We start from the raw sequence: 144179 nt of genomic DNA, 5'->3' as shown, positions 1-144179 counted from the left end.
TCCTATAATATGCTATTTACAAGAAAAAACATTTAAAGCAAGAAAACACATACACACAGTAAAGGTAAGGGGCTGGAGCTGAATCTATTATGCTTTGGTTAAAGTGAAAAAAGCATGGTCTCAAACAAAGCAAAAGCAAAACTAGATCTAATTAAAACAGATAAGAAAGGAAACTACATTTTTGCTAAAAGGTACCCTAGACCAAATGCAGAAAATCAGAAATATTAAATGCATCCTTTTAAGATCATAATTCAATAAAATTACATTCAATAAAGGCCTGTGGAAATAAAATTAATTAAAAATGTTATAATCTAATACTAAAGAATTAATGGGTAAAAGAATAAATAATAGAAACAATAAAAAATTTTATTAAAGTTTATGACAATGAGTCAACATACCAAAATTCATGGAATGCAGCCAAAGCAATACTTAGGGGGAAATTTATAACTCTAAACACTTACATCAGTGAAATAGAGAAAGAGCAGATCAGTAAATTGGACATGCAACTAAAAAAAACTAAAAAAAATTCAAATAAAAATGTCCAATTAAATACAAAATTATAAATCTTGAAAATCAAAGGAGAGATTTGAGGATCATAGTCAAGATAAGTAAGAAAACCATTGAACTAATAAGTAAAAACTAGTTTTATGAAAAAAACCCCAAAAAGAGCCAGGCCTAGAGATGGGAGGTCCTAGGTTCAAATTTGACCTCAGACACTTCCCAGTTGTGTGACCCTGGACAAGTCACTTGACCCTCATTGCCTAGCCCTTACCACTGTTCTGCCTTGGAAACCAATACACAGTATTGTTTCCAAGACAGAAGGTGAGAGTTTTAATTAAAAAAAAACACCAACAAAATAAACCATTAGTTAATTTGGTTAAAGAAAAGCATGAAGAAAACTAAAGTAACAATATAAAAATGAAAAATGATGAATTCACCATTAATGAAGAGAAATATTAAACGATTGTTAGTATCTGTTTTGTCCAATTATACACTAATAAATCTAACAATCTAATTGAAATGATAAATATTTAAAAATATATAAGTTGCCCAATTTAAAATAAATAGAATAAATAACCTCGTATAAGCAATTGAATAAGCCATAAATGAGCTCCTTTTGGAAAATCCTCAGGATCAGCTGGATTAACAAGAGAATTTTACTGGCTATTTAGAAAAAAATAGGCAAAGAAGGAATCCTACCAAATTCCTTACATGACAAAAATATAAGAGAAATACATAATTAGTAATCAAAACTGTGAATGTGAATGGTATGAACTCACCCACAAAATGGAAGCATATAACATCCTACAATATGCTGATTTGATACCCAAAAGAGGAAGAACAAAAAGAATGGAAAAAATTAGAGATCAATTTTCATAGAATATTGATGCAAAACTTTTAAATAAAGCACTAGCATTGAGATTACAATATATCATGAAACTATATCACTATAAAGAGGTGGGTTTTATAACAGGAATCCAGGACTGGTTCAATGTTAGGAAAACTATCAGCATAATTGACCAAATCGGTAACATAAACAACAAAAATCTTATGATTATCTAAATAGGTACAGAAAAAGCTTTTGACAAAATACAACTCACATTTCTATTAAAAATACTGGAAAGAATAGGAATAAATGAAGCTTCCATTAAAATAAGAAGTAATATCTTCCTAAAACTACCAGGAATGAAAATAAGCTAGACACCCTTCCAATAAGATCAGGATGAAGTGAGGATGCCTATTATCACCTCTTTTATTCAGTATTTTACTAAAAATGCTATCTGTAGCAAAAGAGAAGAAAAAGGAATTAAAGGAATTGGAGTGGGCAATAAGGAAACAAAACTATCACTTTTTGCAGATAATAAGGTGACATTCTTTAAAGAACCCTCAAGAATCAATAAACATTTAGTTGAGAGAATTAAAAACTTCGTCAAAGTTGCAAGATAATAAATTAAACCTACCATAATCATCAGTATTTCTATATGCTGCCAACAAAGTTCAGTAGGAAGACATAAGAATAATTTCATTTTAAAAATCCAACAAACTTTATAAAATACTTGAAAGTCTACCTGCCAAGAGAAACTCAGGAACTATATGAACACAATTAAAAAATACTTTTCACACATTAAAGTCAAATTTAAACAACTGGAGAAACATTAATTTCTGAGTCAATATAATAAAAATGACAATTCTACCTAAAATAATTTACTTATTGTTTCATAACAAATTACCAAATAATTATTTTAAAGAAGGAGAAAATTAATAACAGAATTCATCTATAAAACAGTCAAGAATATCAAGGGAATAAATGAAAATATATGTTAGGGAAAGTGGCTTAGCTGTCTATATCAGATCTCAATCTGTATAACAAACTAGTAATCATTATCTTGTTACTGACCAAGAGATAGAGGTGGACCACTTGAATAAATTACACAATACACAGTGCTTTATAGATGACCATAGTGATATAGTGTTTGATAAACATGAAGATGGGGATGAGAATTCACTATTTTCCACTAATTAGTGGGAAAACTGGAAAGCAGTTTGACAGAAACAAGGTATAGATCAACATCTCACACCAGTTATCTATAGTCTTATAAAAATTATCTCAACTACTTTAGATTAGAGAAATACAAATTAAACCAACTCTGAGTTAACACCTTACATTTTGTCAGTCTAAAGGATTTATAAAAAGTACTATTCTTTCTTCCTTTCTTCCTCCCTTTCTTCCTTTCTTCCTTTCTTTCTTCTTTTTTGTTTTTTTGTTTGTTTTCCAACATAGATAATATGGAAATATTGTTTCGCAGGTGGAACATATCAACATTATTTAGAAAAAAAGGAAAAAGACATGAAGAAAATTAAAATGTGCCATTGAGTGTGCCAAATGAGGAGGAAGTGATGTAGTTTGATTATGAGCTGATATTTGAGGAATTAAGAGTTCAAGAAAGAACGAATAATGGTGACCAAAGGAGTTTCACTTGATTACACTTACTACTTTACTAGAGATTAACAGGTAGGCATAATTGATCAAAGTTATATTAACCTATAAATCTAGTGCAGCGGTTCTCAACCTCTCAATTTGTAGCAATGAGAATACATAATGCATATCAGGTATTTACATTCTGAATCATAACTGTAGCAAAATTACAGTTTTGAAGTAGCCACCAAAATAATTTTTTGGTTTGGGGTCACTGCAACAGGAGGAACTATATTGCGGGGTCCCAGCTTAGAAAGGTTGAGAACCCCTAATCTAGTGGATATGTCAGTTTCACTGAGAAACTTTAGGAGGGAAAGATTAGTGATTTCCATCTATAAAATAGTAGTAAGGGGTGGGGGGAGGTAGTATCAGGAACTTTCATGTCCAAACTCAGCTCTTTAACTGCCTGGACTTTGAACCTATGGGAAACTATGAATGGATAAGCATATGTTTAATTGCAGTATTGGGGATGCTTGTTATCTCTAACATCAGGAACTCCGGATAGTTCTTGACAGTGATAGCTGGCAGAGGGGTTTGTTGCTAAGCATTTGAACCTTGTCTGGGAACTCGTGGGTGTGTGTGGTAATAGACTGATTAAAGGCTAACTCTACATCTAGAAGGAGCCATTCATATGAAATCTGTGTGACACTTGCTTACTATATTGAATGTATTTTTGTGTGTGTGGTAATAAATAAGTTAGTGTATGTATATAGGCAAGCTAGGTGTATATGATCAATTCCATTATGCCCTACTCATATGATGTATGTACCAAGTAGAGGGGTAGAGATTTTCTAGTGGGTGGGATGAGTTGTAATGGGTCCTATTGGAAATTTATCCATGCATATCCAAAGCTGAGGTTGACAAGAGCACTGACACTGAAAAAAAGAGGATCAAGGGTCTAAAGGTGGCTTGCTTTTTGGGAAACAAGGAGAGACTAGAAATTTGGCCATGAGCTCCTCTTGATGTTGGATTGATTGAAAATTTCTTAGGGGTAATATGGGATTGCTAGCCCCAAGCCTTCATCAACAAAGAGAATAAGGTGATTGTGCAAGTCTACTTCTTCTATAGGACAACGACTTGAAAATAATTATTTTACTATTTATATAACTTCTCTTCCCCTGGATATATATATATATATATATATATATATATAATTTCTTCTAATTATATGGCATAATACTGACAAAACTTTTCACCATCTTGTTTGCCCTCCTCCGGATGCTCTCTACCTTATTAACCTACTTCCTATCATAACAAAACAAGTCAACAAGTGTTAATTAAATGCTTGCTATATGCCAAGTACCGTGCTAAGCACTGAATATTCAGAATTGAACATGATATTTCAAATCAGCATATCTGGGCATAATTTAAGAGGATTGTAAGGAGATATACTTACACCTGGACACTCTCTTTTTAGAGAAAAAAATCTCTTTATCATTTGACCTAGAATTACTACTTAGAGTCAGTTCCAAGACGTAAGAGTGGGAAGGGCAATAGAGTTAAGGTTTTAAGTGTCTTGCCCAGGGACATACAGCTAGGAGAAGTTTGAGGCCACTCCAGACTTGGTTCTCTATCCACTCAGTCACCTAGTTGCTCCCTGAATGCTCTCAACACAGACTCACAGAAATGTAATATTTTATTCATACTCACTTTTCTTTGAGAATAAGTTAAAAAGTTTTGAGATTAGTTCAAAGAAAAAATCTAAATGATAGACAAAATAAGAATTAGTTAAATGAATCATTATAATAATATAATTTCCAAGTTTTAAGGACCTTAGAAGTAATCAACCAAACATTCAAATGATTTAGGATAATAATCTTACTATACATGTATACAGATACATATATATCTATATGTAAAATCAATGAAACCTTCAAGTGTTCACTGTCCTGCCCAGTGACCACCCAATCTTTGACTTGATCCTATTTTTTTTTAACAAATTGTAATGGAGTAAAAGTCCTTTGTAATATTGTACAAATTAAATGATTGGCACATTTCTGTGTCCTTTTCTATATTTTTATTTCCAGTGCTCACTGCAGAACTTTGGAAATAGTAGATGATTAGTAAATGCTTACTGCATTAAATGGAAAATATTGAGAACTTCAATTTGTTTCTTTGTTTGCTAAGAAGACCTGACATGCTCCTTTTCTCCTTTGTTCCCTCATGAGTACAGATGAAGTAGAAAGAGAAAAATGACAGCAGGTACAGCTTGGTGTTACTATGAACTCCTATAACTTTATCTTCCCATGAGAAGACCAATTTCTCAGGCACAACAAGAATTTAACTGGCAAAAGGAAGAGAAGAGCAACAAGAAACTGATCCTTGGAGTTGAAAGACCTAGATCTTTATACTGAATCAGCTTTTAACTATCAAACTATCTGAATAATATTGAGGTTTCTTATTTTGCCTCAGTTTATTTATCTGTAAAATAAAGGGGTGTTCTACTTTACAGCTCTAATTCCTATAATTCCAAGCTATGATTGTTGTTTGGTAAAATCCATTAGTCATTTAAATATGATGACTTACATTTTGTGAGAGAGATGCTTCTAATATTGCTATCACAAATAATATAAAATCCATCTTCTTTCTGTTGCATTAGGGACTGGTATCCTTATCAGAACTAAAAATTTTAAACCAGAACCCATTAAAGCAGTTTCTTTAGATGCTACTGAAGCATCAGTAGTCCTGGTTAAAGAGGCAACCATTACATGATGAACACCAAGAGTTGACCTTGAAGTTAGGAAAACACAGTATCAAGGCCATCCTCTGACTCAGCCATATTGACCTACTAACTATTTCTTACATATCACACTCCATCTCCTGTCTATGTCTTGTATTGACTGTCTCCCTTTCCTGGAAGAACCTCTTTCCTCACCTCTGCCTCTTAGAATCTCTGATTTCTTTCAAGGTACATCTCAAATGCCACCTTTTGCATGAGTCCTTGGCTACTTCCTCTAAGATTATCTTATATCTACTTTGTATATATCTTATATTTACAACTATATGGTTGCTTGGTTGTTGTACTTCATGCTTGAAGAGAACCAAAATAACATCATTAGTGGTGTCTTTTGACTTGTGCATAAATTGGATGTTTGGCAGAGTTGCACATGCACAGCTTCACTCGCTCTTCCAGAGTCATTGCAGTCAAGTGACAGGATAAAAATCAGGATAACTGGTGATGACTTGGGAAGCAGTGGATGACCTTGACTTATTTGATGTCTGACCAAGCTCTAAAGATTCTGCTGAGTCCTCTTCCACTGCCTTCATGCCTTTGGAACAAATTGTTCTCATACTTTCCTTCCACCAAGGGAAGTCTTCACATGTTTGGGGTTGGTTTGTTGTTGTCATTTATACTCGAAGAGGACAAAAAAGATGATATGTTATAGTCAGTGCCACACTGTGGCTTATCAGACCCCATTATAAGGTTGGGAGGTTCTATCTCAAGGTGGCACAAATAGACAGTATGAAAACTTGGGATGGAGCTGTTTCTAAATTTTCATATCTTACATTTCTTTTGAGCTACTGATATTCTGCTTTGCCTTTTGAGGACACCCCTTTCTTTTGCTGTGGACAAGCCACTCATGAAAGTCTTGTGCCAGTGTCACCAATATCTCATAATCAATTCTAAAGTTCTTCAGAAAAACCTTGTGAGTGTTCTCATATCACTTCTTCTGACCTCCATGTGAGCACTTGCCTAGCGTGAGTTCTTGCCTGGAGGTAGACATTCTCTTAACTCACTGACAAATTTAGGCCTGTTAGTTATGCTCAATCTGGTTTAGCTCATCTGCCAAGGCAATTTACCAGAGTGTGGCTGCTGAGGATGCTACAGCTTCTTGGAGCTAGAGGTGAGAGCTGGATAGCAGGTGGACACTAGAGGAGGAAAGCAGCCCTGACAAGTGCTCAGAAAGCCTTCTCATGGAGGTACTAGTCTTTCCTGAATACTCTGTATACCCCCATATAAAAATATGTGTTTGTTATCCTCCCCCCTCCCCATGAGAAAGAAAGTGGTCTCCTTGAAGACAGAAAATGCGTTCTTTCCCTGTATCCTCAGCACTTGGTATAATGTTTGGCAAGCCCAAAGAGCACAAAGAGGATTGTCCACTGGGCAGTTGCCCATTCAGAACATTTTAGAAGGAAACCTCTATTCTTCTTTTCTCTTCTCAACAGTCACACATGTGAGAAGTATTAAGAAAAAGATAGGGAACAGATCTTCTGAGCCAATCTATTTTTATTGTGAGTCACACAAGTTAGAGATTTGCAGACAAACCCAGCATAGTCTGAGACCTTGATCAAGAAACCAACAGATATTTATGCCTTGTGCAAAGGAGCATAAAAGTAAAACTTTCTTTCCCTGAGAATTGAAGGAATTGTTTTTCTCTTTTGGTAATAGCAGAGTCAATGACATGGTCAATGATATCATCTAAAGTACCATGAAACAACAATAAAACAATTGAAAGACATGGGTCAAGTGCCCCTTTATCTGGATTTTTATTTTATTTTATAGTCTCAGGTTTTGGCTTGGGACATGTTCCTAGATACTCATTTAAATTTTTCTGAGTCAAGACCATTTTGTAAGGTTGCTGAAGGGTTGTTTACAAGAGGATTAATCTTGTTCCTACAATTCACACCATTATTATGATTGCTGACTTGCAATCCTTTTTCTGTTATTCAGCCAACTAATTAACTGGAACTATCAATTACTATTAATTTAACAGTTATAATTTTTCAGATTAACTAGAATTATAAGAATGATTAGAAGTCAATTAATTTCAATTTTTGCTTTATATATGTCAAGTCTTTCCTGACAAGTTATTCGAGAGTCCCCAGGAAGGGGCAAGGGAAATGGAGGAAAATAAGAGAGAGCAAAGTGGGAGTCAGGAGCACTGAGGCAGCTGATCACTGCCAAGGCAAAAGTTTATTGGTTGTAGTTTCCATTTTATGGAGAGTGTAAAGGAAAATGAGGATTTGGGTAAGCTTTCCACATACACAATGGAAGGTAATGATTTACAAAGTGGTACAATGGATTTGGTTTATCTCATCTAATCCAGACAGAGTTTTCTATAGGATAATAAGTTGATATGTAACCATCTAATCCAGATTCCCAAAGAATGCATACATCAGTAATTTTGTAGGAATATTCAGTGCAAGAGGGAGAGGTGAAAGAAGGGTTTTGAGGTCTCAGGTGAGAGAAGTGAGCTACACACCTAACTTCAGCTGATTTCTGACCTCAGTTTTCCTGAAGGTCTGTGTCCCCCAGAGCCTTGATCAATTTTCAGGTTTTGCCTTCTACATATATAGAGATGAATTTATTAATTATCATTTTATCTCCAGGGCCTAGCACAGTGTCTGCCACATAGGAGGTACTTAATAAATGTTTTTTGATTGACTAACTCACAAGTTATCTCTCAGACTTCCTTTGAAGTCAGAGAAGGATTCTTTTCTCTTTCCCTGTAATAGTCATGGTGGCTTTAAATACATGGCAGTAGGTAAAATTGAGACTAGCTCTCAAGTCCCTGGATGCCTCTTTGGTTTGGTTTTTCTTTTCCAGAGTACAAGTGACCCAAACAGTCATTTGGACATAGGTTTTTATAGTGTTGGTGCTATCTTTGTGAGTTTGGAAGGTTGGAGTTTCTAGATATTGACCTCAAGGAAGTTGCTAAAGTAATGAAGTTTCACAGTAAAAAGTAAAGTACTATTTTGAATATTAAGTGACTTTATAGAAAGTACCTTATGAATTTCATTTAGGGAGAATTTAGATTTGAACTGAACACAATATTTGTTTAAGAGATTTTCTAGGAAATTTTACTTTGGGGTAGGAGCATAGTGAGGATAAAAATATGAAAAAACCCCAAACCAATGAAAAACCTCAATAACCCTCTTTTTGTGGCCAGACTCCTTCAGTATATATATTCTCTTGAGCACAATGTCAGGTCCCCTTGGTGGGAAAAGGATATCCTGCATCTTGGCTGTGGGTCTTACACGTAAAATAAATTAACTATACATTAATGGCATGCAGAAAATAGATAAATGAATTATCTCTGCACCCATATCTACAAAGTTTACTGTAGAATTCTCCTCCAAGGATTTACCTCTCAAACTTAGAACAATCGGATTTTCAGGTAGAATTTTCAAGAGGTTGACAAATACCTTGGGCTCAAAGTTGTTTTGTGAATCTGCACTGTTAAAAGTCTAAATCATGATCCTCCATTAGTCAACTTACCTTTGAAAATAAATGAAACAACCCCTTACTTCCTATCTTAGAATTAATATCATATATTGGTTCTAAGGCAGAAGAATGGTGAGGGTTAGGTAATAGGGGTTAAGTGACTTATCCAGGATCATACATCAAGGAAGTGTCTGAGGCCATATTTGAACCCAGAATCTCTTGTCTCTAGACTTGCCTCAGTCCACTGAGCCACCTAGCTGCCCCCCCGAATTTACCTTTAATAGCCAGTAGATACATTAGGTGTAGGAAAAGGCAGGTAAGAAGAGTACCTACAAAACATTTCCTCCCCCCACCTAAACCTGGGACACACCATGACATAAATACATATACCATGAGAGGGAAGAGTTAGCTTAAACTTAGATTATTTTAGTAAAGGAACCTATGCAGCCAAGGGAACATGTTTCCCATACCACTTATCCTTGATGTTCTTTCTCTTCTTATGTATTCATATTTTCATCCGGTTACAGTGACTATGCTGGACAGGTCACTCATCTGGGCTCCCTGCATCTGCATTTCAAAGCTCCGATGTCAACTGCCAGAGTTAATTCTCTCTTGAATCCATAGTCATTCCTCTTCCCTGCTACTTGGAATCATGATCCTTCAAGCAGCTCTCTTCCTTGAATGCTGCCTCTTTGTTTCTGTGTCTCTGAGGAATTAATGTTTTTTTTTTCTTTCTCTCTGTTGGATGGGGTGTCATCTACTGAGTGAGTAGCTCCAGTGTAAGTTGCCATGGCTGGTAGTGGCGAGAAGATAAACTCCTTCCACTCTTCCTCTGACCCCTCCTCAGTTATTACATTCTGGTAGCAGAATAGGAGTTATACTCCAGAAATCTACTCCCTGCTTTGGACTATATTTAGACGTGGTAGTATTGTAAAGACCTTTAAACTTAGGTTTTTAGAGGTCTTCAGAAGATTGGCTAATTTCCAGTCAACCAATAAAAAGCTTCTCTTTCAATTCAATCATAAAAACATTTTCATGCTTCATAAAGGAATGTCATTGTTTATGTGTAATTAATGTATGATTAACAACTCATCTGTTAACTATCCCTTATTTTTTGAGATTAGATCAACTGAGCTGAGTAGGGGGAAAGGGTAAGTGAAACAAAATCCCTGCCATTACAACTGCTTGATTATTATTAAGCAAGTAAATGGATACTAATATTGTTATCTCCATTTTACAGATGAGAAAACTAAGGCTCAAAGAATTTAAGTGACTTGTTCATGCTCATTCCACTATCAAATGACAGAGATGAGATTTGAACCCATGTCATCTAGATTCCAAGTTTAGAACTGTCTCCACTACCACATGCATTGTCATTTCAAAATATAAATGGGCACATAACTATTTAAATAAGACTACATGGTTATTATTAATAATTTTAATTTTTCACAGTGTGCAAAATATAAAAATAGAAGCCACATCATTTCTGCTCTCTTTAAAGATAATTAATTATACTTGACCACAGATTGTCCTGCACATATCTCTTTAATAAAGGCAAGATTTCTCCAAAGAACCTAAAACCTACTGAAGGAGTCACATTGGCTGCTGCAAGGAAGCCTAAGAAGGTCTCTCTGAAAGATTACATGTGAAGAGTCTGCCTTTGAAATCGAGAGACAAAAAAACATCAAATATTTAGCAGCTTTCAGCTTCAACTATTAGGTCTAAATTTGGCCAAGTTCTAACCAGGTCAATATAGCATTTACTGGCTATGGCAAAATAATTCTGAAAAAGAAAACCGGAAACCTTATCTTTTTCTCTGTTAATAATAAAGGAAAGCAGAATGCTTCTTGGCACTTGGATGGTACCCCATTTTCACCTCCCCACCCCAGGATGGAATTTATTTTTATTCTTGGAACTGATACCTTAAGGATCCTGGCCCCCATTTAATCCATTTTCTGAATTCTGTTCTGTAGGACACTGTCAATTATTTTTGTTCTGGATTTACCCAGTGCCAATGGTACAATCAGTCAACATTTAATGAGTGTCCATTGTATTCTCTAGCCAGTTGCAAAGGAAACAGGCCCAGCCCTGGAGGAATTTATAATTTAATGGGGGTAGACAAGACTGACACATGAAAAATAGATAAGGAAGCCTAGAAGTTGTCATAGCATCTAGGGAGAATCTTTCCAGTTTAAAAGAACACAATCAGGCTTTTCAGTTCCTTGCATTGGAAATGTAACATGTTTTTAGGTGTTTCTAAGGAAAAATCTAAACAGATGAGAGAAATTTTTAGGACTTAAAAAGTTTCCGCCAATTAAAGATGTTTGATCATTTTTTGCTTCCTCCCCTTCAATTTAACAAACATAGATGATTTTTTAGGGAAGTACACTGAGCTAGGTGCTGGCAATGAATGTCTCTGTACTCAAGAAACTTGCCAATGTGACATAGTGAATAACACTGGACTTTGAATCAAGGTGACCTAGATTCATATCTGTCCTGACACTTACCAGTTGAGTTACCATGGCAAGTCACTTAATTTCTCTGAGCCTCACATTCCTCATTTCCAAAATGGATATGATAATACCTAGAGTTCTTACCTTATACGACTCTGAGGATCAAATGAGCTAATGCAATTAGAGATTCTTTGTAAGCTTTAAAGCACTGTACTAGTGATTATTATTATTGTTATTATTATAACTTTAACAGGTGACTCAAAAGGACCCAATTAAGCATAATACAAAGTCAAATGTCATAGAAGCAATGAGAAAATTAAAATAGAGTATTCTAGGAAAACTGGAGAGAAGAGTAACTGTTTTTACTCAAAGGTTTAAGGAACCTATTGTAGAGATAGATTAAAAAAAGCTGGATTAGAATTGGATAGGAGATTTGACTGGATAATATATATGAAATTATGTAGCATTTTCCATGGCCTTAAACTAATTCCACTGGATTTTTAGAGAACTACTGATTGGTTGCTCTGGATGACTGACTTTGGAATTGGAGGTAGAGAAAATATTCTTCCTCTATTTAGAAGACTTCTGTCTTTATTTCATCAATGAGTTAAGATCTTATGGGAAGTCACATCAGAGAGCACAAAGGTGGGGTGATATTCTCTTGCCTCCCTACCCTGCTAATGAGATAAAAGATTCTGCAAAGAAGGGAAGGAGAGGTAACAAGCACCTTGAATCCATAGTCACTCCTCTTACAGGTACTGTATTAATAAATATTTTATTTGATCCTCATAATAATCCTGAGAGGATGTGCTATTGTTATCTCCATTTTATAGTTGAGGAACTGAAGCAGATAGAGGTTAAGGAACATACTTGAAATTATACAGCTCTTAAGTGTTTGAGGTCAAACTTGAACTCAGATCTTCCTGACTCCAGACCCATGATTGTACTGGATCACCTATATAATTTTTCAGATATTTGACCACCAATTGAATGAATGAATGAATGAAAAATATTTTTTAAAAATGTTTGCTATGTGTAAAGCACTATTCCAAGATCTGGGATTAGAAATAGTAAAGAAAAACAATTCTTGCTCTCAAGGAACTCATATTCTTACAGGAGAGGCAAAAGATATTAAAGGATTTGTCTATGGAAGGGTTGGATGAAAAGATCCATTATGTCCTTGGTGAAGCATCAAGGCAAATATCTTTGGAGTAATTTCCATTGATAAAACTTTAGTCATTTCCAACATTTTGTTTTTTGACAGTGCCAAAGATTTTTGGTCTTGAGAATGTACTTTTGTGGGTCTTGAGCAGCTGTGGTTGTTGAAGAGGTGGTATGTTCCTCTTGTAAAGGCTTTTTTCCCCCTAGGGTGGCTTCCCTGGGGGTTAGAAGAAGGACAATTGGATTGGAGGGTGCTATTTCCAGGGTTCCTGGGTTTGGGGGCTTTTGTCGTTTGTAGGGTCTGAGATGGAAGTGGTTATGTCTCCCTGACTCTTTCTTGTCTCTCCCTCTGAGTACCTTGATGTTTTTCCTAGGTGGACCATTTGTTTTCATGATTCTGTGTTCCTCCTGATTTGTTTCTTATCTATCTGACTTTTCCTTCTCAATACTCTTTGTGGGATCTTCATCTAGGCTACATCTGTTAATAGTGTTCACTCCTCTATGCCAGTTGATTAGCCCCTGGAAAAAGTTTGCTCTTGTGAAGATTATATTTAGCTCTCCCCTGATTGTAACAATGAAAGTACTTAGCTCTTCCTTTATTGTGAAGATTTAATTATAATTCCCTGTCTATTTTTAGATTTGAATCCTAAAAGTGTAAACCCAGTATTTAAAGTAGATCTACCCATTTTAACCACAAAAAGGTATGAACTAACTAAAAAAAGGTGTGAACTAACCACAAAAGGCATGAACACCCATTTTATACATTGAATGGGAGGTCTGTGACCCACTTGTGAAAGAGAGGGCAGTCCTGGAGAGGAGTGTTGGCTGTGATTGGTAGACATAAAATTTAGGGAAGGTGACATAAGAGAAAAAGTTCTTTAAATACTGGAAACAGAGACACACAGGATCAAATCAGACACTCAGGCTTGGAGTAAAGAGCCTTATCAACAATCACTCAGGCTCAGAGATGATCAGTCACTTGCGGTTGGACTGGAAGACAGACTCTCAGATGGAGAAAGAGAAACACTTGAGGAGAGACTGGAAGACAGACATTCAGACTTAGAGTGAAGACACTTGGCTGTTGAACTAGACCACTGGAGGAGCTTGTGCAGGAGACCTCAGATTGCTTTCTTTTTAGATGGTCACTGTGGTGAGTGTAAAGGCCGACTTCTTTCCTTGCCCTTTCTGGAGTTGTGAATCTCCAAGAAAGGCCCATTGTCTCGATACTCCTTTCCCCTGACTGGTGCCTTAAAATTTGTAACTGGCTCAGAGGAAGTCAGAGATTTCTTTCTCTGTGTCTCTCTGTATCTGTCTTTCTCTCTCCATTTCTTTCTTCCTTAATATCTTCCCTCTATTGTAAAAATAAACTACCATTAACTCCAATTACTTGAATAATTCATTTTGGGATTTAGAAATTAAATCCCTGGTGACTTCCAATTAAATATTCAGGTCCAACCATAAATCTAAACACTCTCCTGTAAAATGACTGGAGGGGCTGGATTGGAAGTAGTACTGGTGGCTTGAGGGTTGTTGGTATTCCTGGAGGTTTGGGGCATACTGAGGAGTTGGGGAAGTTGGTTGATTGGTGCTTGTAGATTCAGGGGAGAAAATCTTATCTTCCTACAACCCTTTGTTATTTGGGCCTGCCCAGTCTCTAAGATTCAGCCAATTTGGGATTCCTCCTCCCCATGTTCAGTGAAGAATTCTTCCTTACTATGGGAGAGCCAAAAAAATTTGACAAAAGGAATCTAGATAGATAGAGAAAGGAACTTTAAAGAAACTGGAGTTGAAAATTTTAAGCCTTTTCAGACTACATTGTTTTATGAAAGTTTCTGTATTTTATTGTATTTTGCTGATTGTCTGCTTTAAAATTTAATTAGGTTGTTTCAAGTTCATATATGAATGAACTTAATACTATTCTGTTAAACTGAATCAGTTTAATCTACTGTGTTTTAATTACTATTATATTCTGTTACCTTTCCCCTATAACTATACTGAAAAAATATTATTGAATAAGCCCATAAAAAACAGCTTTTTCTTCCATTTTGGCTTTGTAAATTGTCACATAGATGATGGATAGACTTCATCAAAACTAGTTACAATTGTATAACAACCTTTGGAAAATTTAATGAGCTAAATATCTCAAATTGATTTTATGGAGTCTTTAGACATGATTTTTAGATTTTTTCAACAACTCTGACTGATCATTTTGCCTACCTCTGAGTTATTTGTACCAAGAGGCATATAGTCCATTTTAATAGCTGAAGTGAAGCACTATTATAATCCCCACCTCCTGCATTTGTAAAAATGTGAGTGGATGGGACTTAACAGTCTCATACCAAAGGATCTGGGAATTTGATCCCAGGGCATGGTACTCCTGGACGGCTCCCAACAGGGAGAATCTCTCATTTGTAACTCTTAGGCTTAGTCTACCCTTCCACCAGAATGATCTAGATTCTTGGTGACATTTTTAGATACAACATCAACAGTAGAGAGGTTTGGTTTTTTCTACACTCCTCTGCCACATTTTGTAATGATGGCAGTAATAAAATTTTAAAAAAATATCTCAGCCAAGGTTGAAACATTGCTACACGTGAAAACTTGTGGCAAGTGCCCATTAGTTTTAGATGCCACACAGCAGACTCATGTGAATCCTAATGATAGTGGGTTTGTTTGCTATTGTCATGAAATGGGCTATTATAACTTTGGGGATTTTTATACTTTTTGAATATGCATTATCTGTTGTACTATTGTTCTTTATAAATACTGTTACTTTGTGAAAATCATTTGCTTGGACTCACAGTGGATCATTGCCAAGTTTGAAAAGGAAATGGATCTCATTTTTGGGTGAGAAACCTTTGCATTCTACATTTTCTTAACTGACACAGTGTGTCAATGATTGCAAGCTATATATCATTGATTTTTAAAACTTTTTATTATTGTTTTTGCTTGTATGTGCAATATACTATTTGTTTTATTTTTTCTCTCCTTTCTGTATTTGAAGCACATCACCAGTATTAAGAAGATTTTCTTTAACTTTTTTGATTTTGCAGTAATATAAGTTTAAAATACATTTGGTATAATATTAATGCATACCCAAAAAGCTTTAGACTATAACTATAAAAATAATGCCATTAATTGTTTTTAAAAAATCATGGGACTTTTCTTAATGATTCTGTCTGATTCCAGGAAAAGGAAATACAAAAAGATCCATTGCACAGTGCCATAGTGTCAATCAAGGACAAGGTCAAAGAGACCAACCAATCCCAATGGGATTTTGAGCCAAGACAAGACTTGAACTTGTTTGGGGTTTGAGGTGGTGGCTCTTTTGACAAATGTCAAAGGCAGGTCTTCCTTGTACCACATTCTACCAAGTATCTCAAATTTGGCTCCTACCTGGCTCCTATAATCTAGTCCCTATTCTGTCTTTCATTGTGTGGCAAAACATTCTATGGTCCTGGCTACTAATTGGGTAAGTGCAAAATTGCTTAAATCACTTTAATTGGGCCTTGATTCAAGGCCTGTTATAAATTTCCTTTCCTTTTGCTTAGAATTTTTACACATAAGATTTTGATATACCTCATAACTTAGTCATGCATCCCTAAGTGATCCCTGTGTTTTTCAACACCCTCTTCAGGGGGGAATCTATAATAATAATAATTATTATTATATAATTCAAAGTTTAAATTCATTTTGAGAATAATTTTAGGATAAGAAACATGCTACCTCCCCAAATCCAGAAAGTGAACTGTTTGGAGAAGGCACCATTAAGATGCCTGCACAGACCATACATTGCACCAGAAGATCCATAGTGAACTTTGGGATGTGGTGATTTGAACTGTGTGGGGTTGAATGCATTTGTTTTGTATGTATATTCTCATGCTGAAGGGAACTGCCCCCTAACTGGCTTTTTGTCAATGTGCCTAGCAATCATTGGTTTTGTTCTCTTTTCCTTTTATCCCCAAATTATTGTAATTTAAAAATTGGTTATGTTTACAAGATCCATTGGAGAGACTAGTTTTCCACAGATCTCAGGGGGAATGTATACATGAAAATCTGTTACCCTAAAAAAGAACTGCATTTCCCAGGAGCCCACTGACTTCCTGTTACATTAGCAAGTGGGTGGTCCTCTTGGGCCTTTTTCTTGGGCTTTGTAATAAGGGATTATTTGGATGATAAATGATACCTAAGGATCAGGGCTATTAAACTTCTCCTTTTGTCCCTCCCTCCCTTTACCCTCCCTCCCTTCCTTCTCTCTTCCTCCCTCCCTTTGAAATTGCTTATTCTGTTGGTCTTTCTAAATCAACTTAGAGTAAATTTACAATGTCTCAAATAAAATACTCTTTCTCTTCTCTAAATTAAGTAAGGGGTTTATTGGGGAATAAAGGAAAGATAAGAAATGGAGGGAAAGAGGGTTTGGGGTTTCCCTAATACTAGAATAAGTCTGAGATTGGAGGATGGTGGAATATAGTTCAATTTGGGAAAATGGACTGATAGGTCTAGAAGTTCGATCACTGTATCACAACAGAGCAAGTCAGAGAGAGGTGGACTTTGTCCTTCTTTCTTCTGTCTCTCAAAGCCAAGAGAGTCCCTTCAAGCTTGAGTCTCAAAAAGCCAAGAGAGTCCTGACTTTTCTGACTTCAAAGCCAAAGACTTCAATCTTCAGTTGGTCTCATCCCCTTCCAACCATTTCTACTGGTCAGATTCCAAACAGAATGTTCTCGTTTGAATGTCAGATCATAAGTCTCTGTTGCAGGCTTTTCCATTTTCTTATTTCCACACAGCTTGCAGCCAGCATGGTGGCAGTGGTAAGCTAATTGTGGGGATTTTAAATTGGCTTATCAGCCATGGGCATGTGATCTTTATTTTGTATCTTCTTTATTCCTTGACTTCTAATGATCATTAATAAATCTCCTAAAATATAATAGTTTTTATTATTGAGATCTAGTTTTAATTTCAACATAGTGGACCAGAAGAAATATATATGACCAAGAACAATATGTGCACTAGTAATCTCATTTCATCCTGTCTTCTCCAGCAGATTGTTACCTATATCATTCCTATTCTTTCCTTTATTTTCTTTCATTCCCTTTCTATTAGCTGCTTCCCTACTGTCTATAAATTTACCCATGTCTTCTCCATCTTCAAAAAAAACCCTCTAATGACTCATTCATCTCTACTAGCTATTATCCTACATCTCTCCCCTTTTGTGGCTAAATTAGGGAAGGCCATCTATAATAGATGCTTCTAGGTCCTTTCCTCTCAATCTCTTCTTAACTTTCTATAGTCAGGTTTCTGATCTCATCATTAAATCAAAATTACTTGCTCCAAAGTTACCAGTGATCCTTTAATTGCTAAGCTTAATGGCCTTGTATCAATTCTTACCTTTTCTGACTTCTCTGTAGCTTTTGACACTCTTATTCACCCTCTTTTCACTACTCTTTGATACTACTCTTTCCTTAGAATTTTTGGTAGGATTTTCATCAATGTCACACCCAGTGATGGTGAGTATACTTTGGAGATTTGTATGTAGCCTTCTGCTTTTCTCCTATACTTTTTCACTTAGTTGTCTCATTGGTTCCTATGGATTTAATTATCATCTCTACACTAATGATTCTTCGATCTACTTATACAACCTTAACCTCTTTCCTAACCTCTCAACTCACATCTCCAATTGTATATTGGTCATCTCAAACTGGATGCACCATATCCAACAAATGTCAACAGATTTAAAAAAATACCCCTCCTTTCCCCTCACTTCAATATTACTGTTTATTAGTTTCTCATGCTTCTTATAATCTAATTGTCATATTCAACTATTCACTCTCACCCACCATATTGAATGTTTCCAAAATTTGTTATTTTATTTGTATCCCTAGCAATTAGTGCTCTGTCTGGCATATAATGGGTTCTTAATGAATAATTTTTGAAGGGAAGCTAGGTGACTCAGTTGAAAGATGACCAAATGGAGTTGGGAGGTCCTGGGCATAAATCTGACCTCAGATAGCTCCTACCTATGTGACCCTGGGCAAATCATTTAACCCCATTTACCTAGTCCTTACTACTCTTCTGTCTTGGAACTGATACTTAGAAGGCAAGAATTTTATAAAAAAATGCTTATTGACTGATTAGTTGCCTGAAAGGAAATGAAAAAAAAATACTACTGATAATAATTACAAACTATTGTCAACTATGTGAAAGATTGTTCTGAATTAGTGATAAGAAGTGATAAGTGAATATCAAAACAATTCTGAGATCTCACCTTATTCCCAGCAAACTGGCAAAGATGTTAAAAATGGGAATAGTTAGGGTTGAAATGGCTATGAAGGATAGGCAAAATAATACATCAGTAATGGAGTTTTGAATTGGCGTGACCATTTTGGAAATCATTTTGGAATTATACAAGAAAATGATTAAAATATTCATGCCCTTTGATTTAGGGATCTGTAAGGAGTTAAAATTAAAGATTTGACTAAATTATTTAAGAGTATGGTCAGCAGGAATTAATTAATTAATTCCAAATGATTTTTTATGGTAATTTATTTACAAAAAGAGAGGGTGAATATAAGAAAATCAGAGAGAGGATAGGGTAAGCTATCTAACCTATGTAAACCTCAAATTTCCTTAGACTTATAATTGTTGAAAATTTCACCATTGGGATATTTCATACTTGGAAAATTTCTTACTGATAGTCTATTGGAATGGGAACTCCATTGGCATGGGAGGTTCCTTCTCTTCCCTTCTTAAGATTACTTTAGGACAGAAACCCTTTGCTGAACAATGGAAAGGACTTTGACCTATGCTTGAGCATAGAACAGGAATTTCTTTGAGTCTTGATTGATTTTAGAATTGATACAATGGAGATACTCCACCCTATTCAGTCCTAATAGGATTGAGTAAGGGCTGCAGCCTAGATCAAAATTTAATTATTCCAATCTCTACCATACTCAAGTTAACAGGATTTAGAAAGGGCTGGAACAAAGGAGTAAAGATTTAATCATTTGAAAAATATGACCTTCAACAGACATGTGCAAAAGCCAGAAACCTCTGGGCGGTCCTGGGTTAAGCGAGAGCCTCCATTGACAGGGAAATTGATGAAGAGTGATTGGTAGATGTGAGGACTGAGGGGAGGCAACTTGGATGGTGTCCTTAAAGATAGGAGGGTCTGGAGACTCGAGGAGAGAGGATTGAGTTTTTGGTCGGTGTGGTTCCTGGGCTCTGAGGAAGCTTGCTCTGAAGGAAGCTGAAGGTGGGGGCCTCTGAGACTGTTTCTCCATTTTGGACACGTGAGTGAAAGGGACTGATCTCTTTTCTTTGCCCCAGCTATCTAAGGGCTTGGGCCTTTTGGCCCAGCCTAAACAGAAGGGGTATTTAAGCCCTATTCCCTTCTCTCCCCTTTCTCTCTCTCTATATATCTCTAATTCCTTTCTTGCTCCTATTGTAATTAAACTCCAAAAAAGGCTGACGGCTGACTTGAGTTTTTCATTTAGGAATTACATAGCTGATTCCTTGGCGACCTTAAATTAATATATATCAGTCTTTTAAAGTGATTCCCTTGTAACACCTAACACACTAAGTATTTTGCTCTGGACCCTGGCTCAACCCAGGAAGGGCTAATTAGTCCTCATTCAGAGGGGCCTCAGACTTGAGCCGAGGGCCTGGGGATGAATAATGCAAAAACTTCAACCACAAAGTCTCTCTGAAGAGGGGAGGCCTCTCCTGAGGCTAGTCTCTTCAGAAAATCCAGGAAAGGAGTCAGCCTTTTTCACTCACTCATGTAATAGCTCAAAGGGAGAGATTTAAGAACAGTCTCCTCAAGTCCAAGGGTTCAGGTCCAGGAAGCAGATTCCTCACCAGCCTCCACCTTGAATTGGGAACTCTGAAGAACAAAGAAGAGCCTCACAGGAAGTTGTAATTCCTTTTTAAAGATGTGTCTTTGCGTCACTTCCTGTTCCTTCCTCTATTTTTTCTGTGGACAAATTATAGTCTCTAGTTTTGCTTTGGAGTGCCCATAGGGCAGTCAATGGTTTCTGATTCATCACCTACTTTCACACATGTGGGTCACAGATCTCCCCTACTCAAGTTTAAGTGGGGTGTATACACTTCTGGTGATTAAATCTAAAAATGGGTAGGAAAGAGTTAATCTCATCTTCACAGATCCTATGGCTAGGGCACCTCAAGGAGTTCAGAGATAGAAAGCTTCTTCTATATGCTTCCAAATAGCTATAACAGAACTTTTTAATCTTAACAAAGATCTGGGAAAATAGCTATTCATTGATTGAAGAGTGGCTATATCTATGTATTGGAATATGTTGCTGTAAATGATGAATATGAAGACTGACAAGAAATACAAAAAGATGTCAAATGATGCAAAGTAAAGTAATCAGAACTGGGAGAACAATATACACAATGAGTATAATAACAAATAGAGAGAACAAAAAAGACAGAACTGAATGCTATATAATCATAATGACCAGGTTTGGATTTGAAGTAGAGATCAGGAAATACATTTGCTTTCCTCCAATGCACTCGCTTCCTTCTTTTTCAAAGATGACCAACTACGGGTGTTGAACATTTCATTTACTTTCAGAAGTAGGCTATTAGTTTTGCTGAACTACCTTTCCTTCCCATCCTTCTTTTTTATTCTTTGAAGGAGGATAACTTTCTGTGTATAGGAGGCACAAAGTTTATATTTGGAAATGAAGGTGAAGTAAAAGAGAAGTTATCAATAAAAAAGCACCTGGGGATATTTAAAATATTTTACCAAGGATTGCAACACCTGCCTAGCCTATTTTCAGAATGATTTAATAGAATCAAAAAAGTAGACACAGGGCAATTGTTGCTGTGTCTCTTTGCCTCTGAAAAATGGGAAATTGACAAACGCCAATTTTATCATTTTCTTAGAGAAGTTGAACTGATGCAAAGCAATTTCTCAAACATGAAGAAGACAATACTTGCTTTGGATAACACTTACTTGATCTCTTTGTTAAATGGCAAGACTTGACAGTCCAAGAAAACACTAATTTGGAGGATCAACATACTTGTGAAAAGTTACAGAGGAAGCTAAGAAAAGACTTTAAGTTTAAGTATCAATACAAAACTACTAAAAGGAGTTGAGGGGAAATTGGACCTATACAGAGCTTGGCATGAGTCCTACGTAATCCAGATTGTTCTAAGATAAATTTGTAAATAAAACTGGAAGGACAAGTAGAAATTAAATGAAACAGATCTATCATCATTTCTATGTAGATTTATGCTGAATTTGAACGTGATCACTTTAGCACTTGTATGAAAGAGTTGAAATGACATTTAAAATAATTAAGTTAGCAAAGAACAATATGATCTGGCCAGATACAAATGAAATTTCCTCAGTCCATCTCCCATCCTGATCCCTACCCTACTTCTTATTGTGATTAGGAAATAATAAAAGATAGAGAAAGCTAAATTCTGAGGAGAGCTCAATTGACAGAGAGAAGTGGTCTGCCTTTTAGCCATCTCATGAATTTCAATAGAGAAAGAAGGCATGATGGCTATCAGAGATGAGAGTCTGTTCTACTATTTGACTATGTATGGTGCCTTTAGGCAGGAGCCAGATTAATTGAGAAGCTGGAGATGTGGTTTCAACAGAGAACCTGGCAAGAGAATGAGCCACCAGAGGGTTTTCTGTGGGGTTTCTCTCTGGTCTATATCTGATATCATTCAGAATAGGGGAGTCAGCCTCATCTCCACAATCTCTGAGTCTCTCACATAACAGGATGGTCATGGAAGCCAGGGGTAGAACAGTATTTAGGAACTGTGTTTTATAGCTCAGCTTCTATTTCATTCTCTGGGGTGAAGAAGTGGATATTAGGGGCCAACAACTGAATTGTCTCTCCTTAAATATTTTGATTTGTTGTTATGTCATTTATGACTCTTTGTAAGCCTATTTAGATTTTTCTTGGCAAAGATACTGGAGTGCTTTGCTATTTTCTTCTCCAGATCATCTGACAGATGAGAAAACCAAGGCAAACAGGGTTATGACTTTCCCAGATCACCTAGCTACTAAGTGTCTGAGGTCAGATTCGAACCCAGGAAGATGAGTCTTCCTTACTCCAGTCTCAACACACTGTCCTTTGCATTGCCTACCTATAATAACAAATAACTACAAATATCTTGGGTTGGAGCCTGCCTATATACCGATTAGAGGCCACCTAGGTTTGGGATAATCGGGATATATCTATGTTTAAATACTCATAATTTTATTTTCATTCTATGCCTTTGAATAAAAACTACATACTGGATCATGATTGTTTGCTTGTCTCTGTAATGTATTCTATTATAGCCTACTCATATATCAAGGGCTCAGTGAAATATAGCACAACTAAGGGGGAAGGAAAAAATTCTCCAGTGTAATAGTCTCAAGAGCTATTCCAACCAGATAAATCCAAACTATCCACATCTTTTACCCTAATAAAGAGCATCTGTCACCCAGATGAGGAAAGAGTTAGTGGATAGATTTTACTCATTCTCTGGGAACCAGAGAAAGGTTGGCACCTTCCCAAGGTTTCACTGGTGTGCTCAGGAGTGCGAGTTGGGAATTACTTAATGCCTGGTTCTTATTGTGAATATAATCAGGTAAATGGTGAGCTATGACCCCTGGTGTTTAAACAAAAGAAATTTGTATCAGAGGGAACACAATTCTAAAGGCAGCCAGACTATATATTACAATATCTTGCAAAAGAGCAAGATTTCAAAATCATGACAAAAATCATGGAATCCTCCAAAATGTCTTTCATTTTTAACAGAGAACACTTGAATATGGAATATCTTCTGTACAGACAGAGACAGAATCTCTGTCAAAATTTGTGACTTTATGCAGGCTAGTGATGGCATTATTTGGGACAGAGAGATTTTAGGGGACTTTGGTGATCATATTATTATTTAAGCTGGCCTACTCTTTTGCCGGTGCTACGGGTTACATGTGGGAATATTGGATCTAGAACCCTCAATGCCTCACTGAGACTTCCAAAAAAGAGTCAGTAATTACTGCAATGTGCTGCCTTTGAGTTTGGGACCTAAAGAGAAAAGACATTTTTGTTCCTTATACCCAATGTGAACCTGTGCTCTTAATATGAGGAGAAAATGAAATGTCTTCTCATAGTTCTAGCCCACTCAAAAAGGAGCAGGTTCTGATCTGAAACAAGACTAGAGGATAAAAGTTGATTTCAGGCCATGTGGAACCCAGATTATCCGGAAACTTGAAAATGCTGTTAGTTACATATAACATATCAGATATGTATAAAACACTGATGAAACAAATGAAAAATGGATTCCCAACACTGAATATTTATTTTTCTTTGCATTTCTTTTTTTTCTAAACTATTGTCAAAGTTTCCTACCTACTTTCCTAATTCCCTTAACTATTGTATTGTCAAACTTCAAAGCAAAAGATTGTATTACATAATCTACTTAAGAAGAAAAGGTATAGGTAATCACACTGTTTACACTAGGGAAAAATAGAGACCCTTTTGAAGGAGAACAAAGCAGTCTCATTTTTATCTGCCAGAGTGCCAGCATTGAATTTTTGTATGAAGGACCACTCTCTTTAAAATGATTTCCAGAGGAGCGGTGTTATAAAAGGCTGGACAATAAGTGACGAAGAATAGTAGAAGAGTAAGTTTCAAGGGTGTATTGGAAATGGAAGCAATTTGCACTTAGGTGGAGAGTAAAGGAGGCTGTACGAAAGTAGTTTGGCACTATGTAAACAGGGAAGAAGGGAATAAAAGCTATCAGCAGTTGTCTGAGACTAGTCTTACATTAGTAGATTACAGATGGGATGGCTAGAAAATTGTTGATCTTTGTTATTTGTATGAGAGGAAGGAGAAGGAAAACCACTAGGGAGCCTGCTGTATATGATGTGTAAGATCTTGTCCCTGTCTTCTCTTGACATATTAGATTCCTGGGGCATCAGCTGCTGGTCCAGGAAATTTGTGCTTTGTCTCTAAGCTTTTTTCACTTGCTATTTTCTAAATCCCTTCTGATTTTTCACTGTTTATTAAAAGTAATGTCTCTTAAATTTCTTGGCACCCTGGTTTGAACACCCCTAAATGGAAATTAGAAACAGCTAGGTGGTACAGTGGAGAGAGCACTGGACCTGGAATCAGGAAGATCTGAGTTTACATTTTACCTCATATACTTGGTAGCTGTGTTACTGGAAAAGTCCCTAAAACCCCATTCACCTCAGTTCCTCTTTTGTAAAATGGAAACACACTGGAGAAGAAAATGGCCAACCATGCTAATATCTTTGTCAAGAAAATCCCAAATGGAGTCATGAAGAGTTGGGTATGATTGAAATGACTGGACAATGACAAAAATCCTCAACTTCTTATCTTTTTTTTTCCTTTTTTCTCCCGGTCACTCACCATTTTTGTTACCCAATTCTAACATTCCTTTCATGTTGGGAATAGGTCAGGCCAGGCATCTTTCATTTCATTTGCTCCCCCTCTTTCTGCTTTTCATCTCCACTTTGTGTGCTGTTTCTCCTCATTAGAAAGGGAGTCCATTGAAGACAGGGACTATGGTTATTTTTGCTTGTATACTCAATGCTTAGCACTGTGCCTGGTACATAGTAAGCATTTAATAAATTTTTGTTGCCTTGTTGCCTCTTTTTCTTTCCAGCACATATTCTAGGACTCAATGGTATATTTTCTAGGGGCTAATTGCCACAACAATATGCAGAAATATGAATAATAGGCTCACAGAAAAATGTAAGTTTTTTTTAAAAAATGAATTATATAAAGCCTATGTGAGAGTTTTTTTAGTCTATCCCATCCCCAACTCCATGGTCTGTACAATTTCCTTCCTGCACTGGAACCCACATATCCCAAAAGGGAATGACATGTTACATCTCAGAACATCCCCCCTCTTGTGTCATGCCTCACCCATTACATTTAGATAGGCTTACATGTGCTCTCTGGCCTGTGATCAATCATTTGCTGGCTGATATTTTTTGCTGGGTGGTAGAGAAGAATATTCTGTTATTTTAAAATATATTTTTAAGTGAACAGAAATCTATTTTTTCTCCCTCCCATCATGTATGCTTTTGGGGCAGAAGGGGAGAACATTTGTTAAATACCTCCTATGTGCCAGGAATACTACTGATGATTCTAAGGGCATTACAAATATTATCTCTTGGATCCTCACAACACAGTAGTAGGTGCTATTATGAGCCTTATTTTACACTTGAGAAAACCGAGGCTAAGTGACTTACCCAGAGTGACTCAGCTAATGTATCTGAGGGAAATAAAAAGAATAAAAAATTAATTGTAATAAACATGCATAGTGTGGCAAAATAAATCACCTCCATGACTATGTTAAAACAGATATATGTCCCCCACTGCACCTTTAATCTATCATATCTTCATCAGGAAGTAGATAACATAATTGATCATTAGTCCTGTGGAATCATAGATGGTCCTTGTGGTAATCAGAGTTCTTTCAGCTTTCCATATTGTTTTTTTACAGTATTGTTGCTGATAGGTAAATTATTCTCTTGGTTTTGTTCATTCATTCTTCATCAGTTTATGCAAGTCTTTAGAGTGTTCTTTTTTATAATATTGATATTATAGTATGAATTGTTCCTCTGATTCTACTTATTTCACTCTGTATGGATCCATTGCTGTCTTACCATGTCTCTTTTGAAAATAATTTTCTCATTTCTTACAAGAAAATTGCTTTTCCATTACATTCATATTGCACAATTTGTTCAGCTATTCCCAATTAATGAGTCTTCCCTTTAGAAATCAAAGAAAGAGGAAAAGGTCCTATAAATACAAAAATATTAAAAGCAGCAATGCTTGTGGTGACAAAGGATAAAAGTAAAAAATAAATCCTGCTGATTGATTTATAATTCTGAATTCATTCTCAGTTAATCAGAAAGTCTCCCAACTTTTGGTGGGATTTTGGCATTCATATGGTTAGAGATCTAGAAGTGAAAAGGACTTTAAGAGCCATGAGACCCTTAGCTGACAGATGAAGAAATTGAGGATTAGGGAGGATGGGTGACTTGGGAAAGTAAGACAGATAATATGTCTGAGAGGTAGGACTTGAATGAACCCTGATAATCTGACTTAAGTCCAGGCACTCTTGCTACTATGACAAAATGAATAATGAATATTCTACTGACATTTTTTACCTACCTATTTGGCTAACAAACTCTTTTTTCTGTGTCTTTTCAAAATGTGGGAGGTGAGGGAGAAGAAAGAATAAAGATTATCACTTATAATTATATTTATTTAACCTATAATTTTCAGCATTTAGGTTCTCAAATGTTGAATTTAAAGTTAGGTTCATAAAGTATTTTTGGTAATGTCAGTATGGAATTAGTAAGTCTATCATTCATAGGTAGCTTCGTGTCAGTCATTTTAATTAGTCAGATAATAATTACTCCTATCTGTATGACCTCAGGAAAGTAGTTTAACTTTTCTGGACCTTACTTTCCATATTTTTAAAACGAGGAGATTAAGTGATTATGATGATCCCTTCCAACTCAAAATCTGTGATTCTGTAAACCAAATTTTTTCCAATAACCCAGAAAGCATAATAATTTGTCCTGCCATCCAGTTAGCCCTCAAGTTCACAAATGAGAATCTCTTTCATTTTAAATGCTTTCACACCTTTTTGTGCAAGGATATTCCAGTGATCTTCAAAGTCACTGAGAATAAGTAGAGCAACCCAGGGATGGAACTGAGGGAATTGGGCTATTTTAAGTTGAATTAAGGGGAGGTTGTTGTTTCCTCCAGTTCAGAATATAATCATAGAAAGCTAAACTAATTATTAACATGTTTTGATGCTGTATCATCACTTCCCAAATGATGAAAAAATATCTCTGAATTACAAGGGGAGCCTGGACATTGTTTGGGCACACCCTTTGTGACCCTTACACACACACACACACACACACACACACATGCCTTGCTAGGTCTATAGTCAATGAAGTACAAGAGAGTTTTGTAAAATATAAACCCTATGCTTAGAGCAGTAAGGTGTAGGGGTAAGGACATTATCTTCTACTCTACATGCTCTGTGACAATAGAACTACTCATCCAGTAGGAAACACTATCTCCAATATGGAACAGAGATATACCGTCTAGAGACTCAGACATAGAAAGGCAGAATTTAAGGCAGGAAACTATTAAGGAATGTGATCCCTAATCATTGGGCATCTCCTAAGTTTCTAATTCTTTGCCATAACAAAAAAGAGATGCTAGAAACATTTTAGTACATATGTATCCTTTTCTTTCTCTTTGATCTCTTTTAGGTTATAGATATAGTAGTCATATTTCTAGGTCAAAGAGTTTTCATAATTCAAAAGCTTTTGGGTGTAGTTCCAAGTTGCTTTAATAATTGCCATATTCACACAGATCTCTCCGGTTTGCAAGTACTTTATGTATCCTATCTCATCTGATCCTCACAACAATATGGGGTCTTATTATATTTTTATTTTGCAGATGAGTAAAAAGGCAAATAGAAGTTAAGTGATTGGCTCAAGTTCATATAGCTAATAAATATTAGAAACTATTTGCCTCAGTTTCCTAATCTGTAAAATGATCTGGAGAAGGAAATGGCAAACTACTCTAGTATCTGCCAAGAAAACCCCAAAAGAGGAGTTGGACATGACTGACCAAAAAACTTGAACTCTTGTGTTTCTGACCCCAAGTCCAGCCCTCTATTTCCCATTAGTGATTATTGGCAAATGGATAACCCCCAGTTCATTTGGAGGGGTTAGCTGATCTAGTATCGCTTGAACCCCAAAAGTCTCTGTTAAACATCTTGTTGAGTGAACAGAATTTGTGAATAAGTCCCATGACTTCTGTCTCAATGCCCTAGGCTCTGTGGAGCTTCTGTGCTCTTGAGTCTTGCAGAGGCTGAGAGAGCAGCTGATAAACTCCGGATGACGATAGCCTTTCAGCATCTCCTTTCTTGGGTTATGAGTTCCTCTTTCTAATATTCTCAGGGCTGATTTCTAATGGCAAGAAATTTACACCAGGAGATAGGAGCTGACTTCAAACCAGCCCAGGTATCATCCATCCTCACATTTCACTTCCCTTTCTATCTCTTATCCAGGTCATTATCTAGTTCAGAACTTGATATGCTAGAAAACCTCCTAGTTTCTGTGCTTGCATCTTAAGGTAGAAAGATTAGATGCTATTTCCATTGGTTGCTTCTCTGGAGATACTATACAGGATATTCCCTGAACAGATTCAATTTCTCTTCTTTGGATTAAGTCTTTCTGAGGAAGGAAGTTGCTGATATGTGATGGATGGGGGGGGGGGGGGAGTAGCATGCCTGAATTTGGAGCCTACAAGGATAAAATTTGGAAGCAACCCATCTTTCTATCCTCTTATAGCACATTTTAGGTGTGACTAAAGTGTTATTATTGTATTCATTTCCAGATAGCCCATTGAAAGGATAGCTGGGTGGCATGGTGGATAGAGCCTTGGAGTCAGGAACTCATCTTCCTGAGTTCAAATTTTGCCTCAGATAAGTATTAGCTATGTGATCCTGGGAAAGTCACTTAAATCTGTTTGCCTCAGTTTCCTAATCTATAAATTGATCTGGAGAAGGAAATGTCACACCACTCTAGTTTCCTTGCCAAGAAAACCCCCAAAGGGAAGTTGGACATGACTGAAAACAGTTGAACAGCAGCAACAACATAGCCATCCATTGAATGGCTCAGGTGTATGTGAAAGGTGGGAGAGGGGAAAGGGAAGAATCTACGGGTAGTTTGTATCCTTTAATATTGACAAGTTTGAATCACAAATTTGAGCTAGAAGGACTCTGGCTATTAACCATCTCATTAAGCCCCTTCATTTTACAGAAGAGGAAACTGTGGCCCAAAGACTTGAAGCAAAATGCTAATTCCCACAAAGAGTAAGTGGCAGAGCTGAGATTTGGACCTAAGTCCCCTGACTCAAAGGTTATTGAATTCAAAGACTCTAAATGTCATTGCTACATTCTTCCCCAGAAGGTGCTTAGGACAAAGAGATTTTTAGATGAAAAATGTTGAGGGGAGGAAATCACACAATTTCTCTTAATTGTTTCTAAGAGTCTGTGTTCTCAAGTGTATATCTTCACAAGGGATGTGAAGGGGGAATTGGGGTCATCATCTAAATAATTCAGCTTGAACAATGAGGCTAGTTTGCAAACATTTTCACTTCACTTCTGGATTATTTTCTGTAGAGGAAGTACAACTATTGCCATCCAATGGACTTCAGCAATGGCTATGAGCATAGGGAGACAAGCTATGAGAGAGAAGTGAGGGAGCTGAATCAGCATGTAAACATGATTTAGCTCTTAGAAAAAAAAAATCTGTTAAATTTAAAGGAAAGGCAGGTGACTTTGTAATAGTGTGAATCCATAGTTTTTTCTGCTGGTAAAATCTGGATTATTTTAAAAATTCAGGATCTCATCTTTGGAAATCCAGAGAAGACCAGATTTTGATGTAGGGGGAAAAATACCTGAATTTGGGTTCAGAAAACCCTAGTTCAAATCTTTACTCTACCACTTACTCATCTGGAGTATATCACTTGAAGTGTCTGGGCCTCAGTGTCCTTATCTGTAAATGAGAGGTCTTTGCTAAATATCTAAGACTCTTTAAGCACTTTGTTGTTTAATTGTGCTTTAGTTTTGTCTTCATGACCTCATTTGGGATTTTCTTGGCAAAAATCCTGGAGTAGCTTATATCTCCTTTTCCAACTCACATTACAGATGAGGAAACTGAGGCAAACAGGGTTAAGTGACTTGCCCAGGACCACACAGTTAGTCAGTTTCTGAGGTTCAATTTGAAGTATTCCTGATTTTAGGTCTGACACTATATATCCTACAACTATTGCAACAAAACCCTACAAAAGCTTTAATTAAAGTCATATTTCAATGAAATCAACCAATCAACAAACATTTGCTGAGAAAAGTCTTGTGCTGGGTAATGTGCCAAATATAAAGAAATAGAAAAAACCATAAACAAAAATGACAGAATATTTTAGTAACAAGAAGTCATAGAGGACACATAATATCTGAACAAGCATATCCTTTAAAATATTTCCAACGAGTGGTCATAAAGTCTGGCCCTGAAGACTTCAGTGCCTTCAGGAAGTTGCTTTCCTTTTAAATTGCATTCTGAAAACATTTGTTTGAACTGTCTTTTAAATTTGTTGTAGATGTTGCTGCATGATAAGGAGAGACAATATGTTTGAATTTAATAAATGTCTGTGCTTTGCATGAACAATTTCCCTCCTCTCAGTAAGTCATTTTAATAAAATGACAGTTTTCAGGATGGTGCAGGACATTAGGTAAATAAATAATTTTCTTCCAAATTAGAATTATAAACAGGATCCTGATTAATGAATTTGTGAGTAGTTTTATGGACATTAATCTAAGGTTGATATCCTCCATACCAAAACACAAATCATCCTTATTTGTCAAGAAGTTCTTTGTTTATATCATGCTCCCATTCATACCTGTGTCCTACAGAATTATGGGGTTAAAGCGTCCATTAATTCATTGGTTCATTTGTTCATTCATCCATGTGTTTTTTTATGCATTCATTCACTCATGTCACAATAACAATAATAGCTGGCATTAATATAGAATTTTAAGCTTGTAAAGAGTTATGCATATATTGCCTCACAAAAACTCTGGGAGATAAATATTATTATTAATTTGACTTTGCAGACAGAGGAATCGAGGCAGGCAAGTCATTTTCCTGGGTTCATGTTTCTCGTAAGCGTAAGCTAAACTTCTGTTTTACTGACTATAGTTCCAGTGCTCTATTCTTTGGGTTACCTATACCTCATATTTTCAAGAAATATTTCGGGTCTAATAAGTTTAAGACAACTAGAAGGTTTTATCTTAAAACTAGAAGAATTATGGCTGATATATGAAGTTTCTAAGTACCAAATGTGTTCAGTTAAGTATCTAGAATCACATACTATAGCACCTCATGTTTTTAAACATAGCTACAAGATATTGGGTCAAGTGCCATTTCTTTTAGCCCTTGTCTCTTGTTGCAGCACCGTTTTGAGGCATCTTCTGCATTCTATATAACTAGTTCCATTATCAAGATTTGGTGGTACTGATAGTAATTATTTTTTTCTGTTAGGAAAAATTATTTTGTTTCCCCAAAGCTTACTCTTCATCATTCCACACTCTCATAACAATTCACATGCCAATATTCCTTGTAATCAATTCCCATAGCATTCTAGAGCTTTATAGTATGTAGTATGTTTTAGAAGGATTTGGAGAAGAGGGTAAAGCTTTATTGGATGAGGCAATATGATGACAGAATAAGGATTTTGTGTTTGAACATTATATTAGATTGTAAGCTTCTTGAAGGCAGAGTTTTTTTGCTTCTTTTTTGTATCTTTACTGCCCAATACAGTGCCTAGCACATATATAAGGTGCTTAGTAAATTACCTAAGAAGTTAGGTGTTTAATGTAATTGATTGGTTGATATTTGTCAGATTCTTGCAAGGAGGCCTCATTCCTCATTAAATATAATTAAAACTATTTTTAAAAATGTTAGGGAAAAGCAAGTCTGAGAAAGCAATCAATATAATAAATAACAATAAAAATGCTAGAATTCTGTTTAAACCCACAATCCTCTGAGATCTTTGATCATTTAGCTCATTTTTCCTAGACTCTGATTTAAATACATCAGCTACAAATTAATCACAGCCTGTGCCCTGTGCACACTCATTCTCCACTCTTGCTTGCCACAGCAATTCTTCCTCAGTTTAGAAAAGTCAAAGGAAATAATTAAGCTAAAGGTGTCTTTTTTATGATATTACTTAACATAAAACAACCATTGCTTCTCCTCTACTAGACATTTCACTATAGTGACAAACGCTAACAGGAATTCCAGATGTTTCTACTGCTGTTCTTTCTTGTGGAGGATTGCCAGAAATGGTTGATGGGGAGTGTTAACTACTGCAGCTAAAATATTGGCTCTTCCATCTCATTGAAAAGGACAGTAAGATGAAGCTGATCACTTAGTAGAATAATTCTGTTTTTTTTTTCCTGAGGAAAATCAAAGTATGCTTCCTTTTTTTTCCTGTTAAGTTCATAGGCATTCTAAGTTCTTTAGAAGTTATTTCTTTCTTGTGCTTCCTTGTACCTGTTTTTGATCAGTAAAAGTGCTCCATTAATGATTAGTTTCATTCCAAAGTATTATCAGAGGCAGGGAACATGCCAAAGAATTTTCATGTTTTTGAAGTCACCGTCTGCTTGGTCCAGTGGGGCTCCAAGTTTTTGGCTGACAGGGGACAAACTTTTCCTTTATTTTAAACCCTATTATGCCCTATTATGTTAGATTCCGACTCATTTGGCATATTTGGTCTAGGTTCGTGAAGAAAATCAGAGGGATTTCAGCCATAGACCCATTCGTAAATATCAAATATGAAGGTTCTTGAGATCATACCACATGAGCATTATCTGATGGAAATGGTGATATTTAACTTGAATGAGATAAAATGTTGTGGGGATGTCAGCTGTCTCCAAGTCTTGAAAGGCTGTCACTTGAAAGTGGAATTGAACTTTTGTTTAGCCCCAGAAGACAGGACTAAGAATAAGGGGTAATGGTACGCTGGAGAACATTTAGGCTGCCAAGATGCCAAGGAAACTTTCCTGACAGTTGGAATTTTTTCTAAAGCAGAATGGATCTCCTTGGGAAGAGGTCTTCCTTCACTAGAATTCTTCAAGCATCAGATGGAAGAATAATTAGAGAATCCATTGTTTGGGAGAAAGGTCCTTGGCAGGGCATACTTTTGAATGGTGAACTTCTGAAGTTTTTTTCCAAATGTTGGATTCTGTAAGGGTATAATATTCACTAACTAGAGCTTTTACATATTTGTGGCATTTTGAGATTTTTATTCTTTAGTTAAGAGACAATATAATTTGGGGCAGCTAGGTAGCTTAATGCCTTGAGAACCAGGTCCAGAGATGGGTGATCCTGGGTTTAAATCTTGCCTCAGACACTCCCTCGCCGTGGAAGAAGTCACTTAAGCCCCATTGCTTAGCCCTTACCATTGAAACTCTGAAACCAATCCACAGTACCGATTCTAAGATGGAAGGTAAAGGTTTAAAAATATTATCATGACCAAAGGTGGACTTTTTTCCTTTTTTTAATCCACAGTTTTGCCTTAACTTTTGCTTCAATTTCTCCTCTGAAGGATATTGCCTCCCCATCCCTCCAATTCAATTATGCAGCACTCATGCTGAGGGAATAATGGGTTAACATGCTCCTGTGTTTGCTTTTCCTTTTCATTTTAAAAGTACCATTATTCTGTGACATGTAGACTGTTATCAGATTTCTAGAGTTAATGAACCTGGAAGAAACTGGAGCCTCAGACATTCTTCTCTGCTGATTTATAAGTCTATGTTTATTTTTAGAGGACCACAAAATCTAAAAACCCAGTAGCCATGGCTGCATCTTGAGCTGTGAACTTTTATTTATTTTTTTTTTGTAGTGCGTTTTGGCATGATGCTGCTGAAACGGATACTTGAAGAAAGTGATGACTTTTGATAAAGTAAACTCTTCAGGATGTGTCTAGATGAGTTCAGCTAGCAGAAGCTCCCATACTTTGGAAATAGCTTAAGCACATTTGCAAAGAGGTCAACCAGCAAAAGTCTAACTGGTATTCCAACGCGCCAGCTTCAGGCAGGTATACTATAGAATCTGGGAAGCCAGCCTCTGGGGACAGGGAAGAACATTGAGTTCTTATTCAGTCAACCTCTACTGTTGTTCAAAGCAGCTCTGATACGCTCCAGAGAAAGTCATGTGCAGTCCCAGCGAAAGGAAATGTGATGTAGCTTTTGGAGCAAAGGTAGGAAAAATGATAAAAGGTGAGAACTCTGAAGGGGAAAAGAAAAAAGTTTCTGGCAGTGATTAGATTGCACACTGAAAGTAACCTTTTTGAATTGAACACAAAAGAGGAATTCTTTCAGTGTCCCACAACTTCCCAAAATATACCTTCAGGGAAAGGACAGAGATTTTAGAAACTCCTCTAAAACTTACATCTTCTTTGACAAATGGGTCTTAGTCAGATTAGCTTTCTAAACATACACAATTAAAAGGGAAACTGCCTGATTTTTGGAGAAATCTGGGCCCTGCAGCCCCTTATCTTTTCAATGAGTACAAGAAGAGAACATGCTATGGTAAAAGGAATGAATGGGGGGGGGGGGTGGTTTCCTGACCCTTCCCTATCAGCAGAGGTGGTGTAGCAGAAAGAACACTGGAGGGAGGTCTTGAGTTCAAATCTCAGCTATGCCATTTGTTTTCTGTGTAATCTAAGGCAACTCAGCTCACTTCTCTGGGCTTCAGTTATTTTTTTTAAAAGAAACTCAGATTATTTAATACAAACCTTGCTCATTTTATAGGGGTTCTTGTGATAAAGAGTCTGTAATTTGTCCTATATCAATCACAGTATATGTTAATGGGAGAACAGAACTAGAAAACAAATTTCCTGATTGTTACTAGTTCAGTGCTCTTTCCACTAACTGAATTGCAAAATAAATATCCAGGACTCATAAGCTTGCTTTAATTAAACTTCTAAAGGTTTTTTTTGAGGTGATTAATAGCTATTGCCCTATACACAAAAAATAAACTATCTCCTAAATGCTTATTTTTATGAATGGGAAATACTTTATATCCAGTGACTTCACAGCCTGTTAACTTTGGTGAATTAAAAATTAGTTTTCTAATATACTTCAACATTTACTAGTATAAATCAAATCTATCCTTTAGCTCTGTAACAGAGTGCAGAATACTTTTTATTGCCTTAACTTTGTCAAAAAATGTGCACTGGGTATTTAACATGTAGGAGTGTCATGTCATATGTATATTACAACTGCATATTTTAGTAATAAATGAAATTAGTGCTATTTAGATAATTCATAGTGTATTTATAAAATGAAATTTGTTCTTTTGTTTTTATCAAAATACACTTCTTACTAAGATAAATAAATAAATAAAATCCAAGCAAACCTACCTATACAAAGTTAGATTAACTTCAATAGATTTCAGTGTAATGCATAGTCCATAACTAGTGTGTTTGCCCTTTTTTTCTCCATTGCTGCTCATCTTCTGGGCTACGAATTATTTAAATTTTTTAATTAATTTTAATTAAGATTTTATTATGTTGACATGTTTCTCATTCCACATCATCTTCGGCCAAGCTCTGTACACTCACAATTCTCTGGCTGATTGTAGGCAGCTTAGTCAGAAGCATCTGGAACACTGGTGGTGGAAGAGTTTGCTGTAAAACTTGCAACAATTGCTGTGGCTGTCCACAGACAGCAATGGCATTTGTCAAGTGGTCAACACCCTTTTCATGTTCACCTTGAGCTAGTAATTCCTCACCAAGCTGTATTTCTTCAAGGAAGAACTTCTGAACAGCTTGTGTGTCTTTAAGGTCAGGTAACTTGGAAAGCCAGCTCTCTCTTTAGCAAGCTTCTGTTTCTTTGTTCTCAGAGCCTGTTTTTTGAAGTTAGGGTCGCTCCATCTCTTGCGATCAAAGTACATACAGTAGCCAATGAAGAGAGCATGGCACTGCTTGCACTGGAAGTGGCAGCAGCAGTGCCGTCCCCTTCAGTTTTTTTAATTGTTTAAAAATGAATATAAATTAATTTAAAAATTAATAGAAATCATCCCTCCACATTCCATTGGGAAGAAAAGAAAAATATATTTTTTTGGTAAGATATGCATATTTCAGCAAAATAAATTCTCTCATTGAATGTATTTGAAAATTTGCACTTGGCATGCTAAATCCATCAACTCTCCGTCAGAAAGTGGAAAGCATATTTCATCTGTGATCTAGATGGTTCTAGCATTCGCTATATTTTTAACAATTTTCAAAGTTGTTTGACTTTACAGTGTCATTGCGATGGTAAATTGCTCGTCTGGTTCTGCTCATTTCATTCTTCATCAGTTTCTTCACCCGTAAACAGTGAGGGAGTTTGATTAGGTGTCTTTTAAGGTCCCTTCTAACTCTAAATTCTGTGAACTTTCCAGATCTCTGAGAGTCATCGAACTAACATTAAGTCTCTAGTGTGTAGAAGGCACCATATAAAGTCCTAGAGATCCAAAGGAACAAGTCTTATGTTAATAAATGAGCTTGAGATTTACTTCTCTTTGAAGGCAGAGTTGACACTTCGTTTGGATGAGAAGATAGAAATTAGTCTTCTTAGCCATGAGACTAGGACTTTCTTTATCTTTCCTCAGTTTTCTCAACTTCAAGGTTCATCATATCTTATTTGCCTATATTTTAGAAAAATTTGAAAATTAATTGACTGATGTCTAAAACATTTTGAGTAAAGTTGTACATAAATATCAAATATTTTCCTTGATGGTTTGAAAATTTACTTAGCAGTTCTTAACCTGGGGTATATGAACTTATTTAAAAAAAATACACATGCCATATTTTGATAACTGTACTTCACCATAATTGATTTTCTTTATAGTCCTATGATTTTGTGCATTTAAAAATATTATCCTGACCAGTTGAGAGACTGTACCAGATAGCCAGAAACGTCCACTGATATACACATACCTCCCCCCTCTACCCCACCACAAAGAAGCTTTTCATATACCTGGTTTTATCATCAGGAATTCTCATAACTCACCATTCCAATTCTAAGTTTACTTTGAAACCCCATGAATATTAATCAGGGAGAATGAGGAGAACTTCAGAATAACTAGATTGTATGTTTGTAACCTGGTGAGCCATTTTTGTTGCAAGTTGATTCAAATCCCTGGCAGACTTATTTTAACAATTTTATTAAAATAAATTTTAATGATCAATTAACTAGGTAGACTTGTTTTGGTCTTTCAGATCTAATCATCCTTCATTTTTTGGACATTCATGACTTTAAGGTGCAGAGTCAACAAAGTGAACCTGTTTATTTTATAGCAGAAACATTAGGCTTTAGAGGAATAAGAAGCCAAAAGCAATGACTTTCACTTAAGAAGAAGAGGGAATATTGTATTTTGGTGCATTCCTTGGACTTAATCAGGCAAATCAAAGCAGCCAATAGCCTTCAGAAAGAATTGTTCCTTTATTTGGAATAGGTCATACAGATTTTATTAGAGAAAAAACACAAAACTTCCTTTCCCCAACTCCTGCTCTGCTTCTCACTCTAAGATTCTTCACAGTAAAGAGGAAAACAAACAGTGTAGAAAGGAACACTGTGAAGTATATTAATGCTGGTTATAGAAAATGTAGCAAATCAACAAATAGAGTCTAGTATAGTGTACATGAATACATCTGAGACACACAGTGGTCTCCTGGTAGTTAGAGAACACAATTTTAGCTCTAGATGTCCGAATTGACCTTGGATATCACCTAGTCATGCTGTGTTTAGTTTCTTCCTCTGCAAAGTGGCAGTGGTGATAATATCTACCTCCCTGGGATGCTGCACTTATTGCTGAAATGCTATTTGGTTAGCACTTTGAAGGAAAGTGTGCTAAAAATATACCTGCAGATTCCCACTCTCTTTTACCCCACCAGGTCATAGGACTGGGTTCAAAGTCAATGGGTATCATGGTCACAGAAGGAGCCATGGAAGCAAGGAGGGGGGAGAAGAGATAGCTTGAAATCTTTAAGGAAAGTTACATTTTAAGATTATTTAAAACACAGCAAGTAGATCTATTCACTTTTGTGAAATACAATTTTCATGGCTGGCAGTGAGTATGGGTAAATATAAATCAGCAAAACCAAATTGTGCTGCCAGATAAAATGCTAATTTTTGAAAATATGCCTAAGGAGGAATCTAAAATGCATATCTGCAGGAATACAGAAGTATAATTAAGGTCTCTTGCCTATGCCCTGATAATTATACCCAAAATAGACTGCCAAAGCTTTGTTCATGCTATTTAGTTATAGTAAACTCATCTCCATGGCTATCAGATCCTCATGTATTCCCATTACAAACCCTAGCCAAAGTCAATGCGATCCTGGCTTCAATGAGAAATTTGAGCTGAGCCTAGTTACTACTGTGTTATCTATACTCTCTCTCTTGCTTGAAGATGCTGATGGAGTGCTAATTGTTAGCTAAAGATAGTCTTTTGGGCTTGGAAAGGCTTGAAATGGTTCTTGATCTGTTCCAAATCTCTGACTCATGCCAGTAGCCAATCAGAAAGTCCTTGCTCTGTCACTCACTACATGTTTGACCTTGAGAAAGTTTAGTTTCCTCATTGGTAAAATGTATGGGGTTCTTTACTAACAAAATATTTCTTTAAGATAGACCTATGTTTGACACCTGCCAGCTATATGGCAGTGGACAAATACCTTAACCTTTCAGTGCAGTTGGAATTCTTTAAGATTATAAGAAGTAGGGAAGTTGCCAACCTGCATTATCAGAGGAGATTTCCTCATGTGGGAGTTCCCTTTACTAAAAAAATCATAAATCCAGCCCCTATTTATATCATTCTGATTAGATGGTTGATTTTTGCAGCTGGAGGCACAACATTTATATAGTGCTGATGTTAGTATATTTAGCTCTAAGATTTTGTGTGTCATTTGCTGAGTGGTGGCACTGGGAGAAGGCTTCAGAGTCAGGGAGATCTAGGTGAAAGTTCTGCTTCTGACCTTCTTCTGGCTATTTCATCCAAGTAAAGTAACAACCTCTCAGTGTTCCCAGACAATTGTCCTAAATTAGAGTTCTAAAAGACTCTAACATTTACAAAGAGCATTCTGATCTGCATTGGTAGAGGGAGTTTCCTCACTGGGAGTTCCCTATACTAGCAAGTTTCATTCCAAGGCAAAAAGAAAATTCAACAGAAAAAAATGGTATATTTGAAAGCAGTGCTGCCAACTTTTGACAACGTGGTGTGGTGTAAAGGGTGCTGTACTTGGGGTCAGGAGAAGGCCAAGTTTAACCTTCATCTCCATCAATTTTCCATGGGAATATCACTTACTTTCTTGAAACTTTAGTTTCCCCATCCATAAAATGAGAAGATTGGGTTAAATAAGATTCTGAAATAATAACATAAATAAAATAAAATAATAATTGATTTCTTTAATGTAGTGGCTTTGTATGTTTTTAATGGACAGTCAATGGAGAGCCTCATGAAGAAGTCTTAGAGAATTCCTGAGTTACCTGTGGCTCATCACATATGAAATTTCTCTAGAAAATATTTTCCTCCCTCCAATATACTACTATGAAAGGTGAAATAGATTATATTTGCTTGTTTTTGGAATTGCTGGATTTTGTCATTATATAATTAGATAGCTAATCGAACTATGATTAAACAATTAATTGCAAATAAATTTTATTGTGGATGAATGATTTATTAAATTAAATAATTCCTAATAAGAGTTGATTACTTTTATCATTTCTTTTTTGTGACTTTGTTTTCTGTCTTAATTAAATGCATTGCTATTGAATTTGTGGCTTTTGCAAGGAATAGAGTAGAGCATTAATGGGCACACAGGCCATGATGCACATAATGATTACTACAAAAACCACAATGAACTTGGGGAAATAATTAGACTACAAAGAGAGACTTCTCATTTATATCATGATTTGTAAAAGAATTTCATAAGTATGATTTCTATTGGCCTTGAGAGTAACCTTCTGTGATGGGTGCTAGTATTTTTATCTCCATACTACAGATGTAAAAATCAAGAATTAGAATGACTGTGTGACTCACACAACATTGTATAAATAGTAAGTGATGGTTGGACTTCAAGCTCAGAGACTTTCTGATTATATATTCTATTACATCATACTGCCTCTCCAAAATTTAAAATGATTTAGTAAGTGATGAAAATATACCACAGGAGAAGCAGCATGGTACAGTTGGAAGAGCACTGAGATTTGAATTAAAGGACCTGGATTCAAATCTCTATGTGTTTGATAACCTATGTGACCTTGGTAGAGCCACTTGATCTTTCTTATCTTCAGTTTTCCTGATTGTAAAATAATGCAGTTGAGTTAGATGACATTCCAGTTCTACATCAATGAGCTTATGATAAAGTAATTTAGAATTTCATCCTTTTCAAAATTTTTGACTTATTAAAATTCAAACTTCTTCTTAAAGAATATGCAACAAAGAATAGACAGTAGGTTGAAAATTATAATTTTTTAAAAATTCCTTTGAATGGCAAGAAACTGCCAATCATTGGGGTGCATAATAACAAAGTACTAATGATGAAAGCAAAATCAATTGGTTTTCCCCTAGAATTATGGATGAGAGGCATTATAAAAATTCTATATTTTAAAACAATATTTGAGCAATAGCCCATGGGAGTGATGAACTTTTTTGACTATAAGGTCTTAGATATAGCTGACAAATAGTATAGAACACAGTTTGTAGTTTAGGGCATAGTCCATTGAGGCATGTGCCCATAGCATCTTAAATACCACTGAAGAAGAGGAATGAGATAAGCCCAAAACTAAGTGGGAAATAAAGGGACAGATGATATTTGGGAGACTGAACAGTATTTTCAATGTTTTCAGGAAGCTCCTTGCCAATGACACACAAATGATAATGTATAGCTGTGATTTGTAGATCCCTGCTAAGTCTAAAGCATTTCAGATGTTGTCAACCTAAAGTACAACGGAGAGATGCATGGCCATCAATGATGATGTCTGTGAAGAAGTGGTGGAAGGGACATCATAAGAGAAATATGTGATGGAAAAGTGGTTGGTTAGAGTAAATCATGAGATTGAATGAGTATTGAACTTGTAGCTATGACACTGGAGACAACATGGTACTGTGAATGAGTGCTGGATAGAAGACTTAGGTTTCAATTCTGCACCAGCTGCTTCCCAGGACTGTGATCTTAGGCAATCTTTTTTATCTTCACTTCCTCATCTATTACGTGACGGGTTTGGACTAGACAGCCTTTCAGGTTCAGTCCAACTTTAAATCTAAAAGGCTTAGATGTCCCATAGACATCTTCCACTCAATATATCTCAAACTAAACTTACTATCTTTTCCCTTCCAAACCTCCTCTCTCTTCTTAACTTTTCTATTACTGTCTATAGAACCATAATTATTCTAGTCACCCAGGCTCACAATCTGTATATCATTTTCTTCTCCTGGTGCTAAGTCTTGTCAAGTCTATGTTTGTAATATTTCCCATATACTCTTCCTTCTCTTTTCCTACTGCTATCACCTTGGTGCAAACCCCAATCACCTTATGACTAAAATGTTTCATTAACCCGCTAGTTGATCTCCTTTAGTCAAACTTTTCTCCACTCTGGTCCACCATCTACTCAGTTATCAAAGTGATTTGTTTAAGACAATAATTTGACCAAGTCATTCCCCTATTCAATAAGCTCCGATGGCTCCTTATTGCCTCCAGGACCAAATGTGAAGCTTTCTTTTTGGCTTTTAAAACCCTTCAGAAACCAGTCCCTAACTATTTCATTAACCTCCTTGCTTTTAGGTTTTCATTGATTGTTTCCCATAATTGAAAAACTCTCCTTCCTCATTTCTGTATCTTGGCTTCTCTGGTTTCCTTCAAGTCTTAGCTAAAGTCCCTTTTACAAGAATCTTTCCCAGTTCCTCTAAATGTTAGTTGCTATAATGGCTTCCCTCTGAGATCGTCTTTAATTTTCCCTGTGTATATTTTGTTTGCACATAGCACTTTGCATTTTATCTCCCCCATTAGAATGTGAGTTCCTTGAGATCAGGAACAACATATTTTTAACTTTCCTTATATCTCCTGAGATTAATATAGTTTGCCTTATCCATAGAAAAAGCTTGATGAATACTTTTGAATACTGATTGATTTAGGGAAGATATTCTGTTGTTTGGGGGTAAATCCTCAGTGAACAATTTATGGAAAAACATAAATTAAAAATCACACACACACAGAGGTTAACTCTGACTATACTGCTTTCCCTCCCTGTTGGTTTCTGGTACTTGGGTATCACAATCCTGCTTAGATTCATTTACTTACTTTACTTTATTTTCTTGCTCATTCCTAGCATCTAAACTTGTGGATCAATATTGTGACCATGTTTCTACCTGCCCTTTGGATTAGCTGCTTTGTCCTCCTGCTTTCCCTGCCTTGTCCAGACTCCCTGGTATATGGTTTATAAAGCTTGTTTCTCCCCAGGACAGTTTCCTACAGCTGTGAACCATAAGGTCAACAATTGATCAACCTGTTCTCTACAGTACTAGTCCAGCAGGGATCTTGTACTTTGGTCCCTGAAAATGATGCGACACAGATGTGGTCCTCTGGCCCCGAGTTAAAACTAACTCTCAGAACCCTAGTCCTGAAAGGATGGAAGGAATAGTTTTTTAAGACAAAATAAGGACCATTATGACTTAGGGAAATAGGAAGAGTCACTTGTTCAACAATTCATATCACTCCACTTTTTCTTACCTAACCTTTCACCAAATGATGTTACTCAGTGAGCAGACTTATCAGAATGTGCACATTTTCTTTTAAATTCATCAAACCCTATTTGGACTAACTTAATCTTTTTAATCTTCTGGCTTTAGATAAGAACACCGTGTACCTGTAGCTGTTATGGCCAAAAATCAGAGTGAGCCATGATTGCTAAGCTGACCAGATAAAGCTGGCTTCCTAAGATGCTAAGACTTAGAGTCCATCGTGCTGCTGCTTCAGGCTCCCTATGAAGGGGGAGATCAGAAGGTTGTGTGAATTCAGGTTACACTCTCTTCACAACTCTGTGAAGTCACAATTTAATTATTATTTCCATTTTACAGGTTAGGTAATGGGTTCAGAGAAGTAAGTGACTTGGCCCTGGTTACATATAATAAGTATATTGTCATCTAATAATATTAATTATATAATAATAATATAATAATAAAATATTATAATAAATATAAAATATAAATATAAAAAATAAAATAATAAAAATCTAATAATAATTATTATCTAATAAGTATATATATAATAAGCATCTAATAAGATATCTAATAAGTATCACTAATTAAAGAATCTTGGAATTGAGAGGATCCTCAGACATCATTTGATCCAACTTGTATCTAATGAAAAATCATCTCTACAACATGATCCCAAAGTGGTCATGGAGCCTTTTCCTGAAGACTTTCAGTGAGGATAATCTATCATTAATAATAACTAGTTTTTTACATAGTACTTTACATTTTACATGCATTATGTAATTTAATCCTTACAACAAGCCTCTGAGAGTATTATTTTCCCTCTTACAGATGAGGAAACTGAGATAGAGTGGTTAGGTGACTTGCGACTAAGTGTCTGAACTGTGAGGTAAGTCCATATCTTCCTGTTTCCTGAACCTTTGCTTTGTGCTTCTTAGTTGGCCATTTCACTGTAGTTTCTAGAGAGATTTTCCTTGTACTGAGCCTAAATTTGCTTTGTTTTGAAACTTCTCTTCATTGACCCTAATTCTGTTCATTGAAGTCAAGCAAAAAAAAAAAATGAATCTTTCTTCTGCATGACAGTCTTTCAATCACATGAAGACACCTCAATTAAGCTTCTCTTCTAACAACCCTAGGTCCTACAACTCACCATTACATGACATTATTTTAAGACTATTTATCAATTTGGAAGCTTTCCTGTGGACATTTTCCAGTTTATAAATACCCTTTCTATGACTTGGCATTCATATTAGATTCCAATACCCAAATGGGCAAACACTGATTACATTATTGAATATTTTTACAAATTTAAAAGAATTTCAAAATAGCCCATTGATTTGTTTCAAGGATTTGTCAGCTAATACAAGTAATAAAATCTTAGAGGCATTTTATATAGATTAAGGAGATGATAGCACCACTAAGTTCTGTGTTGGTTGGGATACATTTTGAATATTGTGTTAAATTCTGGGTATCAATTTTTAGGAAAAACATTGATAAGCTGGACAGCATCAAGACAAATTTAATCAAAATGGTAATGGGGCTCCAATCCATGTTACCATGAAGAATCAGAAGACGTTTCTTTTGAAGGGAAGATTCTGGGGGATGTATGTGATCATTCTTTTAAAGTTTTTGTGAAAATGATTTTACCTTTTTATGCTTGGTGGGCAGAAATTGGATAGAAATTACAGAAAGGCAGATTTAGGCTATTTATAAGGTGAGAATTCCAGATAATTAAAGCTATTCAAAAATAGAATGGGTTGCCTTGAGAGAGTCTTCAAGCAGAGGTTGGATAACCACTTGCCAGATATATTATTACAGGCATTCTTATTTAGGTGTGAATTGGACAAGGTGATACTGTCCCTTCAAATTTTAAGATTTTTAAAATGTTGATTGTTTATTGAAAGGAAGAATTCTTGTTTGTTTTTGAATTAATATTTCAATTTCTTTGTGTTGATATAATCCATTAATTCTTTGGCATAGTCATCCATGATCAAAACACATTAAAACTTTTTTGAAATATAAAACTATTTCCACACACTACATTTTTGTGCATTTGAATTAGAGTTTCTACTGAATTTCCATCTTCAACTAGAACTCTAATTCATTTTCTTCATCTCTTCTTCCTCCTTTTCATTTTTTTTAATTTAAAAAATATCTCCTGTTGCTTTAGGAGGGGTAGATTTCTCAGAAAAATTAAGTTTTCCATTCATTATAGCAACTTTTTGGCTTGTCATTTATAATCTGTAGTCCCATTCATTCCAGATAGTTGAGACATAATGACATATTTAAAAAAAAACAACCTTAACCCAACTCCTCCTTGTTTTATTCACTTTTTAATGTCACTCTGAAGAATTAGGGGAAAAATTCTCTTGTGAAATTTATTTCAGTGCCAGCTAATACAGCTGGTAGACAATCTTATCCAGTTTACTCTAGAGATATAATCTTGACTTTTAATAACTGATGTAAACATAGCTGATTCCTAGCACAAGGAATGTTATTGTAGTGTTACTGCAACTGTACACTGTCATTAAATCAAAGATAATTGATGGTTCTTATCACCAAAACAAGGTGTTTGAAACTTTTTGAACTATGCAATCAAAAAGAGATAAAAATACTCCTAGGATTATGTCTAAATCTATCATCCAAAAGACCCCAGTAACTAAGCTCATCCTACCTTCTTTCCCTTTACCTCTAATCATACTCTACCAAATAATTACTGAGTAAATTAAAAAAATGATCATGGTTCTACTTGGCTCAAATCAGGGTGTGGAAATATGGAAATATAAGGCATTTTACAAAATGACTAGTCATAATTCAATGACAAGGACCTCATGGTCATTATCACAATTTCTATGGAATTGCCTATTTGCATTATTGGATATTGTACAAAGCATATTTAACAGATACAATCTTTGTTCTCTAGGATCTTAAAACTTATGCCAGATAATGCAGCATTGTCTTACAATGGAAAGAGACCTGGATAGGAGTCAGGGACTTCCATTCTGGGTTCTATTCTGCCACTAAATCCTTTGGGCAGGAAAGTAATTTCTCCTTTCTAGGTCACTGTTTCTTCATGTGGAAATAAGGAATGGTGGGGGAGTGGGTTTTATTTCTAAGTACCTTTCTAACTCTAGTATTTTATAACCTTAATACAGAAAGTTATGTTAATGACATACATTAAATAGAAACAATAATTATAACTTAAAGGTGGTGGGTGATGAGAGAATCCTGGGAATTTTGATCATAGAGATTCAATGCTTTACATGATTTTGAATTTATTATTCAGAATAGATTACACATATCTATCTTTCTATCTATTTATCTATAATTTGTACAGGACATAGTTGGGAGGGATAGATGACATGGTAGATAATTAAATCAGGATCCAAAAAGAACTTAAGAGGCTAGACTATTGGATTGATTTCAATAAAATGAAATATAATAGGGACAAATAGAAAATTTATCCTAGTCATTGCCAGTAAAGGTATTCATTGAGAAAATACCACCCAGAGAATAAAGGGTGCTTGCTAATAAGTAAAGGTTCCTAATATTAATTTTTAGGTGTCCTATGCTTATACATGAATTTAATAGATCAATGAGAAAGGCATGATTATACACCAATATATTTGAAAAAGTTCTGGAAGTTTTAGAGGAATATTTTAATTACAGATGATCTGATTTCATTAGCTTAGGAACTCTAATGAAGACAATTTTTTTTTCTGCATTAGCTTTGGACTGTTTCATAAGTCTACTGAAAGATATGGTAGCTTAGCTTACCCAGAGCTACATAATGAGTATGTGAGGGGAGACTTGAACTTCAAGTCTTCCTGACTAACTGTATCCATTACTCCATATTGTCTTTTGTTGTTCATTTATTTTAGTCATGTCCGATTCTTTGTGACTCTATTTGGGATTTTTTTGGCAAAGATACTGGAGTGGTTTGCTATTTTCTTTTCTACCTCATTTTACAAATGAGGAACTTACACTAACTGAGTTAAGTGACTTGCCAAGGGTCACACAGTTAGTAATGTCTGAGGCTGGATTTGAACTCAGAAAGATGAGTTTTCCTGACTTCAGATCTGGTACTCTATCTACCATGCCACCTAGCAGCTCTTTTGAGGACTTGACATTAGACAAAAAGTGTGTTATGGGAGCTAAACAAGATAATTCAGTGTTAAGCTATGTTAGCAAAGGCATAACTTAGGAATGAGGAGGTGTGAGTCTTGCTCTGGTCACACCACATTTGGAATTCAGTTCTGTGTACCATAGGTTAGAAAGGACAGTGATAAATTGAAGAGTATCCAAAGCAAGGTTTCATGTATGTGAAAGGTTTTGAATCCATCTTATGTGAGGTTAAGGTGAAGGAAATAGTGATGTTCAGTTTGAAGAATAAAAAGATTAAAAAGAAACTTGAAAGCTTTCTTTAAGTACTTGAAAGTCTGTTGTGCAGCAGAGAGATGAGATTTATTAGGTCTGACTACAGAGGTAGAACCAGGAACAATGCACAGGTGGAAACTGAAAAGAAGGTTGATGTGAGGACCAAAATAATAATAATAATTAGAGCTGTCTGAACATGTATCTGGATGCCTTGAAAGGGAGTGGCTTACCTCTCCTTGTTGGCAATCTTTAGGCTGATTCTGGATGAGTTTGGATGCATATATTAGAGTGGGTATTCTTTTTCTGGTATGGGCTGGATTAGATACTGCTGAGGTTCCTTCCAACTCTTAAAGTGAATAGATAATGATCAAAGGATTATTTATTTATGATGTATGTATTTACATGCCTAAAGATGTTTGTGGATGTGTCTATATATATATATATATATACATATATATATACATATGTGTATATATATATTTGTGGTGACTAGTGAGTTGCTAGGGGATCTTCCTGATGACGTCTGTTTGGTTTCTGTTGTGAAATCTGCAGGGTACTACAGATGGGTGAGCTTTCCTTGGGCATCTCAGATTATCTTAACTCTTACATTTAGCTCATGCCTGAGATCTATGGCTCTTAAACTCAATCTGAGCATTTAGGTCTTCTGGACCTATCTTACTCATCTATGTCCAGTCCTATTCATTCTACAGTATAGATTCTCTCTTCTCCATGTTTGTGCTGAGAGGTTCAAATTGGTCTGGAGCTGATCTAAGTCATCAAATTGAACTAAATTATGAACCATAAATTCCATTTTCCTTCTTGTCCCTAAATATAACTCTATGTAACTTCCACAGTATAATAGAATTAAATTCCTTTCATGTTATTTATTAGAGGAAGACTAAGAACAGTTATTTTATACAAACTGAATTTAGTGGGAGAGGTTTGGGAGACAATAACAATCTTGAGCAGTGGTAACCATTACAAAAAAGAAGTTTTTAAGTTTCTTAAAATATCATATATGGTTTTATTTGTTAATGATCACCTTCCATGCCTGAGATAGGTCTGTTCATATAAAATGACCCTGTGAATAACCAATTAAATCATCTCAATTTAGGGATCATAGCCCCAAACAGAAGGAGATCATTATGATCACAACCATGCATACACATGTACACATGAATAATACCATCTTCACTTATTTTTTAATAACTTCTAGGGAGTGATCTTAATGTACTAGAAAAAATGCAGTGTTTGGAATCAAGTCCTGGATATGCCATTAACTTTAGAGCAGGAAATGATTAAGAATGTATTACCTCCAGACTTCAGTTTGTTTATTTGAAAAATAAGATAAGGAGAGCAAGGTGGTGTAGTGGTTAGAGTGTAGTAGGCCTAGAGTCAGGAAGAACTGGATTCAAATCTACCATTAGTTGTGTGACTCTGGGAAAGTCATTTACTCCTACTTGCCTCAATTTCCCTGTAAATGATCTGGAGTAGGAAATGGTAAATCATTCCAGTATCTTTGGCAAGAAAACCCAAATGGAGTCACAAAGATTTGGATGTGACTGAAAACATTAAATAATAACAGAAAAAATTAGACAAATAAGGACTGGATGAACTCTAAACTGCCTTTTATAACTTTGCCTCTACTGAACCAGATTAGTCATTGAAATTAAGAATTTTAGGATTAAAGATTAATAAATGAATGAGGCCAAATGGCTCTATGGCACATGGAAGCCACATACTAACAAATCATGAATATTTTCTTCATAAGGAGACCTGGAGGATGCTGGAAGAGATTTACTATGTTTTAATAGACAAGAAATGATTAGTCATGAATGTGGGAATATTTTCTGAGTGAGTTGTCTGAACACAACCTTTAGAGTTGTTAACGTAAAGACAAAATTAATATCAAATTAAGAGAAAAAATAAAAGTGGGAAGATATAGTGTACAATGACAACAAATTCAGCTTGGTTGGTTTAGATAAGCCATCAACGTTAAAAAAATTCAAAATGGAGAAGAGAACAGACATCTCAATTTTCCAATACATGATTGTTTTCATATATGCATGTTTTTCCAAAATTATTACCCTCTTTTTGTATTTTTTTAGGAATTATCCAAAGGAAAAATTGATCATCTAATCATTTGGCCTTTTCAAGGTTATTAGAAAACCTGGAATATATTTATCAATTTTATTTCTTTTGTGAAAATGTCTTTAAATAACCTTCCACTTAGCTAATGTTTAAATAATACAAATCATAGGGATACTTATAGTCTGTATAGCTATTAATGAAGAGAATGAGAAAGATCCTGTTGCAAGAGAAAGAGAATGACTTTGAGGAAAGTTAACTTTGAAAAGCTTAGAATAAGGCTCTATTAAAAAGAAAGTCTATACTACTTCATGGGTAATAGAATAGGATATTTTTTTAGTCTATATCTATGTATTTAAGAACAGGCTGTACCAATTCATAGGAATGACATATATGTATACATTTACACATACATATAAATCCATGTTATACACATACATATGCTATGAATATGTACATATTTTATGAATCCATGTCCAGAGCTCTATCCACTATACACCTAGTGCCTTTTTCTCTCCTCTTTCATCCATCTTCCATGTAATTGTCAAACCATTCTGCTTAAAATGCAGACATGATGATGTCACCCCATGTTCAAATATATGTGTATACACATGCATACATATATACATATATATGCATACATATCTGTATTTAACAGGATCATGGATTTAGAGCTGGGAGGAAACTTAGAGATTATATAGTTTAATCTTCCCATTTTTCAGGTAAGGAAATTGAAGCCCAGAGAAGTTGGCCAAAAATGCCAGTGAGTGACAAAGAGATGAACCTCAGGTCTCTGGTTATATCTAATACTCTTTTCATTGTTCTAGATATTTAGAACTTTAAAAGATAGGAGACAAGTGAGCTCATTTTATTATAACGTGATGATAGTGCTGTCAGGGTTATAGGCTACATCTCCATTAGAGGCCAGTTATCTTTATTAGGTTTCATGGCTCTGAGTTACACCAATATCACTGGTCATTCGTCATATATGAATGTATCTTTGATAATAATAGAGGACAATGTGGCTAGATATTGAGAATCTACCCCCAATGGAAAAATATCTGAAGAGCAATAGCTGACCTGAAGATAGTGTTTTAAGGTTTTCTGTGTTTTGTACCTCATTCCATATTATTTGAATCTTCTCCAGGATATTTCATTGATATTTTTAATCATGTCCATTTCCCATATTTTCACATTTTTATTGAGCTAACAACTATCATCCTAGTCACCCAGGCTCATAACAGTGGTGACTTTGACCCTGACTTTGATTCTTTGCTCTTTCTCATCCCATTTCACGAATATAATCAGCTGCTGATTCTACCTTGCTAACATCTCTCATAAGTATCCCCTTTTTCCATTCATCTATCACTTTGTCATCTCTCACTTGGACTACTGTGACAGCTACATACTTATTCTAAAAGCTACCCTTTATAAAGTGCTTTAAGGTTAATGCTTAACAAAGATCTCATTTTATCCCCACAACAACCTTGGAAAATAGGCACTTTAATTATTATTTCTATTTAACAGATGATAAAACAAGTAGACAGTTAAGTGACTTATGGTCATATGGCTAGTATATGTTTAAAATCAAATTTGAATTCTGCTTTTTCATAACTCCATTCCCAGTGCTTTATCCATTGTACCACTTGCCTTGCCTGCTTTCTTTCTCTTTGATCCACCCTCCACATAAATGCCAAATCATTCTGCTTAAAACATAGACATATCACCCCAATGCTCCAAAACCTTCATTGCATTATCATTGGCTACAGGCTAAAATACAATACTAAATCTTTAGCCTGGTACTTTAGACCTTGTACTATAATGTTCCACATATCTTTAGACCTTATTTCATATTGTAATTTTCTTATTTCTCAAATTCTATGGTCTGTTCCTTGAATTCAATAGACCATCTCTGACATCCTTATATTCTCTTAAGGTTCTTCTGGTCCTGGAATGCCTTCCCTTCACATCTCTACTTTTCAGAATCCCCATTGCCAATCAGGGTCCAGCTCAAGTGTTGTCACCCATAAAACCACTTTTGAAATCCTTAATTGCTGGTATTTCCTACATCTTTTGCGCTATACCTAATTTGTATATATGCTTACTCTCTTATTTCCAATATATACCCTCCATGAGGGCATAGATAGCTTGATTTTCTTCTTTTCACTTGCAGTGCTTATCACATTTTTCTAGCTGGAGTTAGTGCTTAATAAATGCTTATTAGATTGAATTGAACATATGTCCTAGAGAGGCAACAATCTCAATAAATTAGAGATTAGATATTTTGAAAAAAATATGTGATGATTATTATGCCTAATAGAACCTTTTTGAGGAAGAGCATCAGAAAATATACATGTTAAAAATAATACATAATATAGTTTAAAAACAAACATTTCTCCTATGTCCCAATGTTACCATGATGTACTGTTTATTGCAAGTTTTCAATTATGTGGTGCTGCAATTGTCAATTTTTTCAGAACCTAGGTAATGTATCACTATATGACCCTGTCATTAATTCTAGTGCATACCAGATTTTCTGGTTAGATTCACAGAATTACTGAATTTTTGACTGGGAAGGGACCTTAGGTGTCATAGTTGCACCTCCAACCCATGCCTGAAGAAGAAGCCCACTGCAGCATTTGGTAATTCTGCCTCAACCAATGAGATTACCTCTAGAAGCAGCCCATTTCACTTAGGAATAGTTCTAATTGTTATGGAGGTTTTCCTGAACTTAAGCCTAGATTTTCTTTTCCCACTAATTGACTCTTGTTTTGCCTTATGGGGCCCAGATGAAATCTCATACCTTTTCTACAGGGCAATTAGGAATAGATTTCCTATTCCCCCTCAGGCTTCTATGCTTAAGTAGAGTCAGTTCCAAGAATTCATCCTAAGATATTAGCTCAGAACCTTCACAATATTGTTTACCTTCTCCTGGCAACTCCTCAGTTTATCAATATCATTTCTAAACTGGGTCACCCAGAAATGAACATGGTACTCCAACTGAGGCCTCATTAGGATAAAATAAGAAGGACTATCAACTTTTTATTTCTTGAGGTTATGCCTCTTTTAATGAAGCCCAAGATTATATTTTTTTGGCATCTATAACATTCTCCTGATTTTGACTTCTCAGATTGTTAAAATTCAGGTCTTTTCCCCCCAGAAAATGAACTATGAATCCTCCACCTTGTACTTTTTAAGTTGATTTTTGAATCCAAGTTTGAGATTCCACATTTAGACATTTTAAATTTCATCTTATTTGATTTAGATCAATATACTAACTTCTCAAGATCTTTATAGGTCTTAACTCTCATTCACTGTGTTCAGCTTCAGCTTTTTTCAGTAGGAAATTAAATGTGGCATCTATTACTTTATTAAAGTCAGTGATATAAATATTACACAATTCAAGGCCATAATTCATCTAATGCCCTTTTCCATGTTGAACTCAAACTATTAGTGATAATACTACAAGCCTCCAAGAAGTTCTGGATATATCTAACTAGATTGCATTCCAGTGCTCATCTTCAAGAATAACAAGAGATATTTTACCACATATTTTACTAAAACATTAGAAAAATGACATTCAGAACATTTCTTCAATCAACTAGTAAGTCTATTAAAAAGGTAGTAAGATTATTTTGACATGACTTTTTCTTATTGAACCTTTTCAGGTTCTTGATGATGACTGTGTTTAAAAAAATAATTATAGTGATAAAGGGTAGGCAATGGGGGTTAAGTGATGTTCCCAGGGTCACCCAAGGTCAAATTTGAACTCAGGACCTCCCCTCTCTACTCTTGCCTCTCAATCCACTGAGATGCCCCCAAGATTGGTTTCTTTTTCAGATCTTTACTAGCCATGCCCTAAATAGGAATTATCTTTTTTGTTCTTTATATATAGAAATATCTGCATTTGTTGGTAATTGATAAAAAATCACAATAAAAAGAAAATAAAAATAATGAGCTCTGTGATAAAATGGGATCTTTTTAAGGTAATGATGTATCTTACAGTGTCCTGGACTTGTAACTAGTCTAAGGATCTAAGAGTCTAAGGATCACTCTACACAACCTGGAAGGTGAAAAGATGTAAAGCATTTTCCCCATTATCTTTCCCAACTTAGTTTCTTTAATAGTAACACCACCACCCATACTAATGCATCTACAATACATTAAAAACAAAAATACAGTTTAGAGATTTTAGCGGTATGGTCTAATGTGACATCCCACTGTGGAAACTCCCTCCAAAATTTCAGGAAAAGGTAGAGTCCATTTGTGAGTATAGATTAGTAATTTGTTTGTTACTTATAATCTTAGAGGGTTTCCTGGAGTGCACTGGGTAGTTGTGATGGACACAGAGAATATGTCAGAGGCAACTCTTGAACTCATGTCTTTCTCATTCTCTCTAGTATTCTATTTGTTCCATGATACTGTTTTTTGTTTTTTTTTTCTGACTCATGTGGTTTGATACTATTTAGTAGCTTCAGTCAGTATTCTGATCATTAAGTCTAGTTCAATGTCAGAACCTAATCAAATTTAATATATAGTTAGAACCCCGTTATGTTCCAGGAGTGGAAGGGGAAAAGTTAGAGATATCTCAAAATCAAGAAGAATAGGGAGGTCTTGTAATGATCAGGATTTCCATTTATAATTCTCTCCTGCCCTTAGTGGGTCTTGCCCACACTGGATGCTCTAAGTTCTATATTGAATTCTAGGTTCTTCTAGGATATGTCACTGTATTGAAACATTTCTCCTAGGTTCTACTTTTCTCATTTCTTTTATTATATTAATCTTATACTGTGTCTTTGACCAATCTGTTCAACATCCTTTCATATTCACCCTTTGTTCTTTTCCCTATAATCTTATCACTCTAACATCCCATCACTTATTTGGGCACAGATGGTGACTCCTAGTTTTATCCCTTTCTTTTCTTTTATATGAGCCTTTAATTTATTTACCAATCTAGCTACATCTGCTCTAACTGGAACCAAATAAGTTTATATCTTTGCAAATAGCATCTTCATTATCACTCCTTAACCTGAACCTGAATTTAGTTTGTGACCATAGGCAAGCCATTTAACTTTTTCAGAGATTCAGTTTCCTCTTCTATAAACTGGAAATGATAATAATCTCACTCAGGTGTTGTTGAAAGTATAAAAATGAGGTATATTTAAATCATCCTGCAAACTTTGAAGTTCTATGTAAATATCAGTTTTTATTGTTGTAATTCCTTTCAAGTAGAATATAATCTCCTTGAAGTCATGAATTGTGTTTCATTTTGCTGTCATATACTCAGTACTCAGTCTCTAGCACATTGCTTTGCACATGCTAGACTTTTTAAGTTTCAGATTTTGAACACAAGACCATCTAGAAAGGGAAGATTTCTTCATTAAACATGTTCCTTGGTGAAAGACCAAAGTACATCTAGTTTACATTCAGCATACTACTTGGAAAACAGGGGTCTCTATTGGAACGTTCTGAAAGCCTGAGATTGACCTTATGCTTTTTAAATATTTGTAGAAATTATTTGGATAAAGGCATATATGATGCAAACACAGAAGCAAATCCATATGCTTTATTTTAGAGTTGGGATTGAAAAAGATCTTTGTCTTGTTAGATTGGAATGTTGGGCTGTATAAAGCTTATAAAATGAAAATAAGAATTAATGTATGTGGGTTTATTGTGTATCCTGCAACTTTGTCAAAATTGTTAATTGTTTAGTTTTTTGGTTGATTCTCTAAGATCATCTAAGTATACCTTTATATCATCTGCAAAGAGTAATAGAATAGACATAAATGTAAAGTCTGACATTTGGGGTAAAAAAATCAGTTTCACAAATATGATAAAAGAGAGATGTATAAACAAGTTTTATATAAAGATCTGGTTATTTTCCCTGGAAATAAGTTCAAAAGGAGCCAATGAGATCATATGCCTAGAATGATCTTAGACTTCATTAAGAGACAACCAGGAATGTGATAATCCATTAATTCTTCCTTGGCCAGGGCAGCAATATAATGTTAATTTCTGGGTACCACTTTTAGGAAGAACATTTACAAGCTAAAGAATATTGTTCAGTTTTGGGTTTTAGCTATGATTGCATAATTATCCATTATAAACCTTAATATCACTTATTTTCCCCCCTCATCTCCCTTGGCTCCCAAGGTAATTTTACATAATTCCTTTCAAGATTTTAGAAATTTCTGCTGATTTCTTTTTTCAATAGTATCCTGGCAATAATGCTTCAATGGAAATATTGTGGTGATGTGGGTATTCCCTGAAATAGGGCACCTTGCAACTCATCCAAGTATTGACATCTAGTCTAAGTCTTGTCCATTAATTTTTCTTAAGGGACTTTCCTAATGCCAGAAGGCCTTCCACTAAGTCTTTTGATGTTTTATGAGTAACAGTGAAATACTAGGATTGCCCATTTGTTATTCCTAGGCCTGAAGTCTATTTCCACCCACCAATGGCTTTTGGATGACCTGCAATTTTGATTTTTGGCAGATTATGGTGATCTATCATTTGCAGCCATGGAGCATCCCCAGAAGAATATTAGTGTGAAAATATGGAAAGAGTGTGTGTATAGGTGTCAGGAAATAGGTTGGGACTGATGAAAGTTTTAATTTCCAAAATGCAATCCATGCCTCTCTGATCATTCTACTTAATTCTGGACTCCATTAATTTCCAAGACATAACCACTGGTATAACTTGATGGGCTATATAGACAATTGCATATCACCATATGGATAATAGTGTAGACATTCTCCATTCTCTAGGTTTTTGCTTTGTGGATTATTGGGTCAATATTTTGAGAGGTAGCAAATCTCTTTTAGAAATTCCTATAGTAATTTGGGGGCTGATAAAATTAACATACCATCCTCTGCTAGCAAAAGCATCTGGAGAACGTTTACTATTTATAGAGGATATTTCTTTCATTTGAATTTTTTTTTTGCAGGAACTCCTTTATAACAGAGGTGAATCCTCTTGTCAAACAAATATATTTTTAGAAAACTATGACCCTCAGCAGTTACTTGTATTTAACACAGTGTCTTCCAATCTCAGAGATTTGCATACATATTACTAAGTCTAAATGAAAAATGTCAAATTTCAAAACAGATAAAACAAGATGAAAAATGAAGCCTTGACTTGATCAAAGAAAATATGCTAAGATGAATCCCCAAGCCAAAAATGATTGAATAGAAGCTCTTTTTAGGCTTGGAAACCAATTTGCCAGTTAAATTTTTAAAGGATCCCATTAGGTAGCCCTTTCTGGCCAGATAATGTGGATTTGGGAGGGTGAATTTGCTTGGCTCAAAAAGAAGATATCTTTTCTGCTTTTTTGAAAGAAAAAAAAACTTACATAAAAAACTCTTTCAGAAAAGTTTCTCATTTTGCTCCAGGAGTCTTACAGAATAAGTGATTAAATCTTGTTCTGATTCTAGATTACAGTCCTTTTGCATTCCTCCATTCAGAATAGATCCATTTGAAAATAACTATGTAAAATCTGAATCATTAGCCAGGAGCAATTTCAAGTTAAAAAGGAGGCATCAATGTAGGCTAGCCATGCCTTATTGGTGTGACTAATTCATGGACTCCTCCCATAAAAGCTCAATAATATGTTTATTCAACATGCTGTGGACTTTTGTGAGAGTCACTCAACATTACATGAATAGTTGTGTGTTAGTAATAATGGCTAATATTTATATATCACATGAAGACTTGCACAGCACTTACATAATATCTCTTTTGAGCCTTACTACAACCCTGGGAGGCATATGCTATTATTATTCCCATATTATAGATAAGGAAACTGAGATATAGAGAAGTTAAATGACTTGCTGAGGCTATCACAGCAATTAAGTAGCTGAGACAAGATTTGAATTCATGTCTTCCTTACTCTAAGTCCCTCATTCTCTCTATTTCAGTCCTGAAACTCAGGCCATCCATCTGCTTTTAGGTGCTTTTGCTACATGGCTAAGCAACCTCCCACTTCCTATCAAATACTTCTGGCTAATAAATTTTTATTTTTTTATTTAGATTTAGAATATATTTCCATGGTTACATGAATCATGATCTCCCCCCCCCCCCCCCGCACACACACACTCTTTCCTCCCCACTCCCAAATCCAACAAGCAGTTCCTCTGGGTTATACATATATCATTGTTCAAAACCTATTTCCTTGTTATTCATATCTGCAGGAGAGCAATCTTTTAACATCAGAACTCCAATCATATCCTTATCACATTATGTGATCCATCACATATTTTTCAAATGCATTTCCATTTCCACAGTTCTTTCTTTGGATGTGGATAGGATTCTTTCTCACAAAGTTCCTCTGGATTGTCCTGGGTCATTGCATTGCTGCTAGTAGAAAAGTCCATTACATTCAATTGTGCCATAATGTATATGTCTCTCTGTACAATGTTCTCCTGGTTCTGTTCCTTTCGCTCTACATCAATTCCTGGAGGTCATTCAAGTTCACATGGAATTCCTCCAGTTCATTATTCCTTTGAGCACAATAGTATTCCATCACCAACAGATACCATAATTTGTTCAGCCATTCCCCAATCAAAGGGCATCCCCTCATTTTCCATTTTTTTGCTACCAAAAAGAGCACATATATAAATATTTTTTAACATGTCTTTTTCCTTATTATCTCTTTGGGGTACAAACCCAGCAATGGTATGACTTGGTCAAAGGGTAGGTGTTCTTTTAAAGTCCTTTGAGCATAGTTCCAAATTGCCCTCCAAAATAGTTGGACCAATTCACAACTCCACCAGCAGTGTATTATTGTTCCAATTTTGCCATTTCCCTTCCAACATTTATCACTTTCTTTTGCTGCCATGTTGGCTAGTCTTCTAGGTGTAAGGTGGTACCTCAGAGTTGTTTTAATTTCCATTTCTCCAATCAGGAGGGATTTAGAACACTTTTTCATGTGCTTATTAATAGTTTTGATTTCATCATGTGAAAAATGCCTATTCATGTCCCTTGACCTTTTGTTGATTGGTGAATGGCCTGATTTTTGTAAATTTGACTTAATTCCTTATATATTTGGGAAATTAAAACTTTTTCAGAGAGTTTTGTTATAAAATTTTTTCCCCAGTTTGTTGCTTTCCTTCTAATCTTGGTTGCATTGTTTTTGTTTGTACAAACCCTTTTAAATTTGATATAAGTAATTCATTTTATATTTTGTAATGTTCTCTCTCCCTTGCTTGGTCTTAAATTCCTTCCTTTCCCACAGATCTGACAGGTACACTATTCTATGTTTACCTAATTTTTTTAATTTATGATTTCATCCTTTATATTGAAGTCATATACTCCTTTTCAATTTATCTTGGTATAGGGTGTAAGATATTGCTCTAAACCTAATTTTTCCCATACTGTTTTCCCAATTTTTCCTAGTAGTTTTTGTCAAATAGTAAGTTCTTGTCCCCAAAACTGGTATCTTTGGGTTTATCTAACACTAACTTGCTAAGGCCATTTACCCCTAGTATATTTCATTGATCCACCCTTCTGTCTCTTAGCTAGTACCATATTGTTTTGATGACCACTGCTTTATAGTACAGTTTAGGATCTGGTACTACTAGGCCCCCATCCATCACTTTTTTTTCTATTATTTCCCTTGATGTTCTTGATCTTTTGTTCTTCCAAATGAACTTTGTTATACTTTTTAAAAATTCTATAAAAAGTTTTTTTTGGTAGTTTTATAGGTATGGCACTGAATAAATAGATTAATTTGGGTAGGATTGTCATTTTTATGACAGTTCATCCTACCCAGGAGCAATTAATGTTTTTCCAATTGTTTGGATCATATTTTAATATTGTGAAAAGTTTTTTTGTAGTTGTGCAGACCAAGGTCTCCCAGCAGGATTCCGATGAAGATTGTTTATGGTTGGAAGGCTGTACTTAGGTTCTGCTTCCTCTATGTTACCCTGAAATGATAGTCCTCTTATCTGACTGTGGGCTATTTAAATAAAAGATATATTTTAATAACAAGTTTGGATTGGGAAGGTATCAGGGAAGAGGGAATTGGGATTTCTCTAGATTGGGTTTGAGTCTCTCTCAGCTTTTGAGCTGAGGCCAGGCCTCACAGGCTGGTGGAGGGTTTCTTTTATTCCTGTCTCTGCTAATCTATGCTAGCTTTCTTAAGTACAAAGTCTTAGCAGTAGACAGCAAGAGAAAGAAAAGGTTCTGACCTTCAGAGCAGGTTGGATCTGTCTCTTCAGGCAGATGCCTGAAAGACCCACCTTATAGTTCAAACTGCTCCCCTTCAATCTTTTTGTTCGATGACACAATCACAGGAATCCAGGTAGAGCACACAGTTGGGGAATCCAGGAATAGAGATACTTCTATCCAGAGACAGGGAGAGAGGTTCTTTCTAGTCTGAGGGCCAGGAAAGAGCCATGAGACCAACTGTCACTCCAAGTTGCCCCTCCCCCCACCAAGTGTCATTCTTGTCAGTGTCTTCTCTCTAACATTCCAACTGCTGTTTGTTCCACCTGAGTGGCAGAAAGTCCAAAACTTGCTTCAGTTTTCCTTTCCACAATCATCCCTTTTTTGTTGTTGTGACTTTCCCAAGGTCACTTATTTTAATTATACTTACCAAGCTACTAAATCTACTTTCTAACTACTTTCTCCAAAATAATAAACTTCCCTCAATTACTCTATCACTATCCTATGCTAACTTTATCTACTCTAAGGAATTCTATGCAGGAAAGCTTGGGTAAGGGTAGTTTAAGGATTTACAATGAATTCAGGACAATAAATGTTTGAACAAAACCATTACAAAGAAATTTGAATCTTAGTGCTAATACTACTGACTCTTGCTAAGTTAAACTAATATAAACTTTTTTCATATTTTGCATATCTATAATTATCTGCAAACTATTTTATATACATATATATTTCCATTAAATGCAATTTCAGCATCAGCTTTACAATAAACAAATAAAACTTTACTATCTGCAAATGCAATTTAAGTCTATTTCTAAGTATAATTAACTATCTATCACTATGTTACTACCCTAATTATAGTATATGCATTATTTATATAGATTATTTACATATAATACAATAATATATTGTTCCACATCCTGAAGTCAGTCAAATAGAAATATCTATTGATCTTTCTATTTGCCTAAGACCTTATAGAACTAACTATATACATATTTACATTTTGCATAAATATAATTTCAGACACTTGTTTATTTAAACAAGGTCTCCCAATATATGTCAGTTTTTGTTTTTGTGCTTTGTGCTTAATAAATTCTTCTCTAGTCTTTTACCTTAAATCTGTGTGTGTCACCCTGCCTTAAATGTGTTGCTTGTAAATAGTATATAGTAGGATTCTGTTTTTTAAACCATTCTGCTTTCCATTTCTGCTTAATGGGTGAGTTCATCCCATTCACATTTAATGTTATGATTATTAATTGTGTATTGTCCTCCATAGTGTTATCTTCTTTAGATCCTACTGTATTCCTTTTCACTCTGTTCCTCCTCATCAGTATTTTGCTTTTTGTTACCCTACTAGTTCCTCTTCCTTTCAATTACCACTCCCTTCCCTGATCTTGTTCCCCTTTTTCTCTGTAAGATGATGAAATTCTATACCTCACTGAGTATACTCTTTTTTCCCCCTCTCTGAACCAGCAGATTAAGCATTGCCTGCACCACCGTTTATCCTCCCATCTTTGTATTGACTTTTCTTGCCTCTTTATGTTATATAATTTACCCCATTCTATTTCTCCCTTCCCTTTTCTCTCAGTGCAACTCTCTCTTTCAGCTCTTGATTGATGTTTTACATGTCATCCATATGCATACATATCATATCATACATATTGTTACATATCATCACATTTGTATATACATATCATCATATATTCTCATATACATCATATAATCACAATCAGCTTACTTCTCCACCCTCTATCTGAGTAAATTCCTTCTATCGTGTCTACTACTAAGAGTAATTTTTGAAAATTACAGAGATCCTCTTTCCATGTAGAGATATAAACATTTTTACCTTAATGAGTCTCTAAAATTTTTTCTTTCTTATTTACTTTTCTGGGCTTCTCTTGTGTCTCATATTTGGCCTCAAGATTTTTTGTTTAGGTCTGGCTTATTCCTCAGGAATGTTTGGAAATCTCTATCTTATTGACTGACCATTTTCCCACTGAAAGAATATACTCGGTTTTGCTGGGTAGGTGTCTCTGGGTTGTAAATCCAAATCATTTGTCTTCCTGAATATCATATTTCATGACTTGTAATCCTTTAATGTAGAGGCAATTAGGTCTCAAGTGATCCTGATTGTAGCTCCATGGTATTTTAATAATTTCTTTCTGCCTGTTTGAAGTATTTTTTCCTTGACTTGAAGGCTCTTGAATTTAGTTATTATATTCCTGGAAGTTGTCAGTTGAGGATTTCTTTCTGGAGGCATTCAGTAAATTCTTTCAATTTCAATTTTTTTTTTGTTCAAGGATCTCTGGGCAGTTATTTTTTTTTTTATAATTTCTTGTAATATGATATCCAAAATTTTTTCTTCATCATGGCTTTCAGGTAGACCAATAATTCTCAGATTGTCTCTCCTAGATCTATTTTCTATGTCAATTGCTCTTTCAATAAAATATTTCATGTTTTCCTCTGTTTGTTCATTCCTATGATTCTGCTTTATTGTTTCTTGATTTCTTATGAGATCATTAATTTCTAGATGGTCAATTCTGATTTTTAAGACATGTTTTTCCTTAGTCAGGTTTTTGATTATCCCTTTTCAGTGGACCCATTTCTTCTTGCATCACTTTCATTTCTTCTTGCATTACTTTCCTTTCTTCTTGAATTACTTTCCTTTCTTCTTGCATCACTTTCATTTCTCATCCCCACTTTTCCTTTAACTTAATTTTTGAAGACTTTTTTGAGCTCTTCCTGATTATGTGTCCATTCTATATTTTCCTTTTGTACTTTGCATGTGTTTCCTTTGCTTTCACCATCCCCTTCTGTGTCTTCACCTTGTTCTTTGTCTCCATAATAAGTCTTTAGAGTTAGGTGCTTTTTTGGTTGTTTGCTTATGTTTCCTATTTAATTGTAGGTAGCCTCTGTTTTCTGGGAAGTTGGGGTACCCTCAAACTTTAGTCCATCCTTGATGATATTTTTGGCTTATTTTCTGGGTTGTTACTAGTTTACCAGATGTTCTGAGAGCTCTGATAATCCCCCTCCCAGTGCTGATTCAATTGACTATTGAGATGCTGACAGCTTAAAGACTTTCCTCAGGCTTGGGTGTAAGCTTTTGATCTCACTCTGTACTTGATCAAGTCAGGTACAGATCAAATTCTAGCCTCAGGCTTAGGCTCAATTTTTTTTTATCTCAAGATGTTCTTGATTCAATCAGGCACACTCTTGATTGCCCTGTCCTAGAACTCTGCACTTAGTTTTGGGCAAAGAGATCTGGGGGAAGCTCCCCCTGAGAACTGTGTCCTCATCCCAAACCTTGGATTATGCCCTCATCCCAAACCCAGACTGGAATTCTGGCTTTGCTTTGAGCCCATGTGGATCAGCCTCCTTCAGCCCAGATTGCCTTGGGCTAGGTCTCTGGACTCCTCTGCTGTTTTGAAATTTCAAGGTGTGTGAGTGACTTGGACCACTACTTGCCCGAGCCTAATCTTAGAGTCTGTTCACTACACAGGGCTTAACCTCTGAACCTGTGAGAGCAGATGTATATGTGATGTGGCTTGGTCCTCACTGGCTATTATACCTCCTGCAACTCTGGTCTCCTCTCACCCCAGTTCCCCAGATGGTCTCTACCTTTTGGGTTTCTTCTCTTTGGAGGGTTGTTTCACTCTGTCTCTTTGTTGATTCCTTCACTCCTATGTTTGTTTTGTGGTAATATTTTTACTCTTGGTTAGAGAGGCTTTTCATGGTGAAACTGTGCTGCTCTCTAGTTACTCCTCCATCTTTTCTCTGGTTAATAAATTTTAAACAACTATCCTCATGTATTATTAATAATCCATTACATCTCACTAAACACCTATCCTTCCTTTGTTTTTTGGTTCTTTTAATGGTAGCTTAACTACTATTAAAATTGAAATGTTTATAGTTGCCAATACTGCCTTCTAAGAGTTTCTACTTATGTTTAATTTAGAAAACCTGCAAGCAAAGGTTTAATTGTATTTGACATCTCTATTTCTTGGGGTCACTCCAGTTTTTCCAAGTATTTCTTAGGTAGTATGTAACACATGAAAACAAGTGAATCCTAGGGGGACAAAATAAGTGATGTGCAGAATTATAACTAGCTATTTTTTGTACCCAAGATATGAAATACAGAGAAGTCCTGAGCAATGGGACAGGGGTGCAAATCATCTATTATTCTTGCTAATTAACTGATAAGTTAAATTGTTTCTTAGCTTCTGAAAGTTCTTTCAACTGCCTCAAAATTTTGGCACCTAGGGATGAAGCTCTGTATATTCTACCCTAGTTAGAATTCTGGTAACATTCTAAAAGGACATTTGACCTAAAAAGACACATCAAATGAAGACATCTATTTGTGTCTTCATGTTAGCATTTCTTATCTAAGTTGAATTATAAAAATCTAACTGCTTTTATTCATAATCAGTTTATTTATCTTTATTATTATCCTTGGCATGATAGGTAGTTACAATTGTGCCTAAACACATTTCTACATTGCCATTTTCCTTTGTATATGAATGGGAAGAGGCCAATGAATAAAAATGAATGATGTAACTTGGAAATAATTTTGAAGTGAAAAAAGATTCTGAGAAGAAAAGTACTTATAAAGGTATCCTTAACAAAAATCTTTGGAGCTAACAAAAGGACCTAAGGTCCAACAATGCCATTTTTGATAGTTTGAAAATGATACAGGAAAAGGAGAGAACCTTATTCCTATTTAAGAAAAACAAAACATGCAAACAAAGCAATGACATCATTTTGGGTTCAGGAAATATAAATAAAGAACCAAACCATAAATTGGACCTTGTCTAATATCAATTTGTAGGAACCTTCTCTATATGACTAATATTTATGCATAGAATAAAAACTGGTAGGGAGCTCTCATTTCAATATGTAGAAAACTCTTAAGTATGTATGATAATGAAGAATAATATTCCAGGATCACAGAATATGAGTTGGAAGGGACATCAGAAATCATTTAGTATAATCTGGGAATAATCCTTAGTATAACATACTTGACAAATTGTGTTCCAGTGTCTGCTTGAAGGTCTCCAAGGAGGGAAGACTTTCATACATAGCTCATTCCACTTTTGGAAAACTCATAATTGATTAGGAGTTTTTACTGATTCAAACCCAATTTTTTTAACCTTCTACCCAATCCAGGTTCAGCTGTCTGGGAACAAACAGAAAAAACCTCAATATCTGACATAACTTTTTCAAATACCTAAAGATAGTCATTACATATTTCCCCTACTCCCCATCCAGTCTCCTCTTCTCCAGTCTAACCACATCTAATTTCTTTGGTTTTCCTTTTAGAGGAGAATTCCAATCTTTTCTTAAATAAAACATGCCATTAGAACTATTCATACCTGCTCTAAAATTCCAGGGCATCTGTGAGCTCATTGCTGAAGTGAATCCTTACAATGGATAGATTGCAGTCCATCCATGACTGCCCCCTCAATGAGATTTATTTTTAAAACCCTTACCTTCCATCTTGGAGTCAATACTGTATTGGCTCCAAGGCAGAAGAGTGGTAAGGGCTAGGCAATGGGGGTCAAGTGACTTGTCCAGGGTCACACAGCTAGGAAGTGTCTGAGGTCAGATTTGAACCTAGGACCTCCCATCTCTAGGCCTGGCTCTCAATCCTCTGAGCTACCCAGTTGCCCCCTCAATGAGATTTTAATCCATATCCTCCTATAAATTCACAAAAAGGGTTAACTCAACATTCTGGGAGATATTGCCTTCCTTTATATTGTGATGATGCCAGTGGTATATGCATATTATCTATCAAATATCCATTGTGCTTCTTACACAAATGGATCATCTTTGTATTTTTTTCTTTGATGGTATCTTTTCACTATTTCACCTCTGCAATTTTTTGTGATACGTTGAGCCTTTTTGCACCTGCTATGTACTCTGCATAGTACTTTGGTATGTTTTAAACTTAAAAGTTTTTGAAGAATATACCATTCCAGAACTCTAAGATAAACAACATTAGAGGAATACTGGTGCAAAGTTTCAGGAAGTTGGAGTGACCAAAAAAGAACAATATGGTTTACTCTTTCTTCTCCTTCCATTCAATTGCCATTAAACATCCCATTACACACTTTACATATAGGTACATACATACACACATATGTAAAACACACACAGATGGACAAACACTATAGGATGTCTGTTCATGTAATTGCATGTTATAGTACAGACAATAGACATTCTTCACCCTCTTGGCATTTTCTGTTTGTTGCATAGTTGGACCAGAAGGTTTTTGATGATAATGGATGGATATGTTTTGGGAGGCTCTTTGAGAGTTCTGAACTTGATACAATCAAAAACAGTAACATTGGGAAGATCTCATGAATTATAACACGAATTCTTCAAATTGGGGGCCATGAACTTAGGTGAGAAGAATTATATTTAATTCAATATAATTGGTTTCTTTTGTAATCCTCTGTATTTTTTATGGGAATTAAAAACCATTCTGAGAAGGAGCCAAAGGCATCCATGACACACACACGATGGCTGATATAGGAAATAATATGACTGTGTTGACTGGGTTTACTATAGATTTGTTAGGTAATCTCATCTGCATTCTATAATAACTGCTGCACTGAAATACTTTTGTTTTTCTCTGGCTGAATCTTTAAGTCTCTGTCCTGCTATCTATTCTGTACTTTCTCCTTCTCATGCCACCTACAACATCCTCTCCTATCCCTCTCAGAAGAAGGTCTCAGAAAAAAAATTGAGGTCATCTATTGCAAGCGCCTCTCCCAATTTCAGAACTTCCCTTTTCAGTTTTCCCTCTCTGTCCTTTTCTCTCTCTTTAAAAAAAAAAACAAAAAAAAATGCTTCCCTTCTGCTTAGACTAAATACTATGTATTGATTATAAGGCAGAACAGCAACAAGGGCTAGGCAATGGGGTTTAAGTGACTTGCCCAGGGTCACACAGCTGGGAAGTGTCTGAGGTCAGATTTGAACCTAGGCCTGGCTCTCTATCCACAGAGTCACCTAGAAGCCCCTGTTAGTGATCTTTTTAATCTCCCAAACCTCTGGCCTTTTCTAAGCCTTGATCCTTCTTGACCTTTCTGTAGCATTTGATGCTGTTGATCATCCTCTTATTAAAAAAATCTTCCTTTTGAGTTTCTGTGACACTAATCTCTCCCCCTTCTCTTTCTACCTTGCTGGTTACTTATTCTGTTATTCACCCGTGCCTTCCCTACTTGTGGGTTATCTATTAAGATGTGCAAAATTTCTGAGTTTGTTGAGAAGGACCCAACTACTTGAAATCATGGCAATTTTCATATTTTGAAGAAAAAATTTAAAAAGTCCACTGATTGATATCTACAAAGAGGGGAAAATGAATTGTAGAATTTACAAACTGTTTCACCAGCCCAGAAGTTATTGAGAATTTGCCCTACATTACACTTGTTGCTCTAAGGATTAATAAAATTGCCTACTGAGTCAGTCCACGTGTCCAAAGATCTTTATTCTTGCTCCATTTTGTCCTTTTGTTCTTGACTGGTCAAAATGTTTTCCTTCATAATTATCAAGACTGAAACATATGTCTGGTCTCTTCAAAACAATTCATTGATTCCCTGGAAATAGAACTGCCACATGTGCACCATTATTAGAAAACTTGCTTTTGAGGGACAAAAATAATTACTCTAAATCTGATGTGACTTGCAAAATGTTCATTTCACTATCCACTTGCCCCAAATCTTGACACTTTATTTTTACCCTGATTATTCTATTTTGACTCATTTTTGGCTCTATCTTTATTGTTCCCTTCTGGTTTTCTCCCCAAATAGGGTTCGTTTGAGCATATATTTGCTTAACGATTTCATTGGGTGTTAAATTCTGCTCGGCTCCTCATTATCAATATAGCCACACCTTGAGTCTCTCACCATTTAGAATGAATCATAGGAAAATATTTATGGTTGGAAGACGACTCAGAGCTAATCCAGCTTCCCCCATTGTTTTATAGATGAAAAGACAGGTGTGGAGGGTCAAATGAGGTGAAGCCAACAAGGAAGGAAGCAAACTCTTGTCATGTGCCTTTTGTGTACTAGACACTGTCCTAAGTACTTTACAAATATTTGCTATTTGATTCTCAGAACCACTCTGGGAAATAGGTGCTCTTATTATCCCCATTTTACAGTCAAGGAAACTGAGACAGTGATTAAGTGACTTGCTGAAGTCAGCTATAAACTCATGCCATTCTTTCTTTTTTTAAACCCTTACCTTCTATCTTAGAATCAATACTGTGTATTGGCTCCAAGGCAGAAGAGTGGTAAGGGCTAGGCAATGGGGGTTAAGTGACTTGCCCAGGGTCACACAGCTGGGAAGTATCTGAGTCCAGATTGAAATCCAGGATCTTTCATTTCTAGGCCTGGCTCTCCATCCACTCATTTCAGGACCTTTGCTCTACCCATTGTACGAATGAGGTTGAATAAGGAGAATTTAGGAAATTAGCTCTTCTGGGAAAGAGTATGTGATCCAACTGGAAGGTAAAGAACCTGGTCACTTATGATGGCTTCTGAGTCAAGCCAGAATTCATAAATCCTTAAACTAAGAGCTATGTAGGAATAAAAAAAAATAATGTTGACGATGCTGGTTTACATTTATGTAGTACTTTAATATTTAAATGTGCTTTGCAAAAATCATCAATAACCCAAAGAGGTAGATGCTCCTATTATCTTTATTTCACAGATGAGGAAACTGAGGCACAGAAACGTTAAATAACTTGCCCAGAGACAAACATCTAGTAAATGTCTTAGGCCACATTTGAATTTTGGCCTTTTTGACTTCATGTTCTGTAATTTTACTACTTATCTGTCTGAAGAGCAGAGTAATGATCTAAAGTGAGGAAAGCTAGTAAAGCTTGAAGAGAGTATTCGATATGATTGAGATAAGTTTGTCTTGAAACATCTGCTCAGGAAAGGTTTTTTTTAATAGTAGCATATGCTATTTTTACTTTTGTTAGGATTACTTTTTTAGTCTTTTCAGTTGTGTCTGACTCTTATTGACTCCATTTGGGATTCTCTTGTCAGAGATACTGAATTGGTTTTCCATTTCTTTTTCTAGCTCATTTTATAGATGAGGAAACTGAGGCAAACAGGGTTAAGTGACTTGTCCAGGGTCACACATCAAGTGTCTGACACCACATTTGAACTGAGTTCTCCCTGACTACAGACCCAGGACTCTATCGATTGCCTTTGAGGATTGCGTTAGTCTGAAACTAAAGAAAATAAGTAGTTGGAGAGAGATACCCTCCAGAAATATTCAATTTTGGAGCCCAAACTAGTGACTAGGCAGTGACTAGGAGAAGAATGATCCTTAGATCAAGGGCTATGTCTCATTTTCCTCTGTGCCTTTGTACATAGTAGGTGTTCAACACATGTTGAACAAATAATCCAGAAAATGTTGAAGAGATTATCAAAAAGTTCAGAAGATAACTAAAAAGAAGATGGAAAAAGCCAGGAAGAGAGAGGTCATTGCACAGGGATATTATCAAGCAAAAATTGAAAGCACGGTAATCACAGAAGTCAAATGGTGGGCGTTTCAAAAAGAAACAATTAATGAGAAAATGGAGGCCACAATTAAGGAATTTCGTAATAGTTTAAGCAGTGGATAGTCAGTAAATACCTTTTATCTCAAGTCCCAATTTCAAACTCTACTTCTAACAATAGACTTACCTTCAGTTCAAGTCACTTAACTTCTCAATGCTTGCAAGCAGCTCTCTAAGACACTGGTTCTTTTTTATAATAAATATTTTAAAACAATTTTTAACATTAATTTTTTTGTTTCAAATTCTTTCCCTCCCTCTCACTTTTCTCCTTTCCCTGATTCAGTGAGCAATCTGCTAAAGATATTCAGTGTGCAACCCTATAAACCATTTTTCCATATTAGTCATTTTGTGGAAGAGACCTCAAACAGAAAGAAAAGAAAATGAAATGTAACATGTTTTAGTCTGCATTCAGACTCTATCATTTTTTTTCCTAGGAGGCAGATGTCATTTTTTATCATGAGTCTCTGGGATTGTCTTGGATCTTATTCTCAGTTGTTCATCAAGCAGGGTTGCTGTTACTGTGTACAGTGTTCTGGTTCTGCTCACTTCACTTTGCATCAGTTCAGGTAGGTAAGATAATGATTTTTTAAATGTGAATCCTAGAAGTTTCCTCCAAGAAGTTTCAGTAGTTCTGTAAGTTCAAAACTGTTCTAAAAGATACTAAAATGTCTTCAGTTCTGAAGTAATGAATATTGAGAGGCATACAAAACAAAAGTTCTTTTGGAGAGGTCCTCCTGAGAACAAAAACATTTAAGAACCATTACTTTAGGTACAACAATGTACATATAACAGGAGAATTACTTATCTACATTCCTGTAGGAAGTTTCCATATTGAAAGTTCCCATCACACTGATGAAGTTGCAAGTCTAGACCCCAATGGATCATATAACTGGTGACAAAACATTTTCTTCATAGCAACCCTGAACCCTTATTTGGAGGCAATGGAAGCTCACCGTGGAAAACAATACGATACCAATCCAAATGTTGTGTGCCCCATTAAAGGTATCTATTACCAAATGAGTCGATGCTCATCATTATTGCTCTCAGGAATGTTTCATAATCATGAAATAATAAATCTGTGGCCCTTGTCTGCCTGCAGGGATTTTATTTTGGAATTATTACATCAAAATAATCTATATACACTTTGTTTGTATGGACTTCACTCTGTCCCTCTGCTTTCACCATTTTATTTTCGTTTTGGGCATGGAAGTTGCCATACTCTTCCTAAATTCTAAGCCTTGTTATTATTCCCAGAAATCATACAGCAGAGTAACCAGAATCCTTGACTTTTCAAGGATATTATCTAGAGGGAATACAGATTTAACAGAAATTAAAGTAAACCGGGGCAGTGGATTTGGTTACTTTGCTTCTCTGTGAGGTTATGTAGCAGAGCCGTGTCCTACTAAAAGCCAGCTTTGCTATCAAGGGAAGGCTATTTTTAGCAAACTCTCTTTTAATTGCTCTGATAAATCTCCATGAGTAGCGAAACTTGGGCTTATCTCAAACTTTCAACTTTTCACAGGTTCTAGTGCTTTCTGTAATAAGTTGATTTTGTTTAAGAAAAGAAAGCACATCTAAGACAAATGAAGCTAAATGTTTAATTGCTAAGACTGAGTTTTAAGACAGCCTTTGGACATTGAAAGATAAATAGAAATAATTTAGTAAGATGAATGCATTTTTATTTCTTACCTTGCCTCTAAGGCTGAGGGCAGGAACTGTGTCTTTGTATTTTGAACAATCCATGGTAATGATAAATGATAAAAATACATAAAATATTGAATAAAGTATGAGAACGAATGAAACATTCTTGTTTGAAATAATAAAGATATTTTAATATATATGGAATACCACATAGAGGCAGTATGGTGTAGTGGGAAGAGCACTGGAGTCTTCTGTATATAACTAGCACATTAAGCCATAGCTTTCTTATTTGTAAAGGGTCGAATAAGTGATTTCTAATTCAATTCAAAAGACAGCTGGGTGCAAAGTATTCAGCTAGGCTTGGAGTCAGGAATACTCATCTTCCTGATTTCAAATTCAGCCTCAGACACTTACTAGCTATGTGACTCTGGGCAAGTCATTTAACCCTGTTTTCTTCAGTTCCTCATCTGTAAAATGAGTTGAAAAGGGAAATGACAAACCATTCCAGTGTCTTTGCCAAGAAAACTCCAAATGACTTTCATTCTCATGAAGAGTTGGACATGACTAAAACCACTCTACAATAACAATAGCAACAATTTAATTCAATAAATTTTCAGAGGCATTTATATATAGGTATTGTATAAGTGCATGAATGAATTGAAAAACACATTAAGTACTTATTGTGTACTAAGTAGTAGGGAACTAAGACTGTGCCTATCCTCAAGGAATTTTATTCTAGTGGAGGGGGGTGGAAACAATAGTTATGGGAAATAAAGTCTAGGGATAAGTATTTTGCTTGAAAGTTATAGGAACAGGGAATAGAACCTTTAGAGGGTACATTGAAGGAGTACACTCCTTCTAGTATCAATGGCATTACTATTTTGATTGTGGTTCCAGGACTGGAATAGTGGAAAAGAGAACTGACAACTGGAACAAAATGGATGGGATTTAAAGGAAAGCATGGCTGGGGCCACCTAGATATATAGGACCAAGTAATGGACTCACTTACTGGTACAGTGAGGTAGAGTGAAGAAGACAGTAATAAACACTGAGGACAATAGGACATAAAAACAAAAGTCTCCAGCCTCAAAGAGGTTATATCCCACTAGAGGGGCATATGTTCAACATTTATTCGTTTGACTCCCCCTACCCCCCAAAAAAGCAATTGAATCCGGTGAATAAGATGACCTTTGAGAAACTAATTTTAGCAGTGTCAGGTTGCAAGGAGTAAAACGTGAGGAAGTAAAGTCATTAGATATACACTGCTTTATCAAGAAAGTTGGCAGTGAAGGGGAGGAGAAAGGTCAAGGTAAGACCTCAAGGAAAAAGGAAACATAGGGGTATTCAATACTCTTGAGAGAGGCCCCAGCTTATTTTGAACATACTGATAGCTCATTGTACTAAAAATAAAGCAGTTCCATCATTAGCCTTTCTAATTGCTAAGGTTTTCCTAACATTAGACTGAATTCTCATTCCCTAGAACTCTCACTCATTGGCACTAGTTCTTTCCCTCTACAGCTATGTAGAATGTGTCTAATCCTTTTTCCTTATGACCATCTTCCAGAAATTTGAAGACATTTGTATTTTTTCTAAGTCTTTTCTCCAACATAGTTGTCCCTATATTTTCTTATTCTTCCTCATTTGAAATGGTTTAAAACCAAACTAATTCTCTCTCACTTCATAGAATCCTATAATTTCAAAAATGGAAGAGACTTCATAAACCAACTAGTCCAAATTATCCCTACACCAGAATCATTGCTAGATTATTCCTGACAAATGGTCATCCAACTTTTTATTAGAATACTTCCAGATAGCAAATTCTACTTTGGCATAGTTGTAACAATTAAAAAGTTTTTCTTTAAATCAAGTCTAAAATTATCTTTTGCAATATGTAGTTGGTTCCTAGATCTGTCTTTTGGAGGAGATCAGGAATATATCCTCTTTTACACGATAGCCCTTCATGTTCTTGAACACAACTATCTCATTTGTCTTTCTCTTGTACATGCCAAAGCATCACTAGTTTTTTCCAGCAGTCCTCATGGATCATGACTAGAAGAGGCCCTTCCTTCATCAACCAGGTTACTTTCCTCTAGATGCCCTCCAGTGTGTCAATATCCTACCGGAAATGTGCTCCCCAGAACAGAATACAGTGTTCTAATGTGATGTGTTGATTCATGTTGAACTTTCAGTCCAGCAAAAACACAAGCAAAAAAACTCCCAATATCTTTTTTCTAGATTTTTTTTGTCACCTCATGTAGGACTTATGTTGATTTCTTAAACTCAAACCTAAGAATTTACATTCGTTGTAACTTGATTGACTGCCATTTTTCAGCATCTCAAGATCTTTTTGAATTCAGAATTACTTGGTATGTTCACTTTCCCTTTAGCCTTTTGTCAGTCTGAAAAGCATGCCAATTATGCCTTTATGCAAACTATTGACAAAAATGTTAAGTAGCAAACACTTCATTAAGCATGAATATTTGGAACTTTGAAAAAAAAAAAAACAGGGAACCACAAGTGACTAACTACAATTGGACCCATCCTGTGAAACAGCTTTGAATTCACCTATCATATGATCATGCAGCCCACATTTCTCCATCTTTCAAACAAGAATAATATCAATCCATTTGGCTTTTTGAATCTTAGCTACTTGTGCAAGATCTAGGTTCCCTGCTTCCTCATTTAACATATGAGAAAGCAGAGACCAAGGGAAGTAGAGTGACTCGTCTAAACTAAGATGAATAGCTAGCCTGGGAGTAGCTCAGAATGGAAAATGAAAGGGAAGGGATCAGAAAAGCACAGTTTTGGTTTTCTATCTTCTTTGACTGCCCCTATGGTTTCAGCAAAGAACCCAGGGAAGATAAAAGGGGAGAGACGCAGGAATTTATTACATAGCACAGGGCAGACTGATGTGAGGCACCGAACTGATTCTTACCAAATTTGGCTGAAAAATGGTAAACCAGCTCAAGGTGATGATTTAGGAGAAAGACAATGAAAGATCTACCTCAGTTTTGAGGAGAAGCTCATGAAAGACAAACACTACCAGAAAGATTAAAACCTCAGCTCACTCTGCACCATCTCCATGGTGCTGGTGGGGTTGGTGAGGAAAGAAGGACCTTAGGAGAACCTGGAATTCTCAAAAAGTCCTGGCATTGGGCTTGACTTAACAGAGTTAGGGACAGGAGAGAGAGAGAGAGATAGATAGACAGACAGACAGACAGAGAGACAGAAAGACAGACAGAGAAAATTTGTAGTATAGGTATGTGGTATGGGGTGCTGCCTTTGGCCCTTTGACCATACCTTTCTCTTGTTCTTGATGTGTGTTATGTAAAGATCCAGGTTAAAACCTGGCTTGAAGATAGATTTCTGAGGCCATATGTCCTGTCTCCAGGTCCAGTTCTATATCCATTGAGCCACTTAGCTGTCCCTCAACTCACTAACTTTTAGTTTTGGCTCCCTTTTCTAAGTTGTTAAGATCTGTTACAAGTTTGACTTAGTTGCTAAAAACTATACCTATTCATTCCAGCTTTCTTTTATCCACATATATGATAAGAATGCTTCTATACCTTCATTCCAATCAAGTTCAACCCCTGACTTTTAAAGTACCTACTTTGTGCTGGTCCTCCAATGGGTTTATCATCCAGATTATTCAGTCTCATTCACAAACTCACTGCAAGAAACAATGTGGCATGTAAGCAACAAGACAGAGGATAAGACATTTTTTTTTATCTCCGTGATCCCCTATCCTTTCAAAACAGAAAATTTTTGGTGAAGATAAAACAACTTTAGCCGTCTTCATAATCCAGGAACCCAAAATTTAAAAGAAGGTTAAAACAAAACAAAACATCAACCCATGAACTGATATTCACTGACCTTGAGCTCACTCAGCACCCCTTCTCTACCTCCCACTCCTGGCTTCCAGGCTACACTAATAGACTCAAAGGCATGGAATAGATTTACATCAAAAACTGTGTTCACTCCCTAGTTCCTTCTTCCTTTTTCCAGTGCTATGCAGAGATGTGGTTACTATCCTATAGTCTCAACATATATATTTAAAAAGGAAGTATTATCTGAGTGACAAGAAGACAAAAATAGCAATGCAACAGTGCCAGAAGACATACATTTTCCTCTGTTACTTTTGAATAAGTCTAGTAGAAAGATAAAAAGGGAAACTGAACAAATTTCTGGGGAAATAGTAGTTAAAAGACTTATGGCATCTTCTAAATGGGACTACAAAAATTATCCATATTTCTCAGCCCCACATGGAATTTTTTTTCAGAAATTGACCATGTGCTGAGGCACAGAGATATTGTAAACAAAGGTAAAAAGGGCAGAAATAATCAATACATCTTTTAAAGACTAGAATGAATTGGTTCAAATCTGGCCTCTGACATTTCTTAGATGTGTGACCCTGGCCAAGTCACTTAGCCTACATTGTCTAGCCCTTGCCACTCTTCTGCCTTTGAACCAATAAACAGGTAAGAGTTTTTTGTTATTTTTTTTAGTCACTGACAACAGACCCCTTTGAGATGAGGCCGGATGTAGATCTGCAAAAGGTTGAGAAGTGTAATGTGTGAAAAGGGAAACTGTATTAATTATAGGAATTGTAGGGGATTGAAGAATGGGGGGTACTGAAGGTTTTGTAACAAGGAATGGAGGAGGAATAGAAATCGCTGAGCAAGAGTCAGAGCAAGATACGGATCACATAGAACCACTATGTACAATGATATTTGACTTAGACAGCAAGGAAGACCAAGAACCTTATCAATATATCAAACTTTTCAATCAAGATCACAAAGCTTTACAAGAATGGGAGACATATGATCACATTAACAAATCAAATCAAGAACAAACGATCCTGTCAGAAGAGTTAATTCAGGACATAGAATACACAAACTCATTAGAAGAAATGCTAACAGCATTGGGAGTCAAGAATTATCAAGAACTTTATGAAAAGCATGAGGTTGAGGAAGAAGACACTGAATTAGGAGAACAAAATTATATATCTGATAGAAAACAGAGGAAAAAGCAAACAACGTAATGATCCTATCACACCTTCATTTCTCTGACTTAGAACTTCTTGCAAACCAGACTGTCAATTAACAAAATATATACAAGCTTTACAAATAAGAATAGCAGAGTTGCACAAAATGGGCTTGATACAACAAACAGTACCCCTGGATTACAATTTGTACAACATCAAACCAGGAGAAAAAGTATAGTTAAAAAACTTCAATAGAAAATTGACTACAGACATAAAATGGACTGGACCACATGAAGTATTGCTTACTCTCCCAACATTTAAAGCATCCCAAAGGAAAAACATCAAGAAAAGCTGCTAGAGAGAAGAAACAAAGAGAAAAAGCTGGAATGGACAGCTAAGACTTTGAACTTTGTAAATTTGTTTAATCGCTGCTAGAGAGAAGAAACAGAGAAAAAGCTGAAATGGACAGCTATGACTTTGAACTTTGTAAATTTGTTTAATAGCTACTAGAGAGGAGAAACAAAGAGAAAAAAGCTGAAATGGACAGCTGACTTTGAACTTTGTAAATGTGTTTATATAAGAAGACAGATGGAAAATGAGACATATGTAAGACTGAGTGTGTTGAAATAATAAAACAAAAGTAATTTCACCTATTCGGGAAATAGCATGCATCACCACATAACTTGGAAGAAAGAAGAGATCCATCAGTCAACATGAGAAGTGGAAATCTGAAGAAACTTGATAAGTATTATTCAACAGAACACTATTAGACACAAAACAAAATCACAAACTGACATATTGGGAGACCTTGTTTAAATAAACAAGTGTCTGAAATTATATTTATGCAAAATGTAAATATGTATGTAGTTAGTTCCATAAGGTCTTAGGCAAATAGAAAGATCAACAGATATTTCTATTTGACTGACTTCAGGATGTGGAACAATGTATATTATTGTATTATATGCAAATAATCTCTACGAATAATGTATATACTATAATTAGGTTAGTAACATTGTGATAGAATCTGTAAATATTTAGCATAGCATGTATATATGTTGTGTATAAGATTAGGTTATAGACTAGGAACTTAGAGAATAGTTATAATAAATAGGGAATAGATTAGGAGTAAGTTAAGCATGGCATAGACAGTTATACTTAGGAATAGACTTAAGCTGCATTTGCAGATAGTAAATTTTTAATTGTTTATTGTAAAGCTGATGCTGAAATTATGTTTAATGGAAATATATATAGATAAAATAGTTTGCAAATAATAATAGATATATAAAATAGGAAAACTGTTTTAGTTTAATTTTGCAAGAGTAGGTAGTATTAGCACTAAGATTCAAATTTCTTTGCAATGGTTTTATTCAAACATTTATTGTACTGAATTTATTGTAAAACCCTAAAACAACCCTTACCCAAGCTTTCCTGCATATAATTCCTTAGAGTAGATAAAGTTAGCATATAATAGTAATAGAGTAATTGAGGGAAGTTTACTATTTGGGGATATGTGACCTTGGGAAGGACACAACAAAAAAAGGGGAAGATTGTATGAGGGAAAACTGAAGCAAGTTTTGACTCTTTGCCAATCAGGTGGAACAAACAGCAGTTGGAATGTTAGAAGATATTGACAAGAATGACAGTTGGTGGGGGGAGGGGCAATTAGGAGTGACATTTGGTCACCTGACTCTCTCTTCATGGTCCTCAGATTGGAAGGAGTCTCTCTTGCTATCTGAGAATAGAAGTACCTCTTTTCCTGATTTTCACAAATGCATGCTCTACTTGAACTCCTGTGTTCACGTCATCAAACAAAAGGATTTAAGGAGAGCAGTCTGAACTATAAGGTGGGTCTTTAGGGGTGTCAGTCCAAATCAGCTCTGAAAGTCAGAACATTTTCTTCCTCTTGCTATCTACTGCTAAAGACTTTGAACTTAAGAAAACTAACACAGATTATCATAGACAGGAATAAAAGAAACCCTCCACCAGCCTGTGAAGCCTGGCCTCAGCTCAAAAGCTGAGAGAGATTCAAACCCAATATAGGGAAATCCCAATTCCCTCTTCCATGATACCTCCCCAATCTAAACTTGTTATTAAAATGTATCTTTATTTAAATAACTGCAGTCATATAAGAGGACTATCATTTCAGGGGACATAGAGGGAGTTGAGCCTCAGGACAGCCATTCAACCACAAATAGTCCTTATTGGACCCCTGCTGGGCAACCTTGATCAGGGAGAGGCTTGTCCCTCAGGGGGGTCCTTGCTTACCTACTCTGGGGTATCTTCTACATTAATCCATAGAGAAGACAACCCCTTAGGCTAGCATAAATGGCCCATTTCTCTGGAACCCCATTTTTAAAGATAGCCTCTCAGCAGGGGGCATCTTCCTCCTTTTACCTCACCATCAGCCATGTTCCCTCTCTCCCTTCAACTCCTTCATTCCTTGTTACAAAATCTTCAGTATCCTCTGTTCTTCAATCTCCTACAATCTCTATAATTAATACAAATGGTAAGGGTTTAAAAAAAGAATGAGATTCTCCAATTGATAAATGGTCAAAAGATAGAAACAAAAAGTTTTCAGAAGAAATTCAAAGCTACCATGAATCATAGAGAAAATGTTTGGGTACTTATTTTACTTTTCTGGGTCTGGTGTTGCATATGTTAAGAGTGAGATATTTCTAAAGAATATAACTTCACTGTTCCAATTTTAATTTTACTGCAAGATATTTCTTATTTAAAAAAATAATTCAGCAGCTGTGAACTTTTAACTGTGGGTTCCCTTTTCTCTCTTTACCTTGGAAGAAACAGTTGCCAAGTTCTTATTATAGTGTTCAACATTGAAAGTAGACCTCTATTGTATATCCTCTTTTCACAAACTTCTAATATTATGAAATTTAAAACTCTGAGTTCACAGTCTCAGGTAAAAGATTCTTTTTTATTTTGGGAAAAATTTTCACCTCTTTTAGACATACAAACAAAAGAAAATAATTTCTGATTAGAAAAAAGAACTTTTTTAATCTTGGTGAGGATAGAATATAAAATTAGTTGATGTTTAAATTTACTAGGTTGGGAGCTCAGGGAAGGCGCGGCCTCTGCCCCCTCAGAGTGCTGGCTCTCCTGGCCCCTTAAGGAACAGAAACAAACACCCCTTGGAAAGGGCCAAGCCAGGCTCAGAGTGTGGAAGTAAGGCAACAGAGAAGCATCAGGAGGGAACTGAGGAGGGCAGTAACACAGAAACACCAGCAATTCCTGGCTTCCCCGGGAAGACAGAACAACAACTGCATAGAACAGACAATCTGCCTAGGGCTAAAACCTGTGAACACCAGACAGAGATAAGAAAAGCTAGTCCTCCCCACTCAGATAGAGATGGCAAACTCCACAGAAGCACAAAAGCCCCAAAATTCCAAGAAAAACTAGAAGAAGGGGGCGACTTTGGACACATTTTATGGAGCAAAAATACAAAATACAGAGGAGCTAGTAGAGGAAACACAAGCAAATTCTCTGAAACCTTCCAAAGGAAATGGAAACTCTCCACAAACCCATGAAGAATTTGAATCGGAAAGGATCAAAAAGATGGAAGCCCTCTGGGAGGAAAAGTGGGAAATAATGCAAAAGAAACTCATGCATCTACAAAACCAGTTTGACCAAAGTGAAAAGAAAAACCAGGCTTTAAAAGTCAGAATCAGGCAACTCAAAGACAATGAGCAAGAATTAATAAAGCAAAGCCAAAAGACCAAGAAATTAGAAGATAACATAAAATATCTCACTGACAAGGTGACAGACTTGGAAAATAGAGGAAGAAGAGATAATTTAAGAATAATTGGACTTCCAGAAAAGCCAGAAATAAACAGCAAACTCGACATCATAATACAAGATATAATCAAAGAAAATTGCCCAGAGATTCTAGAACAAGGGGGCAATACAGCCACTGACAGAGCTCACAGAACACCCTCTACACTAAATCCCCAAAAGACAACTCCCTGGAATGTAATTGCCAAATTCCAAAGCTTTCAAACAAAAAAAAATCCTACATGAAGCCAGAAAAAGACAATTTAGATATAAAGGAATGCCAATCAGGGTCACACAAGACCTTGCAAGTTCCACTCTGAATGATCGTAAGGCATGGAACATGATTTTAAGAAAGGCAAGAGAGCTGGGTCTTCAACCAAGAATCAGCTATCCAGCAAAACTGACTATATAGTTCCAAGGGAAAGTATGGGCATTCAACAAAAATAGAAGATTTCCAAGTTTTTGCAAAGAAAAGACCAGAGCTCTGTGGAAAGTTTGATATCAAAAAACAAAGAGCATGGAATACCAGAAAAGGTAAATATGAAGGAAGGAAAGGGAAAAGGAGAAAACCGTTATCTTCTTCTTTTACTCAAAATCTCCTCTATAAGGACTACATTTATATCAATCTATGTATACTAACATGTGGGGAAGATGTAATGTGTAAATAGGGGGAAAAGAAAGACAAAATAGAATAATCTTTCTCACACAAAGATTCACACGGGAAGGGGAGGGGAAGAAAAAAACTCCTATAAGAAGGAGAGGAAGAGAGTTTTTACTTAAACCTTACTCTCAGGGAAATCAACTCTGAGAGGGAAGAATATCCAGATCCATTGGGATCTTGAATTCTATCTTACCCAACAAGGGAAGGGAGAAGGGAAAACCAAGGGGGTTAGCGGGGAGCGAACACAAAAAAGGGAGGGAAGAAGAGGGGTGAGGGGGAGGGAACAAAAAGGGAGGGACTAGAAAGGGAAACATATCAAAGGAGGGGACAAGGGGGACTGATTTAAAGTAACTCACTGGACTAAAAGGTAGAACTGAAGAAGAAAGGTAGAATTAGGGAAGGATATCAAAATGCCAGGGAGTCCACCAGTGACAGTTATAACTTTGAATGTGAATGGGATGAACTCACCCATAAAACGTAGACGAATAGCAGAATGGATTAGAATCCAAAACCCTACCATATGTTGTCTTCAAGAAACACACATGAGGCGGGTAGACACCCACAAGGTCAGAATTAAAGGATGGAGTAAGACCTTCTGGGCCTCAACTGACAGAAAGCAGGCAGGAGTGGTAATCATGATATCTGATAAAGCCAAAGCAAAAATAGACCTGATCAAAAGGGAGAGGGAAGGTAATTATATTTTGTTAAAAGGGACTTTAGATAATGAGGAAATATCACTAATCAACATGTATGCACCAAATGGTATAGCACCCAAATTTCTAATGGAGAAACTAGGAGAATTGAAGGAAGAAATAGACAGTAAAACCATATTAGTGGGAGACTTAAACCACCCATTATCAAATTTAGATAAATCAAATAAAAAAATAAATAAGAAAGAGGCAAAAGAAGTGAATGAAATCTTAGAAAAATTAGAATTAATAGACATATGGAGAAAAATAAATAGGGATAAAAAGGAATACACCTTCTTCTCAGCACCACATGGCACATTCACAAAGATTGACCATACATTAGGTCACAGAAATATGGCACACAAATGCAGAAAAGCAGAAATAATAAATGCAGCCTTTTCAGATCACAAGGCAATAAAAATAATGATCAGTAATGGTACATGGAAAACTAAATAAAAAACTAATTGGAAATTAAACAATATGATACTCCAAAATCATTTAGTTAGAGAAGAAATCATAGAAACAATTAATAATTTCATGGAGGAAAATGACAATGGCAAGACATCCTTTCAAACTGTTTAGGATGCAGCCAAAGTGGTAATCAGACATAAATTCATATCCCTGAGTGCATATATCAACAAACTAGGGAGAGCAGAGATGAATCAATTGGAAATGCAAATAAAAAAACTCAAAAGCGATCAAATTAAAAAACCCCAGCAGAAAACCAAACTAGAAATCCTAAAAATTAAGGGAGAAATTAATAAAATCGAAAGTGATAGAAATATTGATTTAATAAATAAGACAAGAAGCTGGTACTTTGAAAAAACAAACAAAATAGACAAAGTACTGGTCAATCTAATTAAAAAAAGGAAGGAAGAAAAGCAAATTATCAGCATCAAAGATGAAAAGGGGGACATCACCTCTAATCAAGAGGAAATTAAGGCAATTATTAAAAATTACTTTGACCAATTATATGGCACTAAATACACCAATTTAGGTGATATGGATGAATATATACAAAAATATAAACTGCCTAGACTAACAGAAGAGGAAATAGAATTCTTAAATAATCCTATATCAGACAATGAAATCCAACAAGCCATCAAAGAACTTCCTAAGAAAAAATCCCCAGGGCCTGATGGATTCACCTGTGAATTCTATCAAACATTCAGAGAACAGTTAATCCCAATACTATACAAACTATTTGACATAATAAGCAAAGAGGGAGTTCTACCAAACTCCTTTTATGACACAAACATGGTACTGATTCCAAAACCAGGCAGGTCAAAAACAAAGAAAGAAAACTACAGACCAATCTCCCTAATGAATATAGATGCAAAAATCTTAAATAGGATACTAGCAAAAAGACTCCAGCAAGTTATCAGAAGGGTCATCCACCATGATCAAGTAGGATTTATACCAGGGATGCAGGGCTGGTTCAATATTAGGAAAACCATACACATAATTGACCACACCAACAAGCAAACCAACAAGAACCACATGATTATCTCAATAGACGCAGAAAACGCCTTTGATAAAATACAACACCCATTCCTATTAAAAACACTAGAAATCATAGGAATAGAAGGGTCGTTCCTAAAATCAATAAACAGTATCTATCTAAAACCATCAGCTAATATCATCTGCAATGGGGATAAACTAGATGCATTCCCAGTAAGATCAGGAGTGAAACAAGGATGCCCATTATCACCTCTACTATTTGACATTGTACTAGAAACACTAGCAGTAGCAATTAGAGAAGAAAAAGAAAGTGAAGGCATCAAAATAGGCAAGGAGGAGACCAAGTTATCCCTCTTTGCAGATGACATGATGGTCTACTTAAAGAATCCTAGAGATTCAACCAAAAAGCTAATTGAAATAATCAACAACTTTAGCAAAGTTGCAGGATACAAGATAAACCCACATAAGTCATCAGCATTTCTATATATCTCCAAACACAGCTCAGCAGCAAAAACTAGAAAGAGAAATCCCATTCAAAATCACCTTAGACAAAATAAAATACCTAGGAATCTATCTCCTGAGACAAACACAGGAACTATATGATCACAACTACAAAACACTCTCCACACAACTAAAACTAGACTTGAGCAATTGGAAAAACATTAACTGCTCATGGATAGGATGAGCCAATATAATAAAAATGAACATCCTACCCAAACTTATTTATCTATTTAGTGCCATACCCATTGAACTCCCAAAAAATTTCTTTACTGATTTAGAAAAAAACCACAACAAAGTTCATTTGGAATAACAAAAAATCAAGGATATCAAGGGAAATAATGAAAAAAAAAACCACAAATGATGGAGGCCTTGCAGTCCCAGACCTTAAACTATATTACAAAGCAGCAGTCATCAAAACAATTTGGTACTGGCTAAGAGACAGAAAGGAGGATCAGTGGAATAGACTGAGGGTAAGCGACCTCAGCAAGACAGTATACAATAAACCCAAAGATCCCAGCTTTTGGGACAAAAATCCACTATTCGATAAAAACTGCTGGGAAAATTGGAAGACAGTGTGGGAGAGATTAGGAATAGATCAACACCTGACACCCTACACCAAGATAAATTCAAAATGGGTGAATGACTTAAACATAAAGAAGGAAACCATAAGTAAATTGGGTAAACAGAGAATAGTATACACATCAGACCTTTGGGAGGAGAAAGACTTTAAAACCAAGCAAGACACAGAAGTAATCACAAAATGTAAAATAAATAATTTTGACTACATCAAATTAAAAAAGCTTTTACAAACAAAACCAATGTAACTAAAATCAGAAGGGAAACAACAAATTGGGAAAAAAATCTTCATAGAAACCTCTGACAAAGGTTTAATTACTCAAATTTATAAAGAGCTAAATCAATTGTACCAAAAATCAAACCATTCTCCAATTGATAAATGGGCAAGGGACATGGATAGGCAGTTCTCAGATAAAGAAATCAAAACTATTAGTAAGCACATGAAGAAGTGTTCTAAATCTCTTATAATCAGAGAGATGCAAATCAAAACAACTCTGAGGTATCACCTCACACCTAGCAGATTGGCTAACATGATAGCAGAGGAAAGCAGTGAATGCTGGAGGGGATATAGCAAAGTAGGGACATTAATTCATTGCTGGTGGAGTTGTGAACTGATCCAACCATTCTGGAGGGCAATTTGGAACTATGCCCAAAGGGCGACAAAAGAATATCTACCCTTTGATCCAGCCATAGCACTGCTGGGTCTGTACCCCAAAGAGATAATGGACAAAAAGACATGTACAAGAATATTCATAGCTGCGCTCTTTGTGGTGGCCAAAAATTGGAAATCTAGGGGATGCCCATCAACTGGGGAATGGCTGAGCAAATAATTGTGGTATATGTTGGTGATGGAATACTATTGGGCTCAAAGGAATAATAAAGTGCAGGAATTCCATGGAGACTGGAACGACCTCCAGGAAATGATGCAGAGTAAGAGGAGCAGAACCAGGAGAACATTGTACACAGAGACTAATAATACACTGTGGTATAATGGAACGTAATGGACTTCTCTATTAGTGGCGGTGTAATGCCCCGGAACAATCTGCAGGGATCTAGGAGAAAAAACACTATTCATAAGCAGAGGATAAACTGTGGGAGTAGAAACACCGAGGAAAAGCAACTGCCTGACTACAGTGGTTGAGGGGACATGACAGGAGAGACTATAAACGAACACTCTAATACAAATATTAACAACATGGCAATGGGTTCGAATCAAGAACACACGTGATACCCAGTGGAATCACGCGTTGGCTATGGGCTGGTGGGGGGAGGAAAAGAAAATGATCTTTGTCTTTAATGAATAATGCTTGGAAATAATCAAATAAAATATTATAAAATTAAAAAAAATAAATTTACTAGGTTGGATAAAATAAAAATAAGATAAGAAAATCCCTCACAAAGTAATTTATTATTAGCAGTAGAAGTAACATCTATCCACCTAGGCTAGTTTTTCTGTCATCAGTACTTAATGGATTAGGGGACTAATGTTTGAACCAAATACATAGATTATTGGTTGTCCAAGTACAAAAGTCAGTGAAAGGGGAGTCAGAGGCTTTTGTGTGGCTTGATACATACTTCTGAATAGGTGCACTACTATGGAGAATGTAGAGGCAAGGAAATTGTTTTCAACTGAAGCAAAGCTGTATCCTTGCTAAATACTCTTTCTATGTGATGGTTAAGTAAATTTCTTTTTATTTACTTTTATATGGTATACTAATATCTCAATTCATTTCAATGGACCACTGGACCAGCCTCAGTTAGGCCTGGCTTATGATATACTCACTCTGGTGTGATTTTGAAAAGAAAACATCTATGTGATAGCAGAAACTCTTCTCTTTTGCTTAGTGTCACCTTGTGAGATCCAACTGACTTCTATCCCTCTGTCTGTTCCTTCTCCACTTCCTTTGCTCTTTTCCCCCTAATGTCTCTGCCTCTGAGATGATCTATTCAATGAATTCCAAAATGGATTTGGAAATACTTCATCTAACCCAACCTTCTCATTTCATAGAGGAGGAAATGGTGGCCCCTGAGAGAGGAAGTGATTTGTCCAGTGCCTCAGAAGTACTAAGTAAAGTGGCAAAAATCAGAACCTGTCTTCTAGCTCTAAAAGCTATTTCTATTTAGACTATAATGTTTCTGATATTTCATTCATTACCTTTGTGATGATTCCTAAAATCTTTGGGAATAGATTTTTATTCATTTTTTTATTTTTCAGATTTAGTTCCATTGACTCAAATCTCTCCTGGTATTACTATTTGGACATATTACTCCATTGGGTCCCAGAATAATCTTCCTGAACCAATAAGCTCGCCCTGCCACCATTTTGCTCCTATTCACTACCAAATGCCTTTATAGCACTTCACACAGTTCAGGGCAGATAGCCTGATCTCAATGCACAATTGCTGATTGACTGATCACTTGACCATTTCCATGGCCCATGATCCCACGGTGAGCAAGAGCAGTGATATCTTACTATCTATATCAATTAGAATTGCTATTGCATCTTCCTCTCCCCAGCCCCCATCTCTTTTAAAGGGTCATTGCAATACTATTTCTCTTTGGTAAAATCCAATATTGTGGCTTTCTCCTGATTTTTCTGATCTTTCTTCCTTCCTCAGGCAATGTTATTTTAGCAATTTCCCTTTCCAAATGCCAATTCAGCTGGTGAATATATTTCTTTGCTTAACTTCTCATGGTTAGTAGCTTATAAGTCTGTTTAGGCTGAAACGCAGAGAAAGGGGGATAGAGTAGAGGTATTGTGTCTCACTTAGGGATGTGCTGGAATTATCACTGGTGATCACAAGAACTAATAATTACATTGTCAGTGGAAATGTTTACAGCTTTGAAATCAGCAAATGCTACAAACAAGGGATGGATTTGTTGTTCTATTGATTGTATAGACTTAATAAAGTATGGAGAAATTATTTCTAATGCAGTTTAAACATGAAATATGTCCTTTACACACACAAAAACACACATACATATTTCTTCAGGGATCTTGTCATTAAACATTTACCAGAACAAATTCAAAAACACTAATATATATGCAAGCCTCATTCTGTAGTAAATGGAAAATGAGTATTTGCAAACTTCATATTTGACTTGAAATGAGAGGCTATTTAAGAATCATTGAGGGATAGAATTTTATAGGGTATTTTTGAATTAGTTCCACTAATTCTAATTGATATCTTTATTTATACTGCTATTGAAAACTGTTGCATTAAAAAGGGTATTAATATAAAGGGGAAATACTGATTTTTTAACAAGAACATTCTACACTTGTGCCACTCATGAATCTTGGTTGAAATGAAACAGAAATTCAAATCTCTGAATGGCAAGTAGAAATTTTGGCTTCCTACTTCTCAATTAGGTGCATTATAAAATATCTATAAGGTAATCTCTAAGATTTATCATTGTCTGAATTTTAATTTTTTTGGTGAAGTTCTTATGTTAAAAAGTATCCAACTATAAGAGGCCAATTAATTTACACAAAATATTTTTTTGTGTCAAGTGTCAAGTGTCAAGTAAGACACTTGAATATGTTTTTAAACACTTTTTCCCATACCAATATCTTTTGACTTAAAGTAGACAGAAGCATTTTTAATTTGTCTTCTCTTCTCTCTAAGCTAGCTGACATAAAAGCATCACCAATTGGACTGTTACTGCAATGAGACTGTAGCTGTGGCAACAGAGTTCTGATGAACCAGCTTCTTCCATCAAGAATGTTTTTCAAAATTTCCCATGAGGCTATGGCAGCTCTGTAAGTCAAAGGGGGAACTTATTTTAAATTAATTGCTCCCATTTCAAGTTTAAAAAAAAATCCAGTCTCCTCTGTGACACTCTGGCATTATTGTTCCAGGAATGAAACCACACATTTAATTGACAAGTGACAATTCCTTGCTGTTCTCCTCCCTTAGCCATTCATTATATTATTAGTGGGTGTCTCCTGTGATGAGAAGGCTTAGTGTAGTAGGGCAGGAATGATGATGATTTTTAGAAAGATTGCCTGAAGAGCCTATACCAGTAAGATAGTCAATACTGTACTTAAGTCTCTTGTGTTTTGCAATGATTATATTCCTGAAAAGTTATTTGATAATTGAATTTTTAAAAGGATCCTAGTTTAAATGCACCAAGAGAGCTCAATGTGACCTTTTGTAAATTGAGGGATTCTTTCTTTTAGTGCATAATTGTATGAAACTGAAAGAAGAATTTGACTGGAGATGATTTGTGGGTCAGAATAGAACCACAGGCAAGGAAATAAAAGTTTTATACCAGTGTGCAAACATTTAAAGGACACAAACAACACCATCTTGGATTGCACCCAGCAATCATACCTTTCTCTGGCCCTTGATTCGTCCTACCTCCGTTCAGTAACCAATACTTCAGAAACTTAGAAAATCCATAGTCATGAAGTGACTTTATCTATACTAGTATCTGTACCTGAGGCAAACTGTTCTGCTTTTCCTTCAACTCTTGACCTAGAAACAAAAATTTCTATTTATACTGCAGGGTCCGAGGACTTGTTTTCTAGACTGAATTATTTGATTGATGGGCTGACATTGAGGAACTCATATAACCTGCTTAAATCTCTGTAAATCATCTGTAAAGTTGGAAGTGGAATTCTATAAAAGGAATTAATCACTAAAGTTCATGATATCTTAATATTAATTTCTCACATGTATCTCCTATAAGTTTGAATTTTCTTATTTTGGTGTTTTTTTAGAGTGAGGATATAATAATCTACATAGAGAAATCAAAGACAGAAGTAAAACAGATAATTCTGAGACCCAAAGTAGTTCCTGGGCTTCTTTAGAGATCAAGAAATAAATAAAATCTTTAAATGAAGAAGTAATTTATGTTGAAGGGTTTGAAATATAAATACATACAGATAGATAGTTGGGTGCCTCCTGCTTTGAGGAGGCTTAATATAAAAGGATAGGGACAATGATGATATTTAGAATGATAGGTAAGGCAATGTGGAATAAGGGATGGAGGGATAGCCTTGGATTTAGAGGAATCTCCATCTCAGACAACTGAATAGGAAACAATGGAGAAGTCACTTAGCACTATATGAATTATTTAGACAAAGTCAAAGGGCTAAATGTATTGATAAATAAAAAATTTAACTTTTTTTCAGCTAAAAACATTTAATAGGTAATATGTCCTTTTTTGCTGTAATCACTTTGACATTGAAGTCATAATCTATTAGGACATATTCTTAATTCTTCATCTTCAAATAAAACCATGTTTGATAATAAGTGTACCTTTGGGGGGAAAATTTACCTTTGATGGCCAGTACTTTTCCCATATGGGTAATATATAATATATAACAATATTCCCATGTAATCCCATGATTACAGCCCATTGTTCTTCAATTAGTTTTAAATCAACTGAGTTCCCAAACCATTGTAGTGTTTTTTTCTATGGTGAGATGATTTTCTTAACCTTTATGATGTGTGGCATGGAGCAAAGTCATGTTGCCATTTTCTATCTTTGTTTTGGAATGTTCAATTCTGGGTCTCAGTATATCGCTGTATTTATTAGAGTTCATCATTTCCCCAATGGGGTTAAGACTTTCAGATCCACTGGAAGAAAAATATCTCCAAAGCGTTTTTTGAGATCCTGTTTTAAAGACTGATAAAAATGTCGAGCCTTACCTAGACTTCTTTTGACAATGGTTTTTGTTGGAGCCTTGAATGAAAAAGTGAATTGTTTCAGTAATAATCATTTTTCTCACATTAAGTAATCCAGTATTTGTGTTTTCTTGCCTGTGATGAACATTTTTTCTTTCATATGAAGTTAGCAGCCAGCTGTTTTATTTTTGTTGTTGCTGACTGGTCTTCCAATTTCAAGGCATGTTTGAGGAAACTGTAGACTCTCTGTAGACTCTATCTACATGCAGTGTGCCTTGAAGTTGGAACATACCTCGACAGGGTAGAAGAATAAATAACAACTAGAACTTCAAGGCTCTTCTGCAGGTCTTTGCTTATTTTCAGGGGATTTGTTATGCTGTTTCACATTGATAGGATGTCAGTTCTTGAACTGTTTTGTTTGTTTGTTTGTTTGTTTTTTATTGTCCTTTCCTTTGTGTATCCATATGTTGGATCCTGTTTCATTGTGGACCTAAAGGATCCTTGAAACATCTGACTTCCTTATGCCAAACAGTATCAGCAATATTTAGCAGTTGTTGAAGTATATTTATTAAAAGCTATGACTCATATTTCCTTGAAGGAATATACATTTAAAAATGTAGAAATAAAAACAAAACATAAAGCAATGATATACATTTTCATGGTGTCATCCAGGTTCTTTTCCTTTCTTTCCCTTCACCTCTTACCCCCCCCCCCCCCACACACACACTCACACACACACTGCAAGTGATTTGGGTGTTACTTTTGAAAATTATGAGTGGAATCTGTCCCTTGAAATGACAGACTACTATGAGTTTTAATACTTCCATATAATGGATTATCTCCAAAACATCTCCATGAACATATAGCTAATCCATTCCAAGTCTGAAGAGTTCTATGATTACTGATAGTTCAAAGATGCTTAAACACAATTCTGCATTCTAATGGTCATGTATACCAGCTATAATCTTGAAAGGAAATTTTTTCTGCCTGATAGTCTTTTATTTCCAGGTTCTATTCTAGAAGGAGGTAGCTGGCACACTGGATAGAAAGCTGAGATCTGATCTGCGCTGATTCAGTGTATAGAATACTGAGATTTGATCTGAGCTGACTCAGGGGGAAAGAATGCTGAATCAGATTTGATTTGAGTTCAAATCTGACCTCAAATACTTACGATGTGACCTTGGGTAAATCACTTACCCTATGTCTGCCTAAAATGGGGATAATAATAGCATTTCTCTTCCAGGGTGGTTTAGATCAAATGAGATAACATTTGTAAGGCATGTATAATGCCTGCTACATAATAGATACTTAATAAATGTTTGTTACATTCCTTTTCTTTCCCTATTGTAATCCTTCTTTTCAGCAGTTCTTTTAACTACTGTAATTTGTTAATTCGTATGAATGAAAGGATATCTTACTGGCAAAACATCTCAAAATCATCTTTGGATTTTGTTGGCTGGCTCCAACTTTAGGTATTACTGGGCTGTATATAAGACATATAAAGTTCAGATTAACATAAATGATAAGATGAAACCCACCATCTATGGGAAGGAAAAATACAAAAAGCATAATATGTGAAAAAAAAAAAACATGTTCGTCAAATTTAATGACTGTGTTTTTTAAATTCTAGGTTTTTGTGAAATATTATGGCTATGATAAATTAAAGCTATTGTCATTCTGGATATTTATGCTTAATATATTCCTTCTTTTAATAGAGACAAAAGAAAGTTAATACTCCTGCTTTTTGTCTGAGATTATCTCCAATTTATACTGTGTCTATTTTTATGTGTATGAACATATGCAAACATACAGATATTTCAATATCTGTATTATGTGTGTATGTATGGACAAACCATGTCTGTTTAATATCTCCTGTCTTGGATTGCAAGTGCCTTGAGGTTATTTTCTTCCTGTCTTTGTACTAGCATAATTATTGGCATATAGTACGTGCTTAATAAATACTTGTTTACTTGAATTGAAACCGAGCAATCAATTAACAAAGAACTACTAACAGTGAGGAAACCAGCTCCATCTGGTTCAAGGTCAGATGTTCTGAATCAGTCCAATGTCAGTAAAAATATACACAACCACTGCTGCCACAAAATGAAATTACCTAAAAATTATTGTTTGTCCCTAGTAATTCTCATACCACTCTAAATTGCAGATGAGTTGCCAGTCTGCATTTGTGAATAGAGTTTCTTTCCTGGAAGTTACTCTATGTTGATTAAATCACAGGTCTGCACCATATGCATAAACACATCAGCCTCTATTTCTCCTCTTTCCTCTCCCGATTTTGTCCGGTATTCACAAAGCTCTCATTGATGCATAAGTCTTTCATGACTAAAAATAAAGATTCCCCTGAATCTTCTTACTCTTTCCTCAAGTTGCATTTTCACTGTCTTTTGATACATTACCTCTAAGTTGTTGACTTGGTGATTTTAGTTTTTCTATCCCTATTTTCTCTTTCTTTTCTTTTCCCTCCTGCCTGCCTCTTCCCCACAACCATTTAATTAAGATTACCACATAGCAAATGGTGCTCACCCAGGCACTGTTCATTTTCAGTGAGAAGGAAAGTTTTGTGTGTTGCATTATAGTTGTAGCATAATCCATAGGCACAGTCTCTTTTTCCAAATGTGTCTGATATTTGGATGCACATAGACACTGAGGCATAACTATAACATCTCTGTTTTTTTAAAAAATGATAGTTTAAAAACCATACAAGAGGGCTGAATCCCCAACAACTAGGAACCTTAATCATTTTCATTGATGCAATATAAGCATTGGTTAATGATAATCCTGGGAATTTTTCTCCATTTCATATTGCAGCTAAATAACATTAAGGTGGCAAAGAAGATATTTCACAGGTATATGTTTAATGAAAACCATTCTGTTTTTTATTCCTTTTCCTTTCAGTATTTAAATTGGTAAAAATAAAAGTGCTTTTGGGAGCCACTTCTACTCTGCTGCAAGGAATTTAGAACTTTAAAATCTTCCCTTTTTCTTCTACTGCTTTCTTCTTTTTCTTTCTAGAAGAATACAAGAAGTCTAAAAAAAAACCCTTTTCTTTGTATTTATTTTATTCCCCCCACTAATTTTCTTCCCATAATTATTTGAAATATCAACTTGTACTGATATTCTTTATTTTTCCATCACCTGTATTTACAAGTATACCTTTCTATATCCCCACTCCCAGAGAAACATAATTTATGACAAAGAATAAAGGAGAGAAAAACATTTAGCAAAACCAACCAAAACACCAAAAAAGTTTGACATTATTGTATTCTCTTACCCCCATTGTCTGTGATTGCAATATAAATTCCCTATTTTTTTGGAGAAGGAGGAAGAGGAAATGAGGTGAAATAATGGAAGAACTGATTCTGGCTGGTTTGTTCTTCTTGTATAGTCTCATCCATCTATAAAACATTTATGGTACCATTTTAACTCTAATGAAGCCAGGCTTAATGGAGTAAATCATTTGACTTTTCATAATAGATGTCCGATATAATGGAGTGGGAAAAGCCTTAACATCAGAAATTACCCTGTGAACTTCTGTTTCCTAATGTGTGAAATGAATCAGTTACACTTCCACCCTCCTTTTGTACTCTTACTTTTTGTCTTAGAAGCAGTACTAAATATAGGTTCCAAGGCAGAAGGGTCGTAATGGCCAGGCAATGAGGGTTAAGTGACTTACCCAGTGTCACACAGCTAGGAAGTGTCTGAGGCCAGATTTGAACTCAGGATCCCCTATCTCCACGCCTATGGGGGGGGGGTTAAAATTAAGGCTGGACTAAATATAAGAGAATGTGGTCACCAAAATTAATATAGTGCAAGTCAAAATAACTTTTTTATCAGTTTTATTTACAAAATAGAGGGAAAGAGTGAAAGGAGAGGAATGTGAAAGAGGGTAGAGAAATCAGTTAACCTAACAAACTAAATATTTGCTCTGGTGCCTGGTTCTACTCTGGCACAGCTCCAGGAGCCCTAGCTGGAGGGCCCAGGGGTAAATTAAACAAGGATTTTCACCCATGCAGCCTCCTCCAAGAGGGAGGCCTATCTGGTGTTAATCTCTCCAGAAGTCAGGAAAGGAGGGTCAGCTTTTTCCATTTACCAATCCAAAGTCCAAAGGAAGAATATCCCAGAGGAAACTTGCCAAATGCTAGAGTCCCAGGTCCATGTTGAGGAAGAAGATCCTCCACCAGCCTCCAAAACCTCAAAAGAGCTCAAAGGCCTCATCACAGGAAGTTGCAGTCACTTTTAATGGCCCTTCTTTGTATCACTTCCTGTCCCTTCCTCCACTTTACAGGGATCAATTGAAGTCTTTAAATGTGCAAAGGACTGCCCATAGGGCAGTCAGTGTTTCTGAATTGTCACACACTTTAGCAAGTGGGTTGTGGATATCCCTCATTTAGGAGTTAAATAAAGGTGTCTTGCTTTTAGTTGATTAAATTTAAAAGTCTATGTACCCTCTATTTCTACCTATTGACATCTTACTCATCCCAACTCAAGTGTTACTTCTCTCATGAAACCTTCCTTGATTCCCCCAACAGGAAGTTATTTTCTCTTTAATCTAATAGCATTATACCCTCTTTTGCTCTAATTTGTGTAATGTTCATCAGCATACATCATTTCACTGGGGCATATTGTAAACTTGGTGGCAAAAAAGCTGTGACTTGTGTTTCATGGCAACTTCATCGGTGCCTAATCATATCGTAGAGTACATTGCACACAGTGTTCAATTAACATTTATTTATATAAGTATTTTAAGGTTTGCAAAGTGTTTGCTTATTTCTCTTAAAATCTGAGTAAAATTGCTGCATGCATTCAGAAATGGAAATCACAGAACAGATGGAGAAATCATGATAATAGTTTAAAAAGATAAATAAAATCAGCATTTGCTTTTTCCTTTGAGATTAGCAGTCGCACAATAAGGAGAGCTCTTAAGCTATAGAAAGAACAAATTAAAACAGTACCTCCTAAGGAATGAGACCAAGAAATCTTAAGAGTCTGGGAAGAGTAAGAAACGGGACCAGTGGGTTTTTCTTAAAAAGTCATATAAAGCATTTTGAGGGACTTGTCATTCAATTAAATCAACAATAGGCTCAGTCCTTGGAGCTGATATCATTGTTGTTCAGTTGTATCTAACTCTCTGTAGCTCCATTTGGTATTTTCTTAGCAAAGATACTAGAGTAGTTTGTCATTTCCTTCTCAAGCTCACTTTTTAGATGAGGATAGTGAGGCAAATAAGCTAAAGTGACTAGGCCAGTTTCCCACAGCTGATAAGAATCTGAGATGGAATTTGAACTTAGGTCTTCCTGATCACAAGCTGATTGCATTGTGCCACTTTATCTACTAAGATAGATGCAAAGGTAAATAAAATTGAGCCTCTGGCTTTAAGGAGTAGATGAGATAAGACAGAGAGAAAGTTCCAAGGTATATGAGATGCAAAAGAAATTGAATAGTAATAAAAGGAATAACATTTACATGTAGATTTACCTCCCCATAATCTACTGAGACATAAACCCACCTCCAACTATAATGTACTATGAATTTATCATATTTTAATTTGAGTTTTATCATTTAAAAGAGAGACAGGGTGGCATAATGGATAGGGAATCTTTCTCAAAGTCAGGAGCATTTGAATTCAAATCCTACCTCTGACACAGACTAAATTATGTGATCTTTGGCAAATCATGTAACTTCTCAGAGTTCCCCAAGACCATTAGTTACAGAGCAGTTGTTTTTCACTGATAGAATGGAATCTTTTCACCAAAGGAATCAAAGTCCACATACTAATCCCCAAACTTAGAATTGATAAACTTGTTTGATTTCCCCTATAAATTTGCATTCTCATTTAGAGCAAAAGATTTTGTCTTATTCATCTATTCCCAGCACTTCCTTACTTCAGTCCTTAATATTAATTGAATTAGATTAAAAATCAAATTGATTCCAAGTAGAGGAGAGCCTTGAATATTAGGATGAGGAGTATGGATTGTAATTATCAGATGATAAAGAATTAATGAGGCTCTTCGCTGGACTCTCTTCTACATTCTAAATCTTCTTTCTTGGCATATTTATCTATTATGGAATTGATTATCATTTCTACAAAGATAATAGCCAACCTTTATACAGCCCTTTAAGATTACAAAGCATTTTACTAATATTTTATCCTCATGATGACCCTAGGAAGAATGTATTATTTGTTTCCCCCTTTTATGGTTGAAAAAAGAGTCAGATAGTGGTTAAAGTGACTTGCCCAAGGATTCATACAGCTAGTGGCTTAGGTCAGGTCCTAAATTCAAGTCTTCCTAACTCTAGCTCTAGCCTTCTACTATTTTCTAAGATTATAATCTAAGATTATTTATATATATATCCAGCCTGAATCTCTCCCCCTATTATACTGGCTCCATATCAACAATTGTCTGTGTGATATTGGCACCTGAAGATTCAAGATTTGGAAAAACTAAACTAATCCTCCTCCTCCTCACTCCTCCACTCTCCCAAACACTTTGGTCCTCCAAAGCTCCCCATTTCTACTAAGGGTATCCCCATTCTCACAATAGTCTCTCAAGGAAGAAATTTGAAGGTATCTCTTACTGGCCCCTGTCCCTCACCTCTTACATCCAATCAGTTGCCAAGTTGTATTTATTCCATCCATCAAACTTCTTCAGTAGCTGTCCCTATTTATTCACCCAAAGCTTATCAACACTAGCCTGGACTATTGTTATAGTCTCATGATTAGCTTTTTTCTTTCTATTCAATTCCCTCTATAATTTCCCTGCCCCCTTAGAGCTGTCAAAATAATCTTCTTAAGGTATAATCAACCACAGTGGCTCCTTGTTTAAAGAAAATCTTTAATAAAATGCAAATTCCTCTATCTTGACTTCCCAAACACCCTTCTATCTGTTTCTAATCTACAGATTTATGTCACAGTCCTTCTTCATACTATCTATGTTGTAACCAATTCAGTTGTTACCCAAACTTGAAGTAGAGCCATTTATATTAGCCCAGCATGAGCAACAGGTAGTCATATTCTTTCCTTTATATTTCTGTTAGGCATCAAAGAGATATGCCTGGAAGGTAGAAAGACTTAGATAAAGTAAAAGAATAAATCAGAGTCACATGAGTCCACACTCTGTAGAGAATATTTAAATAGGGAGGAAGTGATTTGTGTGTACTTTTCTCTGGCTCTGGCACTTCTGAGAAATTCTCTTCTCTCCACTAATCAGTGGCAATTTTGACTTCTAGAAGAAACAAATGGCAGTAGGAGACATGTGGTGCTTTCCTACTAGAGCCTGACAAATACTTGGCTCCCTCTTCTTAGTATGGATCAATGATTAGCAATCCTGAGAAATTTGTCTCTCTAATCTTGTAAATTACCTCATGGGTTCCAATGGATCTAGAAATCAGAGAATTTCCACCCTCAGAATCTTGTAAAATGAAAGGAGAAAAAGCCATAGAAAAGAGTAGGAAGGTATAAAATTCCCAAAATATTGATAACTAGCATTTATATAATACTTGAGGTTTTACAAAGTGCTTTACAAATATTGCCTCATTTTATCCTCACAACAACTCTAGGATATAGGTGCTATTATTAACCCCAATTTATAGCTGAGAAGGCTGAGGTGTGCAGGGGTTGAGTGATATGTCCAAGGTTACATAGTAAGTATCTGAGGCTGGATTTGAATTCAGTTCTTCATGACTCCCCAAAATTCATCATTCTATGGCTGAACAAATTGTGGTGTATATTGGTGATAGAATATTATTGTGCTCAAAGGAATAATGAACTGGAGGAATCCCATATGAACTGGAATGACCTCCAGGAACTGATGCAGAGTGAAAGGAGTAGAACCAGGAGAACATTGTACACAGAGACCAATACACTGTGGTACAATTGATTGTAATGGACTTCTCTCTTAGTAGCAATGCAATGATCCAAAACAATTCAGAGAGATTTATGAGAAAGAATGCTATCCACATTCAGAGAAAGAACTGTGGGAGTAGAAACACAGAAGAAAAACAACTGCTTGATCACATGGATCTGTGGGGATATGATTGGGGATGTAGACTCTAAAGGATCACCCTAGTGCAAATATCAACAATATGGAAATAGGTTTTGATTAACGACACATGTAAAACCCAGTGGAATTGTGTGTCAGCTATGGGGAAGGGTGGGAAAGAACATGATTCTTGTAACCAGGGGAAAATATTCTAAATTGACTAAATAAAAATTTCAAAAAAAAAAATCAGCATTCTATCCACTGCACCACTATTTACATCCCCAGTAACCCCAGTTGTTAGCAAATAGTAGTCACTTAATAAACATTCTAGACTTTAATTCATTGAAATAGAAGGATTTTGAGCAATGAAGTAATCTGATCTGTGTGCATTAGGAAAATTAATTCAGTGTGGGGTGTAGAGTGGATTGAGGGGATTGGGGTACAGAGATGATGGTAGGGATTCTGGTTTGAAGGCTGTTGCAGATGTCCAGATGAGAAATCTATAAAGCATGAAATAAGGTATTGTATTAAGAATGGGAAAATGGGGATGAGTATAAAAGATAAGTAGGAAGAGTCAACAAAACTTTGTAAATCATGGTAAGTTATTGGGGAGAAAGAAGTTAAAGATAAATCTAAAGTTCTGAGTATTTCCCAAGTCTGGGGAAATAGTATTGGCATGATTAGAATTTGGGGATATAGGAAAAAGAAAATGAAAGCCTTGAGAGAAGTCATGAGACCTGAATTTAATCCAGCCTTAGATAATTACTATATGACCTTGGGCATGCCACTCACCCCCTACCTACCTTAGTTCCCTCATCTATAAAATGGGGCTAATAATAGAACCTATATACTAGGGTTATCGTGAGGATAAAATGAGAAAAAAATTTTGAGTTTAGGAGAGAGAATGGGATTGGAGATTTATGTATATATATATATATATATATATATAAAATTAAAAATATATACTTAAAGATTTCAGGCCCTATAAAGATTCTAGATATTTTATATAGAACATAATACTATATTTTAAATTAGGTATTTTAAATAGAAAATTTATGATACTTATAGTCTTATTAATATTTATCATTTCTTAAAAAATCTTCATGTATTCTGGAAATGTCTGTCAAGCAGATGCTGTATAAAAATTACAATCTGCAAAAGAGATTATCTTCTATTCATAGTTAAGCAATAGAATAGGCAATTAATGAAATCACTAATTTATTTATATTGTTAAAATTAATTGTGATTAGACTCTGAATATATTAATTAGGTGGTCTCCAGGGATTTAATTTCTAAATCCAAAAATGAATTACTAAAGTAAATGGAATTTATGGTAGTTTATTTATAATATTTACATTAGAAGGAAGATATTAAGGAATGAGAGAGAGAAAACTCTGGCTTCTTCTGATACCAGTTAGAATCTCTAAGCCCCTTCCAGGGGAAGAGAGTCTCAAGAAATGGGTCTTACCTGGGGACTTCACACCTCCAGAAAGGTGGGGTCACTAAGTCAGCTTTTCACTAACCAATGGTGACAGTCTAAAAGAAGTCTGGCTGTCTTCCAGTCGCACCTCCCAATTAATGCCCAAATCTCTGAATGACTCTTGGAACCTCTGAATCCTAATGAATGATTTGAAAATGATCTCCTTCTGCCTTTTGGTTCTCTTTTTAAAGATCTTTGTCTTGTGTTACCTCCCCTAAATTTCCAATCACAGCAGATGCTTTTCTCCAGGACAGCCCACTCTTTAGTTCTTACCTTCTTTGGTTAGATTATATCTTTTTGGGTTACTTAACACCTCTTTTGTTAAATTCACCTTTTGTAGTTACTTAACACCTTTTTGTAGTTAACATCTAAAAATAGATTGTAGCTTACAATTATAGTTTTACTATAAAGGAAGAGATAAGTACCTTCATTGTTACAATCAGGAGATAACTAAATCCAATCTTCACAATATTGTTAGGTCAAAACCTTTGTAACCAATATGAAATGGAAAATTTAGACAATTTTCCAAATAATTCAGGCAAATATATATTTACTTTTATCTAAATTAAGGATGGATAAAGAATTTTGTATATTCTTTTAATGGAATGACCTTTTCTGTTTTTGACTTTGGACTCTATTAGAATTATGAAGACACCAAAGTACATGATTTTTCCTTTGAATTACCTAAGAATTTCAGTATTATTAATACTAAGGATAAGGATTACAATGTCAGTTTTTGTATGAAAGGATATAATGAAATATTAAAAAATAATAAAGTTGAAGTATGGAACAACACGAAGTTCTTCAAGAATTATATAGATCCACTATACCCCACCCCCAAACCAAATCACACCAAACCAAAACAAGACAGGCCTCCCATAAAATGACACTCTCATATAAGTAATTCTGGCCATCATTCAATCTGGCTGTATGCCATCCATCTGGTTATTCATCCTGCTTGACTTATTCAATAATTTGACTCATTTAAGCAGGGTGCATATATAGCCCAATACTTGGGAGAGCTATTAAAAACAGAGATAAAAACTCCCTGCAGATGTGACCCATGCTTATGAAAAGCAAGGAAGTTTCTAGCTAGAATGTATTGCCAACTCTTTCTTATACCATCTGAACTGATAATGCCAGGAAGGAAAACTTTCATGTTCACTAATAAGAGAAATATTTTTTTTCTTGAGGCATTCAGTCTTCTGTAAAATGACTATGAGATACTAAAGATAAGTCTGAGTCACCCTAAGTCCATCCTTTGCTTATCTTACTCTAGCAGCAACTTGAAATTTCAGTTGCTAAAGTAAGTCATAATAAAATATCAGCAGCCAAATTAGAACTGGCAATGGTTCTGATTTCATTTAAGAAAGCATTCTAGGAGGGATTTTCCTATACATTTCAGTAAAAAGTTGGCATAAAAATTATGTATCACTTTAATTCCTTATTAGCTCTAAATACCCTCTTCTTATTAATTTCTGCCATTTTCTATCCTTTAGTGGACCCATCTTTGCTGATTCCTTAGCCTTTTCTAAGTAAAACAACATGTCAACAGCAATTAGGGATAATTTTATTTCATTTGAATCTATTTCTATTCTTTTAATTACTTTATTTTATATTATTGTTATTACTAACATTTCCAGAATTATTTTGAATAATAATGGGGAGAGTGGACATCCTGTATATATTAAGAAAGCCTCTTGTGTATATCCATTTCATATAATGCTTACCTTTATTTTTGATAGACTTTTTATGATATAAAATCAACCTCTGCTCCTATACTTTGTAAGGTTTTTTATCATATATGAATGGTATATTTTGTTGAAGAGAGGGTTTTTTTGCATCCATTGAGATAATTATTTAGTTTTAGATGTTTTAAAATATTTAAGAGATTAATTATGTTGACTATTTTCCTACTATTGAACCATCTTTGCATCCTTGGTATAAATCCAACTTGGTCAAAATAAATTAATTCTTGGAAGAATTACTGTATGTTTAACAAGATTTTATTAAAATATTTTGAATTGATATTCCTTAATGAGATTAGTCCATAATTATCCTTCTATATTTTATTCTCCCCTGGCTTAAGAATAAGGGTAATATTTGTCTGATAAAGGGTTTCTGAGGAAGTACTTCTTTTTAAAAAATTTCATAATTGTGTCATTTTAGCACTGATTCTTTCTTTAACTCCCCCCCCCACCTGAGAATCAGTGGAATAGTCTTGGGGTAAATGACCCAACAAGACAGTGTATGATAAATCCAAAGATCCCAGCTTTTGGGACAAAACCCCACTATTTGACAAAAAAAACTGCTGGGAAAATTGGAAAGCAGTATGTGAAAAAATTAGGTTTAGAGCAACATCTCACATCCTACACCAAGATAATTCAGGATGGGTGAATGACTGACATGTAAAGAAGGAAACTATAAGTAAATTACATGAACATAGAATAGTTTACCTGTCAGATCAATGGGAAAGGAAAGATTTTAAGACCACACAAGAGATCAAGAATATTACCAAATGTAAAATGAATAATTTTGATTACATTAAGTTAAAAAGATATGTACAAATAAAACCAATACAACCAAAATTAGAAGGGGGGCAACAGATTGGGGAAAATATCTTTATAACAAAAACCCCTGACAAAGGTCTAATTACTCAAATTTATAAGGACCTAAATCAATTGTACAAAATATCAAGCCATTCCCAAACTGACAAATGGGTAAGGGGCATGAATAGGCACTTTTTTTGATAAAGAAATCAAAACTATCAATAAGCACATGAAAAAGTATTCTAAATCTCTTATAATTTGAGAAATGCAAATTAAAACAACTTTGAGGTACTACCTCACACCTAGCAGATTGGCTAATATGACAACAAAGGAAAGTAATAAATTTTGGAGGAGATGTGGCAAAATTGCGACATTAATGCATTGCTAGTGGAGTTGTGAATTGATCCAACCATTCTGGAAGGCAACTTGAAACTATGACCAAAGAGTACTAAAAGACTGTCTGCCCTTTGATCCAGACATACCACTGCTGAGTTTATACCCCAAAGAGATAATAGGAAAAAGACTTGTACAAGAATATTCATAGCCATGCTCTTTGTGGTAGCAAAAAATTGGAAAATGAGGGGATGACCTTTGATTGGGGAATGGCTGAACAAATGTGGTATTGTTGGTGATGGAATATTATTGTGCTCAAAGGAATAATGAACTGAAGGAATTCCATGTGAACTGGAACAACCTCTAGGAATTAATGCAGAGTGGGAGGAGCAGAACCAGGAGAATCTTATACACAGAGACTGATGCACTGTGGAACATTTGGATGTAATGGACTTCTCTACTAACAGCAATGCAATGATCCAGGACAATTCTAAGGGACTTATAAGAAAGAATGCTATCCACATCCTGAGAAAGAACTGTGGGTGGGATTAGAAACACAGAAGAAAAACATTTGCTTGATCCCATGTTTCATTGGGGTTATGATTGGGGATGCTGATGAAACAGTATCTCTTTTGCAAATAATAATAATATGGAAATAGGTCTTGATCAATGACACATGTAAAACCCAGTGGAATTGCTTGGTGGCTATGGGAGTGGGGTAGGAGGACAGGAGGGAAAGAACATGAATCATGGAAGCATGGGAAAATCTTCTAATTCAATTAATTAAATAAACTTAAAAAACCCTACCTATATCTTAAAATTTATACTATTGATTCCAATGCAGAAGAATGATAAAAGCTAGGCAATACGGGTTAAGTGACTGGCCCAGGTCACACAGCTAGGAGGTATATGAGGCCAGATTTGAATCAAGGACCTTCCATCTCCAGGAAGATCTCTGTCAATTGAGTGACCTATACTGATTATTTCTTAAAAATGATAGAATTTTGTGAATTCATTTGGGTCTGGATGTTTTTATTTCCTTTGTAGTTCTATTACAATTGATTCTATTACTTTTTATGATACAGGATTACTTAAAATGACCCTTATCCTAAAGTTTGACTTTTCCTTTAAGATGAAATTTTGACATCAATAAATCAATATTTAGAGTCTACATCCCCAACCATATCCCCCTCAACCCATGTAATCAAGCAGTTGCTTTTCCTTCAGTGTTTTTACTCCTACAGTTTTTCCTCTGAATGTGGATAGTGTTATTTCTCATAGATCCCTCTGATTTTATTGGCATAATCTTTGTGAATCAATCATTTACCTTCACACCAAAGTGAGGCACTGGGATACGACTTAAGTTTAATTTTCCTTGTTCTCCGGTCAAATCTTTTTGCCAATGAAGAATGGACGTGTGTCACTGTTATAGAATCTAGTGATTAGGGAAATCTTTGTTTAATTTAGTTTCCTAATTAAGTTTATGTAATTACAAAACATGGACTTTTTTTCAGAAAAAAAAATCTCTTGTGGAAATCAATATGTGCACACATATATTACCAATCTGACAATAGCTTTCATGTCTGCATATAAATCACCTCTGGTATCTGATCCATCCTTATTTGATAAACTTTTGTGCAGAGGTATTCCAAAGAAAGTAAGAATAGTAGAAAGAAGAGGAAGGAAATAGTCCACATTTTTAGACTTGCAGTTATTTAGAGCTTTCTTAGTTAGTTGACTGAGAATCAGTACTTGTTTTAATTCGTCAAACACCCTGTTAGAGTATTTCAGATATCTATCAGCCAACAACTTTATTAGGAAGCAAATAACAGTTAGCATATAGAGTTATATTTGATAATCCCTTAGAATTTAGCATCCAGGAATGCAGTTCTGGAGGCAAAATAGTAAACCAAGAACTTGGAGAATCAATAAGAGATGCTGGAATGGCATGTTCCAAAAATAATGGTGTCATCAATATGTTCTTGATTCATAGTGTATAAATTAAGGACTAAGAAACTTTATGGTAAATAGCATCAGGGTGAAAGTACAAATTAATATTAATTAAATTATTAAGCTACATAAAGGAAATAACCACACACATCTTCTGCCTTTCGTCTCCTGCTGGGTGCAATGTGCTCCCAGAGAAAGGTTGCAAAGGGTCCTGTTGGGGGTCTTCCTTCTGTCTAAAAACATTTTCCCCTTCACAGAGAGTCTATCACTTTCTGCTGCTGCCTCATGAACAGTCACTATTGGTAAACAATATCTAAAGTTCTTCAAACCAGGATAGTGCTTAGTGTTTTCTGTCTTCTTCTGGACATAGCATGTTCCCTGAGGGAAGGATTCAAGGGGCTAAGCCAGGCACTATCCAATTGTGCCCAAAGCAACAACTTTTACCTGTCCCAGCACCAGGTAATTTCCACATCTTCTGCCAGTCTACTCTCCCAAATGGGATGTAGAGAGCCTCCTGTGAAAAGAGGAATAACCTATCCGTTGATTTCAGGCCTTCAATCTCCTATTATGCCTGTCCTTTTAGGGAAGAGAATGAGAAAAATTGTGAGGAATGGGACATTTCTCTTGTTGTGAAGGTTTGACATCCATTTCCACCTGTGCCCTTTTCTTCACTAAAATCTAGCCTTTGGAGAGAAGAGGAGTTGTAAAGTGGAACCTCTGTAATATTTATTGAGAGAGATGGGGAGGATATGAAAAACCAAGGGATACAGGGAGATTTGATGTAGGGTATGGAGGATTTGAGGGGAGATAGGGAATATTGCTCGGTGAAGCAAAGGAGACAGATGCCTCCAGCTGAGAGGAAGCAGCAGGGGTACAATTAGGACTGTTTGTTGTTGAATGACTGAACTGATGTTCAGCTCCCTCTATGCCCAGAAAAGATAGTCCACTTATCTGACTGCAAATTCAAATAATATAAAGTTTAATAACCAGTTGGGATTGGAGTTTTTCCTCAGCTTCAGAGCTGAGGCCAGGCCCCACAGGCTGGTGGAGGGTTTTTCCCACTCTTGTCTTCTGTGCCAGTTTTGTCAATTTCAGAATCTTAGCAGTAGACAGAAAGCAAACAAGAACAATTCTAACCTTAATAAGTGATTGGGCCTGAATCTTCGGGCTGAACCAAGAAGAGGCACACTACACCAGATTGGGCTGAACAAGCTCCTCCCTCCTCCAACACCAGAAAGGAAGTCCGCCAGGCAGGAAGGAAGTGCTAGTCACAAGACCCAACTGCCACTCCCAGTTGCCCCTTCCCCCACCAACTGTCAGTCTTGTTTCCTTTCCACACCTCTCATTTGACCAATTGACCTTGTCACTCCCATTTCATTGCATTTGTTTCTAGATTAATCTCTAACCCTTTGTTACAGAAGAGAAGTGATATTCTCTACCCAATAATGAGAAAGTTGGTGGTATTCTTCAAATCCCAGTGAGTCTGAATTCCTCAAGATTCAATTCCATTCCATTCCTCTTCCCCCAACCCATCATTCCAATCCCTCTCAACCATTCCTTTCCAAAGTTTCCACCAAATATCACAGTCTTCCACTGTGCCTTCCAGAATACCTGTTCCATAGGCAACAAACTTACCCTTAATTTTACATCTTTTTCTCATATACTCTTTCAGCATACTAGCTGTTATTGAAATCTATCTCTCCTTGTTGACTAAACCTCTCTTGCCATCCTTCTGGGACTGGCTACACCTTCTCCAAGTTTCCTTAGCTCACTGGTTGGGATAGGAGTGTTGGAATACTCCTTGTTCCCCATTTTCCCTTTCAGGTTCTCCCCCATTTTCAATAATCTCTCCTTTTAAATTCATACTATTCATATCTACCACCAATCAAAAGTCCTAGTAAATTTTGTCTATAGACCCTTCAACTCACTTCCCTTACTTCCTCAATGAATTCAATACCTGGATCATATTTTTTTCTCTATATAACATCTTTTCTTTTTCTAGAGGACTACAACAGATGTTGAGACTCCCTCAAACATCCTGATAATTCAGTTCCTTGATCTACTCACTTCTTATGAGCCATTCCTCCTTCTCACATTGGCTACATACAAAAATGGTCATATTCTTTCTCATACCATCACTTAAAAATATACCACTTCTATATTCAATAATTCTAAATCCTCTTATCTGTTCATTAAGCCTTCATTGTGGTTGCAGCCTTTGCCATGAAATTCCAGTCAGCCTGAATCTTAGCACAGATCTCAGTGTAGTAGGTGGGGAAGGAGTGTTGGATCTTTCCCTTATACCCTAGAATTCAACTTTCTCTGCATATATTTCAGGTTGTATCAAGTAGCAGAGTCCTATGGCTCCATCTTGTTGTTGGGTTTGGATTCTGTCTTTTTTTTAAGTAATTTTTTTTTGATTGGTATGGAAGGATAGTCACAGAGGATTCAGCTTCTGCTGCTTCTAAGCCACAGTCTTTACACTCCCCCCCCCCCCCCCCGTCCTTCCCTTATTTTCAATATTTCTCTGTCTACTGACTCATTCTCTACTTCTTACAAATGTGCCCATGCTTCTCACATCTTGAAAAAAAACCCTCATTTGATCTCTCCATTTCTGCTATCATTCTATACAGTAATACCTTGGTTTACATTGACATTTGTTATTGTTGGTTTCGGTTTTCTTTGATTTTTTCTGGAAAAACTTTGTCTCAGTTTTTGTTGGTTGCCTCAGATTTTGTCAGTGTGCCACGACATTGATGCTAATTTTGCTAAAACAAAGGGCAACCCACACATTCTCCTGCTCAATGTGAGCAATACATGTATTGAAAGCAAATAAATCAATTTATCCATTCATATAGCAAATGAAAATCAGATAAAGCATACAAAGGAGAAAATATACCTGATAATATACAAAATGAAGAAACTCTCTCATTGGGAGGGAGATATCTCATCTCAGTTAAGTAGAAATTATCCCATAATATCTCAGCTGAGAAGAGGGACATAATCAAGGTAACAACTACTCTACATGTCAGCTTCTTTCCAGTCTTTCCAGAAAGTACCTTGATACCTAAGGTCCTTATGGAAGGGGATTCCCCTTTCAATCAATAACCTCTCACTTTCCTCCTTGCTGTCTTTCAAAAACCAAGAAAAGTCTTCATAAAGGGAAATGCCATGTTAAATGTCCATTTATTCTTTATATTACTCTTTTATATTCATTTATTATTGTTTTCAGTATTAAACACTATATTTATTCTCTATAAAATGTGTTTTTGTGTGTCTAGAATGAATTAATTGAATTTACATTGATTCACATGGAAATAATTGCCTTGGCTTTCAATGGTTTCAGATTTCACTCATTGTTTTCAGATGGATTAATGACAAAAACTGAGGTTTTGCTGTATTTCTTCTTATAGCTAAACTCTTCAAAAAGCCAATCTACAATAGATGCGTCTACTTTCTCCCCTCTCATTCTTCTTAACCCCTTACAAACTAATTCTTAACCTTTTAATTTCACTGAAACAGCTCTCTCCAAAGTTATTCATTATCTCAAATCTAATGACTTTTCAATCTTCATTCTGACCTTTTGGTAGTCTTTGGCACCAGTGATCACTCAATTCTCCTTCATACTCTCTTGGTTTTCAAGAACCCTTGGGTTGTAATCCTATCTATTTAATTGTTCCCTTCTAGCCTCCTTTGTTGGATCCTCCTCTAGGTCATTCCCTCTGATGGCAGGTGCTCTTAGGGTTCAGTCTTGGGCCCTCTTCTCTTCTTCCTGTTTATTACTTCACTTGATGATCTCCTCAGTTTCTATAGATTTATTACTATTGCTATGTTGATGATAATCTAATCTACCTATTCTGCTCTAATTCTCTGATGACCTCTAATCTCTCATCTTCCACTGCCTTTCAGAGATCTCAAAATGGATATTCAGTAGATATTTAGACTCAATTTATCCAAAATAGAATCCATTATCTTTCCCCCTAAACCCTCTCCTTCTCTAACTTTCCCTGTTACTGAAGAGTGCATCATCTTCCCATTTCCTTAGGCTCATAACCTAGACATCCTGGTCTCTTGGCTATTTCACAAACAAGACATTCCATCTCTCCACTCTGGGAATTTTCTCTGGCTGTTCCCATACCTGGAATGCTCTCTTCATCTCCTGGCTTTTCTGGTTTCCTTTAAATCTCAATGAAAATACTATCTTTTGTTGGAAGCCTTGCTCAGTCCTTAATTCTGGGGCTTTCCATCTCTTTAACTATTTCATGCTTATACAAATTTCTTTGTTTTGTGCATATTTGTTCATATGAGATCTCCTCCATCAGACTATAAGCTCCTTGAGGGTAGATTCATGTTTTACCAATTTTTATATACCCATCAATTATCACAGTGTCTGACACAGAGTAGGCACTTAATAAATGTTTATTGATTGAAGTAATCCTGAATGAGTTACAAGTAAAATAGAACATTAGCTAATATGAAAAAAGTACAATTATTCCATCCAGTTAAGGTGGACTAGGATGCTGTGATGGATCCAAATTCTTATGTGGCCAATATCTTTTGACCCATTATTCCAGTGCCAGGCTACTTACCTACCCTTCATGTTTCTAGAAGTACCCCTGATGGATTTAAAAAGTGTCTCCTCTAGGATTATCTGTTTAAGCTCCTCATTGATTGTGTTCCCTCTCTTGATTGATGACAATTACTGTTTTACCTGTCAGCATGGATTAGTTTACAAGGTTATTTACTTTAAAGATAAGGGACTAACAGCATTATAAACATCTTCTCCAGTATCTTGGTGGCTCTAACAGTTGAGTTTTTACATATGGGTCCATTCAAGTTCATGTCCAAATGCTAATGAATGCTCATTGAGTAATTGCTGTAGCTACAACTGGACTGAGTCCTCAAGGTCATTTCTTGCTCCTCTGTTCAATAGATTCTGGATTGATTGCAAAGCTTGTCTTGATCTCTCAGACTCCTGAACTCCTGTGGGTTCACTCTTCTGAACCTTTTAATCTTACAAATTGGGAGCTTCCAGATTCTTCTTTACCTAAAACAACAACAACAACAACAACAAATATTGAGAAAATATTGAGGCAAAATACTGAGGCCAGTTTTTTTTTAAACCAGGCTACAAATTGGCTTGAGAGAAGACTTAAGGTCTCTCTTTTACAAATCGTTTCTCATTGGATGTCAGCAACAAAGGAATCAAAATGAATAGAAGCGATCCAAATGAGAAAAAGGGAAAGAGGCTGATGAAAGCCTTATTGAATGTCAACAATCATATAAAGAAGGTCCCATTCACCAGGTGTCTAGCTGACTAGGACAAATTACAGAGTGTTTAAGACTGTTCCAGACTGTTCCCAAGTTACTGCCAATAAACATTATCATAATTCTCCAGGACATATTCTCCAATTCTCTTCTACATGGGGAATTTGTATAAGAGGCATTTTGCCCTTATGCCAAGGTCCTATATATGCTTTCTCCCATTTGAAAAATTTATCTTTTTCAGAATACTGGTAAGGATGTTTTGAGAGTATTTTCCATGACCCCAAACTAGAATAGTCCAATGTGGTCCTGGGAGTGGGGTGGGGACATAAGCATTGTCTTTTCATTTGTTTCCCTAATACAATATGGTCAAAAGCCTTAATACTCTCACCCCTGTGTGACCTTATATAGTCCCATAGGTAGTGAAGAAAATTACATTTTCTCTTAATCTGTCCCCTTTTGGTGGAACTCTGTTCTTGTTATGAATTTTTGACTGATACTATCTAGGAAGACACACTGCTATAAGAGGAGGGGTCCTGGGACCTTTGCCCTCTGAAAACAACATTTGAGCCTTAGTCCTTTGCCTTAGAGGTTTTTTTCCCTTTCTTTTGTGTTAAATAAAGGAGATTAATTTGTAAGTTCTGACCTTGTGAGTTTCAGAAAATCAGGAGAGTGAATCTTTGGGAGTCAGGGAGTCTGAGAATCAATTCCATGTTGACTTTTGCAGCTAGTATGACCTTAGGAATGAGAATGGTCAAGTCTGATTAGTTAGGGATTTCTCAAGGCATACTCAATTCTGGCTACATAACAAATCAGAGGATGTCATTCACTATGTGTTTTGCAGACTTGTTAAGTAAAAAAAGCCTGCCCATTGAACTGGATATCCTTGAAGAAAGTGGCAGCAGGGGGCTGCCAGAGAAGGCAATGGGCTACTTTCTTTTCTACAGAGCCATTGGGATTTTTTTTTCTTTTGCTGGGAAGAGATAGACACGGTTAATCTATTTTATTCATGGGGCAGAGGACTTTGGAGGTAAAGTTTGCTTCCTGCCATCCTCACCAGTTCACTCTGTGACCTAAATTTCTTCATCTGTACCAGGGCTTCCAAATAACACTGAGACAGTCAGTACTACAGATGAAAGCTGCCTCTAGATGTGAAGTATCCTAGTCCTGAAATGCACTTGGACCTTTTTGAGGGCTATAAAAATAAGTCCCTTATTTATCTATGAAAAACTGTCTTTAGTGCAAACTGGGCCAGGTGAGGCATTAGAATGCATTTCTTTTTATTTAAAAATATAACCATTGCTTTGAAGATCATCTGAATTCCCTCAGGGAGTTTGGTGCCCACGCCCCTCTTACTGTTAAGTAATGATGGTGAAAAAAATACAACTATGCAATTTTATGCTTTAAGATACCTCTATTGGTCTGGTAAATAAGAAGCTATATTGAAATATAACCATATTTTATCAAATATTACCTCTTAGGTTATAGTGAAATCCCATCTCTTGCAGAGGCTGGACTTTAGTCTTTAGTAAGGTCTATAGAGCAGGAAGAACTACTAATCTTAGCTGATTTAAGAAAAGATGCTTAGAGGAAGTCTTGGAACACTCAACATGATTAATTCTGACTTTAGAATTGCAGAATCATGATAGTTCCAAGTTAGATGAACCTCATGGGCCATGCCTGGCCAAGTATCTCTTCTACAACATCCAGAATGAGTGGTCCTATAGTCATAGGATGCCTTTGGGGCAGTGGATCACCCCTTATTACCACAGTCTCTCAAAAAAGGGGAAAAGTAATAAGCATTTTGTAGAGCACCTACTATGTGCTGGGCATTATGTTAAACACTTAAAATATCACATTTGGTTCAAATAATAACATTGTAAGATAGGTATTATTATTATCCCAATTTTATAGTTGAGAAAACTGAGGCAAATGGGCTCAGTGACTTTGCCCCAGTCACAGAGCTAGAGTGTCAAAGGCTAGACTGGAACTCAGGCCTTCTAACTATCCAGTGTGTCACCTAGCTGTGTCAGTATCTCTAGTGATTCTGCCTCTCCCCACTCCCACAGTTTCCACAAGACAAACTATAGCAGACAAAGCCTCATTGCAGGAAGTCAGCCTGGTAGGTATTTCTGCCAAAGATCAGAGTATTTCACAATGCATAAAGCAATTCTTTTGTACAATAGTTTTACCACCTAAGGTTCATATTCAGCTCCATGTCTTCTGTTGTAGCAAGTATTTTTCTTTCCTTAAATATACTTGGATAATTATACATAAATGGCTCATACCCATCAATGATACAGATATTCTCTAGCTAGAATCAGATCAAGGAGGAACACATCAAGATTCTCTCTATAAGAATCTTAGCACCTTTTCTTAAGGTTGCCTGAGGTCTGCCAGGGATTTCAGTGAAATTTATAGATATAAAAAAGATTCTAAGCAGTCTGATTCTCAAGACCTGTCATCAACTTCCTTTTCAACCAATCAGGATGGGCTTTACATGATTTACATGTGCTAGTCTTTCCCAATGAGCAAGGAAATTGCACTTTTGCATTATGCCTTGCTGACCATTATTTACAAAGATAATGCTTTTGTATTGACATCATTAGCTTATCTGTTTTGAGTTACTTCTCCACTAGTGATAATAAGTTTAGACTTACCCAGACTCTCTCAGTTAGTCTTTCCTGTGACCTATGGCACACATCCAACTATAGACAAGCATTTATTACATAATGGTTGTGTGTTAGGCATTTAGTTAAGTGTTGGGAATAAAAAACCCAAAGTCTTGGCCCTCAAGACTCTTACATTCTATCATGGAAGCCCACATGTACATGGATTAGTATACACAAAATAAGTAGAAAGAGGATCCAAAGTAGTTTTAGAAAAATTGGGTATTTTTAGCTAGAGGGAATCAAGACAAACATCATATAGAAGGAAGGCACTATATAAATCTTGAAAGAAACCAGAGTTTCTATGAGAAATTTGAAGAGGAAGAACATTTCAGAAATGGGGTGCAGTTAGTGCAACACTAGTAATGTAGGAGATGGAATACCATGTGTGAAGAACCATTAGACCAGCATGACTGGGTCTTAATGGGTTTGGAGGAAAGTAAGGTGTAAGAAAATTGGAAAAATAAAAAAGGATCAGGTTGGAAAGACCCTTAAATGTCCAACAGAAGAGTTTATATTTGAAGCCAGTAATAGGGAACCATTTAAATTTATTGAGTTGGAGGTGACATTTTAGAGGATAGATTGAAGTGGGGAGAGTTTGGAGATGGGCAGGCCAACTAAGAGAAGTCTTGAATTAAGGTACGGCTGTATCAGTGCAGAGAAGGGGAGATATAGAAAAATAAACAATTAAATTTGTCAAATATACATATATAAACATATATATGGGTGAATTAAGGAATAAAGAATTACATTAAGGGTATGAACATGAGTGACTGCAAGGATGGTAGGATCTTTTACAACTTTAAATAAATTCATTAGAGAAGTTTAGGGAGAGAAGTAATATTATATTTTGGGTATATTGAGTTTGAGATATCTATGGGGCATCCAGTTAAAATATATATATATATAGTTTGATGATATGGGATTAGAATTTAGGAGAGAAGAGAGAAATGAGGACTGGATTTATGGATCTGGGACAGAAATGATCATTGAATTCAATGGAACTGATGAGGTCATTAAGTGAGAGTGGGGAGAGAAAAGGAAAGGGTCCAGGACAGAATTTTGGAGTACAAGTATAGTTAGTAGGCATAATATTGGTGATGAACAAGCAATGGAGACTAAAAAATGTTTAGGCAGGGAACAGGAGAACCAAGAGAGAACAGTGCCAAGATCTAGAGAGGAGTGAGTTTCCAGGAAAAAAGGGCATTCAAATGTTGCAGACAATTCAAGAAAGATTAGGATTGAGAAAAGGTCATTGCATTTAGCAATTAAGAGATCATTGTTAATTTTGGAGATAGTAATTTCAGTTGAGTGATGAGATTGGAAGCCAGAGAAAAGAAGGCTTAGAAGAGATGCTTGTTATTGGAGAATGGACTCATGACTCAAGGAGTATTAGTGGTTATTGGCTTAATTTCATTGAGCCCTGGACTTTGGTTCCAAAAGAAAAACTCATTTATGCCAATATTTATAAATATGCACCATACCTTTGGAAGATTTTATTCACAATATCCTGAAAAACTACCACATAGGGATGAAAATTAACCTTTTGGGGGGTTGGAAAATGCCATGGAATATGCTTCACTTCTTAAAAAAAAAGAAGTTGAAATTCTTTTCTGTGTTACTCTAGGATTTTAAGCTGCAATTATTATAATGGTAACCATCTAGCAATCTTTATACATATATAAAATCTAAAAAGTTATAATTGTTTTTCTTTTCCTACAAAAAGTAGATTGGCAAATGAATTAAGATCTTAGGTGCTTCATTTATAGTGTGCTGGACTGAAGTTAGGAACATGGGTTCAAAATCTTGCCTTAACTAACTACTAGCTCCATGGCTCCGAGTTTCCTCATCTATAAAATGGATTGGAGAAGAAAATGGCCAACCAAATCTCTGCCAAGAAAACCCTAAATAAGGTCAGGAAGAGTTGAAAAAATGTCTCAACATTAACAAACAACCCAAACTTATTGTTCACCATACCAAGAAAGGTAGAACCTTTAAAAGGTCTCTGTTGTCGTATAAACCTCCACTGAGTTTTTTAGGGAGAAAATAACCTTTAGGAAAAAATAAGTGATCTCAATTAAAAAAAAAGAATGAAAAGGAATATTATCGCAGTAAAGCTCAAATAATCCATGAAAGACTTGAGAGATACAAAATAACATTTTATATTAATTTACTTTAACTCATATTTTAGCACTTGAAATTTTTTGTTATTTTATTTTTAATAAATTTTCCATTATTTTTTTCAGATTCATGTCTCCTTCCCCTCTTTCCACCCTCTCCTGGAGTTGATGAGCAATTCCACTAGGTTATACATGTATTATTACTCAATACCTATTTCTATATAATTCATTTTTGTAATAGAGTAATCTTTTAAAACTAAAACCCCAAATCATTTGCCCATATAAACAAGTGATAAATCATATATTTTCTTCTGGATTTCTACTCCCACAGCTCTTTCTCTAGCTGTGGATAGCGTTCTTTCTCAAAAGTCTCTCAGAGTTGTCCTGGATCATTGCATTGTTTTTAGCACTTTTCTATAGCTGAATTAAGGAACCAAGGATGTTTGCCTTTTTGAAGAAAATCTATGGAGGAAGGGAAAAGAAATTATTATAATTTTTAGATATGGGACTGTTTGTTGTATCAAAGAGGGATTAGATTTATTTTACTTGATTTGAAGGAGAAGTGGAGTCAATGAGGAAAAGGCACAGGGAGGCACAAAATATCACAAAGGGATAAAACTGCCTTAATGATTAGAAGCATTCAGAAAAAAAAAACAGAATCCCTCAAAAAACAAATGCATACTGTTATGTATGCTGAGGAAGGGATTTTTTCCCCCCAGCATTCTTTGACTAGATGACCTTAGGTACCTTCTCACTCTGAGTCTTTAGTGAGAAAAAATTTTGTCCTTGGACTCTTTTCTCAAATCATATCAGCTAAAATTCATATAGAACTTTACAAACTTACACTATCTTATTTGATCCTTACAGAGGCCCTACTAGAGAAAATTACATCTATGCTATACTCATTTTAAAGATAATAGAAGTGTAGTTTAGGGAGATTAAGTGAGTTGTCTACTGCCACATAGCTAATAGGTATTAGAATTATACATCTATTAACTACAAGTCTTTTCATACTTCATAATGTAAAAGTATCTTTAATCCTGGAATTTTAAATCATGCTAGAATGCAAAATGGTATATTTATTTTCAAATGATAGAGGAACTGAAGAAACAGAAAGAAGTTAACTTGATCAAGAGAAATAGTCAGTCAATAGGCATTATTAAGTACTTACCTGAACTCATGATGAGAAATGCCATCTGCCTCCAGAGAAATATCTGATAGTCAATTTATTCACTTTCCTCATTTTTTTGTGTTGTCTTCCACAAAATGACTATTATGGAAAAATGTTTTTCACATGTAAAATCTATATCAGGTTGCTTGCCAGATAAGGGGGGGATAGGAAGAATGATAGAGGAATGGAGGCAAGGAATTTGTCAAGCAAATGTTAAAAATGGTTTTAATGTGTAATTAAAGGAAAATAAAAACTTATAATAAAATAAAATAGGGGTGCAAAAGTTCTTACCTGAACCAGGATTTATGTTAAGTCTTGGGGAAACAAAGAAAGAGAAAAAGGCATTTCTTGCCTTCAAGGATCTTACAGTCTAATGGGAGAGTCAAAAAGCAAACAAATATGTACAAACTATGTATAGGGTAAATAAGAAATAAATAAAGAAGAGAAAATACTAGAATTGTGAGAGTTTGTGAAAGGTTTACTATAGAAGATAGGATTTTAGTTGGCATTTGAAGAAGTAAAAGAAGTCAAGAAGCAAAGAAGAGGAGGGAGAACACTCTAGTCACAAGGGACAGCCAAAGAAAATGTCTGGAATGGAGAGATGGAATTTGTGGAAAAGGCTAATGTTGCTGGATTGAAAAGCATGTTGGGTGGGGAATAGTATAAAGTGTAAGAAGACTGAAAAAGCTGTGTTTGTGTAGAGGAAGACTAAGAAGGACTTTTCTATTTTTATATATTTTTCAGTTACATGTAGAAACAAATTTTAACAATCATTTTCTTACATTTTGTGATCCAGATTCTTTCCTTCTTTACCTCCCCTCCCGCTTCCCTGAAACAGTAAATAATTAGAGTTATGTTATACCACTGCCATCATGAAATACATATTTCCATATTCTTCATGCTGTAAAGGAAAACACATCAAAATGCTTCCATCTGCATTCAAAATCCAACAGTTCATTTTATGGTTTGGAATAGCATTTTTCTTCATATGTCTTGGGGTTATCTTGGATCTTTGCTTTTCTGAGAAAGATTACTCCTTCAGAGTTGATTATTATACAACATTTCTGTTACTGTATACAATGTTGTCCTGGTTCTGCTCACTTCACTTTGCAGCAATTAATATATTTTCCCAGGTTTTTCTGAATTCATCCTTTTCATGATTTCTTATGGCACAATAGTATCCCATTGCAACCATATAACAAAGCTTGTTTAGCTGTTGTTCTTCAATTAATGAATATTCCTTCAGTTCCCAGTTCTTTGAAACTACAAAAAGAACTGTCATAATTTTTTTTCAGATACATCCTTTTCCTTTGATCTCTTAAAGCTACAGACCTAGAAGTGGTACTACTGAGTCAAAGAATATGCATATTTTTAATTCATTAATTTGTTTGTTACATTAAAATACCCAATTAACTCCTCTTCTCACTCTCCATTAGAAAAGGCATAATTTGACATTCAAATGTGTGAATCTTGAAATTTCTCAGACTTGTGAATGTTAAAAATTTCCTCATCGGGGAATTCTCAATTGGAACAATTCCCTACTGGGAACATTCCACATTTGGATGTGAGAACTCTATTTAGATTAGAAATGGGAAGACCTCTACTCCACCCGTACTTAGGACTGCTTTAGGGGAGAAAACTCCTTGCTAAACAATGAAAGTACTTTAACTCATACTTATAATGAGGCAAAAAGTTCTTTAAGCCATGCCTATTTTTAGAAGTAATACAAAGGGGTGCTAAGTACCTATTAAATGTCAGGCAACTTGTAAACTTGCCAGGAGCAAAGAGGTGAAAACTTATTCAGAAGTTTTTCTGGTTCAAACTTACTAAAGGGATTAGTCGACCCAGCAGTGTTTTTTCTGATTCAAACTTACTAAAGGGATTAGTCGACCCAGCAGGGAATTCAGAATGGGCTGTCCCTTGGAAAACGTCTACTGTGATTGGTAGATGGAAGAACTGAGGGGAGGTGACATAGGAGAAAACCCCCTATATAAGAAAAACCAGAATAACTATAGAAATGATGATAATGGTCATAGAAACCAGAACAACTATAATGATGATAATGGCCATAGAAACCAGAATTCTAGAAATTTTAGAAATTATAATAATAACTATGGAAATAACTATAATGAATATAGAAATAAGAACTTTAGAAAACAGAATTATAGAAATAGGAACTGGAAAATAATGACAATGCTCCAAATGAAGAAAATGATAATACCCAGCAACAAAATATAAGAAATGGAGCTCGTCCAAAAAGTAGTCGCGGTGCCCTTCAGGGGGGTGCCAAAGGAATATCCCAAACACAATGATGGTGTCTGGGGGGGGGGCTGGGACACAGGAATCAGAGGATACAACCTTTGATTTTCCAGACCCTGATGTCCTACTACCCATTGTCCCTATCCACTGCCCTCCCCATACTAATGAACTCCATGTTACCTTAAAGGTGGGTAACACTTATTATGATTGTCTCTAAGACACTGGAGCTACCAGGTCTGTATTGAAGAAGGTACCAGATTTAAATTGTTATTCCGTTGATTCACAAAGTGTAGTGGGAGTATCAGGAATACCCCAAGAGTTGAAAAACTTGCCCCTAGAATGGTGTCTGTGGGACCCCTAGAGGTACAACATTCCTTTCTTTTAATGCCTGACTCCCCTTTAAATTTGCTGGGATGAGACCTTCTATGCAAACTCAGAGCCACAATGACTTGTTCACCAGATGGTTCTTTATCATTGGAAGTACCATAGGAATCTTTAAATTTACTCCCTGTACTTCTCTCGGAAAACCAGAAGCCAAAGAGCCTTCCACTTTTGAAATACCTAAGGATATACCGGAGTCTCTTTGGGCCACATCTTCTTCCGATGTAGGCTTACTTAAATCTGCTGTTCCTGTGCAGATAAAAACTAAATCTAGCCCACCTCCTTCCATCCCTCAGTATCCCCTCTCAAAGGAGGCAATTGAGGGTATTACACCAGTTATTAACTCATGAATAAAACAGGGAATAATAATCCCTTGCAAATCTGAATACAACATGCCCATCCTGCTAGTTAAAAAACCAAAAAGAGGGCCCGATGGCAAGTACCTCTAAAGATTCGTACAGGCTCTGAGGGCAGTGAATAATCATGTCATAAAGAGACACTCTGTAGTTTCTAACATAAATACTATTATTTCCTCTATTCCTAGCACAGCTACATACTTTACAGTAGTAGACTTGTGTTCAGCTTTCTTTTCCATACCTATACATGAGAACTCCAGGCATATTTTTACTTTTACCTGGAAAGGCTCACAATATACATGGAGTCGGCTGTCACAGGGTTATGTGGAAAGTCTGAGTTTATTTGAGCAAATTTTAAGCCAAGACACAGATAATATAACATTTAAAAATAGTAAATTAATAAATTTGTAGATGATCTACCCTTGGCTTCAACAGACGCAGAAACATGTCAAGAAGATAGCAAACACCTTCTTTTGGAATTGCACAAAAGAGGACATAAAATCTCAAAGGATAAAGTTCAGTGGTGTCTCCCAAAAGTAGAATATTTGGGATTCATCTTGACTGCAGGTGCTCGTTATATTTCTCCAAAACAAATTGAGAATATTCAAAATTTAAGCGCTCCTACTACTACTAAGAAACAGTTGAGAGCAATTTTAGGAGCAACAGGATTTTGCAGACAATGGATTCCTTGTTATGGGGAATTTACTAAAATTACTAAACCACTTATAGCATTAACAAAGGATTCGGTTCCTGAACCCCTCAAATTAGAGCCTGAACACTTGTCAGCTCTATCAGATCTAAAAAAGGCTATCATGTCTGCCCCTGCTCTAGGCATCCCATATTACAACAAGCCATTTACTTTGTATGTGCATGAGCGAAGAGGAGTAGCTTCTGGCGTGTGAACTCAGACTTTGGGACCTTCTCAGCACCCAATTGCTTATTATTCTGCTAAACTGGACCCAGTAGCAGCTGGAGCACCACCATGTCTTAGAGGAGTAGCTGCTACAGCCTTACTAGTAACAAAAACTGTTGATTTAGTATTGGGATGTCCATTAACAATAATGTGCTCACATGAGGTAGAAGCATTATTGATAAAACATAGAACACAGGCATTCTCGGATCAGAGAATTACAAGGTATGAAATAACCTTATTAAATAGTGAAAACATTACTTTAAAATGTTGTACTACTCTTAACCCTGCCACCTTGCTTCCAGATTTACCAACTTCATGAGGACCATTACACAATTGTGAAACATTAGTGTCCATGGCAAAAAAGCCTCGAGATAATCTCTTGGACACTCCCTTAGACAATGCAGATCTGATTTTATTAATCGATGGTTCCTCTTTTATGAGGGATGGCATACATTACACTGGAGCTGCCGTAGTCTCAGAATTTGCCACTGAATGGTCAGCTTCACTACCTTCTAACATTAGAGCTCAAGGAGCAGACCTCATAGCTCTGAAGCAAGCTTGTATAATTGCCAAGGATAAAAAGGCAACAATTTATACGGATTCTAGATATGCTTTTGGCATTTGTCACTCAGTCAGAATGTTATGCCTTCAGAGAGGATTTTTAATCTCAGCTGGAAAATCTATAGCTAATGCAGAAATTATTAATGAAGTTCTTTCTGCTCTCCAGCTTCCTGAAGCCCTAGCTGTAGTTCATTGTTCTGCCCATACAGGTGGCACTGACCCTGTCTCTAGAGGAAATGATCGAGCAGATGCCACTGCAAAGCTAGCAGCCATAGAAGAACCGGAATTAATTTTAACATTAACAATCACTAATGATTTAAATCTACCACTTTCCTATAATGAAAAGGAAGTAGAAAAATGGAAACAAAAATTCAAAGCAAAACAGATTAATGGAGTATGGGTGTCATCTGAAGGAAAACCCCTGCTCCCTAGAAGTTTCTATAACCAAATTTGCCAATCTATTCATAAAAATGGTCATTTTGGCACCCAGGGCATCATGGACTCTGTCAAGAGAGTATGGGTAGCCCTCTAAAGTATGTTCAGCCTGCTCTACCTGCCAGGCATATAACCAACATGCATTTTGTGGAAAAGCCTTTGGTGGACGTCCTCTGGCTTACACACCTTTTGAACATCTACAGATAGATTTCATAACAATGCCAAAGGCTGGAGGTTATAAATTTTGTCTAGTAATTGTAGATCAACTAACCAGATGGCCAGAAGCATTTCCTGTGACCTGAGTCATGGCAGATTTTGTTGCAAAGATACTTTTAAAGGAAATTATTCCTCGTTTTGGACTACCAGCACGTATTGATTCAGATAGAGGAAGTCATTTTACTGATTCTGTCCTCAATCAGATCTATTCTTGCTTAGGAATAACTCCCAAATTCCATGTTCCATATCATCCCCAGAGCTCAGGACAAGTTGAGAGGATGAACAAAGAACTTAAAACTATGATTGGAAAATTATGCACATTTAAAATGGCCTGAAATTCTCCCTTTGGCCATATTTTATCTTAGAAGCAGGCCTAGAGGAGAACTACACATCTCACCATTTGAGATGCTTTTTGGACATCTGCCTATACAGGCTAAGCCTTTTTCCCCTGCATATACATCACTATTAGGGGGAGATACTACTATTGCTTCCTATATACAGGAGTTACAGCACAAACTACATGAACTTCATGAATCTGGAGCTGCAGTACAAGCTGGACCATTAGATTTTTCTCTGCATGACCTGAATCCAGGAGATAAAGTTTATATTAAGAATTTCAAGTGAACTGGAGCAACTCAGCCTTCGTGGGAAGGACCATTCCAAATATTGTTAACCACTCCAACATCTATAAAGATTGGAGAAAAGGACTCTTGGATTCACTGCTCACATGTGAAGAAAGCATCTTCTGCTGAGACTGATTGACTGTATCGTATCATATGCATTGGAGATAATAATCCTTTGACAAGTGGATGATGTTTTTTGAGAACACATTGAATTACTGATTTTTTCCTTATTTTTATTATTGCTTTTCTTTATTTTGATTAGAATATTTGATTTTTTCTCATTTCTTGTACTAAAGGTAAATATTCAGTAATACAAGTTTAATATATATATTCTTGCTATAATATCAATGCAAAAGCTTTAAACTATGGGAACCTGCCATTTATTGATAAAATATTAAAGGACTATTATTAATATTTTGTATCTGATTCCAGAAAAAGGGATAAAAATCAAGGAGCACAGACTTAACCTGAATAGTGCCAAAAAGAGCACAGAGGAAATACTGATGTGAGACTCGAGGTTGTGATGCTTGATGTACGTTAAGTTGTAGGACTTCCTTGTATCTACACTCTTTGTGAAGTACTCATACTAGTACAAAGTTTGACTATTATGCTGGCTCCCTATATCCCTGAGAATGACAAAAAAGTTAGACGAGGGAATGATGCTTCCCTATCAAAATAGAATTCTAGATTTTTCCTTCTTATATCATGGCAACTTCCTGTAGTCTTGGGTACAAATGTCTAAATGAAATATTACTGCATTCTGTCCTACAGACTTGTGGGATAGAAATTACTTTAAATTGGACCTATACAAGAACCTATTTTGAATTTTTCCTTATGTTTTTGATTATTTTTCTCTTCTTTTGATAATTGACTCATACATCCCCATTACTCAACATTGCATTCTGAGTTGAATTGGATGTTTTTTAATACCTACTTCAGGGGGGATTGTATTTTAATTTAAAATCTAAGAATTTTTGAATTTTTTGTTTAAGATTGTATTTTTATAAAAATCCAAGACTTTGAATTTTGTTTGAGAAAATATCTTCAAGAAAGAAGATTGAAACTCCTATATCCAGAGAATGAATTGTTGCAGAAAGATGCCAGAAAATCCACACTTCATCAAGAAGATCAAGAATGAACTTTGGATATGATTGATTGAACTGAACTTTGATTGAACATTTATTGTAAAGGTACACATTTATGCGAAAAGGGACTGCCCCTAATTTGGCTTTCTGTCAATGTGCCTAGCAAAACATTGGTTTTGCTTTCTTTTCTTTTCTATTTCCTCCCTCACTATTCTAATTTCTCTTAGAAAAATTGAATATTGTGTATATCTATAGTTAGAAATGCATTTAGAACTACAAAATGATTATGTTAAATGATCAATGGGGAGACTAGTCTCCCAATGATCATCAGGGGGGATTGTGAATCTTGAAATTTCTCAGACTTGTGAATGTTAAAAATTTCCTCATCGGGGAATTCTCAATTGGAACAATTCCCTACTGGGAACATTCCACATTTGGATGTGAGAACTCTATTTAGATTAGAAATGGGAAGACCTCTACTCCACCCGTACTTAGGACTGCTTTAGGGGAGAAAACTCCTTGCTAAACAATGAAAGTACTTTAACTCATACTTATAATGAGGCAAAAAGTTCTTTAAGCCATGCCTATTTTTAGAAGTAATACAAAGGGGTGCTAAGTACCTATTAAATGTCAGGCAACTTGTAACTTGCCAGGAGCAAAGAGGTGAAAACTTATTCAGAAGTTTTTCTGGTTCAAACTTACTAAAGGGATTAGTCGACCCAGCAGTGTTTTTTCTGATTCAAACTTACTAAAGGGATTAGTCGACCCAGCAGTGAATTCAGAATGGGCTGTCCCTTGGAAAACATCTACTGTGATTGGTAGATGGAAGAACTGAGGGGAGGTGACATAGGAGAAAACCCCCTGTATAAGAAAAAAAATCCTTTTGAGGAAGATCTCTTATGAGAATTCCTTTTGGAAAATCTTTTGAAGATCTCTGGAGAAGGGAAGCTCTTGGAGGACAATCTCTAAGGAGGTCTTGCTGGAGCTCCTCTGAGGGGACTCTGTCCCTCTGGAGACTCTGGAGAGAGGCCCTTTGAAACAGTCTCTGGCTGGAAGGCTCTTTGAGGAGGACTCTGGCTAGAACTCTCTCTGAGGAGACTCTGTCATTAGAATCCTTGCTTAGACAGACCTTATGGTGAGTGATAAAAGACTGACTGTCTGATCTCTCTCTCTTAAGACTCAGGTCTAGGCCATGTTGGCTTAAGGCCCTTCATACTTATTTCCTTTTTCTCTCTTTCTCTCTTTCTTTAATTCCTCATTTTATTATTAATTAAATTCTCTATAAAACCCAGTTGACTTGGGTATATTCATAATTGGGAATATTTCCCTGGCGACCACCTTATATTTGATTTAAAAACAAGACACTGTAGTGAAAACATATTTTTTGCGGTCACAATTTACTCACCCACTCTTATATCTACCACAATTTATATCTTCAACTATTTTACTCACTACAGTTTACAACCTCAACTATTTTAACTCTTACAGTTTATGGCCTCAACTATTTAAATCTTAAAAATGTATATATGTGTGTGTGTGTGTGTGTGTGTGTGTGTGTGTGCGCACGCGCACTTACTATTTCACTTATTTTTATTAGTTCTTTCTCTGGAAATGGACATATATAATCTTTATTCAAACAATATTTCTGTTCTCTTGTTTTGCTTCATTTCATTCTTCTTAACTTCATGTGAGTCTTTTTATGGTTTTCCAAAATTCTGTTTGTCATTTCTTACGTCTCAGTAGTATTCCATATTAATCATATGTCACAACTTGTTTAGCTATTCCTCAATGGATAGACATCCCTTCAATTTCAATTTCCTTGCCATTGCAAAGAGAAATGCTAATAATATTTTAGAACATATAGGGCTTTCCCCCCCTTTTTTCACTAATCACCTTAGGAAATAAACTAATAGTAGTATTGTTGGGTCAAAAGGTAAACACAATTTTATACCTCTTTTAGCATAATTCTGGATTTTTCTATATTATAAAATAGTTTTTCATAGTTTTATGGTCATTTGGTCATGGTTCCAGATTGCTCTCCAGAATGGACCATTTTTATATGCCTATAGATAATTTTAATTTCTCCATATGAGAACTACCTGGTAATATTCTTTGATTATTTATCACTTGAGGAATGACTTGCATTCTTACAAATTTGAGTCGTTTCTCTTTATATTTGAGAAATGAGGCTTTGGTCAGAGCCACTTGGTATACATTTTTTCCCAGTTTTTGATCACATTTTAATTTTTATTCCATTGGTTTTGTTTGTAAAACCCCTTTTAATTTAATGTAATAAACTTTTCCATTTTATTCTCTGGGTGTTATTTGGTCATAAATTCTTCCTTATTTACAGGGCTGGCATGTAAATTATTTTTTGTTCCCCTAATTTGTTTATGGTATCAACTTTTATTTCTAGATCATTTATCACATTTTTCTTTATCTTGGTGTATGTTATGATCATGAAGGACTTTGGATGACAAAGAGAAGATTTTGTATTTGTTCCTAGTGGCGATAGGTAGTCAATGGAGTTTATTGAGTATGGGGGTGACATAATCAGATCTATGTTTGGGAAAATTGGTTTTTGTGATATATTGCAATAATATCTTTGCTAGCATTTTATTTAAAAATTTTGCATTCGTATTTAGTGAGAAAATTGGCCTTTTAGTTTTTTCTCTGTTTTTTGTCCTTCCTGCTTAAAGTATCAAAACCATATTTATGTTATAAAAAAATTGGTGAGACTCTTTCTCCACTCATTTTTCCAGTACTTTACATAGTATTGATATTGTCTCTTAAATGTATGGTAGAATTCACTTGTCTGAAATTTTTTATTAAGGAGTTTACTTATGGTTTATTAAATTTATTTTTCCAAGATAGGGATATATAATTAGGTATTATTTGTCCTTTTCTGTTTCTGTAAGGCAACTTATATTTTTGTAAATATTCATCCATTTCACTGTGATTAAGAGTTTTATTAGCATGCAATTGGGCAAAATAACTCCTAATAATTGCTTTAATTTACTATTCAATATTGGTACATTTACTTTTTAGATTTTTGATACTGGCCATTTGATCTTGTTCATTCTTTTTTAAAAAATCTAATTAACAAATGGCTTACCTATTTCATTGATCCTTTTTCATAAAATCATCTCCTAGTTTTATTCATTAGTTTGGATGGATTTTTTATTTATAAATTTATTAATCTTGCCTTTGATTTTCAGAATTTCTATTTTGATATTTTAATTGAGGTTTCTAAATTTGTTGCTTTGGCTGAATGGTAGTTAATTGATATGTTTTTAAAATTTTTTTTAAATTTGTTTCTTGGCTACTTCAAACTTTTCAGATATCTCCTTTTCTCACCTTCATACACCAGAAAAAGCATAACAACAGTTTATATATAAACTATGTCTTTGTATTTCTGTTTATGAGTTCTTTCTCTGGAAGTGGACACTCAGGGATTATTCTTAAAACATTAATTTCGATAGTTGTACATAACATTTCTTGGTTATAATTGTTTTGTTTTCCATAATTTCATGTTCTCTTTTACTGATACACACATTAAGAGGTATAAAGTTTTTTCCAAGTACTGTTTTGAAACATTCCACAAATTATGGTATTTTTTCTCATTGTTGTCATCTTTAATGAAATTATTGACTGTTGCCATGATTTATTCTTTGATCTACTCATTCTTTAAGATTAGATTCCTTAGTTTCCAATCCATTTTAAATTTCAGTTTCCATGGGCCTTTAATGAATGTACTTTTGATTGCATTGTGGTCTGAAAAGGATACATTTAATATTTCTGCTTTTCTGCATTTGATTATAAGGTTTTTATATCCTAATATATTCCATTTTTGAGAAGTGCCATGTACAGGTTTCTATTCCCATTCAATTTTATCCAGAGGTTTATCATATTTAACTTTTTCTAAATTCTTAAATTTGTTTCTAATTTATTTTGTTGTAAGATTTTCCTAGTTCTGAGAAGAGAAAGCTGAGGTTTCCCATTAGTATAATTTTACTTTCTATTTCCTCCTGTAAATCATTTAATTTTTAAAATTTTGGATGCTATGCTATTTGGTGCATATATGTTTTGTATTTTTATGACTTCATTGTCCATTCTGTCTTTTAGTAAGATGTAATTTCCCTGGTTGTTTCTTTTAATTAGGTCTATTTTTTGCTTATGCTTTCTCTGAGATCATGATTGCTCTCCCTACCTTTTTTTTTTCACTTTATTTGATATATAATAGATTTTGCTCTAACCTCTTATTTGAATTTTCTGAGTCTCTGTTTCAAGTGTATTTCTTGTAAACAAAATAACTTAAGTTTTTAATACTATGTGCTTCTATTGTATGTGTGAGTTCATTCATTTTACATGGACAGCTTTAATTATTATGTATTCCCTGCATCAAAAAGATCCAGAGTGAACTTTGGGATATAATGAACTGAACTGAAGGGGATTGACTATAATTTATTCTGAATGTAGACTCTTATGCCAAAGGGGAATGCCCCCTAATTAGCTTTTTGTCAATGCATCTATCAAAATCATTGTTCCTGTTTTCTTTCTCTTTTCTTTCCCTCTTATGCCAAAGCTAGTTATTTGAAATGATTTATTGGGGAGACTAGGCATGTTTATCTCCCCAAACCCTCAGTTGGGGAGATTTCAACATGCCCATCTTCCAAAAGAATCAGAGAGGGGGATTGTGAGAAGGGAATTTGTTTTAATTTAATCAAGCAGGGACCTGGTGGAATTTTGAGATGTGCAAGGATATACATGCCCACAGTGAAAGGAAGTTGAAGCCAGAGACAGGAAATTGATTCCACAAGCACTGACCCCCTGGGTGGTGCCAGGCAAATTAAGAAACTATGATTAGTTCCTGAGATGTTACGTGGGGTAGATAATGGGTGGAGAAAACAGCTTATAAAGGCATTTTCAGAAGGCTGGATGTTCATTTTGTGTTGATGACACTCTTGCTGGAGACACTACTGAGCTGGTGACTCTTGCTAAAGGGAGACACTCTGGTGACTCTTGCTGAAGAGACTCTTGGGAACACCTGGCTGGAGATTCGAACTTTGTCAGAATTGAACTTCATTCTATCAGAATGCAATTAGGGTATTTATCTAAACTGCTCCCTATCTCTTTCCTACAGTTCCCTTTCTTTACTATCTCTATTTTGATTAAATTGAATTGTTAAAGCTACTAACAAATTCACAATTTAATTTTATTTTTAAATTATTGCAATTTGCAAATCTTTAAATATAACACCTTCCATCCTATTTATTTGGGAACAGTTAGGTGGCCCAGTATGTAAGAAAGGAAACTTAGACTCAGTTTGCCAGAGGAACAAGACAAGCGGGAGAATGGCAAGAGGAACAGAGAATTCCAAAGAAAGAACAGGGAAGAGCTAAGAAGATCCAAGCTGTCAACTTCACTTATCTTTGGGAAACCCTTCAGAAAGGTTGCTCTGAAAGCACCTCAGAGTCCTGGTCATTCTTCTGTGAACCTAGAAGCATTGAATCCAATGGAAGAAAACAAGAATGATATAAAGCTATCCACCTCAAGAAGATTTCCTCTCCATCCTTCCAAAGCCATTCTTGAATTTCAAATCATAACTAGGACAATTAGAAGTTGACAGCTCTCACAACTGACCCCAGAGGGTCAGGCAGGCATAGCCTGACCCTGCAGGATTTGGGGGAAAAGGAGTTCAATTGTTAGGTTTTAGGAACTTCCTATTTCCCACTTTCCCAATACCATATCCTTCAATCTCGCTAACCTTACCCTTTGTGTGTTACTCAGAATAAATACCTGTTTCTATAGCTCTAGTGCCTGCTCATAATATTCATGGAGAGACACCAGAAGTTTTGGGGAGAAGAACTATATTTCCTCCCCAAGGAAGAAGAAGCTGTTTAGTCCTGGGTCTACTTCAGCCCTGCCTCTGAAGAAAAGTAATCAATAGCCTTGAAGACAGCTAGTGTGGGTTTATTGAGGAAGGAGAGGGGAGAAACTATCTATCCTCTCTCTCTACCCTTTAGCTCCATTTCATCTCTACCACACGCTGGTCCTGAATTCAGTGGTGGGGGACTCCATTCCTTTCCCCCCTCCATTACAAGTAGATAGAGTGCCAGATCTGGAGTCAAGAAGATTCATTTTCCTGAGTTCAAATCTAGACTCAGACATTTAATAGTAATATGATTCTGGGCAAGTCACTTCACCTTGATTGCCTCAATTCCTCATCTATAAAATAAGCTGGAGAAGGAAATGGCAAATTACATTACTGTCTTTGCCAAGAAAACCCCAAATGGAGTCACAAAGAGTCAGACACAGTTGAACACTGATAATAGCCACAAGGCCACACTTGATGACAGCTCAGATTTCTTGACTCCCAGATCAGGACTTTTTTTTTTTTACCTCAAGTCCATGTCCTTCTTGTTTAAATATCTACTTATGTTATGAATGAGAATAAAAATAGATACTAGTAAAATTTGTTAAAAAAAAAGTATTCCCCTATAGTGCATAACTTTAACTTTTCAAGTTTCTGAGACGCCCTTTAATGCATATTTGTCCAGATTTTCCAAAAGGAATGAGAGATGCCACTTTTAATGAAAGCAACCCTTTCTCAGACACCAAAGATTTTATATTTAGCCCCCATCCCAGGCTTAGTATGCACTTCAGTGATATCCTTCTTCAGCAGCTGTCTGCTGCCCCCAGGAGAGACTCACAATTAAAAGTTCAGTTACCCAGATTCATTAAATGTCAAGAAGCACCAAAGAGACTGACAGGTTGTAATGTTCACAGAAAACATTTCTCATTAGTGGGCTCAAATATTAAAAATAGGTCATTTAATTCTGATATCTGATGCACAGGTAGGCAAGTATCCCACTTTGTGATATAAAAATTGGCTACACATCACTGAAGAAGCTTTGATATCCAGGCTTTTGATATCAAAAAGCAAAAGACAAGCAAAAAAAAAAACTGAATAAAGAAGGATTCAGATTTGAAGAAAAATACCAGACCAGCAGCACTAATGAGAACAGACAGTTAGAGAATACTTAATGGTCCACAAAGCAATTTGGTCCTGGAAACAATCTTGGAAGGTGTTTATAAGTATTACCACTCCATTTTACAGGGGTCCAGAGAAACTACAACACTGGCCCAGTACCATGATATTAATAAGGGGCAAGTCTAGGATTAAAATTTAAGTCTTCCCTTCTAATCCAAATATCTCTATGATTTCACAGTTTGTGGATGACACTACTTATCAACACATTAGTATCTAATATTCCAAAACACATTGGGTTTCAAAGAATCTATCTCTGAGACTAGTAGAGAAGTTTCCCCCAGTGGTACTACTAGTACTATTAGAAGAATAGTGTTTCCCCTGAGACAATATTACTTAAAAATAGGGGGATAGTCATTGTGGATATGCACCATAGAAATGACAATGGGAAAAAGGGAAAGAAGGGAAGAGAATAAGATTTTATATAGTACCTACTATGTGCCAGGCACTGTGATAAGCATTTGACAATTATTTTCCATGTGGTCCTCAAAACAATCCTTTGAGGTTTGGTGCTATTACTATTCCCATTTTTTTGAATTTCAGAACTGAGGCAAAAAAATGTTTAAGTGACTTGCCTAAGCCATCACATAGCTAATAAGAATTGGAGCAAACACTGTAACTCCTGACTAGAGGACCATTGCTCTTTCTACTTCATTGTGTCCAGTTGTTTCAGTCATGTTTAACTCTTTATGACCCCATTGAGATTTTCTTAGCAAAGATACTAAAGTGGCTTGCTATTTCCTTCTTTAGTTCATTTTACAAATGAGGAAAGTGAGGCAAACAGAGTTAAATGACTTGTCTTGTGTAACAGAGCTAGTGAGTATCTGAGACTAGATTTGAATTCAGATCTCCCTAACTCCAGACCTGGAAGTCAACCCACTGGGCCACCTAGATGGCCCTATTCATTCTATTATGTATAGATTTTGCTTTATCCTTTGACTGAGAATTGAAATTCCCAACTCAAATTCCACTTTCTAAAGATAACATTTTCTTTAACCTCTTCACCAACCTTCACTCCCCGCCCTCAGCTGCTAATGCCTTTCTTTTTTCTATTTAATATTCTTCTACTTAAGGACAATAATATTTATGTTGCTAATAATAGCATTTATGTAGCACTTTGCAGGTTGCAAAGAATTGTACAAGTGTTATTTTATCTGACTCTTATAATAACCTTGTGATATAGATGCTACTGTAATACTTGTTTACTTTGAGCTATCTCTTCTAAAAACAAAGTTGTTTTTTGGTGGTGCACAGGATAGAGTGCAGGTCCTAGAGTCAAGAAGACTCATCTTCCTGAGTTCAAATCTGACCTCAGACTCTTGACCAGTTGACCAGTTGACCCTGGGCAAGTCACTTAACCCTGTTTGTCTCAGTTTCTTCATCTGTAAAATGAGCTAGAAAAAGAAATGGCAAACCACTCTAGTATCTTTGTCATGAAAACCTCAAATGTGGTCATGAAGAGCCAGGCACAACTGAAACAACTGAATAACCCAAATATTTGCATATTTTGAGGCAAGTGCATGTTGGGTTTTGTTTTGTTTTGTGTTTTTTTTGTTTTGTTTTTTTTTTTTTCCAGTACTTAGCACAGTTCCTGGCACAGAGTAGTTACTTAATAAATGTCTGCTGACTGAGAGAATAACTGATGGGTTCAAAGCATTGGATTTCTAATCAGAAGACTCCTGGAGCTTTCATTTAGGTGGAGGATCATCATTCTTTTTTTATAAATAAGAAAACTTAAACACAAGGAGTTAAGTGATTTGCTCAGAGTATCACAGAGCTAATAAGTATGGGATCAAAAGTGTGAATATTTCATCTGTAAAATAGGAATAATAATACTTGTGAGGAAAGTGCTTTGTCATTCTCAATGTGGGAGTTCAAAAATGTCAGACACATTAGCTGTGTGACTCTGGGAAAGTAATTTAATCTTTGTCTTGCCTCAGTTTTCTCAACTGTAAAGATGATGAGATTATAAAACACTTAGCACAGTGTAGCACAATAGTAGGTACCATATAAATGCTTGTTCCCTTTCCTTCTACTTAAGTGGAAGAACCAGCAGCTAATTCAGATACTTGGGTGAATTATTTAATCTTTCTGGGCCTTGATTGCCTCATCTATAAAATGAAGGAATTAGATTATATGACCCCTAAGATCCCGCTAAGTGTATGATCCTGAGATCATAAAATAAGTATGCTGAATATATCCTCTAAGGCAGTAGTAAAAAACACATGGCCCAGACCACTTTGGGAGTCCCAGCCCTCCTGAGTATCTAGTACCATACTAAAATGTAATAGAAAAATATTTAAGGAAATAAATAAAAATACAATAGGCCTAATATAATGTTAATATGTGGCTTTCTGAGTAAGTATATGAATATGACAATGGTTTAGCAACTGTACCACTTTGTATTTGAGTTTGCCACCAGTTCTCTAAAATTGCTCCCAGCTCTTAATCTATGATCTGAAGGCATCCAAAATATTGTCTCAAAGCACCAATATACAAGTGGTGAAGTACTTGGAAGATGCCATGATGTTACAATGGTATAAGCCCATTGATATATTTAGATCATAAAGCATTTATTAAGTGCTCACTTAAAAACACCATGCTAAACACTATATAAGCAAATAAGATAATCCCTGATTTCAAGAAGTTTACATTCTACTAAGGAAAGACAACATGTGAAAGGGACCTTAAAAGCTGGTGAGAGGAAGCGGGTGGGGAATATATCAAATGGAAGAGAATACCATGGGGTAGAGACATCACCAGGTCAGGAAGGCTGCTAGCTAGGAGGTGGAAAAGTTTGAAGAATTACAAATGGAGCCAGGAGTAGAATGAAGGTGACATGAGGACCTCATGGAATGGGGGAAACTTAGATTAGACCAAGGACTAACTAAACAGAAGAGTTTGTATAATACTATAGGTTCCCCATGATACAACCACAACTTGTTTGTCTCTTTCTGATCTAATTATCATTGAAAATCTTGATGTTCTCTCATGACCTTGCCCCCTTCACTATTTCTGTGCCCTTATTTATTTGTAATTCTCTTTCATCTATGGAGAGCACCTGCGACCAGGTATAGCCTGGACTGATCATAATGCCTGATATACAGTATGTATTTCATAAATGTGTATTGATGAATGAAAAACTCACTTTTCTCCCTCCCTGTCATCAGCCTTCTGACCTTAGAGGTGCCTCTACCCCATGACCTTTTCTTCTGATTGCTCTATTTTCTACCTTTTACTCCCCTAGTAGCTTTTAAGATCCCTGTTATCTCCCATATTTCCCTATTTGAATGTTATATTTCCCTATTAGAACACAAACTCTGAAAAAGTTGCGAGAGGAATATGAAGAGGGAAGGACAGGGCTCAAAGACCAAGGGAAAGGGGAAAAACCTGAAAATATTGATCTGGGTCATCTAATCAGAACAGCAAAGACCGGGGTTGCATGACCTCATTTTCTTTTTCCTAGGAGGGCATAATATTCTGAAGTAAGAAACTTGAAATGGATGTGGGACATGGAATCTGAGAGGACAAAGAACTAAAACTGCCTCTATCTTATTAGGTAGAGGACCAATTTTTTTGATGATTTCTCCTCCCCCTGCACCCCAGGCTAGGAGGAAGCTTTAGGGTAGAGTTGGGAGGGGCAGAAGAAAAGGCAAAAAAGTCCACTTTGATAATCCAGTGTTATATAGAGGTGCCACCCAGAGGCTGTGCTGGGGACCATGCTATTCTCTGCCAACAAAAATATAATAAGTAGGCTTTTTAAGTCCTTGGAGAAGAGATGCTTATTTAGAATCCTGTTTTGCAGAATAGTGGGCCTTTAGCAGTGTGCTGAATCAGAAATCCACATGCTCTCCCTCTACCCTGTGGACCAATCTTGGTTTTAATAAGCACATGAGTGAAGACTCAGCCCGGTGGACAGCAAATGGTAGAGGCATGGATTTTGTTTTGTTTGTAATTGCCTGATTGCTGAATGGAGGGGTCATATCCCAGCCCAGCTGACTCAGCAATTGTTCTGCTACTTATATTAGGTAACTGTGAACTGAGTCAAAGAGAACTTTTAAATGAGATGCTTTAGGACACTATCCACAAGCAGAGGACAAACTGTGGGAGTGGAAACACTGAGGAAAAGCAACTGCTTGACTACAGCGGTTGAGGGGATATGACTGAGGAGAGACTCTAAATGAACACTCTGATGCAAATACTAACAACATGGCAATGGGTTAGAATCAAGAACACATGTGATATCCAGTGGAATCACACGTTGGCTATAGGGGGGGGGGAAGGAAAAGAAAATGATCTTTGTCTCTAATGAATAATGCTTGGAAATGATCAAATAAAATATTATTTAAAAAATGAGATGTTTTAGGTAAAGAGGCCTTGTTTAGTCATTCTCGATCCTATGTTGGGAATATTATTATCTTTTTTATTATCCTTCTTCTTAGTCACTGTTTTGAGGTGAATATGGTGGTGGTAGGGCATCCCATGGATCCCTTTTGAAAGGATCCAAAAATGATCCCTCCAAAATATTACAGGAAGGCAAATGTTTCTTTAAAACTTTCAGGAAGTCAATTTCACAACTTTCATTATTATATATTGCAATATTTTAAAAATAACTTATCACAATATCTTAAAAATAAAAAAGAAATTAAAAAAAACACACTTTGCCAAGAGCCCTTCATCCACTCTCTCATATGAGCCTCACAACAAATTCCCTAAGGTAGCTCCAGCCCTGTCATTTTCTTAATATAAGTAGCTCCTGGTCAGGGACTTCTACCAATATAATACAACATAATCTATTGGCATCAAGAACTGATAATACTTGACAGGCATCCCATAGGTATTATACTATAGCATCATAGCTTTAGACCTGGAGGTGACCTCAGAGATTCTTTGGTCCATCATTCTTCAATGGAGGAAACAAACACAGAGAGTGATTTACCAAGACCTATTTCCATATTATTGATATGTGCACTAGGATTATTGTTTAGTGTCTATATTCCCAATCATATCCCCATGTGATCAAGCAGTTGTTTTTCTTTTGTGTTTCTACTCCCACAGTTCTTTCTCTGAATATGGATAGCAATCTTTCTCATAAGTTCCTCAGAATTGTCTTGGATCATTGCATTACTGCTAGTAGAAAACTCCATTACATTCAATTGTATCATAGTATATCAGTCTCTGTGTATAATGTTCTCCTGGTTCTGCTCCTTTCACTCTGCATCAATTCCTGGAGGTCATTTCAGTTCACATAGAATTCCTCCAGTTCATTATTCCTTTGAGCACAATAGTATTCCATCACCAACAGATACCACAATATTTTTTCAGCCATTCCCCAATTGAAGGGCATCCCCTCATTTTACAATTTTTTGCCACCACAAAGAGTGTGGCTATAAATATTTTTGAACAAGTCTTTTTCCTTATGATCTCCTTGGGGTATAAACCCAGCAGTGGCATGGCTGTATCACAGGGCAGACAGTCTTTTAGTGCCCTTTGGGCATAGTTCCAAACTGTCATCTACAATGGTTGGATCAATACACAATGCTACCAGCAATGTATTAATGTCCCAAGTTTGCCACATCCCCTCCAACATTTATTACTTTACTTTGCTGTCATGTTAGCCAATCTGCTAGGTATGAGGTGGTACCTTACAGTTGTTTTGATTTGTATCTCTCTAATTATAATACAGGAGATTTAGAACATTTTTAGGTGTTTATTAATAATTTTGATTTCTTCATCTGAAAACTGCCTATTCATGTTCTTTGTCCATCTATCAATTGGGGAATGGCTTGATTTCTTGTACAATTCATTTATCTCTTTATAAATTTGAAAATTAGATCTTTGTCAGAGGTTTTTGTTATATAGATTTTTTCCCAATTTGTTGCTTTACTTCTAATTTTGGTTGTATTGGTTTTGTTTATACAAAACCTTTTTAATTTAATGTAATAAAATTATTTATCTTACATTTTGAAATATTTTTTAACTCTTGCTTGGTCTTAAAATTTTTCCTTTCCCAAAGATCTGACAAGTACTCTATTCTGTGTTCACCTAATTTGCTCATAATTCCCCTCTTGATATTCAAGTCATTTACCCATTCTGTGTTTAACTTGGTAGAGGGTGTGAGATATTGATCTAAACCTAATCTCTCCCATACTATTTTTCAATTTTCTCAGCAGTTTTGGTCAAATATTGGATTTTTGTCTCAAAAGCTGGATTTCTGGGTTTATCATAGACTGTCTTGCTGAGGTCACTTACTCCAAGTCAATTCCGCTGATCCTCCCTTCTGTCTCTTAGCCAGTACCATGTTGCTTTGTTGACCACTGCTTTATAGTACAATTTAAGATCTAGTACTGATAGCCCCCCTTCCTTCACATTTTTTTCTTTATTTCCCTTGATATTGTTGATCTTTCTTCCAAATGAACTTTGTAAAAGTTTTTTTGAATTCAGTAAAAAAGTTTCTTGGTAGTTTGATAGGTATGGCATTAAATAAATGAATTAATTTGGCAAGGATTGTAATTTTATTATGTTAGCTCATCCTATCCATGAGCAATTAATGTTTTTAAAATTGTTTAGATCTAGTTTTAATTGTGTGGAAAGTGTTTTGTAGTTGTGTTCATATAGTTCCTGTGTTTGTCTTGGCAGATAGATTCTTACATATTATATATTGTCTAGGGTCATTTTAAATGAAATTTCTCTTTCTAATTCTTGCTGCTGGGATGTGTTGGAAATATATAGAACTTCTGATGATTTATGTGAGTTTATTTTGTATCCTACAACTTTGCCAAAGTTGTTGATTATTTCAAATTACTTTTTAGTTGATACTCTAGGATTCTTTAAGTAGACCATCATATCATCTGCAAACAGTGATAGTTTAGTCTCCTCATTTCCTATTTTAATACCTTCAATTTATTTTTCTTCTCTGACTGCTACAGCTAGTGTTTCTAGTACAATGTTAAATAATAGAGGTTTTAATGGGCATCCTCGTTTCACTCCTGATCTTATCCGGAAGGCTTCTAATTTATCCCCATCACAGATGAAGCTTGCTGATGGTTTTAAATGTATACTGTTTATTATTTTTAGGAAAGGTCCTTCTATTCCTATACTTTCTAGTGTTTTCAGTAGGAATGAGTGTTGTATATTGTCAATGGCCTTTTCTGCATCTATTGAGATAATCATGTGATTTTTGTTGGTTTGCTTGTTAACATAGTCAATTATGTGGATGGTTTTCCTAATATTAAACCATCCTTGCATTCCTGGTTGTGAGATTTAAAATGGTTGAGGTCTTAAACTGTAGTGATTAAAATAGTGGAAGATACAAATTGTGATAGATATAAGAGAGGGTGAGTAAATTTGACCACAGAAATATGTTTCACTACAGTGTCTTGGGTTTTAAAATCAAATATAAGGTGGTCGCCAGGGAAATATTCCCAATTATTCAAATACCCAACTCAATTGTGTTTTATAGAGATTTTAATTAACAATACAATGAGTAATCAAAGAAAGAGAGAGAGAGAGTAAGAAAGGAATAAGTATGAAGGGCCTTAAGCCAATATGGCCTAGACCTGAGTCTTAAAAGAGAAATCAGTCAGTTTTTTTAACACTCACCACAAGGTCTGACTAAACAAGGATTCTAGTAACCCCAGGCCAGTTCCATCTCAGCTGGCTTCACCAGAGAGCCTTCCAACCAGAGACTGTTCCAAAGGGCCTCTCTCCAGAGCCTCCAGAGGGACAGAGTCCCCTTAGAGGAGTTCCAGGGAGACCTCCTTAGAGATTGTCCTCCAAGAGTTTCCTTTCTCCAGAGCCCCTCTCAAGAGATTCTTCTCAAGCAGTCCTCATCAGAGATCCTCCAAAAGGAATTCTCCAAAAGGAATATATCCTCAAGAGATTCTGCTTTTTCTTATATAGGGGTTTTTCTCTCATGTCACCTCCCCTAAGTCCCTACATCTACCAGTCACTGTAGATGCTTTCCAAAGGACTACCCATCTGAATTCCTGCTAAGTTGACAAATCTCCTCAGTAAGTCTGAATCAGAAAAAATGGTGCTGTGTCGACCAAGATCCTCAGTAAGTCTGAATGAGAGAAAACACAGCTAAGTCAACTAATCTCATCAAGAGATAACTTGCCTGACCCTTTTAGGTACCTAGCATCCCATTGTATCAATTCTAAAAACAGGCCTGGCTCAAAGAACTCCTTGCCCCACCATAAGCATGGATCCAAGTACTTTCTTTGTTTAGCAATGAGTTTTCTCCCCTAAAGCAATCTTAAGTATGGGTGGAGTAGAGGTCCTCCCATTTCTGATCCTGGTGAGTTCTCACATCAAAATGGGGAATGTTTCTCAGTAGGGAATTTGTTCCAATTAAGAATTCCCTGATGGGGAAATTTTTAACATTCACAAGTCTGAGAGATTTTAAGGTTCACATGGTATAAATCCCACCTGATCATAATGAATAACCCTCATGTTTACTTGCTGGAGTCTTTTTGCTAGTACTGTATTTAAGATTTTTGCATCTATGTTCATTAAGGAGATTGGTCTATAGTTTCCTTTCTCTGTTTTTGGCCTGCCTGGCTTTGACATCAGTACCATATTTGTGTCATAAAAGGAATTTGGTAGAACTCCTTCTTTGCTTATTTTGTCAAATAATATTTTTAGTATTGGGATTAGTTCTTATTTAAATGTTTGAGAGAATTCACTTGTGAATCCATCATTCCCTGGGTATTTTTTCTTAGGGAGTTCTTTGATAGCTTGTTCAATTTCTTTTTCTGACATGGAATTATTTAACTATCCTATTTCTTCTGTTAATCAAGACAATTTATATGTTTGTGAATATTCATCCATATCATCTAGATTGCTGTATTTATTTCCATATAATTGAGCAAAGCAGTTTTTAATGATTGGCTTAATTTCCTCTTCATTAGAGGTGAGGTCTCCCTTTTTATCTTTGATGTTGTTAATTTGATTTTCTTCTTTCCTTTTATTTATTAGATTAACCAGTACTTTGTCTATTTTATTTGTTTTTTCAAAGTACCAGCTTATAGTCCTATTTATTAATTAAATAGTTTTTTACTTTCAATTTTATTAACTTTTCCTTTAATTTTTAGGATTTCTAATTTAGTTTTTATCTTCGTCCTCCCTAATTTGCTAATATATGCATTCAAGGATTTCCTCTGAGTACTGCTTTGGCTGCATCCCATTGATTTTGATGGGATGTCTTATCATTATCATTCTCTTCAATGAAATTATTAATTGTTTCTATGATTTTTTCTTTGACTAACCAGTTTTGGAAGATAATACTATTTAATTTCTAATTAATTTTTACTTTGCTTCTCCATGTACCCTTACTAATTATTATTTTATTGCATTATGATCTGAAAAGTTTTTATTTATTATTTCCTCCCTTTTGCACTTGTTTGCTATGTTTTTATGCCCTATTACATGGTCAATCTTTGTTAATGTACCATGTGCTACTGAAAAGGTGTATTCCTTTTTGTCTCTATTTTTCTCCACGTATCTATTAACTCTAATTTATCCAAGATTTTATTCACTTCTCTTATCTCTTACTTATTTATTTTTTGGTTTTATTTATCTAGATCTGATAGAGGAAGGTTCAGGTCTCCTACTAGTATAGTTTTTGTATCTATTTCATCCTTGATCTCCACTAGTTTCTCCTTTAGAAATCTGGATGCTTTACCATTTGGTCCATACATGTTGAGTACTGATATTTCCTCATTGTCTATATTGCCTTTTACCAGGATGTAATTACCTTCCCTATCTCTTTTAATCAGATCTATTTTTACTTTGGCTTTGTCAGATATCATTATTGCAAGTCCTGCCTTCTTTTTCTCAGTTGATGCCCAATAGATTTTGCTCTAGCCTTTTACCTTTACGCTGTATATGTCTATCTGCCTCATGTGTGTTTCTTGTAGACAAAATATGGTAGGATTTTGGTTTCTAATCCACTCTGCTATTTGCTCCCATCCACAAGATTATTTTGGAAGTCTGAAGGACTTCCTCAATTCTGGTTCTTCTGTCTACTTTTTGGGATTCTGGCTTTACCACAGAAATACATCCCCTGAAAAATTAATGGAGAAGGGGGGGTAGATAGCATAGAATAGTGAATAGGGATTTGGCCTCAAAGACAGGAAAGCTTGAATTTAAGTCCCATCTTGGATATATACTGGCTATATGACCTTTGACAAATCAATTATCCACTAAGTGTCACAAATCTCTAAGACTCTAAATTGTAGCATATGTATGGTTATATATTGGTAAAGAGAGATCTTTATAAGAGCCCCTTCTATTGATGAAATTATGGATTTGGCTAAATAAACATACACATAAACAATAGATGTAGAAGTAGAAGAGATCTCAGAACTTGGTTTGATTCCTTCACTTTAAAGTTGTGGAAACTTTGGCTCAGGTCACATAAATAGTAAATATTAGAGGCAGGATTTGAACCCAGGTCATTTGACTTTTTGTGCTTTTTGTGTCTCCCTGTATCTTATAGGTATATCTGAATAGAGAACAGAGGGAGAGGAGAGAGAGAGGGGAAGGGAGTTGGGAGGGAGGGCAAGAGAGTGAGAGAGAAAGAGAGGGAGACACAGAGATAGAGAAGAAAGAAGAGATATTTATGGATATTCTTCATCTTAATCATCTATGTATACATATCCCTCTATCATCAATTTATCTACTTACCTACATACTTAATTATCACTAACTTTCTTCTTATTTCTATTTATATAGATTCTTTTTGTGTGAGTACCTTGTGGAGAGAAATCAGTCCTTTATCAATCTATGGAAATAGTTAATTAAATTGTGTGATTTGTAGGTGATGGATAGCCCTTGATGCTAGAAATAGCTACCTAACAGCTTGCCATAACATCTACCTTTGCTTTCAACTTGGGCTAAAGTTGTCAACATGAGAGTCACTGTTCAAGACTAACATACAAACATTACCTCCAAAATATGACTAAATTTGTACTGTTAATAATAGCTGACATTCATATGGCTTTTTGGTTTGCAAAGCATTTTATAAAACATTGTCTTATTTGAACCTAAAAACAGGCTCATCAGATATATACTTTAAGTATTATCTGCATTTTACAATTCAGGATTTTGAGACAGAAAATGAGAGGCTTACTCACAGCAACATAGCTATAAGTATGAGAGACAAGATTTGAACTGATGTCTCTTTGGACTCTTAATTCAACAGTCTTCCCATGGTAACATGATGTAGCCCTAAAAAAGAAATGTAAAGGTACATGTATCCTTGAGGAGTTAGGAGAATACTATCCCCCCACCTCTTTAAGCCCTTTTCCATTAGCTCTATCAGAGCTGAGTTCATCAAATTAATTAAAGCCTTAAATACCACAGAAGTTTAACCTTCAGAGGATGAGATGTGGGAAAGTTCATACCTTTGAGTGGTCAAAGGGAACCATGGTACTACTAGATAAAGAAAGTGAACATGAACAAGGAATTGGAATGAAGAGATGTCCTCCATCAAATGGGGAATGGTTGAATAAATTGTGATACACATTGGTGTTTGAATACTAGTGTGCTATAAGAAATGATAAGCAAGATAACTTCAGAAAGAGATGGAAAGATCTACATGAACTGATGCAGAGTGAAACAAGCAGAACTGGGAGAACATTGCATACAGTAGTATTGTATGATGATACAATGAAATGATCTGAAACAATACTAATAGACTTATGCTGGGGAATGCTATCTATCTCCAGAGAAAGATCTATTGCAGTTGCATGGATGTGGCTCAAAGCATATTATCTTTAACATCAATGTATTTATGGTTTTATTTGGGGGTTTTGGTTTTACATAAGTGTGCTCTTACAATAATGACCAATATGGAAATTTGTTTTGAATGATCATAGAAATAAAGGAAAAATTTTAAAAAAGAAAGTGGATCTGAAGTGATGGGGTACCTAGAAGGGAGTAAGGTAGCAAATAGAAATATGGATATTAGAGAATGAAATAGCCTTCCGAATGAAAATAGTTGGTGTTTTAAAGGGCTCCATCTTCATTTTCTTATTTGATCTGCGAAACAGCACTGTGAGGTAGGTAATACAGACATTAATTTGGAAGATGAAGAATTTCCGGCTTGTTCATAGTTACACAGTTAGTAGTGACAAACAGGACCAAAACCTAATTGTTATTTTAGGATTAGGCTGGTCCACCTCTAGTGTAAAAAGTCATTGGTATGATCTAAGGGTAGATATTTTGTGACTTTCAACATCACTAGTGTGGAAATCACTCTTGAGACAGAGGCTGCTTCTAGCTAAGGATCCTGTACCATCAAACACTCTAAGTTATGTTGCTTCATTTTTGAACAATTCCTAGTGAAAAAATTATTGTTGAGTTTTGTTTGCCAGACCACTTCTTTTTCTTATTTCATTATACCAGTTATCTATATTGTTTGCTTAGTCCTCTTTTCCTTTCTCCATTAACACTTAAGTGAACTCATCTCCTTACCTTATGAAATCCTGTGATAAACAAATGTTACTAAATTTTTTAAAATGCTGGAAAATATTGTTTCATTGATTTATATTTTATTTATAGACTTGTCATGTGTATCCCAAACTTTGTCCTTTATCTGAAAAAGTCTCAGGTTATATGAACTATGAAACATTGCTAATTTAGATAAAAAATCTCATTTGTTTATTGAGATCTTGCCATATGCTGAGGATGATGATGACAATGGTTAGGGTCATAATCAACGAAGACTGAAGACTGAGCAAAGCATTTACACTTCTATGTTTTTCATAGCTTAGGTGAAGCAAGCCTTGACTTGCAAAGATTTTTAGAAACAATTCAATATCCCTTTTTCCATCCATGAACCATAAATAGGGTGGGATCACTGGGACTTTATTCCCAGGTACTGAAATCTAGAAAGCACTAGAAGGCAATCAATCAACAGCCATTTATCAAAAACTTACTGTATACAAAACACTTGAAGTCTTTAGTAGCCTAGAAACAATTGAGTCTAGAAACTAATTAGCAAAAGTAATTTATTTACATAGGAAGCAACAAGATATTTGTTTCTCTCCTGGACTGTGTTTGAGATGAGCTTCTCTCAGGCCTGACTTCACACTTATCCTCCTTCCTCGTGGGCAGCAGTGATCTTTCTGTGTTCCAACTACTGCCATTACTCTTCTTCCCCATATATTATTTTGTACCATACATCTCAGGTGCAAAAAATTACTAGCTCTGACCCTGACCCATCCTGATCATTCTTCCTTAGTTATCTTCTCAATGGAAACTCTAAAGAGATGTCAGTCTCACAAGTAAGCAGTGAGGGACAATGATAGGATCTAATGTCTACCAATCTCAGATATCAGGAGATTGATGTTCTTATTGAAAGGCATCTTATTCTTGATCTGTCTATCAGCTAATGATGCTGTTCAGGAACAGGAAAATTAAGTGCACAGAAAATAACTGAGCACTTTCCAATTAATGTTTTCACTAAGAGGAGACTGAAACTCCTTGAAATAAAATAATAAGCAGTGCCTTTTCTAATAGAAAGAAGAAATTGTTTTCCTACTCAATTGATATCATTAGAGGGTCAACTTTGAAATAAAGAGTCTAATTTTCAGTCCTTTACCTACTTCAGTACTTGTAATTAACTTTCTAAATCAGTTTTAAAAATCTAATTTTCCTTTTTTTATCATTTTGCTAATTTCTTTAAGCAAAATAATAAAAACTTTGTGGAGACAATGGGAAAAGACTACCCAGTCCATGACTGCCTCTCTCTCTTTTTTTACATTATTTTTTTATTTGGTCAATTTCAAACATTATTTCTTGGTTACAAAAATCATTTTCTATTCCTCCCTCCCCTCCCTCCACCCTCCCATAGCTGATACACAATTCCACTGGGTATTGCATGTGTCCTTGATCAGAACCCATTTCCATGTTGTTGGTATTTGCACTAGGATGTTCATTTAGAGTCTATATCTCCAATTATATTCCCTTAGACCCATTTAATCAAGCAGTCGTTTTTCTTTGGTGTTTTTACTCTCACAGTGTTTCCTCTGAATGTGGATAGTGGTTTTTCTCCCATATCCCTCTGGGTTGTTCAGGATCACTGCATTACTACTAATGGAGTAGTTCATTACATTCCTTTGTACCACAGTGTATGGCTCTCTGTGTACATTGTTCTCCTGGTTTTGCTCCTTTCTCTCTGCATCAATTCCTGGAGGTCATTCCAGTTCCCATGGATTTTCTCCACTTTATTATTCTTTTGAGCACAATAGTATTCCATCACCAACATATACCACAATTTGTTCAGCCATTCCCCAATTGAAGGGCATCCCCTCATTTTCTAGTTTTTTGCCACCACAAAGAGCACAGCTATGAATATTCGTGTACAAGTCTTTTTCCTTATTATCTCTTTGGGGTACATATGACTGCCTCTCGAAAATTTTCCTTTGCTTCTAAGCAATCACTTTGCAGATAAGGATCAGGGATGTTTACATTCACACAAAGCCCTTTTCATTGTTTTTATTTTGTAAATATATATGCATATGTATAAATATAGATTCTTTACATTTGAAAATATATGTTTTTCATCTAAATTCAAATTGCTGAATAAGGTGGTAAAGATCTACACAGAAGTAGTCAATAATGGGATGACATATTTAACACATTGAATGAAAACAATCTATTCAATTATCCAAGCTCAGATAAGAATGCTGGGGTTCTCATCAGATTTCAGGTTGTGAGCTGTTCACTAGCTACTTCTTGCTAGAAAGAAATTTCCCCTGATGCTAGATTATCATTGTTATTGCTGGTTCACATTTATTGAGTCCCAGAAGCTTGTTCAGCACTGTGCAAAACAGGAAAGATAGAGCCACTATCTCATATTCAAAATAAAATAAACCAAACATAGAAAAGAGGGAACTGAGATGAGATGGTGAATCGGGTGAGAGATTCTGATATTAATTGTAGTCATCTCTTTCTTTATTCATGATTCTTCTGGATCATAAAGGAGAAAGGTTTAAAGTATTCACTTTAAATGGCTCATCAAAAAGCATTTTGGTATTTTATCATTTTCTTATAAAACTTCATCAATCCCCTTAATCTAATTATTAGCACATATGGTATATTGATCTCTTCCTAGACCTAAAGATTGGTCTTTTCTTTCAGCAGCAGTTGTAATTGTCTGAAATATCTCAATTCTTTTCCATTCCACTAAATTCTACAAGTTTTTATTAAGCACCTGCTCCATGCCAGGCAATATATTAAGCAGACACCAAGGATACAAAGAGAAATCTCTAGTCATAAAGCCCTGGGCTAGCAATTCAGAAAGAACTCCTGTGAAGATGATACATCTTGATTTTGGTTCAGTAAATATGATCGCTGTATATAAACGGCATGTTTTCCTCTAGTTTGAGGAAAGCCACAGCTGCTCTTTTGAATCCCTTTGGAGAGGTGGCAGGGGGTGTCATTATGAATGACTTACTGTTGGGCAGATCATAGGAATAGCATTTGTAGGGTTTACTCCAATACAATAGAAT

General features: G+C 35.7%; 1 pseudogene; it reads right to left on the bottom strand.

Annotated features, from left to right (window-relative positions):
* Nucleotides 1-35907: 35907 nt before the first annotated feature.
* Nucleotides 35908-105389, bottom strand: LOC100029433 (mitochondrial import receptor subunit TOM20 homolog; annotated as a pseudogene).
* Between the last annotated feature and the right edge of the window lie 38790 nt (nt 105390-144179).

This window comes from Monodelphis domestica, chromosome 3 (genome assembly GCF_027887165.1).
Source record: "Monodelphis domestica isolate mMonDom1 chromosome 3, mMonDom1.pri, whole genome shotgun sequence".
NCBI classification, from domain to species: Eukaryota; Metazoa; Chordata; class Mammalia; order Didelphimorphia; family Didelphidae; genus Monodelphis; species Monodelphis domestica.
The sequence above is the reverse complement of the archived record's forward strand: the minus strand, read 5'-3'. Positions and strand labels throughout refer to the sequence as shown.